The sequence below is a fragment of the Strongylocentrotus purpuratus genome, unplaced genomic scaffold (genome assembly GCF_000002235.5).
Source record: "Strongylocentrotus purpuratus isolate Spur 01 unplaced genomic scaffold, Spur_5.0 spur5_scaffold_6, whole genome shotgun sequence".
Taxonomy (NCBI): Eukaryota; Metazoa; Echinodermata; class Echinoidea; order Camarodonta; family Strongylocentrotidae; genus Strongylocentrotus; species Strongylocentrotus purpuratus.
In genome coordinates this window covers 21,862,391-22,006,569 of record NW_022145612.1, presented here as the reverse complement: position 1 = coordinate 22,006,569, position 144,179 = coordinate 21,862,391, and the positions used below count along the sequence as shown (strand labels likewise).

Here is a 144,179-nt window from a genome sequence, read left to right as displayed (position 1 = left end):
CAGAAGCTGAGTAGAGTGATCAACATATAGACCGATGAGAAGAGACCACATAAACAGACTGTCACATGAGGAAATTTAGCAGTGCCCCCACAATCTCCTTTTTAAAATCACAAAACATATTCTCATCTGATTTAAAATCCCTTTTACTGAAAGGCTAGCTCTTCTTCGGCCAAATGATGCTATTGGCCTGAATTCACAAAGGAGGTTTATTTACACAGCCCAAAATTAGCCCAAAATAAGCGTGACACAGTCAGAGGTCCAATATCAGATGCGTGCAAGGCAAGGCAAGGTACACTTAATTTGCACTAATTTTAAACCATGGGTTATGTAAATGAGGGTTTAAACCATGGGTTAAATTTAAACTTCCTTTGTGAAATCGGGCCATTATGTTTTCATTGAGCAAGAAAAGCATATTCTTTATAAAGGTATATGAGTATTACAACCTCCTGCCTCGATCCATGCTATTGAGGGATGTTATTCTAGTTCATTATTATTCATAAACCTAATGGAAAACACGACTAAAAAGGTAATGATTAGTTCCTTCTCATATTAAGCAAGCGTAGGATTCAGTTTTCAGGTTTTTCTGGGGCATTCGCTTGATTGATAATGTACGCATTTGTTATGATTTAAATCGTACATGAAAGTCAGAAAAAAATGTCTTTAGTCATAGGATGCCAGAGGTAGACTTTTTACATAAAATGTATTCAGAATTATTCACATTTTCAGTTAATTCATACTAACTCCATGTGGTTCAAGGCTTTGCACTGGAGCATAGATTTGAAATAAAACATTGTTTTTGTTATTTAAACAGATCTAATGCAGATATTGAACTCAAGAATTTTGTGAACTTAAAACATACACCTTTATACACGGGTTTGCTCAAGTTACATTGGGTTTTATTGTCATGTAATTCATGCTATTATTTGCAAGTTGTATGTAGCAGGAGATATAGGCAATGTCAAAATTACAAAATAGTCGATGTCATTGATTTTGTCCTGGAATTTGATGCTTAGCCAAAAAAATAACTGCATCATTTCTTGCAATTTACGTTTCAAGAAGTCTTATTTTGTGAAGGGTTTAGACCAATCTGTTTCAAATATTCATTTTCAATTGGAATGATGTTCTAATTTCTTTGATTAAATGGAAAGTTAAGAGCACTAAGAGCTACATTTAACTTTTAGAACCTTTGCAAATGAAATATACTCAGGAAAGGATTATCCATGGAGCTAATCCAATCACTTGATGACTTTTTGCTTGTCTCTGCCCATATATTTGAAAATGCTGTCACAACAAGAATTAATTTTGATAAAAGTATGAACTGTCCTACACTGATGGATAAGAGAGCTGTGGATATATGCCCAAACTCCTAAGTACATACTCATCTATGGGTTCTAGCGTACCACAAATAGTGAAACATATGACAAGTCTTGGAAGGTTGTTTGAAGCATTTTATCAGTTTTATTGGGTAAGAGCCTCAAGGTGAAATTAAAGAAGGGAAGGGGAAGACATGATAGACCATTTCCAAAATGTTTTCAAAATTCATAGCGTTGAGTTACTAATATTACATGCACCAGTTATGTCTTGGTGTATCTTAATACAATGCAAACTGCATATATAAGTTGTCTCTGATCGGACAATCATGTCCCACCTAACAACACATAATATTGATTTAATCATAGCAGGTAAATAAAATAATTGATTAAGAGGCACTTAACAAAGGTGTATGCTTTAAATTTGATATCACTACAAAAAAAAGCTGATTTCTTTCATGTGACATGATGTAGTAGAGATATGGTTTTGTGCTGATTCAGCATTCTGTATATATTATGTATGCTAAGTAAGGTAAGGTAGTTTATACTCGTTCAAAATGATACACTTCTATGTAATTATTATTATTGATAAATCATAGAAATATGATAGTGCTACCAGAGTGTTATTCCTATTATGTATGGGGATATGCCTTTCACAAGGAACAGATAATTGTGTTGTCTGAGTGAGTAGTAAGTACATGTCACCATGTAGTTGGAACTGACCATCACAAATGTTATAACATTCTGGTGATAGCGTTCTTTTTTGTTTTTCACAGAAAGAAAGAATTTTTTTTTAATTTGTCCAGATGTACTTGTCAGTGATTCTGACTTATATTACACTGCAGAATAAATATTTCTATGGAATGAGTATGACTGTTAAACATGTCTCCATCTATTGAATTTCTTCTTGGTCAGTCTGTGTTACCGAGAATAACAATGCATTTTCCCCTCTTTTTAGCATTGAGCATTTCTTCCTAAACTGAAGACTTTCATTTCACATTCATATCAAAGGTATCAAACAAAATCAGATAATACATTAGGAAGTCTAAACAAAGGTTCACCATTACATATTTTGTTAACTTCTAATCTCTTTCGTAGATCAGAAGTAAATAAAAAACAATTATTCTCTCAATTTGTTTTCTTTTACTTGAAATATATTCTGTTCAAAACATATCTCTATTTTGTATTCGTCCTAAAAATATTTTCCAAGAAGAAACAACATGGTATATTTAACCCTTTCTGCTGTATCAGATGGTTATAAAAATTGAAATTTTTCACGTAAATTCTTGAAGTTAAATCTTATTCAAGAATTTTTTATGACATAATATACAGTATCGTACAGTATTTAACCGAATTCTGATATCTCTCTCTCTCTCTCTCTCTCTCTCTCTCTCTCTCTCTCTCTCTCTCTCCTGTATTTACGACTGCTGTGAATCACATATTGATAACTCGACTTTTTACCACATAATATACAAATCCTAAAGAGCGCCATCTCGTGATGTCGAGTAAATAAATAGGTATGGTGCCAAATGTAGACCTTGTATTTCGTTTGAATTACGGTGATGAATAAACGATATGAATCCAGTCATGAAATAAATATTGTGAAAATTCATGTTTTTCTAAAATGGTTTTATTGCATTTCGTTTAAGCATTTCGGTCAAGAATTGGAAATTGATATTGGACCAAGAGATTGACACTGACTGCTCCACAGATCAGTAGACTTTATTCAAACCTGCATTTAAACCAGTAAGTTCAAATGTGAGACTATCTGCATTTGTATCCACTTGAAGTTGTTTTCTCATTCGGTGCCATAACACTTCCGATTATTCATTTCATCTCTTTTCTCCTCTGCTTTTTATTTACGTAATACACCATTATTGCTCAGGATTACTTACTTTTAACGTTTTGGTTTTTTTTTTTGTTTTTTTGTACTGTCGACGCTTTAGCCGAAAGTCTTGGCGATCATGTTAATCTAGCTACAAAAGAGGACTTTCCAAATTATAGTTCTTTTTTGTAACAAGATGATTGTTTTTTTTTTAAAGTTTTTTTAAAGTTTTGTTTTAAAACTTTGTCTAGAAATGTCACTATACATAATGATTTCGGGTACTTACAACAGTGGCGTAGCTACGGGCAGGCACGGATCCAGTGGGGGGCCGAGTGTGCCTGCCCCCCCCCCCCCCCCCCGCAAAAAAAAAGAGAGAGAGAAGAAAGAAAAAAAGGGAAAGGGAAAGAGGAGAGAAAGGGAAAGAAAGAAGAGGAAGAAGACAAGGAACGGGGGAAGAAGGAGATCGGGGGGGGGCCGAAAGGGCCTTGCCTCCCAGGCTGTTGCCCCCCCCCCCCAATCAAAAAAAAAAATAAGAGAGAAGGAAGGAAAGGGAAAGAAAAAAGTAAAAGAGGAGATACTGGCGTACTGATAGGGGTGGGTGGGGGGGGGGGGGACTTGGGGGAAATCAAATTCAAACGTGGTTTAATTCTAATTCCATAACGGTGGATTACGAATAATGCTGGAATGACATAATTTCCGAGATTTTTCCTCACTTTTTAGTAAATTATACTTTGTTATGTGTTTGTTGGAAAATGACAAATTCCTAAATTTACAGCCAGGCAAGAATATATGATTCTTGAGATTCCTACATGTCAGGGCCCGAGGTACGGCGTGGATCGGGAGCCTCAAACTCTCCCCCCCCCCCCACTTTTTTTGAAAAAGTATATTAAAGAGAAATTAAAAGAGAGCAAGAAAGAAAGAATAGTTAGCTGCCAGTGTAAAAAAATAATGAGGCATCAAAATATGCTCATCTGACCGTGATTAAATGCTTAAAACGCCCCTCTATCCCCTGGATTCCACTAAGGGCCCTAAGGCGGGCCCTTAGATGCTCATCTGACGATAATTTAATGCCTAAAACCCCTGATTTTTTGGGGCTCCGCCCCCTGGACCACACGCCAAAAAGTGTCCTGCCAGTGTCACAAAATAATAAGATATCCAAAAAAAAAATGCCCACCTGACCGTAATTAAACGCCTAAAACCCCTGAGCCTTCCGGGGGCTCCACCGCCTCGACCCCACCAGGGGCCCTAATGCGGGCCCCTGAATGCTTATCTGACCGTAATTTATTGCCTTAAACCCCTGAGCTTCCGGGGTCGGACAAGGTATCAAAATGTGTTTATGTGACCGCAGGCGCGTAGCCACGGGGGGGGGGGGGCGGTCCTCCCAAAATCGCCGGCCAAAAAACAAACAAAAAAACAAAGAGAGGAGAGAAAAGGAAGAGGACGTAGGAAGAAAAAGGAGCAGACAAAGAACATCTTTGAAATTCAGACAAGGAGTCGAGAATGGTACAACGCATCGTCTTCTTTCTCTAAAATGAAACGTCAAAGCTTCGCGCAAGGGGGGAGGAGTGGGGGGGGGGGGCTGAATTCAGACAAGGATTAAGAATCGAGATTTGTAATTTGTAAAGACTTCCGCGCTTCGCGCGAGAGGGGATAAACTGAATTCAGACGAGGATTATTTTCCGGAACGGTACAACGAATCGTCTTCTTTCTCTAATAATTAAATGAAAAGTCAAAGCTTCCGCGTTTCGCGGAGGAGGGAGGGGGAAACTCGCCCCTCCCTGCACCGACCCCCCCCCGCATTACGTCACTGTTGGTCACCATTACGTACCAAAATTTGGCTCGCATAATTTCAAATTTGGGCCCCCCCCCCCCTAAGAAATCCTGGATCTGCGCTTGTGTGTATGTGTTGTATTCACTCGAAAGGATCGAGTCTGATTGGTGATGGCCATGCGACATCAAAACTCAAAGCTCCATCAGGCCGTCCCCTTTTTTGGTGCCCGTCTCTGGTTGAAAGGTCTACTTTATTCAAGATTGGAGCGGGTGCGCGTGCGTGTGTGTATGTACGGTCACGTACGGCTTTCGTGCATAATATTTGCATATACGTAAAAGTGATGGTGTGTGTATGTGGGTGATGATGGGTGAGGTTAATTTTGAGTGGGTGGTGCGGACACACGGATGATCGTTTTACAAGTTACATAATCGAGCGATATCAGTTTCCATGCAGCGATGCACGCTAGCCTGACAATTCCACATCAACTCTAGATCTCTCCAGACATGTCTTCACATTTACAAAGGTAAGATCTATCTCAATATAAATACTTCTATCATGCTAATTTCAAGGCCCTCTTATTCTTAAATACAAGGCTTAATATATCAACTTGTAAGTTTATTATAAACCATATCATGTAAATTTAATAGAGATAATTGAGAACTGACAGAATACAGAATCTTTCGTACGAAATTTGCCGACTCTGGCATTTTGGTTTTTCTGACAATGGTTTAAAATATGTGATGAAAAAAATCCGTCAATAACAATTATTTATTTCTCCCAAAAAATCCAAGTAAGGTCTGTAAATACGTTTTACCTTAGCCGCCAGCCCTTCGCTTAGTTAACAATTCCTTCATTCTTAATGTTATTCAGCTTTTCATTTTTCGTATTTATTTCGCTTTCATTTCATTCATCGAAAAATAATTTTCTATAATGATTCAGTAAATTAATAATACTTCATTGAAAATGTATAGATTTTAACTGTATTTTCAACATCTTCTCTCATAGATTACATAATTTTAGGTCTGATTATTTAGTCTTTTCGCCCTTCATAGTTAATAAACCGTTGGAATACGATTTATGAACCTACGGAATTATGAACCTTCTGGAAAACTACATAATTTTAACCGTTGTCATCTATGAAGGCTATTTTTTACTAGGTAGTCAACACTTAATTTGTGTATAAAATGGCTGTGTTTGTTGTTCTCATTTTACCATTTTGTATTTGTCATGCAGGTTCTTCTCGTTGCAAATGTTTTCGTAGTACCAAATAGTTACGTCCATTCATCACCACTTTTTGATAAAAGCATCAACATATCGCGCTGTGGATGGAAAAGAAATTTACTAAAAGCACCAATATAGTTCATTGATTCAGCGAAACATCACAAGAGAAATTGAGTATCATGAAGAAATTATTCAAAAAAAGTGCGGCACGAATAATGCTTCGCCTCATCTTGCTCTCTCTGGTCATGGTAGCTAATTCATCCGAACATACAACGTCCGAAACCCCATTGATCCATCAAACTGATTCAGAGGGTCTATCTGAGACACCGCAAACTTTGGAAAGGAGTTCTATCAATATCCCCACAACGCTCCTGCCTACACCATCCGCAGTCACCACCGAAACGAATACCGAGGCTTCCTCCCAACCATCACAAACGAGTGATGTGATGCATACAAGCCCATCCAGTTCCGATGGTTCTGATCAGTTACAAACCATTCAAGAATCCGTAAGCGAGTTTACCAATGTCACTATTGTCCAACCATCGACAGAATCGGTCGCCCGGCTTGATACAACCATATGGGTGTGGCGATTCTCGTGGACATGGGTGACTATCCTTCAGTTAATCATTTCATTGATCGGTATTCTAGGAAACCTCCTGGTTGTCGTTGTAATGAGAGTTCGTAGGTCCACTACTAATTCTACAGACATTTTTGTAGGAGCTCTAGCCATTTCTGACTTGTTGACATCATTATTCAATGTTCCTATTCCAAGGGCACTCCAAGTGCCTGATAACATTTTGGGAGGGTTTTATTGCCGACTGGTAAGGACTAGTTGCCTGATATGGATCTGTGTCGTTTCTTCGAGCTATATCCTGGTAGGTGCCTCTTTTGAGCGTTTAGCAGCAGTTGTCTATCCTCTGCGCATCAAGGACATCTTCACAAACCGCAGGGTTTATATCTTTATCATAGTAGCATGGTTGTTTTCATTTGTATCATGTTCCTACTACTTACTGTCATTCGTATTTCAAGGTGATCTTTTGTCCCGAATCTATTGTCTACCAACCGATTCCGATACTTTTTTATTAAGAATAATTAATTCGTTCAATTTCGCCATACGTCTGATGGTTCCTACTGTTCTCATGATGGTTTCCCAGACAGCAATTGCCATCTTACTGCATCTACAATCTATTCGAATGCGGCAAGCCATGTCTGGCGGTTCCAAGCAGTCCTATCATATCCTGGCCAGGAATCGTGTCATTAAAATCATGTTGGTAGTGATCATCATCTATATTCTATGCTGGTCTCCAAGTCAGATCGCGTTTGTTGTCGTCTCTTTCAGAGGAACGGCTAAAGCCTATGTGAGCAGCAGCGTCCGCCAGATTCTTAACTTGATAACCTTTATTAACTCGTCCATCAATCCTTTGATCTACGCAGCTCACTATCCCAAATTTCGTTCTGCTATAAAAGAAATCTGTTTGGGTAAAACACAGAAAAACGTACCGTTGTTTGGTATGGAGACCATCCGAACCCCCAATCACGAGTTAAGCACAGATGGTCATGCCTAATTGGTTATGGGTTGAAATATATGTCTTTTGTGAAAAAGTACTAAAATTGTTCGTCTCAAAATGTAAAGGTAGTGTATCCCTTTTGCAGCCAACATCGAATTTTGTAGAACTTTGTAGGAATTATGAATATGTCACGTGTAAACGTTCGCAGTGTCGCAATGACATATTGACATTACATGATTATAAATTACATGATACATGTACTTATAAGGAAAAAGAAACGAACAAAACTGACAAAGGTGAAAACGTTTGTAATAATATTTATGTGCTACGAATCATATTGTACGAAAGTGATATTGTGAGTTTGATGATATCTTAGAGAAGGTATGCATGGGTTTTACACCGATTCTTATATTTTGTCTTTATGTTTTGATTGGTTTATCGTCGTTTCTCTATTCACGTACACAATCATTTTTAAAGGCATTTGAACCTCCATTTCAGTTTCTTTTCTGAATGAATTGAGGATGATTGGTCTATTTTCTCACTTTTTTATTTTATTTTTTAATTATCTTATTTTGATGAAATTAAGCCTATAATGGATAAATTGGTAATTTAAGAAGGGTAAGATATAACGGTTCCCGGGCTCAAGTCACACTACAAGTACTTTCTTTTTTATTCGAGCGGATGAGTGGCAATTTAAAAAATACATGTGCCAAGGATTACAAAAAATCACCAATTTGACTTACATCAGAAAATGGATGATTAATGTATGGCCTTCTTAAATTAGTTCTTAACAACAAGAATTCTCGAAACTATATGCGTTCATAAAAATAGTATCAACAAATTGTTGTTTATTTGGTCTATAAGAAGTGTATGATTGGATATGTTCTAATCTTCGCATTTGTAGATATCGTTGTTTTAAGGGAAGAATTTAAGTTAAGAAAGGGTAGCTTTCTTACAACTATTTGTGAAGCGTTATATTGTATGGGTGAATGGTAAACGCGAATATATATATTTTATATTGTACATAACTATTTAGCTTTCTTACCTAAAGATATGAGCTAATCAATATTAATTTTTTGTCGTTTATGAACCACTATTGTGATTCTAGTTAGCATTTGACATATTCTAGTTGGGGAAATGTTATTACGATTTTCCATATTCGATTTGATAACGTTTTGAGAGATTTCCATCTCAGAAGGAGATAACCTTCGATTTGACAATGAACCGGCCAGATATTTGCTAGTCTATAAGTCCGTACTTCTTATAATATGTATCGAGTTATTATGTCGTTTATTTTGTTTAGGATCTTACACTATCACGCCAAGATAATAAGCATGTTAATATATGTTCCGATATACCAGGGATTGGTGTGGAGTTGGCGTACAACTTTATAATCATTTATCTATGATACATTGGTGTCTGCGTGATTAGACTATGTACGTTCACATGGTGTGTTGGGAGTGAGCGCATCGTTGAGAACAGAGAAAGGATTACAACTTTTAACCAATAGTACCTTGACAAAGAGGAACTTGGACTTTTTAGGTTTATTTGTCTCAACTCCGTAATCTGTATAGAGCAGGTACTATAGTATTAGTAGCTGAAGCAAATATGCTTTAGCCGTCACTATTATGAGTGGGTCTTATTATGGTCCAAAAGGTCCAAAACGCTCATGTGTCTTTTCAGTATGAATTAAGTTAGAGAACAACAATTATTATTCATTTGCACGATATTATGTCCAGTTTACGAAAGCACTATATGTCTATCATTCGGTAGTCTCCAGTTGTATATTATTAGTCAGACATGTATAAATCTATTTAGTCTATTCGTATTATGTTAGTTATAGTTTCTTCGTTATAATTACTTAGTACATATTTGTTATCGTCTTGTTTACTTTATTTAGGTTTAGTCGAGTTAGATATTGGTTAGCTTCGTAATTCAGCAGTTATACGTTTCGAGTATTTGTTGTTAAGTTAATAGTTACTATACATTATCCATTATAGTGAATGATAAGTCTTTGTTTGGTTAAATATTGGAACCGAGGGACATGTTGTTGATATTTACTTTGCTATTTCATCTAATGGTTAAGTTTGGATGTAAACCTATATATTAGTAGGATAGGAACTATAGAAGTGTATTTGTGTTTTGATTATGTGAGTTTGTTTGTTGAATACGAATATTCATTTATTATTATTACTTGTTATTAAAGGCAGTCCGTGTCACAAGTTTAACCATCACACATCTCTTCTTCGCCTCCTGTTTTACAGACTCATCTCATCTCTATTTTTGGTACCCTACTCTTACAAAAGTAACGAGGGCTACAAAAATAATACAACATAACAATAGATTCACAAATGACGTCTGCTGTCTTTCGAATCCTATATACGATAACTTTTAAAAAGGCCCACGAAATTGACTTTATCTGTCTTGAAGGCTTTTGGTCCCGTTGGTTTTCGGTCTTGTGGGATGTATAGCCTTTGGCAATTCCCATTTCAGGTTGAAAACTAAACATTCTTTGCCAACCTTTTCCTCCGAGCAATACAAAGTAGTCCCGCTGAGTTTATTTTTTCTGAAATGGATCACTAGATGGAATTCTGAGGTATTTCCTTAATTAGCCAGGTAAGACAAGGTCTAGATACAATGTGTGGGGTGCGTGCGTGTGTTTGTGCGAATGTGTATGTGTGATTCACTTGTAATAGCCCTGTGTGCCTTAACACAAAGAGAGCATATTTAATGCCTAAAACCCCTGAACTCTTGGGAGCTCCGCCCTCTGGACCCCACACCAATTAGTGACCTACCAGTGTCACAAATAAGGTATCAAAATATGCTCATCTGACCGTAATAAAATGCCTAAAACCCCTAAATTTCCGGGACTCCACCCTCTCGACCCCACCAGGGGCCCTAAGGCGGGCCCCTACATGCTTGTCTGACCGTTACAATATGCCTAAAACCCCTGAGCTTCTGGGGGCTCCGCCCCCTGGACCCCACGTCAATAAGTGACCTGCCAGTGCAGGGTCAAAAAATTATGCTCATCTGACGTAATTAAATGCCTAAAGCCCTGAGCTTCCGGGTCTCTGCCCCCCGAACCCAACCAATGGCCCTATAAGGCGGGCCTCTGGATGCTCATCTGACCCTTATCTATTGCCTAACACCCCTGAGCCTCCTTGGGCTCCGCCTCCTGGAACTCACGCCAATTCGTGACCTGCCAGTGTCACAAATAAGATATAAAATATGCTCATCTGACGATAATTTAATGTATAAATACCCTGAGCTTCTGGGAGCTCCGGAACCAACACCAATTTGTGTCCTGCCAGTGTCACAAATAAGGTATAATGATATGATCATCTGACTGTAATTTATTGCCCAAAACCCCTGAGCTTCTGAGAGCTCCGCCCCCTGGACCCAACACTAATCCTGCCAGTGTCACAAATAAGGTATCAAAATCTGATCGTAATTTATTGCTCAAAACCCCTGAGCTTCCTTCCGGGGGCTCCGCCCCTGGACCACACGCCAATTCGTGACCTGCCAGTGTCACAAGTAAATATGCTTATACACTGTCGCTCATAAAGGTGGAATATTTTTTTTACCCCAATTTACTTCTCGCAGCATTGATAAATCAGGATGATTCCTGGCAATGAGATGACCGAATATATGATTTTACATTTCTTCTAGTGTATGATGTATGTGTATTGTGTGAAGTGATGACTAATAACGCTTTTTTTTGCTCGCTCGCTTCACTCGCTTGCAACATCTGGGATCAGGATAGTGTATTCTCGGGCAAGAAACCTCCACGGCCCTCACGTGAAAATGTGCCCGTACGTTTATAATGTAAGAGGGATGGAAAGCAAATCCTCTTTGATGAATTTTTGATTGCAGGGTGACGCGAAACTTTTAAACTTCTAAATGGGTGCCGTGACTGGAACACAAAAAGGGTTGAAAAACGGTGTTGTATAGAGTAGTGTGCACGTTTAGCAAATAATGTATTTTCTTGCACTTTCTGTTGTGTACATGATAAATCCCTTTTATTCTTAACAGATGCACCAACTCTCTTTTTATGAACTAGAAAATTGCTTTATGTGCAATCCAATTATAGATACATCTAAATACATGTAAATAAGCTTTACATTACGGTCTTTTCATCCATTTAAAAGAAATCTATATACATTCAACCACAGAAAGTTTATGTCTCTTACCATTTACAGAGTATACAAACTTATTCCAAGTGAACGGCTTCATTTTTTCTGTAGGACTTCATTTAAGATTATACATCAACTTTTCACAGGAGCATGGAGAAAAGTCGGTTATAAGAAGCTTAAATGGCATGAATAAGAAAATCGCTTAAAATTTATTTTGTCGAAAACTAGATTTTGTCTCTGGACTTTGATACAAATGAAAAATACAAAAGAAGTTAGGTTTTTTTCTTTCAACGAATTAAATTACAATCCTGATTACTGATTTTTTGTTGTTGAAGGAAATTATTAAAATTAAAACTCTCCAACCAATAATCGAAAAACGGCTACGTCTACCTCAATGTTCTTAACTTCTTATACATTTCTGTGGTATAACATCTTGGCCATCATCCTTAATCTGAGCATTTAAAAATTTCGATATTTATTTTGTTTGCGACTATTGGTTTCCATTTCCAATTTCAAGATTACGGTTGATAAAGAAAGTTCAAAAGGAAAAGGAAAATATTTTAAATATATAGATTGACAATAATTATCTAAGGAACTGTACACATTTTACAGAACTACAGACTTTTAACATGTCTGACATTTAAATATAGAATCATATTATTATGACCAAGAAACCCAAAAATATTATCCTTCATTTGACATGCTTAACAGTCGATACTATTTTCAAAGCGATTAATACATTTTATCAATGTACCTAAATATTCTTAGCCTAGCTTGAAATAAATTAAATTCTAATCGGCTCTAAATAATATTGTGATTGCCTTTTTGCTCGATGACAAAATCAACAGTCATAATTATATGTCCTTTCCTTTTCCTTTTCTTACCGTGTTCTATTTAATAAAAGAATCGGAGAGAAATGTGAAGCAAGAATTACGTGGAGTAGTTAGTTGTCCAGAGGTAAAATAGCAGCCGTTACAAATCGTGACAATGAAATCAACGTAAACTCGTTTGACTGAACGTGTTTCTATTGTAATGTGATCTTTTAATTTCTGGTAGAGCCCACTTGTAATCTTGTTATTTGCTCGTCACCATTAGGTTCTAAATTTGATGTCAAGAAAATATGGAAGACCCTCGCACTTGGTCGCGACAACCCATCAATTATAGCCCAACATGGTGCGCTTTGGGGAAAATACTTGTGAATTATGGGGATGAGGTTTCATGAATTCAATATTATATCAGTTGACTTCACGTCTTTCAAGACGTAGAATACGAGGAAGAGAGAGGGAGGAACAGGGAGAGGGAGAGAGGTAGTAGAAGAGAAAGTTTCTAGTATTTTCATTCTGAAGAGGAGCACTTTTAGCGTAATTAAATCGCCATTAGCCCCCTGGTACACCCCCATTTGGCGTCTAAACTTACACCGGGGAAGAAACGATCATCTTCAATTTGTGAAATGAGCGGAGAGAAGCTATTTTACAGAGACCGGTATGCGATGTCGATAATTCCTCGTCGAAAATTCGGATAAGATCTCGTCTTGTTTTGTTGTCGTTTGACTGAAGCGTTTCGGGTTCAAGCCCGTGGGACCTCGCCCGCGCGAAGCCTCCCGATTGCCTCTTGATACGACGAGTGGGGCTCATTGGATGAGCGAAGACACTGTGTCGTTACCAGGGGACACCCGGGGGCTACTGGTCCGCCGTTGAGCCGCTCTAGCGCCGAACAAAAGACGCGGCCGGGTTTCCCAGCGGCTGGCAAAATGAGCTGTGGTAATGAAGAAGGAAGCAGAGTTGCCTGACTTCAACTCTCTTCGGCGTATCAGCTCCAGCAATTTGCGGGCCAATTTGCTGCACCCACACCGGTTAGTCTCCAAAGCCATTTGGACGCAATCTTTCTTTTCTTTACTTCCCCTCTCCCTTCTCTTTTATCGTACCTCCCAATCTCTAACAACACTCGTACGCTAAATGAAATTGCCATCAACGCGATTAGAGATTGGCGAATCTTTTCATTGGTGCTTTTCTCAAATGACTGTTAGCGACACCTTCTCCCAACGCAACACAAGACATGCTTGCGGCTAAAATAATACGACATCGCATTTCACCACCGCCCATGTCCGTCAACTTGTTGGAATGTCAGACTCGAACGCTGATGAAAATGGAGATATAATTAGAAAGGAAGAAACCCTGGAAAACCCGCGTGAATTACAAACCCTGGCATGTCGTCTGCTTCCTATCACAAAACAGCGTCGACATGGAAAGATGAAAATTAGAGAAAGGGCGACATGAGAGACTTACAGACCCATCCTAAATCAACACGACCAGCTATTCTAACGCCAAAAGAGCGATATAGAAAAGACACGAGCTTGACTATGTCATGCTTGTAGTACCATATTATTTACATGGCAAGTCTTGTTGATGCAGAAAATTATCTTTGCCGCGTACAGTAAGAGGAAAGCATTTTCATCAAAACATAACGACGCCACAATAAGTTTTTTCCAAAAGCTAAAAAAGGACGAACAATATTGAAGTACTTTGATAACTGTAACTTCATACATTAATTTAACAGGAAAAGTGAAGAAAATACACATCACTTTTCCTTGGTTTTTACTTTATCAATCAGAAGAAAACAACAATTTTGGAGAACGCCAGAATGACGTTCGTCTGCACTTAAGAGTCGGGGTGTTAACAATAGTTCGATGACACATCAAAGCATCACATTGATGTTTTCTACAAAACAAGATTTTAGGGCATTTTGATAAAGCTTTGACTAAACATTTTAGGCACTTCCATGGGTGAAGGTTGGATAAAAAAAAAACAGAATAAGAAATGAAGTCACTTTCTGAAAGAACAGAAGAGAAACATCATTATGTTCATAAAGAAAGTGAGAGAGAAAGAGAGAGAGAGAGAGAGAGAGAGAGAGAGAGAGTAAGAGAAACACATACAGACAGACTGAGACGATTTAGACCAATGAAATAATCTTCTAGTAATGCAACCCTTGCAGGACTAGGTATGGTTACTATTTTTGAAAGTTGTTATTATTATTGGTCATAATTATGATAAGATCAAACTGAATGAGAAATAATTCTGAAATCAAACTTCTATTACAGCCAATGTAAAATAACAAACAATTTGAAATTGATTAGCAAAAATATGAATAAAAGAAAAAGTTGTAGCTATTTTTCTATTCGAATTCAAATTTCACTTTAGGATCTGATAAAAGCCCAACTGGATGAAATATGAAATAATTAATATCATTGTAAATAGAATAGAATCAAATCATGAATGTGATTCATGTCACATTAAGTGGCGTCATGTTTGAGATCAAGATCTAATCCATGATGACGTAGAAATATTAAAAAGATACGTAATTATCATTGTAAGTTTCATTTTGAATTTTCCAAATAAGATCATCTTTAACAGTAAGCGAAACTTTATCGAGGCTGGGAACAGAATATAAAACCAAGTGAACATTATGAAATATGTTTGGTCAATTTTGTTTAATCTTTATCTTACTTTAATATTAAAAAAAAAAATGCTTTCAGCCAAGAAGCTGTTTTCAGCAAGTTCCTACATATCTCCCATCTTCTGTAATACAAAAAGGAACAACAACAACAAGAATATTAACACACAAAACATTGACAACAGCATAATAATTATATGTACTTAAAAATGTACATATTACGAACAACGACAATTTAATATATAATGGAAGCGAGAGATAGAGAGAGCGAGAGTGAAACAGGAATACAAGGGAACAAAATGTATGGTAGACTTCATCTTGCAAAGCTAAAACCTCTTAAAATGCAGTTTAAAAACCCAGGACTGATGGCTATAGTACCGTTGTTGACAAATTTTGACAATGATTACAAAAATTAAGTATATACGATCATGTTATTAACAGAAGAGGAGAATTTGAAGATATCTTTGAAGGTTTGAAAGATTGCTGATTACGAAGAGATCATCTGGGTAACATATTCCATATTTTGGGAGAAACAGTTATGAATGCTCTGTCACCAAGAAATTTAAATCATTCAAAAATTGTCATTGATATCTAATCTCCCAGATTTTACTAGTTTCTTTGCAATATAGTTCTTATATCTATAATGGCCAATAACGACGTACTAGTTATTCATATAAGTCTATGTCTTGATTATTTTGAAGCATATGATCACCATTATGACTGTTTACTATCAAGAAGAAAGTAAAGTTCAAATCTCTATCGTTTTAAATGAATAAGATTCGCAGTAAAAACCATAGAGGATTCAATCTATTCCAGACACTCAAATTCTTTTTATGGTTCTCCCTCAAAATAATGTCATGTTTCAACCAATAATGACGTAATCGGCCAAGCTGTCATTTAATACTAATACTAATAATATTTAATTTTTAAATAGCGCTTAATACAAACGTCTCTAAGCGCTTTACAAAATATACTATTATTCTTATTTCTATATCAATATTATTATAAGACATAGCACTTTGCTATCATGCATCCTTTATTAGGATAATCACAGATCAAAATGGTACAAAATATAATCATCAAACTGTACATTAATCGACAGAGACACATGAACGAAACAGAACGTTACAAAACGAAAGTGTCATTAAAATTATATACACAAGAATAAAGTATATACAGTCATGTTTTTTTCTTCCCCCCCCCCCCTCCTCTATCTCCCTCTCTCTATAATCTCTCTCTCTTTGACTCTTCTTTTTCTTGTTTTTCTTTCTCCCCAATCCTCTCTCTCTCTCTCTTTCTCTCTCTCTCTCTCCCTTCCTCTTTCTCTTTCCCTTTCAGCTGCGGGGTCACAAAAGGTGAAAGTAACTTTCTGTATATAGGTTCAACTATCGGAGAAGTTTCAATGAACTGACAAGTGCAACAGATGTAAAGGGCTTTCGCTTCTAGGGAAAAACCATAAATTACGATCAACTTTGAATAAACAAAAGGGAATCAAACAAAGACAGGCCATATATAAAAGTGAAACTACGAAGTTTTCGTTTGACTCTAGAGGCAACATCAATGAAGTAAAGAAAAGTCCCTGGTGTCTTTTGATGACATATTCAATCATGTTTGTATACGCTTCTTAACACAGATTTGATTGTCGCCATCCGCACAATATCGCCTCAAATATCGAGCACATGTCATTTTAATCGTTCCAATCAGCTACTTTCCACATCTACATTCTTCACTCAATTGAGCAAGATAACTTCGAAATAATAACAAATGCCCTAAATGTACGTTGACCTAATTATACCGTGCACGTGCCGACTCGCTAAAAAGTAGGCCGACATCATTTTGCGATCAGTATTTATATTTCCTTCTCCTTGCATTGTTGTTGTTTTTCTCCTTCACAAACGGGCATTCATAAGAGGCCTATTTATATTAATGAAATTTCACTAAAAACTTCCTAATTCGGTCCATAGATTAGAAGAGAAACAGAAAGGAAGGGGGGAGGTACGAATAATAGTCAAAAGTCGTAAAAGCTTGATGTGTACTCGTACGGAAGGCCTTTACTTCTGATTAATACTAGATTCTATATACAACAGATATTACGTACACTTATTAAATAAAATGTCAATAAGATGAATGTAAGTTTAGTCACTGAGCAGTATCAAGGGCTATTCTTTCCTTGAATGAAAGCATTATGGTTCTATTGATTTAGAGAGAAATTCGTTGGTTTTCGCATGTTAAGGTTAGCATGACAATTCTCATCAAAAGCCTCCATGAAATATGAAGTCCACAGTCGACAGAATCTTAATTTGTGTAATGACAGGAGTAGGATGAGTTTCAATATTTTGTCAAATTGAATGGAAGAAAATAAATGTTAATTTGCATTTGAATTTGAATTTGTACCATTCCATAGTGTTCATTTTGTATCTCATTGTCACTGTCTTGTATTAATATAGACAATAATAATTATTTTTCCATATTCTGAAAATAGAAAATGAGATCAAAGTATCAACGCTTATGTAAAATGAAACAAAAACTTTTATAAACAGGAAAAAAAATCAAGTAATAAAATTGGAAAACTACTTTATGTCAGGATAACGTAATACAGTTTCACAAAAAGTGAAAATAAATAGCATGTGCTGAAAACTCAAACTACACAGAGTCGATTTCTAAAATGAATTTAACCACGTGATAACAGGAAAAGCATGTAATTTTGAACCCTTCTTTGCATTTATTTTAAGGAGATCCGTGGAAGATGAGGCGAAAAAGAACTTTAAAAAGTGTATTCATAGTTCATTGGCTTGCAGGAATAGTTTCCTCTACAGACTTGTAGCATTCCAAGAGGGCTGACAAATTGGTAGATTGTAACCTCCAGAGCTTGCGGTGAGATCATTTACAGCGGCACTCGTTTGGCATTCCCGCCAGAGCTTTGGGGGCAATACCAGTGATCGAATCGGTAGGCGCGTGGCGCCTGGTGGCATGGTCTCAGATTACCCCCACTCACATGTGCGTACACCAAATCGAATTCAAATCGACTTCCACAAAATTAATCGTTGAAAAATTGCATTTTGATTAGTTTGTCAGCTTCTTTTATCTTGGTTTTATGTTCTCACATCAACCAGTGTCTGTTGTCCATTGATCTCACAGTGTGCGCAACAACGAGAAGTGACGAGATTTTTCCTAATCATTTTGATGAAATTTGAAATGTTCGAGAGCAATTTAATTTTGGAGATGGCATGCAGACGGTTATTCTATACTGTTTGAGAATTCGATACATTTCTTCAATGGCAATTACGTGTAAGGCAATTAATAGATTCTAAAAAGATTCTAAAAACGAAAAGGGGGGAAATGGCGCATATAGTAATTGAGATTATATCGTTATTGTATTTGCTGCCTACATTTGGAATAAAAGAGGTATAGTGTTTTCAGAAATAGCTGATGACTTAGTAAAGGAGCCTGTAAGAGACAGACGGTAAATGGAGAGAGATGAGATGAAAATTAAGAGATATAAAGAGCGAAAGATAAAGAAAGAGAGAGTGAGAGAGAGAGATAGATAGAGAGAGAGAGAGAGAGAGAGAGAAAGAGAGAGAGAGAGGAGAAAGAGGAAGGAGGCGCACGTGGTGTCTAAAAGTGCTAATGAGGAAAATGGATACAACAATCATTTTTTTCATAAAGTAAAAGACAGAGAGGTGTATTATGGTGAGCAAATAAAGTTAAAAAGAGAGAAAGGGAAAAAAAGAAAGATTATAGTTAATATTAAACATACAATACAAGTTTGAAATTCCTTAAAGTTATGAAATGAAGGTTGAAAGGAACCAAATTTTAACAGTCCTGAAATTAACTTAAAAGCGGTTGAATCCGGCACGAATCTTACTACAGACTATTGGAAAATATGATTATTGGGAGTCTCGTTCAAATTGCTTTCGGTATCAGTGGGAATTTGCTTTTCTATGTCCGTTTAGTCCATGAAAAGGGAAAGCCAAAATAGTGATAATTGTGAAAATGAAATTTGAATTTTTCGAAGATTTTTTTTTCTCCTGACGGTGATTATTTTTATGGTCATCTTGAAATATTCGAATATCCAAGATGCTCATATTAAATCGAAATGTTATATGAGGAGGAATCTTTTTCCCCGAAATATCGCGTAATCATCAATATTTCTGTTAAATTGTTCCATTTGATATCATAAAACCAAATTGATGGTTTCTTAATTTATGCATAATGTATATAGAAACTCAACTTCAGAAAGCATAATATTTCCGAAAGTTGTCAAAAGCGTCAAGATCTGTTTCCACTCCCAACAGATGGCAAACAGACAGAATAACAAGTCATATGACCCCTTCTCATGCTTCTGAATTATCATATTCTTTTACTTTAGATTATTTTACCAGCCAGGATATTTTTTTACGGTCGATCAGTTTTGATTTCTCTGGATAATGGCCATGATGGGAGGACAGTGTTAAGCAGACGACCGATCGCCAGGTATCAGGCGCACGCAGTATATTGGCGGGAAAAGCGATCGGTGCTTTACCGCCATCAGCTAAACCACTCTGGCCAATATTGCGTGCCTTGTGGATGCCCGTAGAGACTTTGCTGAACAATTAAACCCGTGGCCATGAAAACATGATGATGGGGCGGTCGTTGAGATAGAGACAAGACAGGATCTATTGTGATTTGACAAATTATTCGTCCGTTGAGGATTAATTGCCCGATCTCAATTTGCAGTTTACGGAGTCAACTTGTTGTCGTCAGGAAGTACTCCTTTTGTTCCATCAAATTTGTTGATTCATCTTAACGTTCGCAATCGTGTTGTCGTTGTGTTTTTTTAATGTTAACTGAGTAGGATTTTTTCCTTTTGTTATATGAAACTTCACCCTTGTATTTCCCCACTCTCTTGTACATTTCGGTATTGACACGGGCACGAAAATCATAATTGTACCAGATAAAAGGAAGTAAGGCATGATCAGAACTATGATGGAGGAGATGAATATCTGTTATTTACAATATTATATTGTCCTTACCTGGTAGATTGTTACTTGTGACTTTATGAAATAAATAATTTATAAAAAAAAAAGAAGTATGCGGAAGATTTCGTATCTTAAATGTTATGTATATCTTAACATTAACAACATATCTCATTCAATTAAATTGAATTTTTAATTAGTAGAAATACAACTTGCTTGTCTTTATCATGAAAGTCTTCTAGTTGAGGTTATCCGATTTCTGAAGTACGGTAAGCCAAATCTTACAAACTACTTGTGATTGGTCAGTGGCAAGGAAAACGATCAACTTAAAGAAACATAAAACAATAAAGTACATGCATATCTGTGTTTTTTTTAAATGTTTAATCATCCTAACCTGCAGCACTACGACAATTTAAATGCAATATTAGTGGCTCATAATTCTGTACTCTACACATTCCAACGGCTGATATGTTGTGATAATAACAATAAACATAATAATAATGATCATAATGGTAATAACAATAATAATAATATTAATACTACCGATAAAAATAACATGAAAAATAATAAAAAATAACAATAAAAAAATAGTAATAATAATTATAATAACAGTAATAATAATTATCTTCATCATCATCATAATAATAATATTGTTCATCCGGGGAATCCTCATCAGCAACAATGCTGTTTTTCCTGAGGACCCTGCAATCATTGGCAATTTTGATTACTCCAGAAAAGTATACCCATTTACAGCTGGGTGAGGAGTGGCAAGTGTGGATGACGTGAGTGCCTGGATGGGACTCGAACCCCAACCCATGGGTTGGGAGTCAAGTGAATAAACCACCATTACCACGGCACCTCCATTTACAGCATCTACAGTTTACAGCCGAACACATAGGGAAAGCAAATTCCAAATCTTCGCATATGCTTCGAGTAAATTCATATCTTCTGATGATAAAAAAACAACTTGTAAATTCAGAATTTCGTCAATTTATGACCCTCATTTAAACTTAAATTTTCTAAACATACACGTAAAGAAGGGATTGTGAATTCTAGCACACCAAAGAGGATTTTGACAGTTATATTGGTCTTCCTTTCAGTTCTGTGAAATACATCAGTCACATACGCTTTTAATCGTTTATTTCATGGCTACTCCATCCTCTCCAAGACAAAAATGAATCATTCAGTCTTTAATGTCTGCATTTCATGTCTCAGTCAACTAAATATATCATGTTTCTTGTATAAAACCTACGTCATTTGGCTGTCAAATTATATAAGCATGTTCATTTTGCTCGAGGTCATTACACTACCTGTGTGTCCGAAATTAACCAACCAAATCTACATGTAATTGTTTTGGCTTAACAATCAAACATCCGCCGGGAGGATGGATTGGTAGAATGTGCTTAAATGACTCTTTGTAAAACTCTATTAAAAGCTTTCTTAGAATGTAAGACGAAATAAAAGGGAAAATAAAGAATAAAAAGACGGGAGGCGGTGAGAGCCCGAGTAATTCTATCAAAGCGTGTTAACACATGGTTCATGTACTGCAAAGATAGTCCTCTTTTCTATTGCCCTTTTCCTAGCCAAACAATGTTATAGTAAATGATGACTCGAGTACCGATACATTCAAAACTTTGAGATTCTTAGAGCAGAACAAACGTAATAACGAATGCTCCTGGAAACCACCTATCGATTTATTCGGTGAGCTTATAGATCCTATGATCTCTTGAAAGGTTGGATGGTAGGATTGATATTAAAGCATGCATGAACTAATCGTTGAGTATGTGTAGAAGGGGAGAATTGATTAACAATAGATGAGTGATTGACGGATGAAATACACTTGCCTTGTCCGAAGAAAAGGCCGTTTTGATGACCCAATATAACTCAGTTCGGTTGGAGCGAAGAAGAAAAATCCTCTTACGACACAATGGGGACATAAAATGTAGGTAGAAAAGAAGAGGGGTGTAATGTGGGGGTCTGGACATAGAAATACGAACAAGGAAAAATAAAGGAATCAGGAGTAAAATTGAAACGATAGGGAGATTGAGAAGAGAAAGAAAGTGAGAGTGAGATGCATGCGCTCCTTTTCATGTCGTTTACCTAGTACGACTAGTGCCCCTCCCAAATGACTGGACCCCCGCCATATGCGGCACATCATTGCAAGATTTAGTCAGGGGTATAATTGCTATCTTAGATACAAATATATATTAATGACGATGCTTCTCAATATATTCGACAATCTATACCATCTACGAGACGTATTTCTTCCACAGAAGCCTTATTAACCAAACGTTTGGACACCGGTAATGATGAGGTCGTCCTGGGATTCAATTAAACTACGCACGCGTGGTGGACCTATCGAGCCAGCGCTCCAACATCTGACATCTTCTTGATGCATCTTAAACCTTAACCCCCAAGAGCCCAAATCAAGCCATCTCGTTAACATATCCATACGACGGATAAACTCCACAATTACGATGTTTAGTCAATATTGTAATGATGATTGTTGCAGTTATTGTCATCTCACAAAGAAATCGCTACAATTAAGGAGTTATCGTGATTAGGGGTGTTTTTTTTTCTCTTCTTCACAATGTTTTAAGGAGAATATTAAGAAGATCCGGATTATAACACCGGTAATAATGATCACCCGCAGTGCTAGCAATTATTCGGGCATAGACGAAATCGTATTAAATATACTCCTTGAAGAATAACGGCATGGATGGGGGTCAATCGTGCTTTAATGTGTCTTCTTGAGGCGGATATCGCCGCTTGGAGCCATGATTTTTATAGTCTCCTATCAATTATCATAGTAACATCTGCCCACTTACTCGCCCCCTTCTCCTGTCCAACATTATTTTTATCTATGTAGTCCTTAATCAGCTCCTCTTAAAACTCTTGATTGTTATGAGTTTAAGCTTAGAAGTTGTTGAGATACAATGCGGAGATTTTCCTATTTCACATCAAATCCTATCATCTCTTTTACATACTATGCATGATAAACACAAGGGATAACCTCCAGAATATACCAACAGGTGGATATCACTTCGTACTAATGATCTCCAGTATAAATTGTCAAGTTCGTTAAGCAGTTTTAGCAACAAAGAAACAAAGACTAATGAAGAGTGAATAAGGGTGACGAGAAGATTAAGAGACTTGATCTGTGTCTACTTCAAGGCTGTACTACAAGGATAAGTATTGACACTATTAACCTGTTGTTGTCTAGATGAATGTAAATTGTATGAGTGGGTACTTTAGCAACATAAAGAAGGGAAATAATCGAGACAAAAGGTGCACAATTATTGATTTTCTAAAAGTGCACGCGTGGAGGCGGGTGCACCCCTTTTTAAGAAGTTCAAAGTTCTGAGATTACTTTCGCTAGATCGGTGTTCCACGTAATGTCGAATCGAAGTCTCTTTGTCTTCTTTTTCTCATTTTCAAAGTTTCAGATTTAAAACTTTAGTAAAACAAAAGAGTAAAGAAATAAGAATAAATATATATATTTTTTTTAATCAAAAGAAAAGAAAAAAGAAAGTTCAAAGATCAAAAATAAAAAAATAAAAATTTCTTACAGTTAATCTTCCTTCCGTATTTGCCTTCCTTAATAGTCGGGCATATTCTTACAGATCGTTTCTGTAAAGAATGAGTTGATAATATTCGATTCCATGGGTCAATCTTGGGAGGTTGTCCCCCCCCCCCACCCCCAACCCACCCCCACCCCACTCATGACCGACCCTTCCACTCAGATATTCAATGTGCATGTACGGGGTTCAGCTTTAAATAGTAAATCACTTTTTTGTGCCGTTACAAAGCCGACTCCAGTCGCCCTCATTTAAAATATTCGCGCGATGATTTCGATGTGCTACAGTCAAACATGTGGTATTGGCCACCTTTCTATGAAGACCACCTGTCTATAGTGGTCTTGCATTTTGTCTTCCTCAAGAGATGTGTGGTGTAGGACCTGTCTAGAATGGCCGCCTGTTTACAGCAGCCACCTTTTCTGTTTCTCTTAGGTGGCATTAATATAGATCGGTTTGCCAGTATTTGGATTTTTCCTTTAAAAAGTGTTACGAGTCTCGTGAATATTAATATTGAGGCACATAGGGCGGTCTGAACTTTTATGATAAAAGCCTAATATCAAATATATTAATTTCTCTCGGTTCTTTAGCTATTCAATAATGATGAAACCTTTATAGCGCACTCTAGACGAAAGTATCTGTCCATGATTTTCATTTCGTCCACCACCGTCACTCAACTAGGATGAGGCAAAGACCAGGGACAGATAAGTGGCCTTTGGTGGTGGTTATACTGAACAGCAGGGGGTGGCTAACGAGGTGTTTAACCCCACTTGCATAATTGAGCTCTTTTTGTTCCCATCTCACACCCTCCTGTATCAGACATACATCATGAGTGACATCAAGATTATGAGTTGTCATGAGAGAGAGAGAGAGAGAGAGAGAGTAACAAAAAAGTGCAGGGCAAATAAAGGATAAGAAAAGCACAAAATGAAAGCATGGATTAAAAAAGTACGTAAAAAAAGTGGGAGCTGTTTAAAACTAAGAAAAATTAAGATGATGACATAATCATAATGGGAAGAGAGGGGGAAATATGATAATGGTAGATAGATCTTTATGAGAGAGGGAATAATACAGAGAGAGAGAGAGAGAGAGAGAGAAAGAGGAATATAGAGAAACAAAAGAGAGAGATAGAGAAAGAGAAAGAGAGTGTGTGTGTGCGTGTACGTGTGCGTGTGTATATAATGTGTGTGTGCTCGCGCGTGTGTGGTATGTGGGCTTGTGTGCGGGAGAAATAGTAAGATAGGAGCCTGATGGAATAATGGAAAGAAGGAAATAAAAGCACTTTCACCATAATTGCCTTAATTTTCATCACTTTTCCTTTATCAGTTTTCTTTATTTCATATGCTGCTTTGTTATTCACTTGACATTTTCTATTTTATTTCCATTCTCTATGATAATTATGCAATTACGTTAAATGAAGCGATACATATTAATGTTACCAAAGTTACCAAACTTATTATGCAGTGTTTGGCTAAAAATTAATATTGCTAAATTCACGGCACTGCGTATGCCTAAAAAGTCCACACAAAATAATGATACGTTTCTTGCATAAGCCTAGATTTAAGAGTACAGTCTTTCTTAATCACCTGTAACTGCGGCAAAGATGTAACAATCCAATCAAGATGTCATTCGAAGTCTGTCCGTTTGTATTTTGACAATCAAATTATTGCATTTCTTCCGCCGTCCTAATCCAGTCACCTAACAACGCTTATTCTACGTTTACCTTTTTGCTTCTTTATCCAGTTTCTTTTTTTCAATTTCTTCTTTCTTCCCTTCTTTTTACAGAACAAAGTGCGATGGACGATACCCAACCGAGCGAATTGTTATCGAGAGTCTAAGCTCAACTAATGTGTGAACAGTAACGGGTTTATTAGCTCGTCTATTGATAACTAGCCGATCAAAATCGGGCTATAAGCAATATTGACAGATTGGATCTCCTACCACCCCACCAAGGCAAGCTTTTCGTTTTTTATACATCACATCGCCATTGTGTGCAAGTACTCTCAAGCCAACAGTCCCACAGGCAGTAAACTATGTCGGATTGTTCGTCTATTGTTTTCCTATGGATCATTTAATGCCGCTAAGTCGAGGTCTAACAAAAACTAATTGCTCCCTTGTTATCGCCGAATTCAACCCCTTTCCATTCACAAGGTTCTTCCACTCTAGGTGTCGGGCTCTATTCAAAGATGGCCCCTAAAAAGATTTCGAGTTCTGCCTTTCAAATGACGAGTCAAAGAAACATAATGAATAGAGTGGAGAAATGGCGCTTTTGGAGAGCATACCTTTCGGCTATCTTAAGACATACTTGAAAGAGGTCGATGTACCTTTCTATTGTAAGACATGAATGGATCTTCACATTCGGAAATTCGAGGATTCAAAATGATTTCTTTAGTTTCGTAATGAGGCTGATATTCAGGCAATCTAGCCAAGGCAAACACCTGGATAGCGGCTTATTTTGTCTCGATAGGAGATTATAAAGGAAGGGTTGGAGAATGATCAAATAAAGGTTATTTCAATTCATCTCCTTTTATTTAATTTATTTCATCAGGAAACACTTGCTTCAGTCAACTGCTGCTCAAGAGTGATTTACAAAAGATAATTTCAAAAAGAAAATGACGATGAAGACAATAAAGGAAAATACAAATTGATGGGGTGTACAGCAAAAAATAGTTATAAAAAAGAGGGTCAGGAAGAAAAATACATTTTATGAGAGAAACAAAATATCACCGAAGGGACGATGGGTTGCCTGACTCACAAAATGTAAGATTAATGAAATTATGAATTTTCAAATAATAAAAAAACGAAGTCATTCTCACACTGCTTCTTGGTCTTTTTAAATGATTGAACTTTTCTCACCTCGACAATCACCTGCTAAGAGAGAAGATCTAGTTTTATTCTACAAGCTCCTCCACCAATTTGACCTTTCATAATGCTGCCGCAACAAAAATAAACCCCATTTTAATTTACTGAATTAGCATTTATATGATCTAAAGTTGCGATAGCTCGGTGAACAGAGCAGTGGTCTTGGAAACGGAAGGTCTCGGGATAACAACAAAAAAAAAAAAAAAAAAAAAAAAAAAAGTCGGCTAACTATTATGTTAAAGAATTAATCCTTAGATCGACTATCATTATCAGGTTGTAAATTTCAGTTAAAATCACTGTTTGTCTGTGTAATTTTTTTTTAAATCAACAAACAAAAATCAATCAAGCAAAGAAGTCAATCAGACACCAAGATTTCGCTATTACCTGTATTTTAAACTATTCCCCTAAAGTCAAATTCTTCAAACAGTTGTCTTCTCTTTTAAAATTGAATGTATCTTGTAGTAATGTATATACCGCAGAGCCGGCGAATACCCGTCTTCCTTTCGTAAGCAAAAAATCAGTAAAAACAAACTGTTAAGAAGCAGAGATTGCCATTATGGCACTTTTGATTGCCTCAAATGGTAGGTAAGTGCTTAAAAACAACAGTTTTATTTTGTGGTTCCTGAAATGGTCACTGTGTTTAAAATTATATTGGACAAAAATGATGCTTATAAACTTGACTTTTGAATAGTTCTTTTGCTCTAAAACTTTGCTTAACTTTATCTATTTATAGACTGAGATTTTTTTTAAATGAATCAAGCCTTTTTGCAAAGTCTTGATGCAATTTTCAAATGATAAATTAATTACAAATAATTGGAAGGAAAATAACATTGATCATTATTGTCATGGCAGTGATTAAAAGGGAAAATGTAAAATCGAAACAAACAAAACAACAACATAAGAGAACACTGTAGAAAGAACAAGTGTAATCAAATCTATATGACCACTCAATATGTCCTTACATAAAAATGCATTTACCTTACTACCTGAAATGATTATTTTAACTATTGTTGTCTCGGAATGCCTACTGAAGAGAGTATTAAAAAAGGAGAAATATATGATAACTTTTTTTTTGTAAGCTTTTTTATAATTTGTAGAGGTATTGATATGGATAAAAGAGAATAGAGGAAATGATTAAGAGAGAAAGGGAAAGAAAATGAAAGAAATATTATTCACATCGTGATTATCACGAAAATGAGAAATACTCTGTTTAAACATGCTTCACTTTGGGTAAGAAATTTCCCCTCCAAAATCGCTTCGTATTTCAATGACAGTTTTCTTCTCAAAACAGTCAGTTAAGAGAACAATTATTAGATAAAGACTTGATTCGAATCTCCGTGTTAACTTTCTCAGGGGTATCCAGTCATGACAGAACAAATTGTCATTGTTTTATATTCCTATGTTTTATAAATCGGATCATGTCGAGTTTACATAATTATCATCTGCGACGATCTCAAACCTCATTGGTTGGAGCTGTTGGTGTATACAAGTGCTTTACGAAGTACTTTCTTGCGAGGACGCGCGCGCAGATCGAGCACCGTTCACCCCTTTCCCCCATTTCGGCGCCCCGTACGTAAATGGCGTAGAAGTAGAAGTAGAGTGACCAGTCGTCCAATCCATCCCAACATTTTCCTTCTTAGTATCCGGTACGATTACGAAGGGTACAAATTTGGAGATATAAAAGAAGGGACGCATTTCATCTCGACTCAATTTGTTGTTTGATTTCCAAAGCGATTTCAAACTCTGTGGCTTTTTCATTTGGCACTGAAGCATTTTTGAGGCAAATTTCATCTTTTTTCTTGGCACTTGCTCTGCAACTCTTCCTTCGTGCCATATAGGCTACCAGACTGCAATCGTCAGGCGGCTCGGAGCCGGCTAGTTCACTGAGAGTGTTCCCTTGAGTTACTCACTAAGTTTTATTTGGACAAGACACTTTCAACCAATTGTATATGGTAAGCTCCTATTTTTTATTTCTCTAATTTTGTGTGTTTCAAAGAATACTATTGCACATTTACATTTTTTAATAACTTGCTATCTGTAACACTTTCATTTTTTCAAGACATTTAAATGAATTTTAAGCGTCGGTTTTTTAGGAAATCGAACCCTCTAAAGAACCAATATTCTATTTGATAACTGTACTGAAAAAGGAAGATAGTTGTATGAAAATATTATGTTCATTTATAATTCTAAATTAAAAAGTAGTTATACAAGCATAACTTCATTTTCAAATGAACTCTAAAATGTTTTATATGAACGGAAGGTAGCTTTAGTAGTAAGGTACAGACAACTGTCACATTATTGTAGAAAAATAAATATTTTAAAATGGAAAATACCTCGACAGTCGACACACCAATAGCCTATAATTTTATATTTAAATTCCAAGATGCTTGCTAACAAGATGGAAAAAAGTAAATATATCTTACTTGATTGCAAAATAATGATTATGTAAAAAGAAAATAATATCTTTATCCATCGACATGACGAACACAGATTACCTAAATTTGAAACTGGGGACCATTCATAAAGTAAACATAAACTTTTGTAAATACTATGGGATTATCGAAAATAATGTTAGATACAATTTTTCTTTGTTGAACATTGTTTATTGTTTGTAAATGATTTATCAATCATAAAGTAAATTCTAAGAATTCAATACCACTTTCAACTTTTTTTTTGCTGAAACAATAATTTATTTACAATATCTTCAATGCTTATTTCATAATATTTTATAACACACAAAAGCGTGAAAAGATACAAGATTCTTTTTTTTCTGCATCAGTGTATTCAATTATTCATTCTCTTTTAAAACCCGAAATGAAATAATTTCACGATTCAAAGGTTTACATCATAACACAATCATATAAAATATTTTAAGAATCACGCTATGAGCCACTATTTTGTTATCAAGGGTACAGTATTTTAGTTATGTCATTTGCAAATTTATCAGGCCTATAGTCTTAGCGTGAGAAAACAAAATTGATAAATTTTTAATTCCGACCTGACAATCTATCTTGAGACAATATCCATTTACCACCAAAGTTTTTTTTGAAGTAGATTCTTTAAAAAATCAATCGCAGATAAATAAATGAGATGTCATTTATTTTGTACCTGTTATTTTTGTACACAACCACCATGTCTACGTTTATTCTAATCGCATGCCAATCAAGATTTACCTGCCAAACCTTCAGGAAAGTAGAAGCACTTGAGATTCTAATTTATCCTAACAGACGTATATTCAATACCACAAATTGCCGGAAATCCTTCATTCTTTCTCTTGTATTTGTCCACGTTCTTGTCATAAAAGGAAGACACTGTCGTACAAAGAAAGTTACAAGTGATTTTAGTCAGTGTTATCCCGCTATGCTATTGTCCTGGGCAGACTATACCACCACTCTATCCCGCAGCTCTCCAACCCCTTAATTCACTCTCTCTTTTGCGTTGAACTTGCTCCGCAGGGCACTGGATGAATGACAGGGAGCGGATACCTCACCGCAGTCAACACTCAGCGGCAGAGCTCAAGCGGAGGTTGCTCTTAGAGGCGGTTACAGTAACAAACAAATTTTCCTTCCGGCTCGTTCGGCTTGCTCCACCCCGCTCATTGCCGGACCTCACAACCTGCTCGATCGCTCGACGTCTTTATCTTCATCAGAAGGGTGCGTGGCGGACAGGGAAAGTTTATGCTGCCGTTTTGACCGATTCAAAGAGTCACCATACATGCACGAGGTAGAGTTGGATTTGGACATTAATTTGTACTATCATAAAACAGAATAGAAAAACACACTTCTTCGCATAGGTTTTTTTAATCAGAGCGTTGGAAAGTTTTTATTTTTACCTCTATCTTGGCGTTTATGAAAACGGAACATTTTGCTTCTAATAATTCTGGACACTCCTTTGGATTTGAGCGCAATTTATATTGAAACATAAGCTTTAGTACATGAAAGAAGCATTCTTAATTTCAAAATGGCTGACTCGGTTACGAGAAAGAGTCACACGGTTAAGCGTGAATCACCAAAACTCACATTTTCAATTGATAGCATCTTAGGAATCAAGAAGATGAAGAAATCTAAACTTGAGCCATCGGTGAACGAAGATGCATTCCATAAACTGAAGGGTATTTCACAACGTAGTCATATCCACACACCACTACATCATCAGTCCAAAGTGAGATCTGAGAGGGTATTTGCATCTCAGAGCGAGGAACTGCTCCAACCTGGACCTCAACCATCCTTCATTCCTGGGGCAGCTTCCAACTTCTACGGCCTCCATGCTGAGTACTACGCTCTCGAGTCGCTACATAGGGTGGTGTATGCAAAAGACCCTACTTATGGCTTGGGCAGAAATTTCTGTCCAAGCTGGCCAAGTTTCTTTCCATTTCGTAGCAACCAGTTTTCATCGGATGGCAACGAGTTGGACTTCATGAAAGCTTTGTGTAGACCCAACAAGAAAGTTCCGGAGAGAAGAAATTGGCCTAGAGATATGGACAAATCTAGAGCAATATCGACGTCATTTTCTTCTCCCTCAACAATATCTCCGTCATCGTCTACCTCTTCGTCTTCAACATCCCCACCATATCATCCTCTTACATCTGACTTTTGGTCTCAGCATTTGAAATTAAAAGCTTCAAAGTCATCCTTAATGTCAGATCTAGTTGTCCCATCAGCTTTCAAATCCACCCAACGCGTCGACGAACTTAACGCTAGATTTAGCCCCATCAGCACCGCCCCGGTGAGGGAAAATGGGAATGCAAGCCGACAAAATGTTAACAAAAGCGCATCCCTCGATAATCCATCGATGCATCGACAAGCTAGGTCTGACAAGTCGACGACGCTGTCGACGAGGGAATCCAACACCGCTACGCATATTGCACGTCGACAAGATGGCAATAAACCAAAGACCTTTGTTTGTTCTGAGTGTGGAAAGATCTTTAATGCACATTACAACCTTACCCGGCACATGCCTGTCCATACGGGTGCTCGTCCTTTCGTTTGTAAGGTCTGTGGAAAGGGGTTCCGCCAGGCCAGTACACTGTGCCGACATAAGATCATCCATACCAACGAAAAACCCCACCGTTGTCATGAATGCGGCAAGGCATTTAACCGTAGCTCAACCCTCAACACACACATGAGGATCCACGCCGACTTTAAGCCATTCATATGCGAGTTCTGCGGCAAGGGGTTCCATCAGAAAGGCAATTACAAGAACCACCGTCTTACCCACAGCTCTGAAAAGGCATTCAAGTGCCACATCTGCCACAAGGCTTTCCACCAGGTCTACAACCTGACTTTCCACATGCACACCCATCGGGAACAGAAGCCTTTCACCTGCGGCATTTGCGGCAAAGGTTTCTGCAGGAACTTTGATCTAAAGAAACACACACGGAAGTTGCACGACAAGACGTCGGATAATGGGAGAAAAGGTCACGCAAAGGCTTTGAAGAGGGCAGGTACGGTTCCACTTGTTCCTTCTCAGTTCTAAAAGATAATGTCAATTTTTCTATGTAAAATGTGTATCAAGTTACCGAGTAATTTTATGTTCGTGCGTTTCGTATGTAGCCTATGTAATACGGTGAATATATATATTTTTTTGCCATTTTCACATGATCATTAGCGGATAAGTGAATAATGTTCTGTTAATATGCAATATTCATTTGCTACCTACAGCATCAAAACATATACGATTTTAGAAGAAAGAAAGAAGGAAACAAAATTGGTATTTTTTTTTTAAATAGAAAAGATGAAGTCTTATAAGACAATAAATTGACAATCCTCGTTTTGTATCATAACATAATTCTTTTTACAGGAGCTTCTCATAAATACTTAAATTAAAAAACTTAAACTTATAAATAAGTGAGAAGTTTACTATTTCCCACGACGTCTCGTGTTCCCTTTAGGTTACATTTTATTGGCAAATGTGATACTGAACAATGGTTTAGAATAAAGAGTGATAATTAAGAATACAATTGTCGTAGAATACACAATGTGCATGAGCATTTTTGTTTACACTTTTACTTATAAATTCAAACACTTTATAATTTTAACTTAATATTATCCTGTATTTCTTTCCTCCATCCCGTCTTTTAGTATACTACTATGAGACACACATGTCTATAAAGATCGGTTTAGTTAAGAAGATTGCAATTGCTGTTATGTCCACCAATTGAATGTGTTTCAATTTCCTAATTTCTTGAAATATATTGTGAATATAAGTGTTAAGGAAATCAGTTTTAATATACATGGCTATACTGCAAATATCTCATTTTTAAAATGCATTTTGCATTTCATATTGAAAACAACAAATTATTATGTAAGAAGCAAATTCTTTCCATGCTTTGTTGATTCCACCAATTATATTTGATTGTTTCACCATTTGATTCTTATAGAAACGAAAATGTTAATGAACCACTTTAATTGATATTGTCTTGATACTTTTAAACGTACTGTAGAACTATTTCCTAAGCATTCCAATGTATTTAATCCCAAAAGAACGCCGATGTTTTCCATGTACAAAAGCGATTCGATTGTGTAATGGCGTGTCTGGTGTTGGCATAGTTCTAAAGGCAATCTGAAAAATTGGAAACTTAATCTAAACGTTCACACCAGTATATGAGTTTATGTCGTTTTTGTATAGAAAACTTTCAGAGGTGCGTGTGGACCTTTAAAACAGAAACATAAACAATTAATAAACATACTACAGTGGATTATTAATTAAATGTGTAATAGTACTTTTGAATAATTATATTATTGATCTACTCTATTGGTCCATGTTTATTTAAAGAAAAAAACGTCGCAAGAAAAGTCAGATTTAAGTCAATTATTATCATCAATGACTGACAATTAATTTTTTTTTATATAATTGCCTATGTTGAAAATATAACATTCATGTGTTCTGCAGTTGCAGAAAACAACACATTTTATTCGAATTTCTGTTCATTACAAATGGGTTCAAGCGCAGGAGCACAATCTACAGTATTGTAGCATATTTAAATTTTACTGGAACAAAATTGATATAGTTGTATTCAATTTAAAAAAGAGTTTCATAACATTGATGATAACGAATTTTGATGACTGATTTGTAATGAACATTATACTCAAGAAAAAGTCCCTTACGAAATTATTGTGTATTTAGTTTTTCCCCCCATCTTTAACATAAAATGTATGCCCTAAACATTTTGCATTCCTTTTTTTTGTATTCCTCTTCCTGCTATTTAAAAAGAAAAAAAAGAAGAAAAACTGTGGATAAACAAACCCTAAGCTCTGTAAAAAGAAAGTGAAAACACTTATGTGCAATATAATAGTAAAGAGGTTATAATATGTCGTGTTGCGAATTTCCTTTAAAAATCTTTGAAGCCTGTTAGCTGTGATATTAGCGATCATTCAAGTTAAGTGTACTTGGTACATCCCTTGGGGGCGTGGAAGGCTACAAGGTACTTCTCCTCATATCCAAAAGATCATCCATCAACAAAGTACACGGTGGTAATAGGGCGCCCTGGTAACCTACCACCTTAACACCACAGCGGCGCCACCCGAGCCTAGCCGAGCAGCAAATCGCTCTCTAGTGCTATTGATTTCCCGTCATACGAGAAAACAAAAAACCTACATTTTAGTTCATCATCCCACATTAGGCCTGATGAGCTTGTTTTCAAGTGGCTCTACAAATTGCTTAATCGCACTTCACTTTTCCTCGCAAACAAATAAATGATCATATAGCAGGCGGGAAATCATTTTCTTTTAGCGTTCTCTCCTTGTCTCCCCACAGGCGTTGAGTGATCGTGGGTTGTATTGACAAATTGAGTTACAAAAGCGAATGCACTTTTTAATGCATCGAGTTCTTTGCCATTGTACTGGCATCAGAATAAATGTTTAAGCATGTTCCTATTATGTTTGTACATATCTGACGTTACTGGTTGCATTATATCGATCAAAGTTTCATAGTTTGTGTATTAATGTGGTTGATCTCAATTGCCATCATAGCTAGCACAATCATAATCATATTTATTTGGAAGTGTATATAATTCTGTATATAAATGTATCAACAATCACTGTTAAACAAATACTTTACATGTCTAATAATAGTTAACTATTGCAATCTGCATATCTTTATTAAATAAAGTATGACAATAATTGTATGAAAAATATATCTTGACCACGCTTTGCATTCTTACTAATTCCATATAATAATATTATTTACTTTGGAACAATAGGGAAACAGTACGATTATTACTTTGAGTGATTTTTTAAGGGGTTGTAATAATTATGAACGCACTAAACATGAAAGAAAATTACATAACATAGGTCTTTGCTGTTTAACAGCTATATCATTTATAAAAGGAAAATCAAATTTATTAAGAGAGTGGAGAGAGCCTAAAAAGGCTGGAAAACGGTTTGGGTGTGGGTGAGTGTGTGTGTGTGTGTGCGTGCGTGTGAAAGAGATAAAATAATGGATAGTGATGAGGAAAGACCGACCGAGGGGTAGAGAGAGGGGGGCAGTGAGGGAGAGAGAGAGAAGAGAGAGAGAGAGAGAGAGAGAGAGAGAGAGAAAGAGAAATAAGAAAGAAATAGAGATACAGGGAGGGTGAAAGTGAACAAGGTATTTTGTTCTAACCGACACACCCAAACAAGTTCGGGCATAATGTTCTTTCTTCTCCAACTGCCCTTCTTTTCACGCTTAAACTACCTTGAAGATTTCACTTTACTCTATCTATCTCTCATATCCCCTTCCTCTTGCTCCCTCTCTCTCTCCCTCTCTTTCTTACACACACACAAACACACACTCTCTCTCTCTCATTCTCTCTCTCTCCTTCTCTCTCTCTCTCTCTCTCTCTATCCCTCTCTCTCTTTCTCTTTCCCACCTCCATCCAACTTTTCACTAGCTATCTCTCATATCCCCTTCCTCTTGCTCCCTCTCTCTCTCCCTCTCTTCCTTACACAAACACACACACAAACACACACACAAACACACACTCTCTCTCTTTCATTCTCTCTCTCTCATTCTCTCTCTCTCCCCCTCTCTCTCTCTCTCTCTCTCTCTTTACCACCTCCATCCACTCTCTCCCGTACACTTTCTATCTTCTTCGTCACTCTTCCTATGGACATCATCTTCTTCAAACAATACGACTGGCCGATTTTTCTTTTCTTTTTCAAGGACACTCAATTTCTATTGTTCAATAGAAATAAATGCAAAAACGGCAACGCTAACTCCCAGAAGTGGAAAGAGAAGATGGCTGTTAGCTCACAAGGATCTAGATGGGAACAAATCCCACTTCAGAAATAGTTATTCTAAAGAGGGATTGCCAGTCTTAAAACACTCAATAATTTCAGAAGGACTGCATGGGATCGTATAGACACGCCATTTTTTTTGCTAAACAATTATGGAAAAGGGGAAGTCATCGGCGCTGAACGAACTCCAACTCCTCGCATTTCATTTTCACCTTTTAAAAATTCGATTCGATTTGCTTTCATTTACAAGTTTTAATAATGATAATGCTACCATAGTGCTTTAATAGCGCTTTATTTCTTCCGCGGCTTCTCTATGCGTTTAGGGAGAAGGATATAAAAGGGAGATATAGGTGCTGTAAATGCCCGACTATAACTCTATCAAAATGCTGCATAAACGAGTATGCTTTAAGGAAAGTTTCGATTTTATAACTTGTCGATGCATCCTTCATAAGAAATGGGATAGTGTTCCAGAGAGCAGGGGCAGCATAAGTAAATATACGCTCCCCATAGATCAAAAATACTATATTGACGAAATCTCTATTTATTTGATCATTTATTAAAAACAACGGTATGCATTCTAGAAACTTTATAATTGGTAAGAATTAATAAATCTTTTTTAAAGAAAAAGTTACTACAAAATAAGAAATATTTATTTCAAAAATGTACGCCGGCGAACCTTTGGGTATAACACACTTGAGGGTAAGGCCAGTATACTATGAACGGAATCTGTTATAAAACTTCAAAAGTTACTAAAATTATACTATTTTTTGCAAAAGTATGCAGTGTTTTTGACAGAAACTCACAACTTGAAATGATATAAAAGGTATTAATAAACAGTGTTATGGTTCATCAAAATTACAGAACTGTGATGAATGAACGGGTGTCAGTTCACCTTTTAATATGACATTATTTTATTTAGTTGAAAAACTACGCCAATTTCCACGTCACCTTTTAACGTCCTTTTGCCAAATTGAAAAGGAAAACAATGTATAAAAAGATAATGAAATCCCCGTTTAACACTCTATAATTACTCTTTTTTTCTTGGAAACCTTCCAGTATTGTCACGACTAACATTCTAAATAAATGTATGCTTTATTCAATCAAAATTGAAAGGAATAATTCACCAAGCCCATTTTTTTGCTATCACAATCAACTGATAACTATATTTTTGTTGTAAACGAAAACCTCTCTATAGTTTATCCGAAACTACAAAATTCTGAATAAGAAATGAATCATCGAGTCTTTCATTATATTCCTTCTATTTTTCGGAATTTTAATGTTGACAATTATACCTATAGTGGACTGTCTGCTGATGAGAATAGACTCGAGATTCAAAGTGCGAGTAGAATACTCAGGAGGGCGAGGACGATCCCAGGTGTACCGATGAGGCGGTGTGCAGCAGAGTCGTCAGTCGTCATCTTAGCATCAGTTGGTTCAACGGGTCCGGACGGGAGCCACTGGGAGAAGTTTAGCCAGACATCCTTGTCTTGTGAAGACTCGATCAACTATTGGCGGGAAAATGGTCGATGAAAAGATTCAACGTTCAATTGAATACCATCATTATTATCGTGAATGTGTTCCTATAAAAGAAAACGACTTCTATACTGTCTTAAAACTTGCTACCAACGAATCATACATGTATAACAAAGAGTTACCGGATTAAAAAAAAGCTACACTGAAATTAATCAATAAAAATAATATATATAAAATAAATAAAAATCAGACTGTCAGTAGAAAAAGATAGCTTCAGAAAGTATACATGCAAAACAAAAACAAAATACTCGGTGAAGAATTCACATTCTTACATTACAAACGAAGTCAGCATTTGAAAAAGGGGGAGATTCTTGGGTTTCAAGGGGAGGGGGCACGGACCGGTGGACATAAATCCGCCAGTGACATTCCGATCTTTAATGAAGTTTAAACCTAGATTCTGTAAAGATATTGAGGGGATCCCGTATTGAAGACGTGGTTCGTGATTCGTACCTTTTGCTTTCTGTATCCATTATGAGGAATACTGAAGGAGTATCCCTGTGGACACACATCACCTGTTGTCGAGTACGGCCCCGCTTCATCACTCACTGTCCAGACTTCATGATCATTGTCGTGTTGACACGCGTAATAATGGTTCTCGGAGCAGTCCGAAGATACATACCAACGGTGGTCGGTACCTCTGTCGGGTTAGAATAAAGTCATATTGAGGCATGGTATATCTGATAAGGTAGAAGCCTCAAATTAAATATTGATAATGAATAAAATCGGGCAAATCGAACTGTTTGAATCACCAGCATATACAAAATATTCATCAGCCCTCCCCTCATCATTATTATCGTCATCATCGGTAAAGTCATTATTACCATCACAACCATCATCCTCGTTAGCACCGTCATCATCACCATCGTTACCATCATCACCACCAGGCATCAATTCATTATTCCTAACATTGTCATTATCGTCATCATCATCACCACCACCACAACCACCGTCATCACCACCACCACCATCACCATCCTCATCATTATCATCATGATCATCATTATCATCATCATCATCATCATCACCACCACCGCCATCATCATCACCACCATCATCCTCATCATCATCATCATCATTATTACCACCACCAATATCATTGTAACCATTCGAATATTCATCTTTCACAGTCTTATCTTTTTTCGTTTTATAAAAGCTTCACCCATTGATGAGGTATAGCACTGATGATGCCTTTTTTTTTTTATCCCGTTACCTCAAATAATGTTAAAACATGGCAACTACATAAGACATTTAATGTGGCAATAGGCCTGTAGAATGGTATTACTACGTTTTTTTTCTTGTTTTTTTCTTCTTCGACCAAATATTCCTATTATTCTTTTCTCTTTAAAGGTGATGGCTTACTTGAGCATGACACACGAGTCATAAGAGAGTTCTCCACTGGGTTGACCCTCAGCCCATGTCCAGACACCGGTCTTGATCAGGTCTGGATTGATCATGTCCAGAGTAGGGTACTGGATACGACATTTCACATACTCGGTCAAATCTTTGATAGATCCTACAGTTTCCTCGCCACTGTAATATCTGCGATTTCAGGTAGATAGAAAGATACATACATTAGATAGATTGATGGATAGCTAGATAATAAAGATAGATTGTAGATAGATAGGGTTAGATATAGATAGAAAGATAGATAGATAGATAGATAGATAGATAGATAGATGATATATAGATATGGTTAGAAAGATAGATGGATGGAAAGATATAATGATAAATAGATAGGGTTAGTTAGTTAGATAGTTAGATATTATATAGATTTATGATAGATTGATAGATATATGATAGATAAATAATGTTAGATAGGTAGGTAGATAGATAGATAGATAGATGGTAGATAGATAGATAGATAGATAGATAAATAGATAGATAGGTAGGCTTTAATGTGGTCTAAAATGTTTCGAGATGCCACCTGTAAGTAATTAAGACACAATGGATGTACACATAACACATAGGAAATTACAATTGAATGTTCATTTTCCCCCTTTTCCTTCGATCATTGTCACAACTTCTAACAATTTGATCTTCCACGAAGAACCGTCATGTCATAAATGCTGAGGCGCTAAATGGCGCTTTTGGGCATGCACATAGATATTTCTATTGACATTTTCTCTGTAATTCTGAGCTTAAGTAAGGTATCAATGGGTAGTCTTTCACTAAGACTCGCTGTAAGCAGAACATGGATAACCTACCCCTTCTCGTTGAGTGGAAAGTTCAAACTGTCACTGTAAACACGTACGATATTGGTATCGTTCCGACCACTGCAGTCAGGGTATGGCGTAAACTGAATCGAGAGTTAAAAGAAAGAAACTTTTAAAAGCATGATTGGTAGTGAGTGAGAGAGAGAGAGAGATTTTTTTTTGGGGGGGGGGTTGGGTGGGGGTGGAGAAGATCCCGTCGAAATTACAGAAAGGCATATGCAGAGTAAATTATCAATGTACATTTAAATCAACACATAATATCAAAAGGGTGATCTGTAGACAATGATAATATTGACATTATGATTATGTAAATGAATATACTTACATCATCTTAAATGCAAAGGGACGAGATTAAGTCGATATCAAATATTCAGTACATTCTTTACACTAACAGCTGAACTTATACATCATCATCCATTACCACTATCTTGTATCTCTCCTATTGAGTTATTGATTGCAATAAAACTGATGAAAGAAAGAGGACCGATCGAGCTTACCAGGTTCGTTCTTAGATCAGCATCAAAGTAGAGTGGATGAATGTAGACGTCACCATGGGTAAAGAACCCGTATGTACCACCTGCTGCAATAAGGACATGCTTACCATCCTGTTGATTCACATTAAGAAAATACGACAGAAACCTTTTTACAATGCATTCAAATATTAAAAATGATTTAATATATAACTGCAAGAAGTTTATGTCACTGTAATCATGATAGGAGTGTAAAGGTGAGTATAAGGGGACACATGATTTGAAGTCATATCCGAGGGACCATTAGAGAACGAAGGTGTTGCAGAAAAAACGTCTTGTGTTTATTTCGAAACCGAGATTTTCTACGAAACAAATAGCATGAAAGGAAGGAGATGCACGGGAAGAGAGATCAAAGTAGTTGAGGGGAGGGGATGGGGGACGGAGGAAACGATGAAGGATAGAGAGAAATGAAAAAAGAGGGAACGGGAAGGTGAGCGAGATAAAGATAGACAAAGACATAGACAAGGTATAGAGGACAAGAAAGAGAGAGACAGAGGAGGAGAGGGAGGGAGAGAGAGAAAGAGGGGGAGGGAGGGAGAGAGAGAGAGGGGAGAGGGGGAGGGAGAGAGAGAGAGAGGGTGAGGGAGGGAGAGAGAGAGTGGAGAGGGAGAGAGAGAGTGGAGAGGGGGGAGGAGAGAGAGAGAGGGGAGAGGGAGGGAGGGAGAGAGAGAGAGAGAGAGAGAGAGGGGGGGGGGGGGGGTAGGGGGAAAGAGATGGGGGTGATGACAGCCCCAAGGGGCCAGCCAGATGTGTACCCATATACGCCCATGGATGCATCATACCTCTCGCATCTTCCTTATAGTTGGCCACGAACCACCATAGGTATCCCTTAGGTCTGATGGTGTAAGTACCCGTGTACCGAAAGCATCCCGAATCATGGCATTCACTTCATCATCATGGCCTTGGTCTTCCTTCTCCTGTGAAGGATTATAACAAAACAAATCGAATATTAAAACAAAAAACATCAACAACAACTACTGAAATCGGTAAGAAATGTGAATTCATAAGACGCTTTAACGATGGTTTCCCCATCTCCCTTCAATACCCCTTTTTCGAAAAGCGCGCTTTTGCGACGTTGCATTCAATGCATTTGATTAATTCACCATTAACAATAATATTCAAAACATACATAGTTATTCCATCAGCCTATATCTTAAGGCCCGGTCTCACCGCCAGAACTTTGCTGGAGCGTTCCTTGAACGGTAGGGAGAGGGGGCCGAATTTCGACAACGCTCGTCACCGCGCACAAAATGGGAAACAAATCGAAAACACGGGCGTTGCCTTAGCGGTGCACCGCTGAAGCCGGGGTTGCTTTAGCGTTGGTTTAACGGTAGCGAGCGGTAGCGAGCGTTGGATCCGCTCCGACACCTCCATACCAACGCCAAACCAAAGTTCATCACCGCAATGGATCGCTGCTTCAACGCCCGACCCCGTTCCAGCAATCCCGTGTCCGCTCGTAAAACGCTTACAACCGCTCCACCAAAGTTTGTGCAACGTTTAATCACCGCCCGGGCAAAGCTGGCGAAGCAGCGGTGGTCCAGCGTTCAAGATTTCTGCGTTGGCCTAGCGGACCAAAGCGTCCACGAACTTGCGTCTAGCGGTGCCAAACTTTGACTGGGCGTTGTTGGAGCGGTGGTGAACTTTGCCGGAGCGGAAAATTGCCCGCTCCTCACCGCTCGCAATATTTGTGCAGCTCAAAACTTTCGGAGCGGTAGGAGGGACCATCAGCGGTGGCCGAGGGTATACGGTGTTGCCTTAACGGGGGCCAACTTCTGTTAAACGGTGGTGAACGGTTACGAGCGGTGATGAATTTTTTTCACCGCTCCAGCCTCCAGGAACGCTCCAGCAAAGTTCTGGCGGTGAGACCGGGCCTTAATATCAAGGTCTTGCCGAGGATCTTTGATTTTGACATACAGGGGGCGCCCCTCAAATCTCATACGTGCATGCTATGGCCGTTGTCCAAACTTTTTTTTTTTTTAATTTTAGGGGTTTGGGGCACAATAATGATGAGACCTATTCCGAATTGAGGGTCGCGAAACTATTGTGTCCCTCCTGTTTTATGTTCATGTATCTTTCGAGAATATTCGTAAATGTGTTATCATGGAATTCAAGAAAGATTTAATTTAGGTTCTGGTTATGATACCAAATATGATGATAAAGACGTGGAAATTACAACATCGAAACATTAATTTTACTCACGTTAAAGTAGAGTCGAATGATTTCATCTTGGTTCTCAGGTTGATCCAACCAATCTCCAATATCACCGAGGAGATCAGCAAATAACATGTGATCAGCTTCACATACACCAAGGTACTCATGGGTACCCAGGTGGCACACTCGCATCTGAGGAAATATGGGGGGGGGGATTAAAAAACAATGATGACAACTAAAATGTTTCTAAACTTTTGGAATGGGTTAGCTTTCTTAGCCTTTATAAGCTTCCTGCATTATCCACCTATCTTGTTAGGCACAAAGTAAAAAAGACGAGATTTGACATATTTCATAGTTTTCGAAAAATAAATATTGATTAAGTTCTGAAGTATAATTTTATTTCACAGTCACTCAATATTATTCTAAGGCAGGAAAATACCTCTATGTTATTAATAAACCAACGTAGTTTCATAAAGTTTTAACGAAACTTTAATAAGTGACCAGAATTATAGCAATAACAGCTTTATAATAAAGCAACAAATTTACCACGTTTACAGCACTCAAAGTGACATTCTTCGTTGATTGCGTTCATTGTTCTCATTTAATATTTGAAGCATAAAAACACGGCAGATGCATCATATGAAAACCTTACACTAAATTCCAAGACCATAATTATCAGAACCGTTAAGTAAAATATAAAAAGGAGGAATATCCTGAACTAATTGTTATAAATTAAACAGAAAGTATGTGTAAAGTCAATCTCGTTGATGAATGAAATACAAATAAATAAAATATTCCAGTCTATAGTAATAAAATCGCGAATATGAAAAAATAAGGTATTTACCGCGCCGTAGCAGTACCAGTTATCAATCTCGATGCCTCTCATACCGAGATTGAGTTGGTCAACGATCGTGAATTCATGGTTTGCAATCGATGTGCAGTTCTCGGGGTAAGGTGGCGGCCACACACATGTATCATTGGCTGACGGAGAGCGAGAGAAAAATAATTATTCAAAATAAAATCAGTGAGTTATTTTTCTATCATGAGATGTAACCATTGTAACGGTCATCTTGTCTTTTTAAAACGAATATTTGTATATTTACATGAACAATATTAGACGTGGTGCCTTTTGAACAAATTGCTGGTATTTCAAGCGGCGCTGTTGAATACAATTGGAGAAAAAATATCTTTAAAATGAGTCACTCATTAAATTTTCATTATATAAAGTGAGACTGGTCATCATCTGATTCGAGTTTTTAAAGGAGGTGATATTTTATCTTCGTTATTCATTTTAATGATAAATTGAAAAACTCATTTCATTTAGAAATAAACACTTTCCGCCCATTTTGGCACAGGGATTATCTTTCAGGTTTATCTCTATAATAATGTAACCAATAAAAGAAAATTCTGATACTGGGTTCTGATTTTTAACTTTGATTTCAGCAAAGTAGAGGAACAGTCTTTACGATGTTTAGCCCATACCGAACATAATACAATATGGGAAATGAAGAAAAAAAAAGGAGATTCCATAACACTTACCTCCATATCTCAATCCATAAGCTCTTGCCTGGAAACTATTGTGAGACTATAATGGAATAATTTATTATTAAAAATAATTTGTTAGTATCATCAATATTATCTACTTAGACTATCTGTATATTATATGAATTGTAAAAGAATTTGAATTAAGATATAAATTCCATCAGGTATAATCAATGTGAAGCATTTGACTTTTCGTTTCTATAGAATTAAGTTAAAGAGATTATACCATATGCATGTAGATATACTTTTATTTATCAGCGCTATAGCGAAGATAATGAGAATACAGTTATATTTTCTTTCAGCAATCTAAATCAACATGTTATATATTATCGTCAGTTGGCAACGTACTTAGGAATATATTAAAAGCATGCATTATTTGCTAAACAAACATAATTGTACAGTACAAATATAATATTGATCAAATTCGTATTTCTGAAGTAGAATCTGACGCCAGTCTGAGCAAATATGCTGAAAACAGTCCGTTAATGAAAGGAGTTAAGTTAAGAATAAAAAAATAAAACTCACATCCAACATGATGAACTGATCAAAGGTGAAGTCGATCTGATAAGATAAAATAAGATAAAAGAAAAGTAGAGGATGGGACATTCTTTGAGTATATATGAAGCACTTACAGCTTGCCAAGAAAGAACAGAAAAGAAAAGGAAAAAAATCACAGCAAGTGAACACAAAGTGCATTTATTTCAATTCAATTGTTCAATTTTTGGTTTAATTATTGTTTTATTCTTCAATAAAATTATTGTGACAGGCAGTTTTGTATACTGGTTTACGAAATACAAACAAACTGCCATGAGGAAAGGGTAATAAACGAATAAAATGAATACATACATACATACTGATATTTATAAAGCGCTTTTACATAAACATACTCAAAGGGCTTTACATTAGTAAATACAACAGAATAATTATTTTGCTCTCCAAGTGCATACACTGTAAATTTGGTTTTATCATAATAATGATGTTGATCCTTTACCTGCAATTCTCGTTGTGTCTTTAAAGCATATTGCATCCATGGGTCAACCGGAACCGTTTCCTGTTCACAGTGACCCCAGTCAGTACACTGTCAAAAATAAAGAAAAACACAAATATTTAAATTTAACACGAACTTCACCGTGATATTGAACGATTTTTATAGCACAGGAACAAAACTATCATTATCATAACATGAGCTATTAATAACAATCAACCTTCATGATGCTAATTTGAAGGCGATGGGGAAGAAAAAGATATTTCATAAAATTAGAAATGGGGAAACTCAAATATCTATGAGTGACAGGTCATTTAAATTACCGCATTTACCATTACATCTATATTGCCCAGACCCTTCAGAATTTTACATTATACATTTACACTGCTTTACTAATTGATCTTGTATACGTGCATACTGGTCACTGCCACATACGTACCTGCTCACACCCAGCTTCGACACTAAGTTGGGAGGTGCATCCTGAATCATCGGTGTTTCCAGGAACAACCTGGGATGAAAAGAGCAATGATTTTGTTCCACCAGTTTATAAGATCTTACATTTTAAAAATTACCCAGTACAATATTTTCAAACACGCTTTGCAGACACCTTCCCTATTTCTAAAAATGCATAGGTTATCTATGAATACAAATAGCAAATAAATAAAAATGAAAAAAAAAAAAACACTATAAGTATTACCACCACCATCACCACCACCACCACCATCACTACTACTACTTATACTACTACTATTCTACTACTACTACTACTAATACTACTACTACTACTACTACTACTACTACTACTACTACTAATATACTACTACTACTGTTTCTACTACTACTATTGCTTCTACTTCTACTACTACAACTAGTACTATACTTCTACTTCTACTACTACTACTACTACTACTACTACTACTACTACTACTACTAATACAAGCTACACATTTTTATAGCGCACATATCCATCCCATGCAGGGGGACGTTCAAGGCGCCTTCAAAATACTAGTATTATACTATTACCCTGGCCCGATTGCCCTAAGGATAATCCTCAGGATCAGTGTTTTCAACGGTAGATATTATGGTTTGATTGGAATGAATAAACTCAATCAATGACCTTACCGACAGATATAAGACCAGGAAGACGAAGGCTCTTGAGGTTGACATCCTCGGATTTACCTCCTCTGTCTCGGTATGATGATGATGATTATATAAGATATTTAAAAGTTCTTCTTTCAAGCTACTGGATGAGAACTCCAAGAAACAGTACTAAATATGGCTGTCAATGTTAGAGATCAATCCAAAGTTCACAAACTATCTAAGTGTGTATCTTCTTTCTTATGTTTACCAAGTGACCAGACTGCATAGTCTGTTCAAAGGGGTGTATCTTTTTTTCCCCTCGATTACAAGAGCTGGTCGGGGTAGTTATGTTTGTTAGAATTTCAACAGGGATAAGATGATCACTGGACCAGTGGTTAATATTAGTTAATACAGATACATGTATCTCCTGAAGGATATTCTTTCAATTTCCATCAGTTGTTAGTTATCAAAAAGGGAGAATATTGTAGATTTATGTACCAAAAGAATGTGGAAATAGTTTAGTGGGAAAATTTGTATGATCCAGTTATGTAAAAGATAAAAAAAAAAAAAAAAAAAACATGTTGCTGAGATACAGCCCCCCATTTAAAGAAATCAGGTTTATTACTATCTGTGATTATGTTGATACATGATAACGCTGTTGACAAGGTGCGAGGTTTGCGAGCATGTTACCTAATAACCCATATAAATCGAGCGTTCTTCAGCGAGTTTTGAAGATAAGAAAAAAATAATACAATTTGTTAAAAAGGTGCATCGTGATATTTCTTTTTAGGCATATGTGTTTCTTCGTTTTCTTCGGTCATCTCTCTGCCAGAGTTTGATATGATTTTCAATCAGTATATTCATAATCCTCGGAGGGGTGCTGCAGCCCCCCCCCCCCCCCACACGACCACCTCCTAAGAGAGAGAGATAGAGAGAGAGAGAGAGAGAGAGAGAGAGAGAGAGAGAGAGGGGGGGGAGGGAGAGAGAGGGAGGGGGAGGGGGAGGGAGAGACACAGAGAGAGACAGAGAGAGAGAGAGAGAGAGGGGAGGGAGAGAGAGAGAGAGAGAGAGAGAGAGAGAGAGAGACAGAGACAGAGACAGAGAGAGGGGGAAAGAGACAGAGAGAGAGAGAGAGAGAGAGAGAGAAAGAAAAGGGGTGGGGAGGAAGATTGGTGCTGACAGTAATCGTCTGACGTTATCCAACTAGAAGGGGGCGCTCTTCTGACATGAGTGCCTGAGCCATCAATAGAGTTTGGCCAACCCGGTTGGAATACTACTTTTATTTGTTGGGTAAGCACAAAACAACTGGATTTACGCCATTTCGAGTCCAACTGAAACCAAGCTGGTCAAACTCTGTCTATAGATGGCTCTGATGAGTACAGATCTAGAATCATCTTTACTCACTCTACGGCAAAAGCATGGGTAGAAGCAAAATATCAAAGTACATGTATATGATTCGGCCTCGTGGAAAGTTTGAGTAAAATCACACCGATTAAACAAGTTTGTGAATTTCGAAACTTGAAGTAACTAATATATGAATAACCTCTCATTATATTCGGAATTCAGTTATATTTATGTTGTGTTATATGGATAATCATTTTAAATAAAATTGGTCAAAATCGTTTTTAAAATTAAATTTGATCACGGTATGGACAGTTTCATGGGAGGAACTGTAAAAATGTGCTACTCATAATTATGATGAATTGTCTATTCCATAATTTTCAGAAGTTTCTTGTTTGTTTGTCCGTTTGTCCATTCATGAAAATCATCTTAAGCTTTCAATAACAATACAGACAAATCTGCTTCCACACTGGCCAATGTTATGATAGTTAAATTCCACTAACAGCCATTGTTGTAGTCCATGCGTTCTGATACTTTCCATGAAAGATACTAGGAGTAATGCGAGTTTACCATGGTATGTTTGGTATTGTAGAAGCCAAACTGGCTTATTCTAACTTGACCAATTTGGTAAATTAAACAAAACATGGCAGAAGAGGTGCCCATGCATCCATTCATTCATTCACTCATCCATCTAACCATCCACTCACCCATCAATCTATACATCCATCAATCCGTCCAACGATCCATCCATTCGTCTAACCATCCATCGATCCATCCATCCACCCTTTCATGTATCCATCCAACCGTCTATTTATCCATCTATTCATCCATCGATCCTCCCATTCATCTATACATCCATCTATTCATCTATCCATCCATCCATCCATCCATCCATCCATCCATCCACTCATACAGCTATCCATCTAACCATCTATCCATCCATCCATCCACTCATTCATCTATCCATCCAACCATCTATCCATCCATCCATCCATCCATCCACTCATTCATCTATCCATCCAACCATCTATCCATCCATCCATCCACTCATTTATCTATCCATCCAACCATCTATCCATCCAACCATCCATCCATCCATCCATCCATCCATCCATCCATCCATCCATCCATCCATCCATCCATCCACTCATTCATTTATCCATCCAACCATCTATCCATCTATCCATCCATCCATCCACTCATTCAGCTATCCATCCAACCATCTATCCATCAATCCATCCACTCATTCAGCTATCCATACAACCATATATCCATCCATCCATCTACTCATTCATCTATCCATCCAACCATCTATTCATCCATCCATCAATCCATCCACTCATTCAGCTATCCATCCAACCATATATCCATCCATCCACTCATTCATCTATCCATCCAACCATCTATCCATTCAGCAATCCACCCATTCATCTATCCATCCAACCATCTATCTATCCATCCATCCACCCCCCCCCCCATCCATCCATCTATTCTTCCAACCATCCATCTATCCAACCATCAATACATCCATCTATCCATCCATCCTTCCAACACCCATCCATCCATCCAACCATCCATCCATTCAACCATCCATCCATCCAAACATATATCATTCAACCATCCATCCATCCATCTATCCATTCAACCATCCATCCATCCAACCATCTATCCATTCAACCATCCATCCATCCAACCATCTATCCATTCAACCTTCCATCTATCCAACCATCTATCCATTCAACCATCCATCCATCCAACCATCTATCCATCCATCCATCCATCCATCCATCCATTCATCTATGCATCTATCCATTCAGCAATCCACCCATTCATCTTTCCATCCAACCATCTATCTATCCATCCATCCACCCCCCATCCATCCATCTATCCTTCCAACCATCCATCTATTCAACCATCAATCCATCCATCTATCCATCCACCCTTCCAACACCCATCCATCTATCCAACCATCCATCCATCCAACCATCTATCCATTCAACCATCCATCCAACCATCTATCCATTCAACCATCCATCCATCCAACCATCTATCCATTCAACCATCCATCCATCCAACCATCTATCCATTCAACCATTCATCCATCCAACCATCTATCCATTCAACCATCCATCCATCCAACCATCCATTCATTCAACCATCCATCCATCCAACCATCTATCCATTCAACCATCCATCCATCCAACCATCCATTCATTCAACCATCCATCCATCCATTCAGCAATCCACCCATTGATCCATCTATCTATCCATCCATTCCTTTATTTGTGTATTATTTCACTCATTATTCTGAGATTGATCTATTTCCCAAAGTCACTCATAAGCCACATTAAATCAACTCCCCGTATTACAAATACCCAACAGATAAAACCGAAGCATACTTGTGTATTTTTCACTATTACATAATTTTATTTAATCCAGATTTATACATCCTCCCTGTGTATACAAAGCAAGTAAGCAAAAGGTTGACTTTCATATCGTCAGAGGCAATGGGTCAGGACAGCTTGGGGTCGATGATGATGGTCATTGGAAACATTCTTCCAATAATTATTTTAATAAATTGATTCAAAACTGGTCTCTTAGTAACACAGGGCAGCTTTGAGTAACATTTGCATACAAACCTCTACATCTCGACATAAGGTCAAAAAATCAGATATACCTTTATTGAATAGTAGTAAACTTTGCATCTATTTTGTATCGAAATATACTCATTCTTCAGGATCCCCCCTTGAAAAAACAGAAAAATTAAATTTAAATAGCTTAAACGTATCTCTACACGAGGCAATTTGAATTAGTTTGTGCAAAGCACAGGGAAAGTACAAACATAGAAATTACAATTAAATCTTCATTTGATGTTAAGTATACAATATAGCACATTATCTGTACAACAGCATAGTATAGATTAATTTCTACAAATTAGTACATCCTAGAGCCCTTAAAACCATAGAATTACTAGACATACTTGGTATGTTTGTTGGCTAAATATATCACGCTAACCATACTACTGGAAAAGTTTGGGTTTCTTTTTATAATAATAGATACACAAGAGCCCTCAGTCCTCTCGTTTTGTTACCGTTGTATGACATACGTCTAACCTTTCCTGAAATGGTTTCCATAAGACTGATTATTCTTAGGTATTAAAGCCATGGCATACTAAATGTATGTATGTTTTTAATGGACAATCCTTATAACAGTTTATAGCTTTTTGTCTTTTGGTATAATTTGAAAGTGAGTATAATCTTCTCTTTCAACATTGAAGTGGAATGTTAATTTATCAAACTCTTTTGCTCATAAATAACATTATCTCACATACTCTCTGCATAATAATGACAAGAAATTACAAAATCAAAGAACAGAGATAGATTCATTAAATCTTTCAAAGGTATAAGTGAATATTTTATGACATCCTAACTCTTCTAAAAGATCAGTTGAAGTGTTCTTTGTTTCTGCGGGTTAAACACATATTGCACCACTCTTCAGTCAGAAGGTACCCAATTCTGATTAGCAAGTACCAAGTTAGATACATGACTATGATTCCATGTCAAAATAAAATGAAAAAAATAAAAGGGAGACAAAAAAAAGAAGCTCATCTACTGACATTAAAGTTATAAGAAGTGTACTGAGCATATATACGGTGCATTCAATCTTGATTCATATATACCTATCTTCACTTGCCCATTGTGGCAACACTCTGTTCTTTACGATCTCTGATTTCAATCTTTTATTTTCTTTCTTAAAATCAATTTTATTTACATTCAGACAGCTTTGTCTTATTTTGTCAACAGATACCTGCATGTATCTCCATGGGAAATACAGCCAGTTTTATTGGCTAATGTCTTGAACCCGACTCTGTAAATGCTAGAGAACTGTGCTAGGAAGAAAAAAAAATCCACAACATAAATCATCTGACCATTTCTTCTTCTCCCGAACAATATGTGAGGAAAATAACAAAGAACAGAAAACACTTATAATATTCCTTCAAATAATTTTAAAATACTAGACCTCTGTTGATAGTTTTAGGTTGAATAAACTTCACGGTAGAGAGTTAAGGCAATACTTGAGTTATACAATAAGTTCTTTGTCTCAGTAGGTTAACATTGGGTAACATTTCTGCAAACTTTCGATCTTCAAATTGTATCACAGAAATGAAATTTGAAAGCCACCAGCATGGTTCAAAATTGACTCCTTGGAACGGGAAAGCATACTGTACTTTGATAAGGATTACCACCCCACCTAATATGCGGAATAATTTGATACAGTAAATCCTAACATACTGTCTGACAGGCCCACAAAAGGTAAGATCATATATATCAATACATGTATTTATTATTTGCCTCACATACATATTAAGTATATTTTATTGTTATTCATTCATTAATTTACATCACAATCGATTGCATAAATCTGTATATGTCTTCCATTCATTTTCCTTCCAAAAAACTGCTGGCAGGGTGATTTGGGTAGACTAAAGGAGGCAGAAAGGGAGTGATGATTATCTATACTCTAATATACAGTTTTATCTCCTTCCAAGGAATGACATGTTTCTCTCCTCACCAATGACATATTATGCACCATCATGGTGCAGACAGAGAATAGAGAAAGAGAGGAAATTAAAATCTGGCAAAATTCCTTTACAAATGTACTTACATGTACTTGATATAAATGTTTATTCTTTTTTTTGCAGTCATCCACTTTAACACATTATCAATTCATGTACATAATGTTATGAGTGCTTTGTACAACCTATCAGCAATATTAATTACAATATCACAACACAATCCTCATAATAATATAATTTGCCTATTTTTTTCTTCTTTTTTTTCTTCTTTTTTTGCTGTTTCATAACAATTTTTCCCCTCATTCGTTAAATTCCCAATGAATGAGGATTTCTCTCCAAAAAACATTTTATACGAGTATACATTTATTCTACAAGATAACATGTAATCATACAAAAGGACACATTAAATGGGGTAAAATAAACAAAACATTTTACATGCCTAAGTAAAAATGCATGTTAATGTTTCCCCAGCTGTAAATATGCTTCCCAACACACACATACATACTGACAACACAAATATCAATTCTAGATAAAGATTGAATTCTAGATGTAAATTCATGGATGCAAGTAAATCACGCCTATTTTCAAATAATCATTCAAAAGTAATTCTTTAATCTTCATTTCATGCTCCTTTAAACAGTTTATTTGTAACGTTCACCAGGATTATAAACAAAAATCACCATAAGGCAAAAATAAAGTAACTATAAGCAGAAAGCCAGGCTGACCCCTAAAAGGCTATTTACCCTATCCTTTGGAAAGAGATCATGGAAAGTAATGAAAAAAGGTGATATTGATAAGTAGATGATGATATAAAGGAAATGGGAGAGTAAACATGAGATATTGAAAAGATATAATTCAGGCCTGGCACATCAGGGTGATTAAATGGGAAGCTATTTACAGCTGGGACAAATCTCCATGAAATGCCTTATATTCTCCAAATTTAAATATCAAACATTTCACCACAAAAAAAAAAAACTCAAAACAGAGTGAGAAAAAAAAACAGAATAAAAAATAAATAGAAAAAAATTTACCAGGAATAAGGGAAAAAAAAGAAATAAAGATAAAATAAGGGTGAAAAAAAATCATATGATGTACACAGTCCTCAGCACGCGCAGCCTTCTGTCTTGCCCTTGTTGTCGTTATCGAGTTTGATCTGGCTGGGGAAATCTTGGTACGTTGAGTCGTCGGGTTCTTGTGCAAGGGCATTCTTGGCTATTGTTTGGAAGGCCTGCTCCACGTTGATGCTCTCCTTTGCACTCGTCTCAAAGTAAGGGATGGAGTTTTTACTGTCACACCAGCTTTGGGATCTCTTTGCAGAAACCTGATGATGATAAGAACAGTGTGAAGACAGTGCTCGATAATGATCGTTGGAATTAATATGGCTCACAGGTATGGATAAGGAAAGGGCATCTGTCGTGCGACACATGCTTCAGATAGCTCTGCAGTGAATTCCCTATATCAAATAAAGTCTTAACTTCAATCTGGAACAATCTACACCTAAAATAACCAATCTTTAACTGTAACTTAAGGCCCCACTTCACTACTTACAGCTACTTGCGCCCTCTATATAGCAAACAATGCCTAAATGGTGCCTGTTGGTCCCCCATGATCCTCATTTTCTTATGTTAATTGAGCGCTGATTTGATGAGATAACTACCTGTCAGTGACCTTGCAGGGAGGTCTAATCCCCCCTGGCCAAACTAGTGCAGACGGGCTTTAAAGTTACATAAAAACAACTACAATTTTCTCAAATAACTCATACTGGAAGAACATGGCTCCTGGGGGTTGACAGTAAATCAAAACATATGTCCACTTTTCAATTGTTTAAATATAAATCTTAAAGACAGATTACTGAAAGGAAGCATTCTATTCTAAGATTTGCACAAGTATTAAAACGAAAGGATGAGTACATGTAGATACGGTACTGTACAGTACATCTCAATGACACAGGAGTGTTAGTTACTGGAAAACTACAGGAAAAGTTCAATTTTAAAGATGCACATCTGTAAAAGTATAAAGCTCAATAAAGGCTCATTCACGTTTGATGTAGTAAACCGCAACATTGCTTTTCAATTTTTTTTCATAATGACATCATATGCTTTACATTTTTTGGTACCTTTTTTGTACATGTGTGTACAATTTTGTACCTTTTAGCGAATCATTGGTATGCATTGGACCTTTTTTGCATGTAGCTATTATGTTCATCCCCACTTGCCATTCATTCATATATAAAAAAAGGGGGAAAAAAAAGATGTTCCAGTAAACTGCTGCAGTTTCTTCTTTAATCAAGTGTGCAGGAACCGTACAAGCACTTTCTTTAATTTTGTCCATAGGTTTGAATGTTACAATACAATGACCCCATATACTCACAATTCTGTTATCCAAGTCGACCTTGTTGCCTAGTACGACAAAGGGGAAGTGCTCGGGGTCTCGTGGGCTGGCCTGGATCAGGAACTCATCTCGCCAGCTGTCCAGGGATTTGAAAGAATTGGGTGACGTGACGTCAAAGACCAGTACGCAGCAGTCTGCCCCCCTGTAGAAGGCCACGCCCAAGCTCTGAAACCTCTCTTGACCAGCAGTATCCCATATCTGGATTGGAACAGGGGTGGCAACGTAAAAAAAAAAACAAGAAGTGTAAACATAGAGATGTACGGTATGCTTGCACTAGAAATCTGCTTATTTATACCAAGAATGCATTTGTAAATCCATCTTCACTCCCAATAATATAAATGGTAACCACCCCCCCCCCCCCCCCAAATTGACAACACTGAAAAAGTTGTATACTAGTATGTGAAGTAAATTCATGGCATTCAAACTTGTATAAAAAATGAAATGTAATTTGTAATGTAATCACCTGCACGAAATTGCTCACTTGTAATTTTTAATCATCATATATGTAATATTAATAACCACAATAACAATAATACATTTTTTTTAAAAAGACTGCGTAGATTGTTAACAAATTACACTGAAATGACCAATTTAAAGGTACCACCAGACTTTTCAACTAATTGTATTTTTGATTTTATATTGTTAAACTTCTACTGTATTCTTTGGACATACCTGCATTGTGACAAATCTGTCATCAACCATGACTTCTTTTGTGAGGAAATCTGCGCCAATGGTTGCTTTGTACTGATTGCTGAACTTCTTGTTGACATACTGGTTCATCAGTGAAGTCTTGCCAACACTGGAAAGTTACAAAATAAAATTTCATGAATTTACATACATGTGTTACTGTATCAACATTGATATGTCTTTGCTAAATAATAAATATAAAAATTATGCAATGAACCTGTAGCCATATAGATAAAAAGAAAAAAACTATTACTCTGATACGTTTCAACTTAATTTTAGTTGATTAAATTAGAATTTTTAGAATTTTATTGACTCTTTGATCCCCTCTCGGGGTATGAGAGTACAAACAAACATAAAAGTATAAATAGCAATGCATGACTTATGAATACAATTCTTATACATTATACATAGATAATGACATTAAGATACAAACGATAACAGGTATATAGTGTATGAAAGTACAAACATGAACAATGAACTACCGTAGTAAACACAAAGTATATATACAGTGTACATGAACAATGTAAATAGTGACAATAATAAAATGTATAAGTATAATGCAGTCTATTTACAAGCTAAATAGTAAACAAAGTAGGCTGTTTCACTATCCTACCGCTACGAGTACGTGTAGGTTCAGCTCTAATTGTACTTCCTGAAATGCTTGAACTATCTTCTTTCTCTGTTTTTTGATAAAATTTCAACATAATAAGGCGACAAATCTTGATAAATTCTTCAACTGAGAAGGGCTTTTAATATAAAAAAAAAGTTCTGGCTAAAAGCTCTTTTAGATTTACTGTAATCAAAAAGTTACATTTTCTTGCGCAAGTTTTATGCATATTTTGCTACTGTTTTTTTTATCAGACTTCTTTGCCAAAAGTTTTGCAGAGATCTTTTAGCTTTTTAGCGTTAATTTAAGAGCTAATTGCTCATCATTCCTGTGTATGGTTTTTCATGGAGTGATGTAGATTTCAGATCAATCTATTTCTTGTTGATCGTTCAGAATTAAATCTCCCCTCTATCAGAGGCCACAACTGGAATCTTGATTCTCAATAGACAGTGGGAGACCTTTAATTTAAAACTGAAATACCTGAATATACATGTTTGCAATTTTCCATCTATTGTACATGTACATGTACATACAGGTACATTTTCAACTAATAAAATGCCATCGTCTTTCTTCAGAAAAACTTGAATACATTGAGAATTTGTACTCACCCACTGTCACCAAGGATGATAACCTTGAGAAGGACCTTCTTTCTTGAAGTCATGTTGTGTCTTGTGTTGTACTAGAGTTGTAAAATCTAGAAGGGAAGGTTATAATTTACAAACAAAAGAAAAGAAGAAAATAAGTTCCTTTCACTTATGGATGTACATGTACTTAGAAGTTGCATCCTAAACTGGTAACTAAAAAAAAAAAAAAAAATATTTATCAAGCAAAAAGCCAAATTTAATCAAGAAATTGAACGAAACCAAATCTATGATAAGCTACTTCACAGTTTCCTCACACATATCACACCAAAGTCAGTTCAATGACACATGAGGTCATGTGTGCCATGGTGTGAGGACATTTACTTTATTTTCAAGCAATAGAGTACCAAAGTGTGACATCATACTAGCCAAGTTGTCAAGACTGCTGGTTCCAAACAGTTCTGTGCTAAAGAATGGCCTTAGTGATCACACCAGCCCTTCTCCAGCCTGTTGCTTGAATGATTTTGCAGTGAACCTCATGTACAGGCTCTGTTGTTTGGAACCAGTAACCTGGACGACGAGCAAATATGACTTTAGCACTTCGGTACTCTATACTGTAGCAAAAACATACTCAGACAATTTTTTAACTGTCGCTGACTCATGCAAAACAACAAAGAAAAAAATCCACATAATTTCTAGAAACAAAGTTAGAATTTCAAGTACCGGCATGTAAAATAAACATCTGCCTCTTTTTGATAAATATACATATAAATGAAATATAATTTCTTTAACCAAACAAGAACGATAAGTATATTTCTGATTATCACAATGGATTTCATCACACTATGATCCCAGTCGCAGAGTGTTATTCTGAAACACATATACACAATCTACTTTGACCTTCTCTCAGGAAATCATGCATTCCATGGTGACTGCGTCCATTTCATTTCCTCCATACACACATTAAAGATAAACTTGAGTTCTGGTAATGCGATTGCATTGTAAAGGAAAAGGTGTGGAATGGATCAGAAAAGTTGATCATATAGCATGTAAGTAATGGTGTGTAATGCAAGGTTCTGGAGTCATCAAAATCATCATAAATTTGGCAGAGTCTTGGTAAAGTAACAATCACTTAATACACAGAAAGATGTATATGAGACAACACACATGGTGTCAGGGCTAGTACTACCCTGATTTCCTTATCTTTCTATGCTCATTACTCAGCCAGTATACATTTTCTTCCAAAATTGTTTGGCACATGACATTTATTTGTAATCTTGAACATTCAGTGTAAGTTTCGTTAGATTCTGTGAGAATTAATTTTCTTTTTTAACCAGAACTCAAGTTTATCTTTAAGATTAGGATCAACACACCTTATTATGTACTACCGGTAGTTATGTTGAACCTTGCCTGAGAAACCTACATACTTTCATGTATAAATCTCGGTCATGGGTTATTTGTGTTTATTCTTTATTTTAATGTTGAATGCAGGCCTCTCGCCAAGAAATTAAAAAGGCGTGGCGAAATTTAATTTTTTAATTTTTTATCCCTGTATTTTATTCCGGGTCATTGTCATATTTACCCTTGCACTAAATAATCTAAATTATCAATGTTATAGTAGTCTATGTTGGAATTTGTGAAATTTGTTATCCAATGTTACAAAGAAAACAAAATGAGAATGATTCTAGTTGTTTGGATTTTTATCGGGCTAGACCAAGTCATGTTTTTAAAGCTGTAATTATTTTCCCTTATATTACAAAACAATATTAAATTTTCTTATTTTCACAAAAATTGCAGTACTAAAAATTTCTGCAAGTCTTTTACTTTATATTCAAGTAAAATAAATTCTCTGTCTCAAAATGACATTCATACACCTGTCGACCCCGAGACGCCAGAGCAATTAATACAAAATCTTAAGAGCTGTCAACGTGTTTGTACGTCCGCGTCATCAACGTGGCCAGTTTATATTTGTAATTTGCTGGAAATTGTTCTTTAAGAATGAGAATTAACGAGTTTGAGTAGGATTTCACTATACAGTGTAGCATACTTACATGTAAGTTAAAAATGATTGTTGAATATCTGAAAGAGATACTCTTTGGTTAAACCAGTTATAATAAGGGGCCAGTTTTTGCACAGAAATAACAAACAAATAAGGAATTATAGTGATTACCATGCCTGGTGATTACCATAATCATCATCAATATCATCATCATACTGGCACATATTATAATTTGACACTTTTAAATGGGCAACAGCCTACATGTACATGAATAACTGGTTGATAGAAATCTTCTTTCTCATCCACTACTCGAGCTTTTCCCTGCAAATATATCTTTCGCACAATGAAAGTTTCAAGTTGAGGTCACAGACTAGGCCGCTGCGCTAAGCTACATGTACATGCACACAATACCATACCTGCCAACCCTTACGAATAATTCAGAATATTCTGTTTTTCTGGATTTCTAGGACATGAAAATCAGATTTTTCTATGTACGCGAGGGCGTTGGTTGAATGTTTCTTACCACAAGGATGAAAGGATAAATAATATGCATCTAGGTAATATTAACATTTAATAGCGGTAACGTTGTGCCTGTATTGCAGATGTGTTCCTCCAAAAGGCATGTTGTGCATGAACAGCAGTCAGTTCTTTTCTTCTTTTTTTAATTTCAAATTATTTCCTCTTGTCCTATGAATAATTTTTCTGCATGTTTTCCCTCATTTTCTTTATAAAAACTGATTAATGTATTTGAGAAAAGAAACTTTCATGATTTTGGACCATTTGTGTAATTTTCAAGAGTCTGGCAGTAGGTTATACAGTGACTCTTTTATAAATTGTTAATACATGTAGCACAGTGTTGAGACTTGAGAAGGTTAGATAGTAAAGTGCTGTGCTGTAATTTTACGTCAGTGAGTTGACCTCATTTTATAATATATACTAAAATGGACTTTGCACACAAAGCATCAAACATGGTACATGTATTGCTCTAAAGAAAACAAAAGAGAAAAGAACAAAAACTGTTTGTTTACTTTAGGTCATTTGCATTGCGCAGCAATTTGTGAGTCACATTTTTTTCCTGATTTCACAGCAAATGTAAATGAACAAACTTGACAAGTATGTTGGAGCTTTGACATGATTGACAAGATCTATAAATTTAAAAAACAAACACCTACAGTATGTGTTATTGTAGATCTAATACAGGACATGTATGATCAGGTTTCTGACATGCTATCATTATAGTGGTACGAGTCAGTATGTACATGTAGGTACATGTAGGGCAATTCCACGGTAACGGAAGGACACTCAGACAAGATTTTTGAACTTCAGGTTCATACTAAAAGAACTGTTTTATTAGTATAAGATGTGAAACAGTACAGATATAATACCTATATAAGTGCCTTTAATTCTCCCCCAAAAAATTGTCATTATAGTTAAGTAGTTTAAGAATGTGCATATTAATTATCTCGGTAACGGAAGGACATAAAAATGGACATGGTTTTTCCAGTTAATTAGTGTTTATCCAAACTTTGTGAAGTTGATGAAGCTTTCCACTTGACTGAAACACATTTTGTTCCCCATAGTTTAATACATACTAATAAAACATTTCTTTTAGTATGAACCTGAAGTTCAAAAATCTTGTCTGAGTGTCCTTCCGTTACCGTGGAATTGCCCTGTACATAATGTACATTCTCTATGAAGTGAGATCTACTACTGCGCCCAGTCAAAAATGATGCCATAGAGCAATTTTACAAACCATAAAAGAAGCAATTTTCGAAATTCAAGTTTGATTGTAATCCATTAACAGGTTCTTAGAATATTGTGATTACAACCTATTTTTCATATATATTGCTCTGCAAGATAAATACATGTCCTGAGTTTGATAGTAATCCATCTTTAGGTTCTAATAATAATGCATTCACAAGCTATTTAAAGGCATGTACATGTACATAATGAGCCCCCTGACCTTTCACCTCATGACCCTAAAATCTAATCAGTTCATTGGCGCTGCAAGATACATATACATGTCTTAAGTTTGATGGTAGTCAATATTTTGGTTTTAATGATAATGTGATTACAAGCTCTTTTTGCATAATGAGCCCCACAACTTTCGACCTTTCGATCTCAAGACCTTAAAATCTAATCAGTTCATTGGCTCTGCAAGATACATCCATGTCTCAAGTTTGATGGTAATCTGTCCATCAGTTCTAATGATAGTGTGATCATGAGCTGTTTTTGCATACATAATGAGCCCTGTGACCTGTGAACTTGTGATCCAAAAATAAAATCAGTTCATTGGCTCTGCAAGATACATACATGACCTAAGTTTGGCTGGAATCCATCAATCAGTTCTTGAGATAAAGCGATCATGAGAAAGAGACGGACGGACTGACAACCCGAAAACATAATTGCCTCCAGCAAATTTGTAGCGGAGGTATAAAAAGAGGCTCTCCTGCATTTTTGAAAATGCCTGATGGTAGTACAGAAACACCACAAACAAGACATTTTATACCATTGCCTCAATAAAGTCAGAGGCCCCCCCCCCCCCCCCACTCCTCCCCCTGTTATTGTAAATACAAATTACAAAACGAAACGTCTAATTAAAAAAGCAGAGGTCAAAGTATGTTTTTGGTGGATGACTTGCTTTTTCTCTTCTGGCAAGAGTTTACTCCTCAGTTTCGTTTTGTTATTCCCATGATATCCTGGCTTTGTATGTACATGTACAGTAGATAGTAAACTTATGTCATCATCTTCCTTGATGTTTTCACTTTGATTGCCTCAAATGTGTTGACAACATTTGCATAGAAATTCTGCTTTTGCCATCTTTCCCCAAGGCCCCTACCAGATTGGATCATTGGATGCATATGATCTGCATTGTGAGTGAGTAAATGTCTGCCAGTTTGTTTCTGCTTAGGATGGTTTGTCAAGCTTTGAGTGAGGTCTTGTGTGATAGAATATACCAAAAAGTCCAGTACTTGAAGTATTCATGGGGTAGATCGAGCATCTATACCATCTGGAGTTGCTTTTCTGGGTCCAACGGAACACTTAGACATACATAAAAGAATCCAGTGTTCATAGTTTTTGGATGACGACATATCTGTTTTTAATAGAAGCTGAATAGTAGCTGCGGACAAACCCAAGTATAGTGGTAGACATCCCTGGGTCTGGTTAGTGACAGCTGTTTCATACATGCACAATACTCTAACGATACAGCAGACCTTCTACACTGCAGTCCTGTGCTTTGAAAGTGGTCCCCTAGTGTACCGGTATGCTTTAGCTCCAGTGAGTGCATAAAATGTTTTCAGCCCTTTTCAGATCATGTCCTCTGTTGAGTTTTCTTTAAGTCAGACTTTGGTATGCTAAAGGTTATGGTGAATAGAGAAAGTGTGCACTATATCATCTCCGGTTGAATGCTAGATACCACCTTTACCTTCCTATGAATTAACGATGAAGCATTTTTAATGCTTCTTCATCTGCAATGCTTTTGCTTAGGTGCCAAATGTATATTTTTCCAGGAGATGAGCTAGAAAGAACCACAATGTCTGCTACACATGACATGCAGCATACCAGACTACCCAGCAAGCAAGGTGCATCCTACAGTAGTTTCTTATTATGAAGGAGTCAATAATCATCGATAACAATGGGGGAAAGCTCCAAGATACCTAACATTTTGGGACACAGGGAAGGGTTCACCGTCTTTATCATCGTACAGGACCTGGCTAGATAGACTTTTGTAAAGTGAGTTGATCATGTTGAGTTGTAGAGGCCTAGAGGGTGTATGTTTACAGCTTCCAGTTTTTGGAAGAGGCCACACTTTACCCAAAGCCTTCTCCACAGCAAGACAGGTAACATTAAGCAGGTTACCGGTACTTATTCCGTGTTAGCTTCAAGACAGCAGGAAGTGTTTGTTTCAAAAGAATATAAGAATTCATATAATTGAGGTACCTTCAATCTTCATGAGTGAATTTAAATTTGTAAGTAAGATAGTGCTAGGAGTTAAGGATAAAAGCCTGGACCGAACCCGACCAGGATACTTTCCCATACTCAGAACTAGACTGGAACCTGAAAAAAAGGGGAATATATGATAAGTTTTGACCTACATGAGTTTGAGTTTATTAAACAACGATATCTTCATAAACGCGGACAAATTGCGTCCTATTTCCAATCCCCGCGTTGGCGTCTTGGCGATGCAAAAACCAGATTCCATGATGATGCTCCATGAAGAATTTTTCACTTATGCAGCACAGAGACTTTCATGTTATGAACGATAAATTTGGAAGACGGTTAACTCGTAAAACTAAAAGTAGACGTAGAATTTCGCATTGCCAGCGTGGTGGTAACCCTACACTCGAAAGGCAAGAGACATCCACGAAAATGCGGCCAATCCCTATTTATAAGAACGTGATATGTCTGCGTTTACGAAGAAATTCTCGTTCATGCAGACCATCCTTATTTTCGGACCAGCGCCCCTACTGCACACTCACCGTCACACAGAAAAATGACGGATCTGCAAATTTTTCTTGAGATGGCCGGTGTTCAACTGTAATCCTGTATTCAATCACAATTTAGTAGAAATTGTATCAGTAACAGGTCGACCTATGGAGTATGGCCTAATCCGGCTATATCTCTGCACACATTGCCATAATATTCACTCACGATCACGGAAACCCACTGGCCACTGCACTCCCGGCCCGGTTGCATTTTCACGTCACATTCACATGCATTTCCACTGCACTGCACTGTTTCTCTGGCGCTGCCCTGCATTGCAGCGCAGTTGCACTATTCAGCAAAATACAATAGATAAATCTGAACCTCACTTTTGCGAGTAAATTAAAATGTCATGAATAATAATGGTCTTTAATTATCACATTAAAAGTATTTCATATTTACCTAAATTACTGTAAAATCAGTCTACAAGTGTTGGTGGCGCTTTGTCGCAATGCTATTCGCAGTTTTTGGTCGGAATATCTGTGACGACTTTCTCACAGTTGTATCAATATGTCCGCGAATGGAGGTCATAAGATCTGTGACGTCATGGGTATAGTGGGCTGCTCCGCCAGATCGATAGTCTTTACACAGGATCTAAAACAGCATAATCATTAAACCTCCTAATAAATATATCATTTTGTGAAAAATTATCAAAAATTTGAATGGATAATATCTCAATCTTATTTTTTCTTAAACAATAACGTCAATTATTTTCTTATCATGGTGATAAAATAGATATATATCAGTACGTATTTTTAGCAAAAGCCTGCTAGTAAGACTATTAAAAAGTTCGTGGGACTTGAGTTTTTGGCAAAGTTTTGAGTCAAAATCATGCCTTTGGAGAAAGGGCAATGGGTTTTTCCTTGTAAACCTGGCGTAATCTGGAAAATTGCATCTCAAGCAACAATATGTACAACATATCTACTATCAAAATTTTGGCTTTGTGAGTTGATCTGTAACCCAAAATATAATTTTAAGTTATTGTAGTCCAGAGCTACAGTCCCATATATTCAGATATTTGTGCACTGATATCTGCTAGTATTTGTTTTTTGAATTGCACGTGTGATGTGGGTGGCTTTCGCAAAAGGAAAGCGAGTAGACCCTATGGACATTTATTGGGTGGTGGGGTGGTGTATGTTGTGTACAATCCTGCAATGCGTGCTGTAATGTCTAATCGTAAATGGTATTCGGGGGGGGGGGGGGGCAAGGGGGAGGAATGGAGGATTGTTACAAGGGCAGGCCAAGGAAGGCTGGCCAGTGCCAGCCATCGTCCCTTTTCAGTGGGGGGTTCAAGACTGGTCAACGTAATATTTAAGGGAACAAAGCGACCATAAAAAGCAACTAAATAGTAATATTCGAATTAATATACCCAGCCAGCATTATTGTTGACAGGTTTTATATCCTGACAGTTGATTTAAATATTTGATTAGAAGAAGTTTATGAACAATAATTTTATATTTCATGAAATCTTCTACGACTTTTGTTGGATATATATAAAGAGCAAATAGTTATGACGGTAAGTGCTATTTAATGCATAAGTTTTGTTATCTTAAGGCAAAGGGGAAGACTATGTATGTAAGTGTCTGGAAACCAACTCCCCATGATACTAAATGGAGGAAGATCACACTGTATTGTACTAGATCTAATGCACTCTTACAAATGCCATTTATTTATTTCTGTGAGGGAGACGGGCAGGAGTGCAGCGGCCAAGCAAGAAAATGTCCATGCTCTGTAGCATGTTATGTTCAGATATATACAAATCTTCGGAACTATGAACATTATGAATTATGAACCTTTAGAATGTATGTACCATTCTATTATTTCATCTTGTAGTTAAGGCCATGTAAAAAAATTAACATGTTTAGCGTCCCCGCCCGCTTCCTTTTTGGAGGCTGCCTCCTATTTTTAAATTTTTGTTTTGTTTTGAAATTTAATTACTTTTGTTTTTTTTTTAAAGAAAAAAACATGAAAAACCCTGCTAGATGGATCTATTTCTGATTTTAAAAAAAAAAAAAAAATGTTGGCGGCCATCTTGAAAAAAAGCCGGACTGTGAGGGAAAATGTACCGAGCGCCATCTTGAGCGGCCATTTTGAAAGAAAAAAAAAAGGGCCTCCTTCCTATTTTTCGAAAAACAGGATGCTAAACATGTTTTTTTTTTTTATTTGGCCTAACCAGTTAAGTAGCTGTGATCAAAACATATAAAATGTTTCTACTTACGTTTGTATTTTGTCCCTTTCCTTGATTTAGGTTGGGTTAATCAAGTCCAGCTTCATCACAAGGAAATTCTCCAAGAGCAAGTCGAGCAATTGCATTTGAAGAAGCGGCCTTTAATTACTGTATCAAACCATACTTCATCTGCGGATGATGGCGTTCTTTGTGGTAAGATTTTTTAGTTTAAAATTAAGTCTATATAATGGGGTGACTAAAGTTAGTGGAGATTTTTGAAAATACTGGTATTAGGGAATGTGATATTCGAATAATTCAATAAATAATAACTCATATTCTATACATATCAATTTATTTTAATTATTATCAAATGGATGGCAAAGTTTTTTACTACAAATTGATGCAACTATGCCAAATATGAAGTATTGGATAGGCTATGATATTATTTGGTAAATAATTTTAATGATCAATGGTTGCATAGCTGATTGTTAGTAGAAAGGCATTGTAATTTTGAAAAACAGGAAACTGACTAAGTGAATGACATATCCTACTGTGACAAAGTTCAAAGTAAAAATATTTGGTATCTTTGGAAAGAAAAGTAAGGATGGATTGATAAATATGACACATGGTGAAAATACTTTGCCAGAGAGAAATGTTGAAACAGTTTGATAGATGCTGAAATAAAGCATTATTTTCCAAAATCCAAATAAGAGATTCCATTCATTAAAAGAATAGAAACTATAATTTCAAATGACATATGTGTATTTTGATTGTTATCTTTCAAACAGGTCTCCTCAAGTTTAAAACTTTTTGCAGCTTGAAAAGGACAAGATGGTAAACTGGATAAGTTATAGAAGTATATAAATAACATACTACATTTATGTGTGAATCAAAGAAACCATTTAAAACTTGGTGAATGATAAAGAGTAGAATGTTTTTTATGCATTTGGAATTTTACTAAACCTTTCAGATAACAAGATGCAAATCTTGTAGGCAGGAAGATATTAAGTAAAAGAATAACAAACACAAAGAAAATCTTTAAATGTGAAATCTGTTTGCTTGAAAATTATGCATGTTTTTCTACATATAGATTATAGTCTGTTGAACTGTGTGTATAGGAGAGGACTTTAAAAACACTAGGTAATACTTTAATAATGATAATTTAGCAATATGTCTGCACTTTTAAGACTCTGTGCAAAATGTGATGTTCTATTTTCCATTAGTACATGTATCTATCTCGATTCCTAATGTCCTTACCGATATTTCTTTTGTTTTTATTTCGAAGGACCCCTGGGGCAAGTGAAGTGGCCTTTGTTGCAAAAAGATACAACTATTACTTCTCATTAGGCCGAGTTGTTCCAGTCTTAAGAGGTAATATGGACAGAAAGAAAAAGAAACATAGTTTTGGTATAATTAACTCTGAGTGACATACATGTACATGATTTGTAGTTGTAATAGATTTTACACAGCATGGATGAGTATTTCAATTTTTATTGTTATAACTGTACAAGGTAATTGAATACACCTTCTACATGTATAAAATGAAAATATAAAACAAGACCAAGGTGGAAATATAGGCATTTATTAATAGTAATAATAATAATAATCTTTTATAGTCCACTCCAAATTTTATTAAACCGAAATGAAAATTCTTTTAATAGTCACCTTATGCAAATAAAAGATTTCTAGTTTTAAATAGTTTAAAAGATTAATGTTTCTTTTTGTTGGGTATTGGACTTCTTTAATTAAAAAAGCATAGAGTTCAGCTGCTTTCTTTTCCATTTTTTGATCAATATTTTCTTCAAATCTGTCAGGTTTTTTTCCCCTCCGCACATGGTTCTTTGAATTTTTAAAGAAATTGAAAAGGACAAATTATAAGTTTGATAATCTGTATTTATTTCAATGATTTCCTGACATAACTTATTTTCTCTCTCTATACCAGGTGATGGTGTGTATCAACGAGGTATGGACTTCTGTTTAGATAAACTAAACCACTGTGGATGGACTAATATATATCCAGAAGGTAAAAATATGGTTTTATTTGAATCCACTGTGGGAAGGAATCAGACAGAAAACTCAGGCATTCTTGTTTATGATAGTTGGCCTCTGCATTTATCTTGATTAGTTTTACTTACCTCCATACTTTCAAGCTTTCAATTATGCATTTTTATTTGTGTGTATTTAAGTTGTCACTCTTTATGTAAATCAATTATATTATTGTTATTTGAATGTTTTATATTTTATTTATCAATAAATCAATTAAAATCATATTGTGAAGGTGCTGTATAAGCTGTATAGTTATGAAAAAGTGTGTGATGAAATGATGATTTTAAAGCAAATTAGTTTCAAAGGTTGGCTTTTTGCATTGCTTTTGGTTCCAAGTGTACTGACTGCATAACAAGTGAAATAGTTTAAGTGAGCAAAGGCTTAGAGAATGGATGAAATGCACATTCTTAACAAAATAACCTGATAGGGACAAATCAATAAGGACAAATCCCTTTGCCGTGTCATTAATTCAAACGTTTTGACAAAATAAATTTATTTTATGGTTGGAACTGAAGAAATGATAGTAGGCTTCATGTAATTAATGACAATAAGGAATGAATTACTGTCATGTGTTCACACCTATATGTATATTTCACTGGCTCTGAGAAAATATTCAACTTTTCATGCTGACTCATGACATATTCTCAGTGATTGCAACATATGCCCTTGTATCGCACCCTATGAAATTTATTGTTGAAAAGATGCACTATACAATATTATACTCTAGTCTATGCAGCCAGGATGACTCAGGGATTCGCAAGCCCTCAAAATTAATCTCAATATTTATTTGTAGAAGTAAGATGAGTTTATGAAAGTACAGTGTGTATGTGCAAGATTTAAGATCAAAAGACTCTTTTGTTTTCTCTCTATGAGTGAAAATTGAAGCTCTCGTTTGCACATGACAAATGGGAGTGAATAAAACAGTGCCAGTTGCATTATTCAAATTTGAAAAGAAAATTTACTGTAAATTTGCTGATATAGTATAATAGTGTTTTGCCACCATATTTCTAAAAAAAAAATTCAATTATGAATTTTTAAAATATTTTGGCCCTATTCAAGTTTTGAGATTGTCATGGTGCAATTCCTGCAACACCCTTTAAGACCTAGTTCAAAAACTTATTTTACAATTACTTTCCTACAGCTATTTCAAGTACTCTACTAAATCTAGCTTTCAATGAGCTTCTTTTGTGCATACAAACTCTTTGAAATCTAATTCACAATGTTACCACATTTGTAATGAGCTTTGTACTTTGCCCCTTATCAGGAGTAAAGTTTTTACTTTCACTTTCATTACAAGACTGTTTAGTGTTCTAGAGATTTTAAGACATTTTTCAAAATCTGCTTTTAATTTTTTAGGCGGTGTAAACATGAACGGCGAATTTATCAGATTTAAATGGGGTAAGTAAGAAACTGTACATATTTAACTTCAAAGCAGATATGTGTAATATCATTCTCATTATGTTAAGGGCAGATTGAGCTTCTAAGATAGATTAGATAGGAGAAATATAGAATCAAGAATAAATACTAGCAGCAGCTCTTAATGAGTGTATGATCAAATAACCTTTTTTTTCTCTCATGACATTGTGCTTGTGCCAAGTTCTTCTTTTTTTTTTTTACCATAAACCACATTTTCCATAAAGATTAAAGATAGACTGTGATTAAGATTCATCCTAAAAACTGATTGGAAAAATTAGATCAATTGTGTCCATTGTTTGATTGACAAAAAAAGTAAGGCGGTCATCAAATGGCTATATATATATATCTTAAACATCTGTCTGAAATAGTTTTTTTAAATTTTTTTTTTTATCAAGCATTTGAAAACAATTGTCATAAATTGTAATTTAGCTCAGGCTATAAATGTATATGTAGTGCTTGGGTTTTAGTAACATGACTTATATCTTATCTAACTTACAATACAAAACTTCCAGTTTGCCTTAAAAAAATCAATATCAGAAAATACAAAAATAACAAAATATAATAAAATGCTATTAGCATTTTATTATATTTTGTTCATTAAATGAATTTTAGATTTCAGGCAGCAAGATAAAATATATATCATGATGTTGCTAGCTCATCCTGCCTCCACTTATTTGTTCAATATTCTACAAATATTTTTTTTCCAACTGCTTCTCTATTGTTGAAATTGCAAAAGCTAAAAATTATCTATGTTTACACTTTAGGGGAGTGTTCCACAAAGATCCTAAGTTGAACTTATCTCTAAGTTGGACTGAACATTTATGGAAAGCTGTGGCATGTATGAAAATATTTTGTAAAGGTTATTTTAAAAGGTATAAAATGTTGATTCAAATCATTAATATTTTCTATTATAAAGGAGATTTCATGTTCTTGATGTGGAATTCATAATAGGTCTAAAATTCTTGAATTTTCGCTTCTGAATATATTTTATTTTAAGGCTACAAATGGCTCTCCATAATGTATAATTCTATCGTAGAGTTAAGTTTGACTTAGGATCTTTGTGAAACACCCCCCAGGGGTGGTATCTAGGCTCAAATTTTGTGTAATCACTGTGACTTTTCTTCTGTCTCTACCCCTATCTTTCATCAGGTGTTGGTCGTTTGATCAGTGAATGCACAATGGTACCCTTGGTCGTGCCTGTATGGCATATAGGAATGGATGATATCCTACCAAATTACCCTCCTTACATTCCACGTACCAACAAGAAAGTGACGGTCATCGTCGGTCAACCAATGGACCTCAAAGAATCTGTGGAAAAGATGAAGGCAGAACTATTGTCCCCTGTAAGTACTTAGAGGCTAATCATATCTTGCATAGTTCCTGATATCCTTGCGGTTGAGATACTTTAATAGGCAATAGGCATAACACTGAACTGCCAACAGTGCCAATGTGTGGTTTTGTTTTGGAAATTGGGTAGCTACATATTTTATGAAGTAAAAATTAAAGGGGAGAGGTGAGAGTAAATATTCAACCTCACTTTGTGAAGGTAAATGGTAGGTATTCATATAATGTATATCCACAAATACTGTTTGCTAAAATGTTAGTGTACATGTAGGTTGCTGTTCCAGCTATTTGTCACATAACTAATATCCTGAAAGATCTGTCCAGTGCGAATAACAGCTTTATATTTCTATCCACTTCTTTTCCTTTTCTTTTTTGTAACAGTTGGAGATGAGAAAGAAGATAACAGATGCAATTCAAGAAGAGATGATACTTCTAAAAGCCAAAGCAGAAGCCTTACATGCCCTTCATGTACAGCAGAGGTAACACTAGAATCACATCACTCTTGGAGGGTATAATCTAGACTATGGATCATCTTGATGACACTATCTTGTGATATTCAATAATGCATTTCTCAATTGATCTTTGAAGCCTTTGCTCACACCAAGGGAGGGAAACCGCTCTAAAAATTATGCTGCATTTAAAATATATTTTATTGTGTACATAAATTGCAAGTGGGATGAGAAGCTAGCTGTGCGTAAGAGGCCTTTTAATCATTTTTACTTATCTCCCTCCCAGTTATGAAATGCAGAAATATGAAGCACTCTTCCCTTATATTTCATTTAATTTTGCCCTATTACCATTTTCGTGAATAAGGCTGTAGTGTTAAAGGCATCGTTTAACAATGTTAAATCTAAGATGCATGACCCTTCTTGTTATCAGTGTCTGTGATATGGTGTAATATTGAAGCTCTACAAAAAATTGCACTTCAAAATGATCGTGAAGCAAATTGTTCGTGTTTTTCAAGAGAAAATCTTTCCATCCATATGTAATTTGTTCTAATTATGAGATGTTGGTGAATTTTCTTTGTGTAGCTCCTTTAAAGAAAATTGAATTTTTTAGAGACGGACGTTTTAATAAGTGGTATATAGTTCTATATGAATGTATTTCAAAATTCAAAATAAATTTGTTTGAAAGACTAGGAGGGATAATACCTTTATGAAATAAAAACACAAATATACGGTAACAATATTATAGTCATTCAATACAAATACATTATGACACTGGCAAATCAGGTTTCAGCCAAAACAGGAAGGAGTCAGGAAATGATTGAGCCAGTAGTATTGGAATCTGATCTTTTTTTTTTACTCCTGGTTTCATTTTCCTCCAAATATAGAATGTGATTTAATAGTACAAAAACTTTATTTTGAAATGTTATACTCCACATGCAAGCTCTACTTTAATTGAAATTACTGGTCATCTTATGTTTCCTAATAAGGGCGAAGTTCCATTTTATGGTGCTATGGATATGAAAGAGAATATTCTATTTTTATTAAGAACTACATTCTGTTGAAAATAATTGCATATATCTATATACTAGTTTTCTTTATAGATACAACTGTTCTCAGGGAGCTATTTTCTGAGGGAATGAATGTGTATATTGATAAATTCTCATGCACTTTAGCTTCGATTGGTTGCTATAGATAAACAAAACATTGTTTTATAGCTTAAAGAGAAGGTTGAGTTCTGGGAAGAGGTGAAAAATAATTTGTGAGCGTTATCATTTTATTATGCAAGTGTGGAAGAAGACCAGATAAAAATGTTCCCCGAAAAGCATGGCTCTCCAAATGCCTTAATATTCCAAATATGACATGTAACATCATAACAATCGGGAAAGATTTTTTATGCCACATGTTTGTGTAGTCCCATATACATCTTTCTGTGTACAGTGCTTGTAACTTTACCAAGACTGGGCCAAATATCTTATCATTTTGATGATTCCAGAACCTTGTAGTACACATCAATACTTATATGCTAGATGATCAACCTTTTCTGAACGATTCCACAACATTTCTTTCACAATGCAATCGCATGACTAGAACTCAACTTTATCTTTAAAGATATTGATTATGAGTTATTTTCTAGATGGCTCTTCTTTGAGTGTGATAATATTATTTTTGTACTTTAAAAAAAAAAGCCTTTTCGTGCTGTAGCATATAAAAGAACAATGTATTTATTAAAACCCCCTTTGTTGGGTAAAGTCTTTCAAACTTATTTCTCTGTAGGATGTTTGCTTGAGACGTTGTATCTAATTTGACAGCCTTAGTTTCCTATGAGTAACGGTAAGTACCAAAATTATGAGATATTTAATGTGGCCTTGCTCATTGTTTGAGTAAAGACACTTTTTTTCACAAATGAAACTTTAGAAGGCTTTATAGAAAATGTAACAATACAAAGTAGATTCAGCCAGGTGGTATGAATTATCGTTCACCCATATTTGCTAATCACTCTAATTGGAGAAAAAAAAGTATGTCACTGTTTAAGAACAACCTTGTGGTAGTGTATTATCTAAATTGTAAAAAAACTGATCATTTATATTGTGACTGACCAACTCTTGACTTGGATTCTGATGAAACTTTGTCCTTCCTCATATTGGTATTACAATAACCTTACAAGTGCATTATTCAAATCAAAGGAATCATGTATTGCAATATTTATTCAGTTATCATTAAAGTTTTTAATTTTCGTGCAAGATATTTTGATGTAAACATTACTAGGATTTTGTTTTACATTATACGATCTTCAGATGCCAAACTTTACTCTTTATGTTTTTGTGTGCCATGTATTTGTACATCTTCCATTATGATTTTAAACTTTTTTCTTTGTCTAAGTTCATCTCCCTCACTCCTGTAGTCTGTAAATAGTTTAGAGTAATTTTGAATGGACCTTGATTTATGTTGATTATCTAATTTGCCAAACTGAAGTCAAGAAAAATTGAATGAGAGCTCCACACTTTGCCAAAATTCAATTTTCTGTATTTCCAGTTAAGATAAGCCTAATATGATTGCAAATCAGGAAGAAGTTGTTTTGAATACATATTTTTGCTAAATCTTTTGCTATCAAATTGAGTTTAAATGATGTGTGCTAATATGAAAGTATAATAACTTGATCTTTTATTTATAAGGTATGATAGTTTCAATTTTTATTTAGCAAAGTATCAAAATAAGTCACAGTCTTCCTTGTTTATGATCATGTATTTTGTGGAATTTTATTCTTGGAATGTTTTCTAATGTATTTTATTGTAACACTCGGTTAATTGAAGTTGAATATGTAATAAATTTTACAACAATTAATCATTGGAAAGTAAACGTTTCACTGCTGTATCCTTTTAGCAAAACATTGTCAATAAATTCCAATGAGATATTGATTGCAGCACATCATATTCATTTTTTATTGAGTAAATCATATAATTAGAAGTGATAGTATACAAGGCTTTCTCCGGGAATAGTAATCAAATGAAGCTTAAAATATCAAACCTTATTTATTGACAATACTGATGATGGTTTTAATATTTTATTTTTTACCATCGTTGTAACACTTTTGTGTAAACTTGAGTTCTGGTAATGAAATATTGTTTCTTTGGAATATTTTTTACTTACATGACTAGAATATTCTACCGCTTAAGGTAATACAGGAGAGAGAGAGAGAGAGAGAGAGAGAGAGAGAGTAATAATGCAGTGAGTGGAGATATATGTGTATTTTAATGTGATATATATGAAAAGATGAAGTTTTAAGGATTTGATCAAGTTTTTTTAACCACTGAATGTACATCTACAATTATATGTTGGGCTGCATATGGAATACTGGATTGTAAACTGTCTCCTTTAGCCCCCCAAAAAACTATGTTGTGATCATGAACACTGATTGCAGTTGACCCCCCCAAAAAAAAAAAAAAAATAAATAAAATAAAAGAAGAAGAAAAAATAGAAATCAAACGTGGTTTATTTTCTAATTCGATGCCAGTGATTTACAAATTTTGCTGAAATTACATGATTTTCCATTCCCCCTCATATTTGCCAAATTATGCTAGAGGCGGAACACCCTGTGTGGGGGATGGGGGGGGGGGGGGGCACTGTGCCCCTCAATTTTTCAGGTACCCCTCAAAAGCCCCCTTTTGCATAGAACAAGTGTCCCTTTTCTTTTCTAATAACTGTCCTCATCCTCTCTTGGTGAGTACGTCTTTTCAGGTGCGAGAAATTCCCTTTTTAGCTCTGATATTTTTGTCCTTTTTTTACTTTGACTCGTGCCTTTTCCATTTTAATAAGTGTACTTTTTCCTTCGTAATAAGAACCCCCTTCTCTGTCTCTTAAATGCCACTTTTCACCTCTGATAAGGGCCCCTTTTATTTTGACGCGTGCCCCTTTTCCTTTAAATAAGAACCATATTTCCTTCGGATAAGTGCCCCATTTCCTTTTTTATATGAGCCTCTACCCCTTTTCAAAATGCCCCTATCAAAATCTGATCTGTGCCTTTTTCATCTCTGTTGAGTGTCCTTCTTCAGGTGCAAGAAGTGCAATTTTCACCTCTGATAATTGCCATATTTACTTTGACACGAGCACCTTTCCTTTTCTAATAATTTTCCTTTTTGCCTTTTGATAAGTGCCTACTTTTCCTTTCTCTATAACATGCACCCCTAATTCAAGGCGACTTAGATCCCCTTCTTCTTTAATTTTCCCTAGAGCTCAGTCGCTACGCTCGCTCGCATTTATAGATGTTATAATTATGTTACTTATAAAAGAACTTTTCAGTCTTTTTTCATTAGATTGGGCTTAATACTCGTCAGTGTTTGTTTTTTGTCTTCTTTTTTAAGATGTAATTTTTCGCACTGGGAACTCACAAATCTTTAAATTTTTGCTCGCTCGCTTTGGTCGCTCGAAAGTGATATACAGACCATCACACCCAACTGCAAAATATGTTGCTTAATTAACCAGTATATCGTACTACGTTAAGAAAGAACAAAACATTGATGTGATCCCTGGTAGTGTAATCACAATCGTGACGATGTAGGGGTATATACCAATGTCTACAAATTGTTTTTTGTTTTTATTTGATGTTTCCCTATGTAGGCGCCCTTTTTTGATGACCCCCCCCCCCCCCCCCCCCCCCATTTTGGAAGATGCTCCGCCGCCCATGACTTATGCTACTTCGTGGTGATGCGGATTTTGCTCTAATCCCCCAACAGTTTTTGCTCATGAAGTCATCGTTGGCATGTGATGTCATATTCAAAAGAGCCTGGTTATGCGGAGAATTTTCATATTTAATGCCGTTCCTCGGCTCTTCAACAATTCCGCCGCCAAAAATTTGGCACCATTTTAGGCAACATGCGCTGTACGAAGATAGTGTATACTGCTTACAATACGTTGTATTAATAGGGCAACTCTTAAAATTTATATGGGTGTAATTTTGTTGTACATGTAGTAGTGGCATTCAGTTTATTTCGGTTTTATGTGGTATGTACGTATCCACATTACTTTGGACATTTATATCCATATGTTTGCAATTCAAATTACATTATGATGAGCCTACCGGGTCCTGTCCCTTAAACTGGATAGGTGAGCCAGCTAGGTGTTTATTTTTTTATTTTTCTAAATATTTTTTTTAAACATCTTTTTAATTGTATGTAACTATATAGGTTAGGGCTTAGTGTAGTTTATTTTGGTTGGCAGATGGTAGCATGTTAATGGTTAGCCTACCGGGAACTGCTCCTTAATCTGCTGGTGAACCACACACCTAGTCAGATGCTCTTTTTGTATTTAATGTATGTGGGTTAGGGTTTAGTACAGCTAATTCCTGCATGTGAATGATGATGCTTCCTGCCCCTGCCCTTTAAACTGTAGGTGAACGGCATACCCATGCACATGCTCTTTTTAATGAATGTAATTAGGTTTATGGTTTAGTGTAGTCAATTCCTGGATGCGAGATGGTGACTTGTGAATTATGAGCCTACCGGGCCGCGTCATTTTTTCTGCGGCACAGATTGTGGCTTTTAAAAAAAAAGAGGTCTTGATTTAACCCTAACCCTAACCCTAACCCTAAACTTTCCCATAGGCTCAACACGCACCTAACCCCAATCTGTGCCGCCAAAAAAATAACGCTACCGGGCCCTGCCACTTTAACTGTAGGCGAACGGCACACCCAGGCACGTGCCCTTGTTTAATGAATGTAATTACGTTAGGGCTTAGTTTAGTCAATTCCTGGCTGCGAGATGGTAACCTAAGGGGGAAGAAAGCGCGACAGAAGAAAAATGGGGGAACAAGAGGGGAAAAGGGTCAACTTAGAGAAGAAGAATGTAAAGGGAGGGAAAGAGAGAGAGAGAGAGAGAGAGAGAGAGAGAGATATGGAAAAAAATCTAAATAGTAACGGGTCATTAACGCAACCTATGCCTATAAAATGCGTGGGTAAATGTATAAATCAGTAACGGATCATGGGGGCGAATGAAGGACTGACTGAATGAATTTCAAGGAGAATTATTACAATTCATATCTCTCGTTACGGCCATCTTGAAGGTTTAAAATTGTTAAAAACTCAAGAGCGCACGGGGGCTCCGCCCCTGGAACCAGTCAGGGCGTCTGTCCATGCGGGCCCCTTGACCCCATCCGGAAGAACTCTCGACTATTACATTAGAGGCAGAATGTAAAGTTGTAGTGATTTACATGTACATGTATTAAATCAGGGTGTCGATGTAATGAGAATACATAAGATAGAATAATGATTGTTTTAACTTAAAACATGTTTAACTAATGAATGATAAACTTTTGATTAATTGCAGTTTAAACACTCTTTCGGAAATGCATCATAACGAATTATTTTTCATGAAGTTACACTCTCAGATTCGGACTGGTCACTCCATTGCTCACTATTTTGATACATTAAACGATAAATGCCTTTCATCATTGATTTCCTTTATTGTTCACACAAAACAATACACATGAGTCCATGGATCAAACCAGATATCCTTGAAATGATTCGCAATCCAGCACCTCGATCCATCGATCAGTAAAATATTTCTCACAGTATACAACCATGTATTATGTCGCGTTTGTTTAAGGTCTCGCTCTATTTAACGCATTTGAAAGAAAAGTACTTAGAATTATGCTTATGACTAAAGGTCGTTTGTTTATTCAACCTCATCTGTACCAAGAGGAATTCAATCTACGAACTTTATAAACCTGTTGAAATTCAAATGCTCTTTTATCTCACGAATACTGTTTGAGTACTTAATTTGTGCAAAAAATTCACTAGAATGCCATCAATTTGTTGTGACAGCACTCACGTTTATAAAACTTACCGTTGTTTATTCTGCGGTTGTGTTTTAGACCTTTTAATGACAATTTTAGTCAATTGTGATTAGCATTACAATGGAGGAAATTCAAAAGCGACATAATTCTTTATTGTCAGCAGATGGATTTAATCGAGATAGGCCAGCAGGTTAGGGGTTCCGTTAGGGTTGGCAATCTTGCCAAAGGTTGCAGAACTGACAATCTTCTCATAGACCTGTTGAGCTGAGTAACCCTGGCCTAGCAGTACGGCTGCAATGCCTATTGGTGGAACAAAGTAATGAAATAAAGAGTTATACGCATTCTACAATTATATCGGTTCTAAAAAATAATGATATAGGCCCTAGTCTTGTTTTACTTGGCCCTGCAATATCTATGTCGAGAGGGAAAGATGTGGGTAAAACACCTTGTTCAGTGATAAACATGACTGTGAGCATGGAACAAGTACCTCTCATGTTGTATGAGAGTGAAAATTCTTCACCAATATACCACAGTGCACTCATATGGTGATATGATTATTCATTTCCAGCAAAGGAAATTACTGTTGGTTCATAAAGCAACAGGCCAAGAAGTTCAAGGAATTATGATGAACAAAACCCAAGAATGAAGTCGTGCTTTCGTTTGTTTGCAGTTCCTCATAAGAAGGAACTTGATACTGCTGATCTTAAGTTGACAACAATATACAAAGGCTTATTTTACTAGGAAATCTAATGGCTCACCGGCAACATGGGGGCATGCCATGCTCGTCCCACTGTAGGTTTTGGTTCCATCGTTCGAGTCGTGGGCCAGGCTGGTGATGCTGGAGCCTGGGGCGAAGAGTTGGACGCATCTTCCATAACAGGAGAAGGAGGAACGACTATCTTGACTGTCTGAGGAACCAACGGTAATCACCTGGTAAGAGGAGAAGAAGAAGAATAGGATGAAACAGGTGAGAACTGTTACAAGCATAAATCATTCAGTTGTAGGAGCATAACAGGAGAAAGAGAGATTTGGAATTTGTAAATATTGTAAATATTTATTAGATTGTAGTTTTGTATAATGTGTAAATGAACATGTATTGAACAGGTATTGAACAGTTAGATTTTAAACATGGTTACAGGCAACTGATCTATTCTATACTCTGACATTCACTGAAGGAAATAGAAGGGGGAAAATATTTTGGAAGGATCTTTCAATCCTAAAGTCCCCGGATAGAATCAAGGACACTCACACCCTAAATAATCATCACACGAGAAAGATTAAAACAAAAGTTTTAGAACTGTAACTATCAAACAATATGAAAACTGGTAAACATGTTTTAGGATCCTTTAGCTTGAGGTCCATTACTCCGGCTGATTAGATTGAAGTAGGAGTTCCTTGGTATAACCTGAGTCTGGATTATTCTTGATAAAAAAAATCTTGATCGGCAACTTACATCAGGGCTTCCAGCTGGGGATGAGAAACAGGCATCGTCATTACTATTTCCAGCGGCAGCCACCAGGACCACGCCCATTTCCTTGGCCCTCTCCGCAGCACGCATCTCAGTTGGTGAGTAGAACCCTCCATAGGACATTGACGCTACTGCTGGCCTCTTTCCCTCTACAGCTACCCAATCCAATGCTTGTCGTATTAAGCAAGAAAAGAGAGAACAGTGGTAATTCATGTGAACTTACATCTGGATTACCAGCGGGGGGGGGGGGGGGGGGGTCGGATACAGGCATTTGCATTGCTGTCCCGGTTGAAGTCACGATCGAGGACCACACCCATTTCCTTTGCCCTTTTTGTCGCCCGCATCTCACTTGGCGAATAGAACCTTCTGTACGACATTGATGCCACGGTTGGTCTTTTGCCTTCAACTGCCAGCCATTCCATTGCTCAATGCGAGAAATATTGGTCATATTTCAAATCGAGGGCCTATAACATCAACTTTTAAAGTGAACTATCCGCATTGTGATTAATTTTTGATTGGTGATGCGTTGAGAAGGAAATTAAGTAGAAATTCATTAACCATGCATTTTTAGTATTTAGTGTCATTGTACATCACGCATTAGCTTTTTCCTAGTTAATGTCAAAGGACATTATGTTCATACAACAAAGGCATGGGACTGTTCATAATTAAGTGCACTAAATTGTTCTTTTCAACATCTCAGGTCTGCATGCATACATCAAGTATAATACCTGCAACTGATGAGCTGACGGCTCCAGAACCACTGCAACTCAGGATTCTGATACCATAAAGGTTGGCTTCACGTGCGATACCATAGGTGTTGCTACCCACCGTACCTGCACAGTGGGTTCCATGTCCGTTACAGTCGATAGCCTGTCGTGCAATATATAGGAAGACCATTTAACCAACATTTTACCCATTCATCATGTCACCATTAACTTCACTCAACTTTATCAAACTCAATTCACCAAACTTACAAAATGTCAGACTGACCCTAAAAACGACTTCAAACCGACCATTTGAGGTATGATCATTTTTTTTTTCGTTCGGTCTGTTGTCGGTTTTGTTGTACACGCTTTAAAACATCCTCCGATTTTTTTTTGTTTTGACAACTTCATTATTTTTCTTACGAAAAAAATGGGTGAAGGTCTATTCAATCGGATGCCACTAAAAATAAAGTATTGACAATATTTTACGCTTGAGTGAGAATTATTGGCTAATTTCGAAAAAAAACTCGCGAAAATTAGTTTGCGCTAAAATGTTTCAGCCTTGGATTGGATCAAAGTAGAAATCAGGCAGTTATGCCATATGTTCTGTTAAATATAAATAATTTATTTGAGCAATCATTTGATCTCTAACCCTATACCTAGCTGTACTCAGCCAAATTGGCGTATCCAGTGATTGATAAAGGAGAGGGTCGTCATCCTCTCAAAAGGAGGATACAGTTAATATATCTGGGCAGCCCCTTTCTTGTATACCCCATAGTAAATTTCTCTGAGTTTTTCCTGGCCCTTCAAGAAGCAAGGGTCACCGAATGCTGGATACGCCACTTCCCCCATCCCCATCCCCACCAACACCTCCATTGCAGGTGGTGTGTTTCCAGAACGCATCATCTGCATTTTACGAATTATGAGTCGAAGAATGCCAAGAACTTTTAAACTTTTTTTTTAAATGAATATGTTTAGGTTTTGAAAATAGGCTTACTCCATTGTCTGGCTCAACGAAGTCCATGACGGGCATTCCCCGACCTCCGAAGTCCTCATGGTCTGGGTTGATACCGGTATCGATGATGTACACATTGACATCCTTTCCATAGCCTAATGATGAATAATAATTATACAGAAAGAAAAGATATTTCTGACAAACGCAGTCCTCCACATTCTCACTGAATCAATGTGGAAGCATAGTGACGCAGTTCCTTATCAGTAATGTATAAAGGGCGTTGACATAACATTGACAGGATGGTGCATGGGACTGCATAATATTCCGAGGAAAAATGTGCTAATAGAAGAAAAAAAACACTATGGCGCCCCCCCCCCCCAAAAAAAAAAAAAAATAATAATAATAATAATAATAAATAAATTTAAAAAAAAATAATAATAATAATAATAATGATAATAATTTAAAAAAAAAAAATAATAATAATAATAATAATAATAAATAAAATTCAAAAAAATAAAATAAATAAATAATAAATAAAGACAAATGGAGAAAAGGCATACATTATCCTCTACAATAGTTTTCGGACAAACTCATGAGAAGGAGGTTTGGTATGAACATAAAGAAACGTCCTATCTTTCTGGAGAAGAGAGGAAGAGGTGTAGTAATTCGACTGCTGTTAAACCTGTCCGAAATATCCAGTGGCGTAGACAGGTTCGTACACCTGGGGGGGATGACTCAGGGGCGGATCTAGCTTTTTGCTAAGGGGGGGGGGTTGACCAAAATAATGACGATGCGGAGCATCGTCCACGAGCCGCGAAGCGGCGAGCCGATTTTTTTGGGGGTGTTTATTATTTTGAACCCCGTAAGTGATGTTTTCCTGGCATCTATTAACACAATGGAGACCATAAAAAGCAGTGCATGATAACGTCTTTTTAAATCAAGTAACAGTTAAATACACAGTTATATCTAGAGTTATCATGTGTTTGGTTAAGTTACCAGATGAGTTGAATATCTTCTCACAATATTTGCACTTGAAAGGGTTTCTATCCAGCGTGCGTTCTTTTTTCTTTCTTTTTTTCTTTTTTTTTCCTGTTTTTGTTTTGTTTGTTTTTTGGGCCGCCCAAGGGGGGGGGGGGTTTAAACCCCCTAAACCCCCTAACTCCCCCCCCCCCCCTCCGTAGATCCGTGCCTGTTTAATCTTGTGGTTATCTTCTGGTTTCCAAACCACAAGATAACCACAAAATACTTGTAAGATTTTCTTTTTTTTACCGTCTGAATTGGCTTTCACCGTGTGAATGCGGCTAATAACAATAAACACAATTACAATAATGATGAGGATTATTATTATCATCATCATAATGATTATTATTATTAATATTATTATCATCATTATGACTTATTAAGTAAGCAAATATCATTCCCCAAAACCTGGGGGGGATGATTGTACATGCCATCCCCCCCACCTTGTGAGGTGGGGGGGATGCATCCCCCTCATCCCCCCCGTTGTCTACGCCCCTGGAAATATCAACATTCAGTAGGTCGTATCTATTTCCTGAGATTTATTCACATTTTGAGCACAAGAAACCTACCCACGGCAGATGACTAGGACAACCATTCGGCATAGTTAATTTGTTTAATTTTAAAGTAGGATAGAAGAACTGATGATACACGAGTACTTCTCCTTATCATTATTTCACATCTCACTGACCTACTACTAGTATGGGTTCTTTGAACAGCAGTTTGGGTAAAATATTAACTTACTATTAATAGTCATGTCATCATTAAGTGGCAAGTCTCTTTGGTCGATTCTATCAACTCCCCATGATCCAGCTACCGCATTGGCTCGAATTATTTTATCCTGTTCAATGTAGTCAACCCCAGGTAGGGCCATCAACTAAAAAGAGATTCAGGAAGAATAACAACATAATATTAGTTTTTGGTATAAATCAATGAGGACGACATATCAGTTATTGGTAATCAATGACGTGTCAACTATGTGTCTACAGCGACATTATTTTACCGCGTTTCTTATCATTGCTCTGACAAGTTTACCAGCGGAATCAAAATATGTACATATAGTTAGAAACAATGATAAAACACACACACACACACACGCGCGCATACATTAAGCACTATACGTATACGAACGAAAATCAATGTTGCACTGAAATATTAAATTCTTAATTCTATTTAATGAAGGAAAATGGTCGATAATACAGTGCATATAGGGAAAGAGAAAGACAGAGACAAAGACACAAAATGAAAGCGGGAAGGGAAATGAAACACACGCAAAAATTGATAGAATGGTTAAGAATGGGTAAATGAGAGAGAAAGGATGAAATTAATGTGAAGCAGACAAAACAATGATACACCAATTTTCATTCACCAGTTGCAAGGCGCGGCTCCTATCCGTAACCTTGGTAACGAACCCAGTGAGAAGATTCTGGTAGCGTAGCTTGATGGATGCCAGGATGCTTTCGGAGTGGGTGTCAGCTAGAAACTTGTGAATAACTGGTTCAAGTTCGATTCCATCCTGAGCAAGGGATTTAATAAAGAACATTTTAAATTATCAAAGGATTCTTATCGTGACATTTCATACTTCAAATGTTTCAGTTAAAGTTATTTAATTATTAGATACATGCCACGTGAAAGGCCATATAGTTTTGTCCAAAACTTATCATGTAAGGAGAATACTGCTGTACTGTTCATATTCGGTGATCGAGGTCTGCAGACCCTTTCCCAAAAAAGCTGAATATGAAAGAAAATTTGGTCCTAATTTTGCAGCCATTTTAATGATATTTCTAATAAGGGGAAATTTAAAGAGCAATCGTTTTAAGGGGATTTTCTTCTATGGTATTCTTCAAACCAAAAGATGAAATAAAGAGCTCAAGACAGAAAAAAGGAGTGTTTTTTCCTGTATAAAACCTGCTGTACAGCAGAGCACCAGAGAGAGGGAGAGAGATTCTTCAAAAACTATCATATACAAATGAGAAAACTTACAAATTATGTTCCATCATCTCTGGAACCCTACTTTTTCTTAAATTACAAGCCCCGATATTCAAACGACTGTTAAGGATTCGTTTTCATGATTGTTGAAGGATTACACCAAATGGCAATTATATTCACTAACAATATTAAGATCTTTCAAAGCAATTAACCTACGATAGGCCTTTGATACACCGCCCTCTTTTATTTAATTATTGGTCAATTTGTTTGGTGTGTAATAAGTTAATCGTATATACAAAAGCTATGTGATAGATTTTTTTGTCTAAAGCAAGCTATATTAGGGAAATGGGCAATTGTGAATGCAATTAGCAAAGAACCTATATAGTTTTATGTTTATACAAAAGTAGGGTCCAAACAGGTCGAAAATAAGATAACCCATTATATTTATTCAAATAATGGCTAATAGTGATTACTTTGTTTTGTTAACGACTTTATTTGTCTAAAGGAGATAACAGTCCCTCGACATCACCAGTAGGGAATTGAAATGTAGCCATTACATATTTCGCACCAATTTGTAATTAAACCAATTAGATACACGTCTCCCGCAAGTTAAGTGACAGAGGGACGAGGAAAGATCACGCAATTGAACATGATTAAATTTGATTACCATATGAAGTTTCAAAAGTTCTTTGAATTTGACTTTTGTTCATTGTACAGCAAGTACCTACTCAGGGTGTAGCTACAAATTCACCATCAAATCGATTTCAAAGGATTTATCAAATAAGTTTAAGAATAAGAAAATCAAAATAGGCCTGTATGAGGTCTAAAAAGAAAATTACTTTGAGCCAACTCTTTAAATTTCTTGCACCAGAGTTATCTAACATCCATTTATCTAGGTGATCGTCAGTGAGATCGCACTTTCACTATCGATGATTTGACTTTTGTCTTTGAATTTGACTTTTGTTCATTGTACAGCAAGTACCTACTCAGGGTGTAGCTACAAAATCACCATCAAATCAATTTCAAAGAATTTATAAAATAGGTTTAAGAATAGAGAAATGAAATAGGCATGTATGAAGTCTAAAAAGAAAATTACTTTGAGCCAACTCTTTCAATTTCTTGCACCAGAGTTATCTAACATCCATTTATCTAGGTGATCGTCAGTGAGATCGCACTTTCACTATCGATGAGACATGTATTTTTATATCCAAGAAGGTTTAACTGTTACCACTTTTACAAAGACTTTTCCTTTTACTGACAGCTATTTTACTCATCCTGTAAGATATGATATAATTACTATACATCAAATATGATTTTTTTTTTTTGTTAAAGCCTAAGATAATGAACCCAAAATAATGCATTCTCACCTTTAAGACAACGATGAACTGATCATCGATGGCGTCTACATCAGCTTTGTAGAAGTGTGTTGCCATGGTAACCCCCGTGGTTACGAGGAAGAAAAGTAGGATGACGAACCTCATGGTGACTTAAAATGCGGTATGGTAACTCAACAATATACCTGCAAGGGAAAGAGAATTGGTCTGAAATCACACCCGAGAATGAAGAGTGGCATGAGAATAAAATTATGATCTAATGTTTAATCTAATCTGTTTAATGGTTGTATATAGACATACTATTGTTATACTCAGTATCGGAGATACACTTGGTATGAAAATAGTGATCATTCTCAGATGCAGAATTTTGTAACGTATTCGTTTAATGAACTTGTTGGCACAGAGAGATAACTTTCCTCACGTTAACTAGCAACGCGAAAAACAACTCAATGTATATCCTTGTATTTGGGAATAATGGTTACAAGTGTGAATCAGCGCACTATGGCGGATAGTGTGAGTTTTAAATAATTGTTTCAATCCTTTTTCTTTTCTTCAACAAGATGAATGATTTTTGTTGAATTTCGAAAAGAAAAAGAACAAAATTAAACTGCGACAGCTTACCTTACTCTATGTCCTCGACGTATGACTGTCTGAGATAAAATAGCATATATTACAGAAAGGATTGTACATAACCGTGAAGATATTTCATTACATATCGAGATACGGAGTACTTAATAAATCTTATCTTGATTACAACGTTTACAATCTAAAGGTTAATTACACACAGTGAGGAACAAGAGTTTATCTAAGGATTACATCGGTTTAAAAGTGTCAGGTGGTTTGTAATACAGGGTACAAACCAGTCAATTAAAAAGAATGCATCAAGGCACCACAGACGGCTCTTCCAACTAGTTAATAATGATTCGACAATGGGGTCATCTACGGTGAGGAGAGTCAAGAGCCATTGATTAGGAGAGTTCGGCTATTAAACCCGGTTCGAGTTGCGCACAACATCGAGAATACCGCTATGTCGGGCAAGCACATTTAACAAGAGAATACATGCCATGTTGTGACGAACTGAAACCAAGGTTGCGAAACTCATGTATAGATGGCTCCGATGAGGATCAGGATGGTAGCACTTCATCTCCCGTGCATTGTCTGTTGCATGTTAGATTTGGTTAAATCATCAAAATAAGAGGAACATGACTGTTGCTGATGATGAAAAGAAATAAATGATAAAGAATTTAATAAAATTTTGAAAGATGTGATCAGATTAATGATTACTGCGTAACAATATCGATATCGACTATGATCTAATGCTAATTGAGCTCTCGATCATGTTTGCTTGTACAGTGGCCAGTGCAAAATTGAAAAAATTCAGGGTATTTAAAAATATAATTACACAAAAATCAAAAAGAAAAGATAATCAATTTGGGATTCTCTCGAAAATGACCTTAGACTCTCGACCAGACCCACTTCTAACTAGTTGCAATATCAAACAAAGCAGCCAGGATTTGCATCAACATAGAGGGCCGAGCATCCTACCATAAATAAAGTAAACTGAAGCAATAAAACTTGCATTGCGTGTGAGGCAAGCGGGTACATTGTTCTGTGATTTGAATGTACCAATATTTCTTTTGTGGTTACGCAAATTCTCCAACATTATTTCATATTTCCTCACTCTTGGTTTGAAACTCATTTACTATGTAACAATTATCTACAACTGTATTATCATGAGCGAAACTCTTCTTTTCTTTAACTCTACATGACCCACGAACACAAAACGGCCGTTTCCCAGTAATTCACGCCCCTTTAGAATGTACAATTGAGTATAGGCACCTGGGTAAAAAAAAGACCGAGAAATAAATATGTACCTTTTAGAAATCATAGAAATGTATAGTTTTTGTAAGCAAAGGCTAGACAATGCTAAAGGGATTCTCCTCTAAACGAGGTGTGATCAAAGAGATGATGACAATGTCGTATATGGAGCAAACATTACTGAGGAATTAAACCCTGGTTTGAGCAGCAGATCGTGTTCAGACAGTGAAAAACAGTTAATAGGGACTTTTAGATTCTGCACGACGAGAACGTGGACTGCCCTTTAAAGGCAATGTGACGTCCTTGTAAGGCACTGGCAGTGACGTCACATTGCCTTAAAAGGGCAGTCCGCGTTCTCGTCGTGCAGAATCTAAAAGTCCCTACTGTCTCTTCTCTTTACACGCCATTTTCGTTCAATATACTTTATGTCTGCAGAGAGACACAAATAATTGTTAACAACTATACTTTACAAAAATGACAAAAGAATCTTGTTTTTTGGTTGAGCAGTGAAGGATATCTTTTGTGTGATTCGAGCTTGTTGACTACATGTATTATGATATTGTTGCCCTTGGCAAACTGTAAGTGGAATATACATCTCGAATAGGTAATTTGGAGGGGAGGCATGACCTATAGGCTACATCGGCAATGAGAGGTAAGGGCAGCTTCCTGCATATACCAGCATGCAGGAGAATAACGAAAATTAACGAATTCCGCATGAGATGGTGTAAACAATGAAATAAGACCAATATCATATCTGAAAATCATTTAATAATCTTTGTATGATATGGGACTGGCTGTAAATGTTTGAATTATATCTTTCGATGGGCCGTCCAAAAACGTTAGCAACGTCGACAGTACTGCAAGATAATGGACGCATAGGCACACGGGACCAAATTTGTCAGGAGGCTGGTGTGTCATGCCCAATTATCGTAAATTATTATGAGTGTGCAAAACTTTTAAAATTTTATTTATTACCTTTATTTTGTCATCAAAATATATACAACATAAACATTTCATAATAGACCATCTTACTGCCTTAACATTTATGTTGGCATTTACTGTTGACCTAGTTCAACTGAGATTCTGAAGATTTCTAATGAAAAGAAATGCTCCTGGCCCGTGAAGAGTCCTTTGTGCTTAAATTGACAATGCATCTAGGGATTCAAAAAGTCATGGATGGCTGGTTGGAAAAAACAGTTTGCAATGAAATAATACTTGGAAACGCGCAGGTAACTATTTTTTATATTGTTTAATTTTGCTGTATCATGGGCTTGTAGTTAGACTTTACAAATTCTTTGTCGGGAGTTTTTGTTGTTGCTGGGTGGTGTTTAGACGGCAAGTCATAATTTAATTCGACCATCAATGTAATCATTCTGTTTAATGGAAATTCGTCTGCTGATCATATACCTCATATAAATTATGTATCCAGCGACGATATTCGGATGTCAATATAGGAATAATGACACTTTAAGAAATTTTGAACCAAAGAGGAACTTCTAGTTTTCATGACATCTTTCACTTTAGGAAACCATATTATTCGGGTAAAAATAGCATCAATAACCACGCACTTTTGATTATTTATTTCGTGCCAATTTGAATATTATGAACATTATGTGATCGTATATTTAAAAAAAAAGTATGCATCTCATATCCGAGAGTAAGTCAAAACGTATTGATCATGAGAATGTAAACTATTACGAATAATAATACAAATAATCAATGTTTAATGTACAGTATTATCAAGATCTTGTTCGTAACGGAACCAATTGGTCAGATGTTCATAACATTTTCATATATTTTGAAAATTGAAGTGGATCGCGGATGGAAGTTATATAAAACATAGCATGCCATGCTAAATGTTTGTTGTTCTTATGTTTGATCTGGAACGGGTTATCATTCGCTCAGCTAAACACATTATGTCCCCTCAAACTTTCCTGTAGCTTTAGTGAGCTAGATTTCAATAGCATATCGAGTATGAAAAGAGAGCAGTTGGGAACAATAAACCGAGTACCAGGGATCTTGTTGACTCGAGGGAAAAACAAGTGCAGAGGTGGGTGTGTCCAGCTGCTGTATCATTACCATCGTATTCATATATCATATTCTAACTGCACATTTTGATGAACTAGTGTTATCCCCCAAAAGTAGATTTCTCAAGGCAAGCTAAAGATTTTCTGTTGGGAGTTAGGCCCGTGATATAAAATAACCATGTCGAGCAAAGATGTTGAGCTGAGTAGTGTTTCTGATGTCAGAGCTATCATTCACGAGGAGCCGAAGAAAAATGAATCGCAGTCGTCGTCGTCGTCATTACTCATCGTTGTTCTCGTCATCGGGCTGATCATCGGGATCGTCGCTCTCGTCATCGCCGCAGTGAGCCTTGGGCGGAGTGGTGGTGGTGGTGATGGTAGTTCGGAGTCGCCGAATATCATCATTAATCAGGATGCAACCGCTGAACAACAAGGTAAGCCTGAAGTTTACTATATATTCTCATTTACATCTCCATGCCTAACTATGATTTTTTCTTCTTATCCACTATCGAGGTATGTATTAGCAATTACATATACGCCCTATACATACAAATTTTTTTTAAATCAAATTTTTACATCAACCATTGATAGAATTTTTTGAATTTCACCTTCTGTTCCAAATTTATAGTTACTTACACTTTACAAATAGGATTTCACCATAAACTTAAAATCAAACCATAAAGGCTTTGAGTTGTATTTGTTTACCTTTGAATGTACATTTTATATAATTTCGATAGACTGTATATTGTGCTATGTTGAAAATAAGATTGAACATATCCTGTTATCCCTAATTGTACACATTTTGAACTGAAAAAATAAATTTCCAACTGAAGGAGTCTGGTAATTAATGACAAAACATTAGACCAAAATGATATAGCTGACGGTTCTTCAGAATTCACTATTGCATTCAATATTGATATTTTGTTTGTAGTTATAGAAGAGTTATATCATCTCCTGTTTTAAGTGTAATTAAATCATCTTCCTTTCGTTTGCATTCAATTGTATTTTTTCTAGATCTCATCTTATTCAAAAAGTAAACAGGAAAGGATTGCATATTTCACATCAAATAATAACTGAGAGGAATATATTGAGTTGTTTAGAACACACGGTTCCTTCCATTTACCGTCTCTAATCACATTTTCTACTCTCACTACACCAGTCTGATTCCAATTGTTGAATATCAGCATATGAGTATCACATTTTGTATTACTATTGTTACATAGAATTTGATTTTCAATATTATTTACTTCAAATAAACCAACATACCTTATCATCTACCAAATGCATAGAAAGTCAAGATAGACACTAGGTTACTTTTTTTAACAAAGATGATCCATATCTTTCAAAGAAGTATTATATTAAAAACATAAAGGGATCTCTCCATCTTTAGAGAGATAATATCTAAAAAGAACTTTCCAACTACGTTCACTTTCTTCTGGTAACCTATTTATCCACGATATCTTAAGCGACCGAACCTTTGATTCTAAATGTACCATGCCTAGACCACCTTTTGGGGGTCTTTTTACACACACAATGACAGCATAGAACTATGGAAAAAATAGTGGTTATGTTTGTTCCATCTACTTGATGTACTCACTTGAATATTGTGTACATAGGTGCGCCTTGTGTGTGTTGTGTGTGTGCGTGTGTTTGCGCTCTTATGTGCGTTTGCAGGTTGTGATACCATATTTTCAACCAAAAAGAAGAAAAAAAAAAACTTAGGAGACAACACCCCCATCGCCCAGTAAAAATCGATTGAATTCATATCTTTCTTTTCATCGTGGTTACCTGCATGACTATACGCGGTTTCTTTTTTTGTAGAGGGTTATCCATGCGAATACACTACAATGGTTGTTTACAGACATTTTTTTGAGCTGAAAATCATATTTTAGCACAGACATGAATATAATACGTGTATGTAGGCTACTTTCTGGGGATTACTACATTGCCATACAATGCATAGACTCGAAAGACATTGAAAATAATAGAAGGTGAGGACGAGGAAGAGGGGGAGAAAAGAGGAGAGGAGAATAAATATATAGAAAAATGTGAATGAGGCGACAGCGAGCGTAATTCTTTGCATAATGTGCTGGCTCCGATTATTTAGCCCATACAAACCTCTTATTTAAAAAAAAAAACATTGACAATATTTTGATATTAACCTGCTTCCTGATCTATTAATCTCTTTTCTTACCTTACTCGGAATTCATCAAAGTTTCATTTGATAAATCCTATATTATTTATCCTGCATAAATCAATAAGAAGTCATGGTCCAGATTAATATGGAATCACTCCGAGAGTCAATACAATCAAGTAAAGCACATTTTATTTAAATTTAGTACGAAGAAAGCATTTATGTCAGAGTACATTGTTGATCTTTTCCCAGTGCTGAATGAAGTCTTAATGAAATTTTCTGTGTCAGACATATTAACATCAACATATTTTCATTTTCTTCATCATTATTATCATTAACATCATCATCTTCATCATCATCATCATCACCATCACCATTTTTTTTTTTTAAATCAACCACCCCTTCCCCACCACAGGCTATCACGTTATCAAACAAGCGCTTGTATGGTAGCCCTTCTTCTGCAGATTTCTTAATGAATATATTATTCTTGTTAGTGTGTTATCAGTTGCATTTTGTTTTAATGTCAAACTTTCTATTATTATTTTATTGTGTACACTTTCAACAAATGTGTTATATTTTGTATAATTATGTTGTATCACGGAAATGTTATATGATTTGTATGTTGCAGGAAAAAAAATCAATTCAATAACATCGAGAATGCGAAATATGAATGTGACGACAGGAAAAGATGACTGTATAAAAACATAATTATAACCTTTCACAACACTTCTTTATATTTAAAGATTCTTCCGCGTCTATTTCTGGAGGGGACATCTGGACTTTCGCCATCGGGCATGACGGGACTAACATTGAATACATGTACGTATTGAGCTGACAGATAGTTGGGGGCAGATTGTAAAGAAATGCATAAGGGGTGTTTCACAAAGATCCGAAGTTGAACTTATCTCTAAGTTGGACTTAACAGTTATGGAAAGCCGTTAGCATCTTTCAAAATATTTAAAAAAAGTTACTTTAAAAGGCTTAAAATGTTGATTCAAATCATTCATATTTTCCTTTATTAAGGAGATTTCATGTCCTTGATTTGCAATTTATGAAAAATCTAAAATACTTGAATTTTTGCTTTTGAATATATTTAATTTCAAGACTACAAATGGCTCTCCATAATTTTTTAGTCCAACTTAGTTCGACTTAGGATCTTTGTGAAACACCCCCCTGGTCATGCAATATATGAGTCTAAATGAGCTAAATAGGGTAATCATATTACTTTAAAATGAATGAACAATGGTGTGTTTAGTCCGGGAAGGAGGGGGTGTTCATTATTATTTTGTTGTTAAGATCAATATCATTATCATTACTATTTTAATTATTATTATTATCGTAATTGTTATTATTAGTTATTGTTATTATCACTGTCATCATTATCATCATTTCTAATATAAATAATATGCACAAAATCACTGATCACAATTGCGAAGACGCCCTAAAAATGGTGAATATATTTACCCTTCGTTGAATGATAATTTTCCAATAGAAAAGTTCGGATAATACTTTAAATTTATGATTATATGTTATGGAAATATTAAGTTTCGTTATTATATATATTATGTAAAAAAAACATTTTGACATGAAGAAATTATTGTTTGTTTATGTTGTATTATACCTTACATTTATATGTTCTTTGTTATTCAGTTATATTTTATATGGAAAAAATGCAGAAATCAAAAATCAAAAAATCAATGATAATTTTACCGCAATTTATATTTTTAAATGTTGTATTTTATTTTAATCTATCTACAGCGATGATACTACTGGAACTCTTCGTGGCTTTCATGTGGATATCGTAGATGCTGGTAAATAATTGTTTACTATTTCTGTTGTCACTCTAATCAAAACTTTCATTGATATGTAATTACACATAATATATACAGTTACTGTAAAATATAATGGAATATGCAGAATGTGACCATAACTTTCACATGATCATAAATTTATTACTTCATCAAACTGTTACCAATAAAAGATATATAAAGCTATGGTGACAAAGGTTCGTACGAACGATTATTTCGTACGAATCTCCCTGTTTTTTCATTGTCTTCCCGAATTTCCATTGTATGAAAATCGTTCGTACCGCGTTCGTAGCAGTTCGTAATGGCATTTGTGACCGAGGCTTTAGAGGAACTTAATACTTTAACCCAATCCAATAAAGAAGACAAGACAAATGTTAATAATATTCAAATATATATCTTCTATATCTCCTCTCTTGAAAGACTGCACTTCATAGGTTTGTTAGAGTTAATGTAATATTTCCTCATGCGAGCTATTCTATTCAAGTTAAGCCTCGGTCACAAATGCCATTACGAACTGCTACGAACGCCGTGCGAACGATTTTCAGACAATGGAAATTCGGGAAGACAATGGAAAAACAGGGAGATTCGTATGAAATTATCGTTCGTGCGAACCTTCGTGACCGTAGCATTAATGAACGACAAAACTATTTACATAACATTCGAATGATCTGTAATATCTAAGATTAGTGATTTTAAAAAAATAAGCCAGTAAAAACGGGTAGAACTTAAATGCTTATTACGATGAAAATATTTATTGATTATACACATCGAAGTACTATATTTGGCAGGGGTTTGTTTATAGTTTGATATCCCTTGGAGTGACAAGAAAAGAAGATACCAAAATGGAAGGATGATCGGAGGTGGGAATTAGGCTAAGCATGGAACAAAAGTCAAGAACGATTGAGTTATGAATGTTATTCATTGTTCCCACATTATTTATTGAAATGCCTTGGCATTGTTTCTCCCCGCAGTCTGCGCTCAAGCGAATAAGGACTGCCGACTAGTGTGGGATGTGTACGAGAATTGCTGGGACTCAGAGGCTGGGCAACGTTCCCGTGGGGGCTTTGGACTCATGGCGCGGTGGTATGATGCCTGCACCGGTAAGATGGGCTTGCAATCAGTTTTTTACTTTTCCTTTCAAATTCTGTGTTTTAAAAAAAGAAACATTAAATTGTGCCGAATAAATTGACTAGGCTAAAAATAAATCATGGCCTTTTTTAGAGAGAGGGAGAGAGAGAGAGAGAGAGGGGGGGGGGGGGGGGATTCAGTCAGCACACTTGGCTTGATAGTGATCATAATAACTATTGATTACTATTTAACTAATGCATGTCAACAACATCAATTTAAAAAGAAAAAAATTACACCTTAATTTGTATCAGTTAGTACAAAAATGATTTTGTTCAGTTATTTATGATTTACAGTGTTAACAATTATTCCGTATTTTTCACTTCCTAGAGATGATGTTCTGAGTGTACAATTAATTTTGTGCTTTTATTCAGTAATGTGAAACGCAAAAATCATATTCAAACTTTTGTATTAAAATGATATTCATACTTGTTCATTATGTGCATGAAAGTAAATTAAAATCAATCAAGGCGGTCAAAATAAATTTTCTACCTTCTGAACACCCTCTTTTTACAATTTCCATATCTCTCATCAGGATGGTTCAATACCTACGAGCGGGCCCTAACAGTGCAGTTCTCAGACGAATTCCGCCTTGGTCTCAGTGGGACCTTTTACGTCAGACCTGGAAATCCAGACAGCTTCGATCCGACCAATATCCGATCTGATCAGAAGATCGGTTTCGGGAGCGGATGGGCTTCAGACGAGTACTGCTTGGCTCGGAACACCGACACGATACAGGTATAAAATATATAAAATGGATGAATGAAGCGAGACTAGCTCTAGACTAGAGAGAGTTAGAGAACGAGAGGGAGAGGGGGAGAGGGGAAGAGCAAAAAAAAAAGGATTGAGGGAGGAGGAGATAGAGAGGATGAGAGAGTGAGAGAGAAGGTGAAGAGAGAGTGAGTGAGAAGGTGAAGGGAGATATTATATTATTTTTTTTTTAGAGAGAGAGAGAGAGAGAGGGAGGGGGAGGCGTTCGGGGGATAAACGTGGGGGAGAGATAAGGATGGCGGGAGGGAGAGACAGAGAAGGAGAGGGAGGGGGAGAGAGACAGGGAGGGTGAAAGAAAGGAGGAGAAGGTGAAGGGAGAGAGAGAGAGAGAGAGATAGAGAAAGAGAGACAAAAGAAAGAAAGAAAGCGGGAAAAGTCATACAAAGATACAACATTTATAATTAGCTTTTCACAATGATCTCCCGCGGAAATCATAGTTCTAGGAGGTATACCGGAGGTTGTAATAAACTTTAATGGTCAATTCACAATGATTACGTCTGAAAATAAATACCCGGGTCTATACCATAATGTACTCTTGTCTTCTTCCAGATGAATAGTAGTGCTACTTCAAAAGCTATTAGAAGAAGAAAATTGCCGGATGAAGATTCAAAGATCTTCGTAGTGCTAAGATTTACTAATTTATTCTTGATCAATCGATGTAGATGTATACTTGTTTATATTTTTAAAATTATTTCCAGGGTGTTCCACTTGCGACGTCTCAATTGATGCATTATGCTACCAGTGGAGCACTTAAATCTGCAATCCTTGATGGCGACGTAAGTATGCATTCCCTCTTCAGATCAGTTTGAGAATGATAATTATAACATGTATACCACTCATTAGAGTACGTTATACTTATCACCATCGTGATCATATTGTTTCCAACTCTGAATACTGAATAGAGCCAGTATATAGCCACCCCAAATAACTACACTATCATATTGAATGTATGTCAACGAATAAGCAAAAACACATACCTACAGTTATCGAAATACTAAGCAGTATGACGATGAAATTTATTGTAGAAATGATTTTACAGTATTACTTAGACACAAACATGAGTTATATGCGATTATCGATCACCCAATACGATTTACTAAAAAGCATGCCCTTAAACCAAAAATAACTCCGAAACTTTCCTGTTTCCTGTACCAGAGATTTTAGAGGCAGGTAACGCTTCAGTAATTATTATACGAGATCTTTTATTCTATTTGCTTGTCAGAAATGTTTTAGAACAGTGTCCCCTAACAAAGATACTGGCGCCAACTATAGCCACCCGATCCCGTGTATAATATCCAATAGGTGTTACTGTAATGAATTATTATGATGACATTAATAATAATATTGGTTGCTACAATATCATCAAAGTATCTCCCACTCAAAATGTATTTCTCATAACGTCAGTTTCATCATAAAAATGCGGTTTTGTGTTGTTTGGCTTGTAATTTTGATCAAAGGTAATATATAGCAATAACCTGGCCTGGTACGTCAGTTTTACGATGAACAATTATTACTTCCTATTTCTTCTAAAGGTGGCAGCAGGTTTTTCCAACACCAACTTGTATGCAGGTGATAACACAGTGGAAACGGTGGGGCAAATTATCACCAACTGCGTCAAGGGAGGAGGTTCCATGATGTCTCGAATGGATAGCTCCGTTAACGTCTGGTGGAATAAGGCCTTTGCCGCCATCAAAGACACTGATGTCTATACACAAATCTGTGACCGAGCTGCTACAAACCACGGTAATAATAATGATAATAGCCTAACAGTCCACTCCAAATTTTATTAAACCGAAACGGAAATTCTTTTTGCCCAATTGATCGTGAGCCCGGCAGCCACTGAGCAGCGCCAGATCGACGTTGCTCTATCCCTTATTGTTGAATGCCAAACAAGGTAGCAACGACTCCCATCTTTTAACGTCTTTTGGTATGACGCGGCCGGGGTTCGAACCCACGACCTCCCGGTTGTGAGGCGGACGCTCTACTGACTGAGCCGGTGGGCTAACGATGGGGTCTAAGCTCAGTGTAATATGTAAACAGTCACATCAATGAGACCGACAGTATATAGGCCAATCAAGAACTAAAAAAAAAAATAGGGTCCAGGGGGGTGTTTCACAAAGATTCTAAGTTCAACTTATCTCTAAGTTGGACTTAAAAATTATGGAAAGCCGTTAGCATCTTTGAAAATATTTTGTAAAAGTTATTTTGAAAGGCATAAAAATGTAGATTCAAATCATTCATATTTTCTATCATCAAGGAAATTTCATGTTCTTGATGTGGAATTTATAAAAAAAAAATCAAAAATTCTTGAATTTCTGCTTTTGAATATATTTCATTTTAAGGCTCCAATGGCTGTCCATAATTTTTAAGTCCAACTTAGTCTTAAGTTCTACTTAGGATCTTTGTGAAACACCCCCTTGGTTTTACATTACACATTATAGAGGAGGTGGGGGGGGGGGGGGGGGGTCGTGAATGACTTATCACGTTTTGGGGGAAGAGGTTAATAAGTCTTTTAAAGCCCATCTGCCCTAGTTTGGCCAGGAGGGATTAGACCTCCATGCAAGGTCACTGACAAGTGGTTATCTCATCAAATCAGCTCTGTTTGCTATAAAGAGGGCGCACGTAGCTATAAGTAGTGCAGTCAGGGGCTTTATAAGAGCACCACTATATTTTGTGAGATTTTATTAATGATAATGATATTATTTTAAGAGAGTTTTCTATAATGCCTAACAAAAAAAGATGTTGTATTGCCCTTTCCGACCGACCCAAAAATCTTGAAATCTACGGTCGGCTTTCTAATTTTTTTTTTTTTTTACCGTTTTTAGAAAGAAATGTATTACAGGAAAATCGACCACTTTGGAGCCAGTATATGGAGTCGGCTTGACGTTTGACTGAGATAATAAGCCAGAAGGGCGTTAACCGTTGTTTTAAAATATATGAGTTATAACGCCCTTTTGGTTCCAAACATAATAGATGAACCAATGAGTACTCGGCGAAACACTTCTTTATTTCGGATTCGTGCATTGTTGTCGTTTTTGTTATTGATGTTATGATGCACGTAAGTTTCTCATAATGATGACTGGTATTAGATCATCTAACACCCATTTAAAGCAAAGATTTTTCCCTATGATATTTCAAATACGAAGGGAATAGATTTAATGCATGGCATTTCAGACCTTGATATACCGTAACATCTTTCCTCATTAAGTAAACCCCTCTTCAAACATTACTTACCACTTGGTTACGATAATGACATTATCTTCTTTTTATTGGCTAATGGAGAAAACGAAACTTGTTTATTTGCTCATTAATGTTATCTTTTTTACAGGACACATGCCTGGAGCGACAGGAGATCTGCTTTGCTTGAACTAAAAGAGAAGAAGCATGGAGTGCATCACAAAGACACAACTCTGTTGAAACTTCAGGTTAACTACTATCTTTAGAGGAAGATTTTTTTTTATATTTTTAAATCTATAAATAGTATAGCAATGTCATTTCATAGTATATGGTTATCGGGTATCGACGCAATGTACATATTTAGGAGCATTTGAAAATTCTATCATAATTATCATCATATTATGTTTGGGGTGAAATTGATTATGAGCAGAAATAAAGCATTGTCATTCGTTATCCTGTCCAAACTCTATGCAGAATGTTAGGCTAAATGCTGCCCTCAACTATATTTTGTTTAATGCTTGAGCATGAAGATAAAAAAATAACTGAAAAGAAGAAATACATTTGGTTTAAAACAAACATTTTTTTAATGAGTAAATATTATTTTTATTACCATTGCTTAAATAGTCAAAGATGAATGTTTGTTGATTAGATTAGATTCATATACATGCGATATTATATAGCCTAAATATACGAACACACTTCACACAAAAAAAATGATAATTTGTTTTTTCTGATCTAATCAATTTTCTTATATAATTTTGGTGGTTTGGAATACATTATTAAAAAATAGTTAATTATTAATTTGTTAATAGTTAATTTGATTTGTTCGTTTCTTAATCATTGTTTTGTATTTGCTGATTGTTTCAGAGGTCATACCAACAATACGTTTTAAAACTTCGTCCTAAGATAGACATGTAGGCATAGTTTCTCCTATTATAATCATTCACAATTTTTGATCAAATGGTTAATTATTTACTCAGAAATACCGTTGCAGAATTAATAAATATAACTTTTTAATATCAACTGCTTTCAGAGCCATGCTTATTCCTGCGGTTTCCGATAGAGGTCATATTTTCCAAATAACCATTTTACCGGAAGTCTGGTTTTAATTTCAAACATGCACTTCATCACCATCATCATCATCATCTATACGGGAGTATAGGATATCCTGTAGGTCTCCCGGTCAGATCACTTGGTATATTAGTAAAGGTCTATAAATCAGTGCATGCGTGGATGTCAGACTATGCTATAACAAGGTGTTTGTCTGACCCAAAAGAATCCAAGCTGTGTTTAAATGAATTGATGCTCCATGGTAGCAGTTACTAGAGACAGTGAGACACTATAAACTGTTCCAAGACTCACATGACCCGTTTGCTAATTTTTTTTTTTACTCCTGACATTCAATCGACAGCGAGTAGTGAATAATTTCAATGAATGGCCTCTTGTTATCTGATACTGTGATTTCACACAAAAAACATTCTGGATTGAGTCTATCTATACCATGAAATATTTTGGTTCACAATACTTCTTTGATTTCTCAAAGTATAAAGTAGATGAAATTTCATTCTAATAAAGAGTATGCATGTCAAGAAAAACAGCAATCGAAATAAATAAAAAATGTATAATCATGAATAAAATGATTGTTTGCAAACCACAATGGTAAGGCCTTTCATGAAATCAACTTAGTTGCAATTTTGTATACTGTATCCTATTTTACTGACTTAAGAAATAATGTCTAGATTATAGTGCATTCGTATTGTTTGCACTTCTCAAAAGATGGTAAACAATGCTATTAAAATTACCTTTATAAGGTTGATATTTTCGGAATTCTTTGTGATCACAGATTTTATATTCGTCAATGATATCATAAGAAATAAATGGGTAGAAAGGAGGGAAGAAAAAGAGATGTTGGGGAAGGAGAGATAGAAAGAGAGAAGGTGAGAGAGTGGAGAGAGAGTGGAGAGAGAGAGAGAGAGAGAGAGTGAGAGAGAGAGAGAGAAGGGGGAGATAGAGAGAGAGAGAGAGAGAGAGAGAGAGAGAGAGAGAGAGAGAGAGAGAGAGAGAGTGAGAGAGAGAGAGAGAGAGAGGAGAGAGTGAGAGAGAGAAGGGGGAGATAGAGAGAGAGAGAGAGAGAGAGAGAGAGAGAGAAAGAGAGAGAGGGGGGGGGGGGGGGGCAGGGGGAGGGGTATGAAAACTATGAATGAGTGGCAGGATTCTTTTAGAATATCAGACATGATTATGGACGTCTACCTGAAAGGTTAAGGTGCGTCACTCCTATTTCACATTAACAACAGGAAACTTTTTTCAAAATATTTGAGAATTAAAAGTTTTATCAATGTATCAGACCTATACGCCTTCATGTACTTCATGTAATAGTATACATTGTATTATACCATTTTTTACACAAGTGCGCCAGGAGTGTCAATTTTGACAGACATGGCGCATTATAAATGTTCACTATTATTATTTTTGTGATTCCAACTTTTATGACTAATGGTCAACAAAATATGCGCTAAATGGGGGCTCGAAACGAGGCTGGGGCCGGTCGGGTCTGGTGTCCACCCCCACTGGCCTAGGGGAACCCCCTTCTCTCTATATCTCTCTATCTCCCCCTTCTCTCTCCCCCCCTCTCTCTCTCTCTCTCACTTTCTCTCTCCCTATGCCAGTAAGTAAACCCCTCGAGGGGGAAGGAGAGGCCGCTCCGTCATGAAATTAAAGCCCCTCCCCCTTCTCCCTCCTCGGTAGGCCTATCCGTCCCTTTTGTTGTGAACATATTAAAATGATCTGGTGTATGATCCTGTTCCAAGCCCAGGTAACTTTCTTATCTGTCCGACACACATGCGCTTTACTTTAATCTGCCTTTACGGGAGAACTGAACCACCACCCCCCCCCCCCTAAAAAAAAAAAAAAAAAAAAAAAAATGAGGGCTTTTTTTGTGCGGACTGTACCATTGTACTTTAGGATGAGTCGGCATTTTTTTCCTTTTCATTAGTAAACAATAGGCGTTTGGGAAATGCACGGCCTGCAAGAAATATTGCCAAAAAAAAGAAAAGAAAAGAAATTAAATCGCATACACAAAAAACAATAAACAAAACAAAAGTGGTTTTGGGGTATTAGAGGCTTTTGCAAGGATTTCAGGGCAGGTATTGCGGCAGGTATTACGTCACTGAACCCGATAAGGTTGTTGTACGCCACTTGAATTGTGAAGCGATCGTCGAATTTCTGCAAACTTGAGCTCGGTTGGTGAGTATTGATTCCTACATTCCTATGAATAATCGGTGAAAATGATATTGTGATTTGAGGTAACAGATCAAAGGGGGAATGGGAATGGTAAATTAATCTTGAATTAATTAGCCCTTGAGTTGAGTAGGGGTCTATCTAGACGGAGTTCAATTCCACCACCTCCTCCCACCGCGCCAGGACAGCTCTCGCCGGTCGGGCGGGCGGGCGGGCGAGGGCTCCTAGCATCCTCCATAGACAAAGCAGGGTCCAGCGCGGGGGTGCAGATGCTGATCACCTAGGGGTTTGTTAGCCTCTTATTTGAGAAGGGTCGGCTCCTCTGTTTTAGAGACAAAAGCCGACCATAATTAAGGTACCTATAGGGTCTGCTCTGCAAATTTTGGACTAATATTAAAATACCTTTTTAGATCTAGATCTAGACTCTAGACCTAGATCTACTTAGTTTCAGCGGATCCATATCCAGACTATTCTTGAAATTTTTGAAGTAGACTTATTTTATAGTATCGATTGTAATGGTAATTTATTACTTGGGGGGGGGGGGGGCTGGTTTCTGAACTTTACTTGTACCAAAATAATTTGTTTAGCATCTAGCCCATTTTACCAATCAATATTTTCTCTTCTGTAGATAGATCTATGTAAATATCATTCTGTGAAATGTATTGCTGTTGGTAAATAACAAATCAAATCAAATATTAAATTAATGTGTAGAGATATGAGTGTGAGGTATTGTGAATGGATATTTGAAAGCGTGTTCACTCGTGACACAACATAACTCTTATTTTTATTTTAGCTACGAGGAAACAAGGTTGCACTGACAATAAAATACATGAAAGAAAGTATTCCCTTTTCATTATGTTTATTGGGTACTGATGAGGCTGGCCGTACACTTGCAAAGTGTAGCCAAGCACAAGCCGAAGAATCGGAATGAAAATGCATAAATGGTAAATGTGAATATTGCACGGAGATTACATAATGATCAATGATGATAATGAACATGAATAAATGCGATGTACATAATGAACGTGAATAAATGCGATGTACATAAATAGAGCTTACGACATCAGTAGAAATGAAGTCGAAAGTCCAATGAAGATGAAGAGAGTTGAGAACGAAGGAAGGGGCTCGCGCGATGATATGTGCGGAGGCTTGAAGGCGGAGATGCAGCTTCGTATTCGTGGCTGAAAAGCGGTGAAGGATCTCGACGCTGACGCTCGTGATGAAGATAGTGAAGAAGCTCTCAGGCGATCGAGAAGAGAAGAGAAGAAAGTGGCGCTCGACGATGAAACAGTGAGTCGTTGATGTCGGAGGCCAAGGTGGAAAATGCAGACATCAAAGCCGGCATTGGTGCTGAGCAGTGAGTCGCTCGATTGATGCGCCAAACTTTGATGGTGAATGTTTAGATGAGCTGCGGTAAGTCGAGCTCATGTGGGTGAAAGGCTACCGGTGAAGAAACTGGCAGCTCCCAGCGGATAACCAAGCACCATATATGTCGGATCTTGATTTTAACTGTTCCACTGGGAAACTGCCAGCCCGTTGAAGACGGCAGAGAAAGTTGACGTGCCATGCAAGAGGTGATAGGCACGGTAGAATAATAAGCCTGGAGAGAAAATCATGGAGCGTGTGACTCTACTGAAGATGGATGCAGGAGTGAAGAAAAACCTCGTGGCGTTGAAAATACGCGGGGTGAACAGTGCGGAACCACGATGCGCGATTGGAAAGAAATACACACGTGGCCCGAATAAATGCATATAAATAAGTACCGTGATGGAAAAATACTGGAGACATGAATGTACGGTAAAAGTAGGGCGAATGTAAGAGCCGCTACAAATGCATACAATCAGCATCATGCATAAATAAGGAGGAATTCTCTCATTTTCATTTTTATATTCTTAAAAACCATGCTTTGGTGAAATGTTGTTGATTGACTATAATTTACTTTAGTTCTCTTTCTCTTCTCCACAGATGCCCACCTTTTCAGGGCAATCATGGGGTCAGATAGCTGGGAGTGGTTCTGTGGGGTAAACAGTTCCGACCTCCACTTCTTTGATGGTTTTGCTTGGAACAAGGACCACATCTCAAACAACACATGCTTCACCGATGCCCTGGATGCAGCCCCACATGCTGTCTTTCTCGTCCTCTTCAGCTTCTTGCTCCTTGTTATGGGATGCTGCGCAGGGTACAGGACTGTCAACACCAAGTACCTCCTTCGCTACAAAGGCCACGCCTATAAATGGATGCTCCTTGGTGTTCTCTTCCTTGTACATTTAACATCCATCACCGAAGGCATTTTAACAGATGAGAACTATATGAACCAATTTCACCCCACACAGCCGCATTTCTACCTGCCATCTATTGCGGCACTTGTGACGTCGTTCCTGTCCCTGGTATTCTACCATCACATGGAGGTGTGGCAATGTGCCAGTATGTCCCTAATGTTGGTTCTCTACTGGACCCTGGCTATCGTCGGTGAGGTGGCTGTCCTGCTAAACCTGATCAGTTTAGGCCAAACAGGTTATGACTGCATGAGATTCGATCTGACCATCTGCACGCTTGCACTCTATGGCCTCATTCTTTTGCTCGAACTCAACATTATCAGAATCAATGTAAATATTAAACATTCATGAACTTATTTTGAAATATTGCACTTGTGAATTTTTGATATTTTTACACAATTATATGTTTCATATACTAAGCACATCTTCTCAAGTGGGGAGGCAAATTTACCAGTTTTGACCTCCCCAATTTTATAGATTTATTCATTTAGTGTGATCGGCAAGGACTGAACCCGTATCATGACACATGGTGGCTGAAAAAATTTGACTAGTCTGTGCTAAATCGTAATGTTCATAAGCCAAACGCTTTTAAGTTTTTGTTATAACTTCTCGTACTGACTGTCAGTACCATTTGGGGGGGGGGGGGTGGAGGGATCCTCTTTGTTTGCCTTAATTCTGTACAGTAATCCTTTTATTCTATTTATCCATATATTTCCTTTCCTGTTCTTTTCTTTTTCATTCTTTCTCATAATGCTTGGGGAATAATAATTGTAGTGCCCTCAGGAAGAACAGTATTAAATGCTGATGAGGTTTCACTGGGTAAACTAGATGCAATTGTTGAAGTTGATAAGACTATTTGAAGTTTGAAGTTTTATTTATTCCACATTTTCCATCGAAAAACAGTTGATATTCTTTTTTAATTTTTTTTTATACAGGCATATATTATTATAAGAGTAGATTTCACTCAAGAAATAAATAAATATAAAAAATCAAAGATTTCAAATCTGATATAATGTACGGAAAATAAGTACGAAATTTCAAAATATGTAGATATAACGGGCAAGGTAGAACAATGTAAAATTATTATTATCATCATTCCTTCAACACCAACCTTCTCTCCCGACACTCACTACATGTATATCTCTCTGCCTATCTAGGTTTTTGGATGCTGTCAGAATGGACTGAGTAAATCATTGCCCCGGGACCTGAGAGGAGCAGACATGAATTACCTTGACCAACATGTGAACCTTCTCTCACAGGTAACTTTAATACACTTCTTTGGTGTCATGGCTCGTTCACATGGTGCAGGAAACTAGATGTTTTCTCATCATCATCATCATCATCATCATCATCATCATCATCATCATCTATACAGGATAAATCAGTGCATGTGTAGATGTCAGACTATGCTATTACGTTCCAGACTGGATGACCCGTTTGCTTAAAAAGTTACTCCTGACATTCAATGGACAGCGAGTAGTGAATAACTTCAATGAATGGCCTCTTGTTCTCTGATACTGCGATTTCACAAAAAAGCATTATGGATCGAGTCTATCTATACCATAAAATATCTTGAAAACTTGGATCATGTCCCCTCTTTTTCCTTTTTAACACGCAAATTGAACGGCAAAATGGGAATGAAACAAAGAAGCTGCGCACAACAAAGATCCTCTTGACTCCCTACGCCTTCTCACTATGTCATAAGATACATGATGGTTGAGTATGTAACTCTTCTATCGTAAAACAGAAACAACCCTGGTGAACTTTGTCATAATGTGAACGGACCTTGAAATATTCAGTTTTAAAGTCACAATCATCCTACAAAGCTTTTTTAAAACCTTAGAAAAGATACACAGTATCTTTAGATAGAGGCTTGGGATAACAGTGATAGATTACTATCTTGATAGATTTGTAAGATTGAGAAAAAAAGACTAGTAGATACATGTAGCTATTTTTAAAGAAAGTACATAATATTCTGGATTTATATACATCATGTAGCACTATTAGTGGTTTACAGATATTCATGTACATTCATCTGAAGGACTTCAGAATGGATATGAAACTTTGAATAAGAAACATCTTGGATATTCTGATTTTATACAAATAATGCTTTGTTGTTGGTAAATAAAGTAGTATTTAAAGTAATTTGTGAATATTTTGGCAGTTAACATACTTGGTAAATATAGTAGTATTTTAAAATAATTTGTGAATATTTTGGCAAGTAACATACTTGTGGTTGAAGTGGCTGTAATGCATCTGAATGATCAGTGCTTTATCTATAAGCAAATACAAATATTATAATAATTATTATATACCTCATTTTAAGATTCTTTACTAATCCTGTCTTCTGATTGGTTGAAAATGCAGTCATGTTCTTAACCATGCCCGCTAATTGAAATTCATAGTCATTTTTCCCGGCTCTACCGGATATCCATTTTTCATAGCACTTTTTCCATGGCTGTGAAACGTGACGTCATTTTGCTGCGATCCCCATTTTGGTTTACGTGTTACCGTATAAGTTTCTTTTGTGCGATGACCGATGCGCAATACCGTTAACGGTGTTTGAGTGCAATTCGATTTTGGTCGCTGCATTCAGGCGACGAATCTACCAATCCACGCAGCGCAGACGACCGATCGCCATTTTGGCTTGTTGGATTTCATACTGTACACAAGTTATTGTTGGTGTTAATATTCATGACTTCAAAGAGATGGAAACCTAAATGGGTGAGTCAACATTTTCCTTTTTTTCGGTATATAAAATATATATTGACTGCTTTTAATATTCGAGGCATAGTGGTTTCTATAGGGTCTCGGGAAACTCACAACCTGCTATGACCCCGCGGCGCAAGCGCCTTGGGGTCATAGCAGGTTGTGAGTTTCCCTTGACCCTATAGAAACCACTATGCCTCTCAAAGCAGTCAATATATCCTTATTATAAGTAGTATTAGTAGTAATAGTAATGGTAGAATCGTTGCTATTATCATTATGATCATCATTATCATTATCATTATTATTGTTTTGACAGGTGACATACTGGTGGTTGAACTGGCTTTTGCAATTGGGTTACAAGCGTCCGCTGGAAATGTCTGATCTTGGTGCCCTACCTCTCATCCATGAATCTAACTTCAACCATAACAGATTCAGAGACGTCTTTGAAAAAGAAAAGGTAAGTTTTAGTTTTGAGATATGAGAGACTTTACATTGATTTGCAACATGTACACTGATTACTTGTCAGTCTCCTATGATGGCGTCCTTTTAAATATTTTTTATCAGGAAAGTGTGATTTCACTGATCTGTTTGGGATGTAACATGTATTATAATGGAAATACCCATTTATTTCATTTTTTTTTTAAAAATCAGAAAACAAACAGAAAACAAATTGTTCAAATATAATCATCCTTTTTTCACCATTTGCTTTTTTGCTAGATTATCAACTTACTGTTGATTTTGAGGTAGCAGGTTACATATTCTGAAATCATCATAATTTAATTTCATTCGATTCATGGATGAAAGAAATGGAGATTTTCATATCTGTATATAGTTGTGCATCTTGTTTTTGGATTTCTTTTGGAAATCATGTGATAACTTGTGTAAGGAAAAATAAACAGTGCCGTATTTAAAGACAACCAGGTTTTTTTGCTTTCCCTGAGTCAATCAGAAGCAGTAAAATATTGCTTCTAACGAATGACTTGCATCGGACTTTGGATATTGGACTTTGTATTTATCCAACAGACCACTGATGGTAGTAATGTACATTGATGGTCTTTATGAAAGGGTTCTTAAATTACTTGATGAGAAAGCTGTTTACACAATTTTCTAATTTGTCAAGCAGACAATACATAATGCTAGGGGGTGAGTTTTCCTCTTCAAATCAGCAACTTGTATATCTTTTGATTTGATTTTGATTTGATTTCTGCATTTTTTCCAAATATAATAACAAAATAACAAAGAACATGTAAACCTAAGGTATAATACAAAATATACAAACAATGAAAACTTCATGTCAAAATGTTATATATATATTTTTTTTTTACACATGTACATATATAATAAAGAAACTAAATATTTCTATAACATATTATTATAAATTTAAAGTATTATCCTAACTAACAGTTATATGCAAAATATCATTTAGACCTTTCTGAAATAGAGATGAATGCTGATGCATGTAGACTAATTTCTAAATGGCAGTATAATTTGGTCTTATGTTATGTTGAAATGTCAACTGTCCTATCATAAATCTAAAGATGAATGGCCTAAGATCCAGAATTTTAAATTTATTTTCAGTGATTAAAGTTCTGCATGAAATGAATGCAGGAAAACCTCTGTAACATTCTATGCAAGAAAGTCTGGGACATATTCAACACAGCCTAAATTACTGAATATATTTTGTTTGTAATAAGTATGAGTAATATATTGTAGAGTTCTCATTGTGCAATATGATTTTTTATGACATGAACAAGAAATGAAGGTAGTGAGTTGTGAAACTAAACTGGAGCCCCAAAGTACAGTATGCATACTGTAGCTAGCATGCTTTGTTTGCATAATACGTGTATATTTGCAATGTTATATAATGCATTGTATAGTGTATTTCCTTCAAAGTGTACACTCTAACCCATATTGCAAAAAAGTAATCATATTCACAAACAAAATTTGCATGTAGGAGTGCCAACTGTTTGTGCACAATCATGCTTCCTATTTCAGATTACCACAGACTCTGTTGATTGTACTTTCGTGCCCCCTTTAAAGGAATTTAGTAGTGGCTCCCACTGTATAAATCTCCTGGCATGTTTTTAATAATAATGCATGCCATGTGTATGTCCATTTACATGTACATATAGCGCAGGTACTACACAATTATACCCTGCTGCAGTTAATACAAAGAACTTTATTACTTAAGTTGTATCTGAGCTGCCACAATGCGCTAAAGCGATCAAGGATCAGGGTATCCATGTACTTCTGGGTGGAGAGTGGCACATGTAGATTAATGTCTTGCCAGAGGAGTGTAGTGTCCTGGCGGGGCTTGAACTACAAATCATGTGATCCGCGTACAGTCTGATGATATACATCCACTAGGCCACAACACCTCTATGAAATATGTTTTTGTGAATTATGTGAAAACGTGAATTCAAAGTATATTATTAGAATTGATGAATTGATGAAGATTTTATTTTATATAGTTAATCATTATATTTGTGGATTTCAGACTAGCCCTTTATACTATACTGACATGGCACATGTAGCATAGTAGTGCTACCTTGTTTGGCGTTCAACAATAAGGGATAGAGCAACGTCGATCTGGTGCTGCTCAGTGGCTGCCGGGCTCATGATCAATTGGGCAAAAAGAAAGAATTTCCATTTTCGGTTTAACTTGATAAAATTTGGAGTGGACTCCAAAAGATTATTATTATTATTATATATGAATTCTTCTGCCCGAGCCTGAACACCACGATTGCATTCACCTTTTACTGAGTATTGGCAATATTCAGAATGCAAGTTGCCTATTTTATTTGTTGCTATGTGTACAAGCCTCCAGCAAGCTATGGGGTCATCGTTACGAACCAATAAAATTGTTGAACTGGTGTACTGCAGTCATGTGATCTAACAAAGGTTACCACATGTGGGAGGTAACGTGAATAATTATATTTACATAGTCATGGAAGCCTTGAAATACACAGAAGAAAAAGGGAATCTATTGAGAGATAACAAATAGTTACTTAGCTTTGTACTGGACCTTCCGATGTGGTTTATAAGTAAACTTTGGGTACAATGAGTGATTTCAAGTTGGGTGTTTAAGGCTGGTGTTAGTGTTTAATAAACACCAACCCAAGCCTAAACACCGAAATGGAAATCAGCTGGTGTTAAGGCTTTGACCTCTGAAAATCGTCAACTTCCGGTAGCTAGTGTTATCGATTTTGCAAAATTGTCGTCTGCTGAACCGACCTTTGTGGCTGGTGTTAATAATTTACGTACAAATGTCCTATTCACTAACACTAGCCCGTAGGGATTAAGCAAATGTTGATTTCCAGTTCGGTGTTAGTGTTGTACTGCACAACAGTCAACGCACGAACGACGCCAATTTATTGTCTGAGGATCAAATAAAAACATGTGAAACAGGTAATTCATTTATTCTTTTGTGTAAAATGAGCTATTTTATAAGACCAGAGAAATAGGAATATATTTATCCTGTACTTTTCATGATATATTAGTTTTGATGTACTATTTTTAAATCATCGTCGTGAAATCAAGTAGACCTCTATGTGGTGATGTCACAGCTGGTGTTAAGCTATCGATTTTGATATCGGTATCGGGCTCTTAATTTCATCAGCAAATTTTTCGCTCCATTTAAGAGCTCTTGACTGCTCTTAACACTAACACTAACACCCAACTTGAAATCACTCAATGTGTACATGTGCAGTTATCTGTATATTTCACATGTACTGTTTTACTTGGACAAATAAAACTCCATGATTCATGTAGTTTATGATGTTTTAAAATTCATCTCAAATTTGTTATGCTCAAGCCAGATAATAATCATAATCATTTCCTGATAATTTTTTTCTTTTCTTTTTTTCTATACAAGATAGAAAAAGAGCTGTAAAAACGTACGATTTCAATTTTAAAACCTTACTTCTCAATTTTTACCTTTTATTTTCAAAAGTGAGATACTTTACACATCATATTTAAAAAAAAACATAAGATTCTGACAGGGTGCAATGTGTTTCAGTAACGTATTAAAGTCATCCACAGGTACACGTACAATGTATGGCACTTTAAGTACAGTTCTAGATTCCATTCCATGGGAATGTAGGTACAACCATGTACATGTAGGCTCTGTACATGTGAATAATGTCATATTTAAGGGGTATTTTATCCCTAGATGGTCTAGATCTAAACCAAAGGAAATAAATATGGAACTTCATACACAAAAACTGTATTTTCCTGACTTCTGAACTGTTATAAAACTCATGCAAGCTCATTCACTGTGATGAGTATACATGTACAGTACATACATGTAGCATTATGTAATCACTGAGTTTCTTGTAAATGGATATGCTGAGTCACAAGATAAAAACGTAAACAGATGTTTACTTTACAAGTTCTAAAGATGGTTGTTCATGTATTCATCTACATTTCAAGGCATTTTCTTGCAGTAATCAGAACTCATTGAAAATCTTAATGCTGGTCATGCGGGTTAATCATTATTTATTTTTTAAACATATTTTGACTTTGAGGAACAATTTATGGTATAACCAGATTTTAAAATTGTCATTGTATAATACAATGTATCATAAATAATTTTTCATCATTTTTCATAATTAAAGTTCATACCAAGTTTGACTGATTGCCATGTGACATGAATTCAGCGGCAACAACGTTTCCAAATAACACCTGACTTTTGAAAATTGATCACACACTGAAAGACCTGCTTTGATAATGTCTGCTGTTTCAGCATGCCTTGTCTGTATACATATAGGGGGTTGGGAAATCACAAATATTACCTTGAAACTTGAAAGTGCATGACTGTGCATTTAAATGAACAATGCTTTGGATGTTCATATATTTGCACGGATTGCATCATTGCATTTGTCAATTCAAGCACAAAGGCTTCTAAAGACATTAGGTATTTGCAGAGTTCTCTGGTCGACTTATTTCACAGCACAAAAATGCCTCGGGATATAACCAAAACAAACATTTTATTTCGCACTTAACCTGTGTACAAAGACTGCTCAAAGGAGGCACAAAATGTTTAACATACAAGTACATGCTGGTGGTCTTTCTTTAAATGTTCCTTCAGTACATGTTTCAGTGAGAAACACTATTTTTAGAGAAATTAAAAATATATGGCCTTCTCTGAAACACATTTGTCAGTATGAAAAGAGTTTGTGTCTTTTTTGAACACCAGAGGTAGAGGTGTAGAGGTGCCATGGTCTATTGTATGCATGACCATGTGCATGTACATGAACGGACTGTGGTTGCGGTTCAAGTCCCAGTAGGGACACTACATGTAACGTCCTATGGCAAGACATTACTGTACATTGTCACATTTCTTAAAAGGATCCGGTAACTTTGTCTCAGATTCTGAAACAAAATTCTGGATTTAGCTCATGCTGCAATGATAATTATAAACCTTGAGGTCAGTCAGGAACGAGGAACTTCTTGATCATTTGGAAGCGCAATTTTTTTAGGGCTTCAATATTACACCATATCACACACACTGATAACACATAGGGCCATGCATCTTAGATTTAACATTGTTAAACGATGCCTTTAAGTTATTACCCAGGACTCCAGGAGCTAGAGAATGGGTATCTGCAAGGAATGCAAAAAGCCCATGTGACTGCCATTGCCCTTGCCCCTGCTATACATACATGTATATGTACCTGCTAATGGTGCAAAATGAATACTCCCTGACAAATGTAGATGGTGCACACAGGTGCGGACTTTACCAGGGTATCAATGATAGTAACTATTGTAAAGCCCATAGAAATATTCATCTAATGTGCTATAAAATGTAAAAATATTATTACTTTATCGTTTTTTTTCTTTATCAGGAAGAGAAGACGAAGGTAGGGAAGAAACCCAGCATGTGGAAGGTCTATCTCAAGGTGTATGGCAGGAGGAACTTCTGGGCAGCTCTCTTGAAGCTGATCGGTGACTGCATGGGATATATCGGCCCTCTTGCTGTAGGGGGTATTACCCTATATGTCCAGAATATCAAGTTGGATATTCCTAAGGTAAGAGAAAAAAAATGGTCCTGACAGATTAATCCATTGGCTACCGGAACGGGGAATGAGAACATTCAGTAGTTAATGGGTGAATAGAAAACATCCACTGTAAAACCAAACCCACTCGTATGTATGAAACGGTCACAAATCACACAAAAGTGACTCAGATACTCGGCAGTGTCGTGCCATGGATTAATCCAGTCACAACTGAAACAACATCAATTTTTATGCCTCCGCATGTTTTCAGGTTGTCCGTACGTCCGTTCACACGTACTGTTCTCGTGATCGCGTTATCTCAAGAACGGATTGACGGATTACCATCAAACTTAAGACACGAATGGATCTTGCTGAGCCCAATGAACTGAGTAGATTATGGGGTCAAAGGTCATGTGGCTCATTATGTATGCAATAAAAGATTGTGATCGCAATATCATTAGAAATGATAGACGGATTATCATCAAACTCAAGAAATGTATGTATCTTGCAGAGCCAAATGAACTGATTTGATTTTGGGGTAATGAGATCAAAGATCATATACATGTATATGAAAAAGAAATTGTAATCACAATATTTTCAGAACCTGTCAGAACAATCAAAAATTGCTCTATGGCGGAGGCATCATATTCTACTGTGTGCAGTAGAAGACCCATCTAGTTTGCAATTTGCGAATGTGCCATTTAATTTCAATTACAATGTATTTTGCTGCTCTTAACCCAAGTGAATAAATGGGTCCATGGTGGGATGTTAGCATGTACTGTATGGAGGCTAACTGGATTGCTCCACCAAGTGTTCACTCAAAGTGTGGAACTTGAAGTGAAACCAAAAACTGAGATAGTTTATTTCAAAAAATTTTGACCAGCTACTTACAACTGGAAAGGTGATATGCAAAGATTTTTTTTTTTAAATAATTTGTGTGGGATATGTTGCAATTCAGTAGATAATATGCATATAAACTTTGTCAAAAAGTGTGGATACTGGTATATGAGGTCTAGTTCACTCAACATTTTCAAAAGTTGGATAGTTTTCAAAACTTGTGAAAAGATAACGTCAGTGAATATGTCTCCAAATTGTGTGTATCAAATGATCATCTTACTTATATGGTTGATTCCTCTAGGAGACTGGCTTTGTCACGTTCACCGACTTCTTTGCGAATGGTTTTGTGCTGGTGGGAGTGATGTTTTTTGCAGCGACTATTAAGTTCTTAGCCCTTCAAACCCATTACCATTGGGTCATCTTGGAAAGTATGCATATTAGGACTGCTATTCAGGTGAGCCAATTCATTCACAGGCTTCCTTCTTAATTCTCCTTCTCCTTCACTCTCTTCTCCTGCCCCTCCTGTTTTCCATACCTCTTCTTTGCTTTTTTATCCTCTCCTCTTCCTCTTCTCTCTCCCCTTCCTTTCTCCTTATCCTCTCCTTTTTCCACATTCTCTCCTTTTTCTCCTTCTTCATCTCCTGCCCCTCCTTTTTTCCATTCCTCTTCTTTGCTTTTTTATCCTGTCCTCTTCCTCCTTCCTCTTCTCTCTCCCCCTCCTCTTATTTATCCTATTCCTCTCCTTTTTTTCCCCATTCTCTCCCTTTTTTCCTTCTTCATCTTCTCTTTCTCATTCTCTCCTCCTTTTTTCCTTCCTATTTTCTGTTTCTCCTTCTTTTTCTTTGTCTCCTTCTTTTTATTCTTCTTCCAATTACTATCAGGATTTCCATTATTTCTGATATTTCCCTTTGTTATTATTGAATGTGGTTCTATTATCAAACACCTGGGCCAGGAGGAAAAAAAAATTTACAGTATGGAAGAAGAAGGACCCTTTTTATTTGTCACCGTGTCTTTATGTACTGATCATTTAGAATATGATACTAAAGATCGGTTGATGAATGAGTTTATTCCCCTCTCATCTTTTTGATACAGACCATGGTGTACGAGAAGTCACTCCGTCTATCTACCTATGCCACTACTGGTGGAATGATGACGATGGGGCAGATTACCAACCACATGTCGACGGACGCCATGTCACTTCTCTTCTGCTTTCAAATGATGCACTACTGCTGGTCCATTCCACTTCAGGTATAAATGCACATTTCATTCATTGAGATCAACACTTTTATTAGCACATGCAAGATCAACTTATTAACTTATTTTAAACCAGATAAGACAACTTCTTTAACCGGTGTTGTGTGAGTATTGTATAAATAGTTGATGTGATCTTTAGTTGAGGCCTTCAGGACATGTAAGAGACAAAGATCTAAGTTGTAGGAAGATAGATGTTAGACTCTGTGGCATACAGATGTGTGTTTAAAGGCATCGTTTAACAATGTTAAATCTGAGATGCATGGCCCTATGTGTTATCAGTGTTTGTATATGGTGTAATATTGAAGCCCAAAAACCTTTAAATGATCATGAAGTGCCTCAATAAAGTTAAAATCTTTGAGTGACCGGTTTTACAAAGACTGTAGTGTTATAAAAACTGTTAGGAAAACGGTTTTTGAAATTTCGATTTCCAATCTTAAATATCTTGATAATCAGACAGGCGATCGGCTTGTAAAAGTCATGAGGTTCCTGACTGACCTAGAGCTTGATAATTATCATTGCAGTACGAGATTTTGTTTCAGAATCTGAGATCTTTAAATCTGTTTAAAGCCTCAGACCAAGGTACATGAGGAAGAAATTATTGTTGATAAATTAATTGGACCTGTGTGGCATCGATCTTGTTTTAACAAATTCAGCCAACAACTTATAAAACAACTACTAAAATGTATTTCTACAGCAATGTAGGTTTGAGGATGAAGAAATGTATAACATGTACACCCATTACACACATCACCTCCATTCAGCCTCAGGGCGCTCTGTTCTTCATTGCTTACTCTATTAAGTCTGTAAAGTGCTTAAACTCTCAACACATAGTTTATAGAATTAATCTTATTACTGTCTAGCTGTTTGAAATAATTAGGATATTCACCATGGGTATCAAACCACAGTTCTTGCCGTAATGCGTAGAAAGATACATAGATTATCATACACTAATAATGTTCCTCTTTGACAGATCACTGTGACATTAGTGTTGCTGTATCAGCAGCTTGGATTGGCTGCGTTGCTTGGCTCAGCAATCTTTGTATTCCTGCTACCGTTCCAGGCGAAGATTGCTAGTCTGATGTCTAGACTACAGAAGACAACCCTAGTAAGTCTATTAAACCAGCTATAATGACTCTAAGCAGATTCAATACAGTGGATTCACAATCCACAGCACCATCTAGCAACATCAGTGTTTAATACTCAATTTAACATGATTTATCACGTGAAAAGGTCTAACAAAAATGTTAGCTGTGGCATTGTTATATACCCTAGGAGATGAGGGGATTTAACCTTAATTTTTTGTGGGAAAGGAATGAATAGCTTATCCGGGGTAACAATTTGCGCCAATTTCAAATATATGTTATCAACTTTATTCACAACCTTTTTTGGTCATTCCGAACACTTTTTTGCCCAAAATGGCAATTTTCGTATTAATTTCTGTCCAAATTCAGGCCTAAGTTTCTTTCAGTTCCAGTTGATGGGTAGGTTTTGACTTCGAAATTCAATACAAAATGGAGCGCTGATATCAGAACAATCACGACTTTACAGAGTTCAGACCATTTCGATTGGAGGCTAGCGATTTGCTTCCCTGCACTGGTTGAAATATACCGACCTGCAAGCTGAAAAGTTGCCTGTCACAGCTTGCCGGTGGGGGCGCTGTTAATTGTCAATCCACCCTATTCTGGAATATCATGGTGTGCTAGGCAGAAGGGCACCGATGGGTGCTGGTTACATCTTGGCACTTCTTTGACTGCATCTACCTGATACATTTCTCTGTGGGTGTGTATCATCTATACAGCAAGATATACAATGTACCAAGGTCAAAATTTCCAGACAAGGACTGTCAAGGGTAGCATTTCTTTTTTTAACACATCTCCTCAGAACTATTCTGATACACGTCTGAAGCTGTCCAACGAGATGCTGCAGGGTATTAAAATCTTAAAGCTGTATGGCTGGGAGGAACTCTACTGTAGTGCCATCAAGATGGTGTGAATGAATAAATTGCTGCATAGCAGTCTTTCTGTCCCATTCCTTATACAGTTGTTCTCTGTTAAATACACATATTTCTACTTCCATCAAACGTTTTTTTTTAAACGCATCTCCTCAGGACTATTCTGATACACGTCTGAAGCTGTCCAACGAGATGCTGCAGGGTATTAAACTCTTAAAGCTGTATGGCTGGGAGGAACTCTACTGTAGTGCCATCAAGATGGTGTGAATTAATAAATTGCTGCATAGCAGTCTGTCTGTCCCATTCCTTATACAGTTGTTCTCTGTTAAATACACATATTTCAACTTCCATCTAACATTTTTTTCTTTAAACACATCTCCTCAGGACTATTCTGATACACGTCTGAAGCTGTCCAACGAGATGCTGCAGGGTATTAAATTCTTAAAGCTGTATGGCTGGGAGGAACTCTACTGTAGTGCCATCAAGATGGTGTGAATGAATAAATTGCTGCATAGCAGTCTTTCTGTCCCATTCCTTATACAGTTGTTCTCTGTTAAATACACATATTTCTACTTCCATCAAACGTTTTTTTTTAAACGCATCTCCTCAGGACTATTCTGATACACGTCTGAAGCTGTCCAACGAGATGCTGCAGGGTATTAAACTCTTAAAGCTGTATGGCTGGGAGGAACTCTACTGTAGTGCCATCAAGATGGTGTGAATTAATAAATTGCTGCATAGCAGTCTTTCTGTCCCATTCCTTATACAGTTGTTCTCTGTTAAATACACATATTTCTACTTCCATCTAACATTTTTTTCTTTAAACACATCTCCTCAGGACTATTCTGATACACGTCTGAAGCTGTCCAACGAGATGCTGCAGGGTATTAAACTCTTGAAGTTGTATGGCTGGGAGGAGCTCTACTGTAGTGCCATCGAGGCAGTGAGGACCAATGAACTCTGGGCCATGTTTAAGATCAATGGCAATATTGTCGCCACAAGTGAGACTTCTTGCTCTTTATGATATCTTAATACCCTGTTTAAAATTTTTTTTTGAAATGATGATTCTTCCAAAATGAACAATACGCCTTTTTCATGCCCATGAATATAATTGTTTTGATCAAGTTAAATATATTCACAGAAGGCAAGCAAAATTATGTATAATATAACCACATAGAATGCAATAGAATGTGCAAAGTTTTATATTTAATAGTTCTTTGATTCTCGGGATATTCATATAAATGAGTCATTTCAAGCACCTATTCATTTGGAATGATTTCCCATGTGACGGCTGTTTATTACTATAGATTTCCAGATTTCATGCATGGCCTTGGAAATGGAAATAGAAATACTGCCCCTAGGTTCTGTCATTGATGTAAACAAAATTATTTTGAAATATGCATTTTATCTCTGTATTATTCCCCATTCAGTCTTTATCACATCTACTGGACCCATCCTTGTTACCCTTGTGGTGAGTAGCATGCCAGGCTTTTCTTGTTCTCATACTATTTTTACCAAGTTCATGGTTTTTTATTTATATATAGGCATAATGTGTATAATGAGTCTTGGCAGACTTGATAAATAGAATAAACTGAAAGGCACATTTCCCCTGATTACGATATACAAATATACACTGCCTTGAGAGGTTCTGGTTAAAACTATGCGCAAGAGGTGACTCCAATAGTACTATTTGCTGAGAGGCGCAGCCCCGAAGCAAATGGTACTTTTGGAGTCACCGAGGCCCATAGTTTAACCAGTACCTCGAATAGAAGGCATGGTATTTGTTTTATATCCTGCATCAAAAAATTATTTTAAAAAAAAACAAACAAAACAAAACATTTTTGGAAAAAAAAATTTAGAACAAAAAAAATGTCAATTTTTATCTAAAAAGATTTAAAATATTTTGTTTTCATTAAATTAAGATTTGAAAAAAAAAAATTGATTCAATTAAAAAAAAAAAAAAATCACATTTTTTTTCAACTCCCAAATAGTAAACCAAAATAGTACTCTCATATAGTACTTTCTAAAAATAGGTCAAATATGTTTGGTCATGTGACGAGCTCTCAACCAATCAAAAGCCAACAAATTTTTGATGCAGAATATAATAGGACCTATATCTAGGACATATGTCTATCTATAGGGCCTATGTCTCATGTAAGGCTTTTGTTACTTCTTGTGAATCAACATTTTATGAAATAGTAATCTACAAATGGAGGGAATTAAAATATTCAGGGTTACTGCATTTTCATAATTTCATGAATGCCCAAGTCTAGACATAGTACAGAAATTGATGTTGTTGACTCAGAGAGCTCAAGTTAATAATCACCATCACGTTAAAAGCATGATTGTTATGGCAGCTAGACTTCAACTATTGACTTTTGTTGTAAGGAAGACTAGTTTTAAAAATGAGAATGGACATCATTTTAGTTTTGATATGAGGTAATGAGTCAGTGTTTTAGTGCTTATAAATGTCAATGAAACCATAGCATGATTTGTGAAAACGCAATCTGAAAATTCTCCTTGCAGTCGTTTGGAACCTACACTCTCTTCACCGGAAAACCACTCCTTCCTGACGTGGCCTTTGCCTCTCTCTCTTTCTTCAACCAACTGACCATACCACTGTTCTTGTTGCCCATGACCCTGGCCGTCATGGTCAATGCGGTGGTCAGTTCCAACCGTCTACTCAACTTCTTCCTGGCGCCCGAGGTGGAGACCGCTGGCACTACTGATTCGCTGAGGGAGGAGGATACCACCGATGGGGGTGAAGAGAACGGCCAGGTAATCTTTTTTTTTTCAGTGACTCTGTAGATTCATGTAAAACCAGGAAATGTTATGTGCATGAAATGTTTGCTAATTTCGTGAGTGGTTCAGATTTGTGGAATTTTAACCACGATTGAGACCATATTTAAAAAAATTGTGATTTATGAAAGTTTCTTGCTGTGCAACTTGAAGTCCTTTACAATTTAAGAAAGGTTTATGTTGCGAAGTTTGTGGTTTTTTAGTACAAGGCAACAACAAGTTGTATACAACTGAATCTCTAATATGCCTCCCCCTGTATGTATGCTCCTGTAACCTTTAGCATCTGACCTCACGAACCTCTCTTTTCATGCTCGTACATGCTTGAGCCCAGGTTGGTTGCTCTGGTTGAATTTTCTTTAAGTTATAACAGTAAAAATATATATATATATATATTTTGTGGAAATCTTAACACTTTTATGTCCCTGTGATCTTTCACCTTTGCCTTTTACTATACACCCAAACTCTAATGAGTTCATCCTTCCTTGGTCATACATACTTCATCCAAGTTTTGTTTGAATTGCTGAAATGCTTTTCATGTTAGAGTGGTAGTGTGATATTTTCTTGCCTTCTTTTCATAGTGTAACACGCAGAAACTGGTAGAAAAGACTCATCACACCATTCTTTGTGTTGCGGTTCGTTTTATTTCAGGTGCAAGATAAAAGCCTGAACAAATAAACAAAGTTAAAACAATTAAATAGAAATGAGGACATGTTTGAAAAACACACATAATAGCGATAAACATAATATTCGTTAATGACTCCAAGATACGAATTCCAACAATATGACGTCAAGCCGACTCATGATAATAAATGATAAACATGTTGTTTATATTCCATTCATTAAAACTTAATCAATATTGCATGAAAATAACAAGTATCTAATCACAAATAAAGTTCTTCCATCGCAATGGATAACTCTCCCAACAAATAAATGAATACAACCATCAAGTGAACTTTGTCAAAAAATCAAACTTAATTCCCAATTAAAACTACATTGAATTAGTGGTTTATACATTGAATATGATAACCCACTCACCCTGGCAATCTGGCCTAGAGGACTGTTTCCTCTCATTGTACCCGCTTCTTACATCTTGATTGTCAATACCTAAAGGAATAATAATTAATACAAATCATCGTGAATTATACTCTACAACAGAAAACTGAAGAAGATTCAGACTATATCCGAAACCTGTTAACTCTTAAAACATTACTTTTGATTACAACGGTCTTGCAAAATACGATTATCCAGAGTTAATCTCAACAACACATTATATATAAACTAAAACTCCTAAAGATTTCAAGTAATATAACAGATTACATAGTAATATTCAAATCATCTCAAATTACTATTACCAAATCTTAATCTAGTGCTAACTCACTAACAAAATCAACCTCCTGATGATTAAACAGATATATGCCCCACCTTACAGAATGCCTATTAATTCAGCACAAACTATATCGTTCAGAACGATACCAAGTCCAATGTTATTAACTAACATCAGAATACATCTACAAAAATACTAATTATCTCAATAATTATCCAACTTAACAAAAAAATAATCTTCTTACCTAATGTACAGTAACACCAAAAGCTTGCAGAGTCGACCTCCCTGCCTGCCCCATGGATGGGGGTGCAGTACAGAAGTGAATCTGACAAATATACCTCTGCCTTCTTTTATAACAGTAACATTCCCCCAGTGATCTAGCTACCACAAGTAACCTGTTCTGGGAAAGGGTCTTGTTATTGGGAGGGAGACAGGAAGTCTTTTGTTTTGGGGGTTCTTATCTGATGTTTACAATTCGGGGTTTGTTTGGCTATAAAGTTATTACAAGTGTTCTGGAAGGGGGGGGGGTCGAGTTACTAACATTTGACCAAGTGACCGTACATCCTAAACTCTCTCATAGCTGTGGAATGTCATGTTTTGGCCAAATTCATAGCTTCTACTCAGAATATGTGTGAGTCATACTTCTTTGAAGTACAAAGTTTGTAAACATATACACTTCTTAGTTTCTTGTTCTTCGCTTCCTGAGGAGATATTGATTAGAAATAGATAGATATTTTTCACTATAAAACAGTTCAATTCTGACCTGTTACAATAGGTTCCTGCTATCGGTTTCCGTCAGCCTTCTACCAGCGAGAAAGCATCGCTGTTGCAGAATGAGGATACCTCTCACAAATATGGATATGGCTCGGTGGATCGCCTGTCGAGGTCAGAGGCTTCACCCAGTCCAATCCCTGATGACATAGCTGTCAAGGTGAGAGGGAACTTATAGAGTGTGCACAAATAATTTGTTGTCAAGGAGTTGTAGATAAAGTCACTTCCACTTCCAACCAGTTGTATTCCAGTCTTGTCAAAGCTTGGTCTTCATGCAGTTATGAACAATTTAGTTCATTTATTGCAATCCAGTTCATTTATTGAAATACAGAAGAAAGTTGAGGTGCTCCAAAATACATTCCTGCAATAGTTTCTCCAGGCTTTATTTTAATCAAAGACACAGGATTATGTTTAGCGGTGCAGTCAAGTTTTGTCCTTGTTCAATTGGTTGTCTTGATGTTTGAGTAATTGAAACATATACCGGTAGTGATAAAAACCTATCGGCTATGTTTAAATTAAAATTACACTTGCCGCCATTTTTAAGATTTCCCTCTATTGTACAGCTTAAGCAACAAGAAAATATGAAATTACACATACATATTATGTACATGCAGACTAATTTATCTGCTTGTTATAGTAATTATGCCAATTATGAGGATAACTGGATTTTGTTTGTTGTATTGACAGCTTGTGAATGCCAGTTTTACATGGGATGCAGACAGTAACCTTCCTATCATATCCAGAGCTAATGTGGAGATTCCAAGAGGTGAGTGTTTCTTCTTCAAGATAATCTGCCTTCTTCAATACTGAAGATTCTTGCAGATGCCGTATACTCAACCTGGTTGGGGTATGCAGGTGGATCATTACACCGGGGTTTCCCCCTACTCTTATATGAATAGTGCAATGGGTTCTTAACATGCAAAGGTGGTGACTCTCCTGTACACGGGGCCTCCATTTAATGTCCTATCCGAGGGACAGAGTGTTTTATACTTGACGTAACCTGCATCTATGAACAAGGGAAGGGGCACGTTAACACACAACGCAGGCTTCAGTCGTCTGCCTGGGTGGGAGTCGAACCCGGGATCTTTGGTTCGACAGGCAGACGCTTTACCGACTGAGCCAACTCGCCTCCTTGGAGTTTGTTTAGTATCAACAGGGCTTTATTTGTGTTGAAGTATATCAATTAACGCCCTCCTGGCTCCAAGCAGATGAATGGTTCATTGCAGCAAATAACATTCTAGCCATACAAAAAATATACAGATTAATATGGTTCAGCTCCTTAGAGTAATGAAAGACATAGCTACATGTAGCATATTGTTTGACTTTATGAGTTTGAAATTCCATCGGTTAAGTGAATTTATGAACGTAGTCAACACGTTTGTTTGAGTAGGCTTTTTATAATCATTCATTTTTGGGAAACTGTGGTATACAGCACTGGTTTCTTTTGTTGAACCATATCTCTATTGCCCAGGTATAGAAAAGAGAAAATTTTACAGTTGCTGGAACATAGGAGAAAATTCACTTTGTCATAAATATCTTAAAGCAAGGTCTATTTCCTTTTTTTTTTTCCCTGAAAAAAATAGATAGATGTAGTGCCGGAAAACATTTATCAATGCAGTTATACTGCAAATTTTCAAAGCTAAAATGATGTAATAAATGATATAAAATATTGCGTCCCCCAACTCGTTTTTTGTTACAGATGTTATTGAATAAATTGGGCAGATATTGTATAAGAAGGCCTCTGTTTTACTTTAGTTGATGCTGGCACATTTGAATATTGTGCTTTGTGTGTATTATTATGCACTTTATGTGTTCTGATATGTTTTTTTTTCTTCAGGTAAACTAACAATGATAGTTGGCCAGGTAGGAAGTGGAAAGTCATCGATTATCTCAGCTATTCTTGGAGAGATGACTACGATGAGTGGAAGTGTTTTGTTCAACAGGTTTGTTATTTTATCCAATCTACTTGTACAGATGTTACTACTACCATTTTGGGGGAGATAACAACACTGCTTTTGATATCACTTCTGGTTCATAATAAACATTTCAGTTTCTTTATGTGCTGTACAAACGAAACCAGAGACATGATACATATTACATAGTACTAAATGTAAAATTATTCAAATTAAGGGTACAATTTAAGATACTATCACATTACATAAAGGAAAAGTTTTTAAAAGATTAAAATATTAAACCGATATGATACTGATATGATCATAACTAAGTGAGGCTGAAAAGGTGGTTTTTAAGTAGAGATTAAAAAAGTAGAAAATTAAGTATTTGGTTTTACATTTGCATGGGAGGGGAAAAGCAAACTTAGTTACTTTAACTCTAGTCTCTCCACCCAGTATAACAAATTGGGATGTACAGAAAGACCATTACACAGAGGTATCTCCCCACACTTTTACTAATAAAGTGCAGTGGATTCTTGATTTACAAAGGACGTGACTAGTCCAAACGGAGCCTCCATTTTACATCCTGTCTGAGGGATGAAATGTTTCCGCTGTAACCTAGCCTGCGTCTATGAACAGGGGAGACGCACGTTAATCCACAATAAAGGCTTTAGTCATCCGCCTTGGTTAGATTTGAACCCATGGTCTTTGGCTCAACAGGCAGATCTATGCTTTACCAGCTGAACCAACTTTACTCCTCGATGATCTATGAATGTGAATATCTTTTTTACTCCAATTCCTCCATATTTTTAATAGCAAGAGTAGCATTGCATATGCTGCCCAGAAAGCCTGGCTGCTCAATGCATCCCTCAAGGACAACATCATCTTCAACAATGAGCTTGACCAGAGACGATACCGCAAGGTGCTCCGGTCCTGCGCCCTGGAGCCAGACATTGAGATCCTTCCTGGAGGGGATCAGACAGAGATCGGTGAGAAGGGCATCAACCTCAGCGGAGGTCAGAAGCAGAGGGTTAGCGTCGGAAGGGCAATGTACTCCAACAGGGATATTATCATCCTGGTAAGAAAGGGGGCACAGAACCCCCCCCCCCTACCCCCTCTGTCATCCCTTTAAGAAATACATTAAGGGCGTTTAAGACCTTTTATTGATTAAAGCTAAAGACCAGTTATGGTCATGCGATTGCATTGTGAAAGAAACATTGTGAAATCAATCAGAAAAGGTTGATCATCTAGCAAGGTTCTGGAATCATCAAAATGATAAGAAATTTGGCCAAGTCTTCATAAAGTTAGAATCACTGTACACAGAAAGATGTATATGGGACTACACATGCGACTCTCATGTATTAAAGCTTTCTTACCAAGGACGGTTCTTGTCAACCTAGGGATATATCTTTGAATATTATAGTCAAATTTAAACCAAGATTCTTTTTAATTTATTCTCTTTCATTTGGTTATCATGATGAATATCCAGCAAGAGTCCTGGGCCCGTATTCAATTCAATACTTAAGTACAAAATTTAAGCTTTTTACTTAGTATTTGGCTTACATAAAATACTTAGCCAATTTTGGTATTCAATTCACACTTTTGTGTAAGTATTTTACTTTCAATCTAAGCCAACTGCATACCAGACTTAAGCCAATTATTTGGTGGCCGTGATTGGCAGGCATATGGTTTTCTTACGCAGTATTGTATCCCGCGCACAATTATATCAGCGCGCATTTATTGCAATGCATCAATTGCGCATTACTTTTGATTGACCGTGTGACGTCACAATGCTTATCAGTAAGTATTTTACTTAAATTTTGTCTTACGTAAGTATAAGTCTAAAATGCGATTTGAATACGAGATAAGTCAATTACTTAACTTAGTCATTTACTTAGTAAATTTCTTACTTATGCTAAGTATTGAATTGAATACCGGCCCTGGGCCCCGTCTTATAAAGAGTTGATATTAATTGCAACTTATTTGTGATTGATATCAATCACAACTATGTACATAAGAGATAGGGGACTGCAAACTTGTGTGATTAATCGTAGGACTTGCGATTGATCCAGATCAATCGCAACTCTTTATAGGACGGGGCCCAGGTATTAGGTATGGTCCTGTTTAAACTATTCAAGATCTAGCATTGCATGAATCGGTCTATATTGACAATATGAATATGAATAAATGATAGAAGAAGCTCCTCTAATGACATCTAGATAAACAATTGTATATAGTAAATACATGTATATATAAGTAATTGGGTATCATTATTTACAAGAGTCATTAGCTTATATCAACAAATACTTGAAAATGTACTCTCCTTAGAGCTGTTGTTGGTGAAGCTGATTTGAGTTTTGGGCTCAGGCTCCTCTATAGAACTGTCACAGGTAAAGCACTCTGTTGTGTTCTATCTTTATTAAACCCAGGACGACCCACTGTCTGCCCTGGATGTTCATGTTGGAAAGACACTGTTTGAAGAAGGAATCATGAAGCTGTTGATTAAGAACAACCAGACTGTTATCCTGGTAACCCATCAGTTACAGTACCTCTCGGAGGCTGATAAGGTAGACCGATCAAGTTATCTCATGGTTTCTATTCATATCATTGATATGACATAAAAATATGCGGCGATGTTTATCGTATCTCTTAATTTTGTATAGATTCTATGTTATGATTTTAAGAGAATACAGAATTGGCTGCTTGAGATTATTGTTTATCATGATTTCTATTAATCCTTTTACTAACAAGATATTCCATATGCTGATAGTATGACCAATAATACAAGGTCTAACCATCTTGAGATGACCACTTCTGTCTCATGATTTCAATGCTGCCATGAAACATGAAATCTGTCATTTCTTTAATACAACTATTGTGAAATTGTGAAGAATTGTCCAACTTATGTGATTATGCCGATTCGGGAGGAGCTTTCTAGTGCCAAACTCTTTCTTTCACACTGAGCAGACAAAGAGCCCTCTTGTTAATAATGATTTCACTCCCAATATTGGGTTCCATCATAACAGATCCTAGTGATGCAGGATGGTCGCATTAAGCACCAGGGTACTATGGATGAGATAGCCGAAGCCGATCCTACGCTCTACAGCAGCTGGACAGAGGCCGTCAACGAGGTCTCGGAGGCAGAGGTGGACCCGTCCGGCAATGAATCGGAATCAGAGACAGAGCGCATCAAGCTCAAGAGACAGATCTCCAGGCAGAAGACCGTAGAGGAAGAGGAAAAGAAGAAAGCCGGTGAGTCATTTCTACCTATTGATATTTTAGAACAACTTGTAGAAACTTTTTCAAGACTACACCAACAGTCCTTTTCAGGACTACTCACCCTCAGAAAGATTACCGAGAGTCCTTTTCAGGACTCCTCAATCCTCCCACTCTCTCACATGGTGCACCCGCAAGCCTACTGTATAACTTGTAGGTTAGGTCAAGTGCTGTATAAACCAATATTTGTTTGCACAGATATTTTCGAGGTTGATAGGGATGCAGAAAGTCTCATGATTCTTTTGTTTTCAAGATTTATTAAACAGTTACTTTACATGTTGGTACACGCATCGCCATCCAATTTTCACACCCTGTAAAATTTGCGAAGATAACAGCTTGTCAAGGATTTGGAATTCACAGGATCAAAATGAGCTATAGCATCTATCCTAATATCAAAGGCCTTCATAAACATTGTGCTATTAATTTACATGATGTATCTTCATTTTAAAAACACATTTAACTTTTTTTAATGTACACAAGTACATTGCTATTGTCTAAATTCTGACCCGTTTTCTTTTCTTTTTAATCCTGAAGTAACATGTTGTGGGACTGATGTTTGAGATGGATGATTTAAAAAGAACAGTAATTGGTACCCCTTTGAGGTTCTTGTGAACACTATTTTTACTTGCAAAAATAAATGTTGTAATGTAGATGAATAGGGCAGGAAAATAAAACTCACAGGGGGCCTGAAGGGATTAAAGAAAGACTGATATGGTTCATTCAATATTCTAACCAAAATTGTCGTCCTTCATTCTTCCTTCGTTTTCTATCTAAACCTTGCAAACAGTGGACAATATAAGTAAGTATGCTGTCGTTGTGATTGCATCGTGATCTGAATGGAGTACTTCAAGCCTGTGGTGTTAAATGATTGTAATCCTTTGTCATCCCCCAAGTTGCTTGCTTTATAATATATTAAATGGGGGTATTTGTGAACTGCATGCCTTTTTCTAGTTATCTTCTAATTAGGAGTTGCCTTTGGTGTCTGTTGTCTACAGCTAATACAGGAGAAGTGGGTATGCGCAGGCAAGCATGAAAGCACAGTATGATTCATTTTATACTGTGCAAAAAAAATTGAGTTATGTTGCATGCCCGTGCATATACAACATTTGATTGAGTGTCACGTGATAGCTTATCAGCCTGTAGTATACTCTCCAACAAATACCCTGTTTTCTATAAATGTACACTGCCCATTCATTAAACATTAGGCTACACCAGTATGCTATGCTGATAGAGATTAAAGACCAGGGGAGTGTTTCACAAAGACTATAAAGATCGACTTAAGTTGCCAATGTTTGCTCTCACCCTTTACTGGCATTGGTCTATCAAGGGACGTACAAATCATGGTCACAAATCTACAGAAAAAAATATTCTCTAAAGATCATAATGGTGAGAGCAAACAGTGGCATGAACGGCCTGCCATAGTTAAGTCAACTTAAAGTCGATCTTAGTCTTTGTGAAACACTCCCCTGTTTTAAGATAACACTCCTATGTGAATTCTGCTCAATAATGATAGAGTCAGTCTTGAAAGTGGAAGATGCAAGATATTAAAGTCTCCTTTGTAAATTCTAGTCAATATTGAAGATCTATCTGTATCCATTTCATCATCCTTGAACTTGTAGGTAGTGAAGAGGGTAAGCTGATCGAGAAGGAAGAGATGGAGAGAGGCTCTGTGTCCTACAGGGTCTACATGTACTACCTCAGAGCCATCACCTTCCCCGTCGCCTTCATAGTCACATTCTTTATCTTGAGTCAGTCGGGCATCCGAATCGGAACCAACTTCTGGCTCTCCAATTGGTCCAACGCCAATGCCAACTTGGCACCAAATGTGAGTATGGTAGCATAGAAATACAAGATCACCACTAATCACATTGAACAGGATAACTTGGCCTCTCTTCGTAGAGGATAGAAGATGGCTCAAGTTTTGTTTAACCTGTAGAGGACTGACTGAGCACACTCATTTTCAGGTTCCATTAATCAGAAATGCATGTGGAAGGTAAATATAACCTATATCAAAAGGTTTGACATTCATGCCCAGTGCATTTAAAGATTTTTATTTTCTCAACCACTAAGGGTTACTCATCAATGCATTGCCAATATTCAAACATGTACATTCAAACCTGCCTTAGTAACCACCTGTCTATAACGTAACCACTGTAACCCTCATGTCTCTCCTCTTGATGTAACTGATTGGGATGTGCAGGTGGACCAATACCCCAGGGTATCCCCCAACACTAGGTGGTGACTCTCCTCTACACAGGACCTCTATTTAACGTCCTATCCTAGGGACTGTTCCTGTATTAACCCTTGGGGAATATAGGAATTCAGTAGTTAATGGCTTCACTTTGCTCTCTTCTCAATCCAGGCTACCGGTGATGAGGATATTACATACTGGATAGGTGGTTATGCAGGGCTCTCCTTTGGGACCATAGCTGCTCAGCTGATAGCCTCTGCTCTCCTGGTGTTCTCATCCCTCATAGCTGCTAGGAGTCTACATCTGGCTATGCTACACACCATCATTAGGGTACCCATGAGGTAAGGGATGACTTAAAGGGATCCGGTAACTTTGTCTCAGATCCTGAAACAAAATTCTGGATTTAGCTCATGCTGCAATGATAATTATAAACCTTTAGGTCAGTCAGGAACTTTTACAAGTCGATTGCCTGTCTTATTATTAAGATATTTATGATTGGAAATCGAAACCAAATTTTGCGTTTGCCAAACGGTTTTCATAACACTACAGTCTATTGGGGAAAAGAGTATGACTATGGTAAACCGGTCGCTCAAAGATTTTTTTGGAGGCACTTTTGAAGCACAATTTTGAAGCACAATTTTTTAGGGCTTCAATATTACACCATGTCATAGACACTGATAACACGTAATGCCATGCATCTCAGATTTAACATTGTTAAACAATCCCTTTAATTAGCTTTCGTGATGGTGAGGACTGATGTCGGGATAATAATATGCATGCCTTCCCTGTTGATAGGGTTTAAACTTAAACCATAATTATGATTGTTTTTTTTTTTTTTGTTGCTTAATGCATGTCCTAAAGTGAAAGTTCTTTATAAGATTGCTGAAATAGCATCTTTGTTCCACACAGCAATATCAATGCTAAAATGCATCTTTAGCTATAATCTAGAATACAATTACCAGGCTTCCAGACTTACAGACAAGTAATTTCCTCTGCTGAATGCATTATGCTTTAATTATTGTGAATTACTGTACTTGTCCTTATTTAAGAAATTGGAAGAAGTATGTAAATCTAGTCTTGTGATCATGTGATATGATTATGCGATGACCAGACATTTGCTCCAGGCTTTATTTCGTCAAAGATAAAGATACAGGGTTAGTGTGCCAATTAAAGTTTTTTAAACCTAGGTTTAGGGTTAGGCTTGGGGTTAGGGTTAAGTGTGGTGTTTGCTCCATGGTTGAAGTTCAAAATTAATTTAGTGTAAGATATTTATCGTGAGGAATTGTTGCTGGAGCATGAGTTGTTAGGATAGGGGTTAGGGTTAGCGATAAAGTGCCAAGTACAAGTATGATATTTCCAATGATCTCTTTACAGATTCTTTGACACCACACCAATCGGACGTATCATCAACCGCTTCTCCAATGATACTCAGATCGTTGACATGGTGCGTAACGACTACATTAAACCTGTTTACAAAGGATGCTTATAATAATAATAAAAATAATATGTTAAACTCCACTCCAAATGTTTATTAAGTTGAACCGAAAATGGAAATTCTTTGTGCCCAATTGATCGTGAGCCCGGCAGCCACTGTGCATCGCCAGATCGACGTTGCTCTATTTCTTATTGTTGAACGCCAAACAAGGTAGCAGCAACTCCCATCTTTTAACGTCTTTTGGTATGATGCGGCCGGGGTTTGAACTCACGGCCTCCTGGTTGTGAGGCGGACGCTCTACCGACTGAGCCAACACTTCGGTTAGAGACTTCTTAATAACAAGTCATACTCGCATAGCAGCTAATACTATGTTTATAAGTGCTTTAACATGTGACATGTATGTGTGATTTACTGTTACTGTTTTTATTCAAAGAATCTTTCATTTTCGCTTGGGAAATAATCTGGTCATTTTTCACAAAATCTTATTAAAAAAAGAAAGAAATAAGGAACTAATGGATTTGTGAAATTAAATCAATAAAGCACAAATTGGCAACTCTGTGGTGTATCTTGTGAGGTCCTCTCCCATTTACTCTGTAATTAAACCAACAAAAAATTGTCTTTTCTCTAAAAAAGAATATTTTATCATACATACTCAAAGATGAAATCACAGCATATATATTTTTGCACAACACATGTGTGAATTATAATCATTTGTCAGCAAATAAGAAAATTGCAATATATTAAATTTTCTGTACATAGCGAATGGAAGAGGACCTCGCAAGATGTGTCACAGCTTTGCCAATTTGCGTTTGATTGAATACAACTTCAAACATGCATAACTTTCTTATTTTTATGCCTCCGTTACGAAGTAGCCGGAGGCATTATGTTTTCGGGTTGTCCGTCCGTCCGTCCGTCTGTACGTACGAACGTACGTCCCGTTCTCGTGATCGCGTTATCTGAAGAACCGATTGATGGATTCCTGCCAAACTTTGGTCATGTATGTATCTTGCAGAGTCAAAGAACTGATTAGATTTTGGGGTCATGAGGTTAAAGGTCAAAGGTCACAGGGCTCATTATGTATGCAAAAACAGCTCGTGATCGCGTTATCTCAAGAACCGAGTGATGGATTGCTGTCAAACTTAGGTCATGTATGTTACTTGCAGAACCGATGAAGTGATTAGATTTTGGGGTCACGAGGTCAAAGGTCAAAGGCCACAGCGCACATTATGTATGCAAAAACAGCTCGTGATTGCGTTATCTCAAGAACCGATTGATCGATTGCTGCTAAACTTAGGTCATGTATGTTACTTGCAGAGCAGATGTACTGATTAGATTTTGGGGTCACGAGGTCAAAGGTAAAAGGCCACAACGCACATTATGTATGCAAAAACAGCTCGTGATCGTGTTCTTAAGAACCGATTGATGGATTCCTGCCAAAATTAGGTCATGTATGTTACTTGCAGAGCCAATAAACTGAGTAGATTCTTGGTTCATAAGGTCATGGGCTCATTATGTATGCAGAAATAGCTTGTGAACACATTCTCATTAGAACTGACAGATGGATTACTATTTAACTCAGGACATCTTGCAGAACCAATGAACTGAGTAGATTTTAGGGTCATGAGGTCAAAGATCAAAGGGTCATATATGTATATGAGAAATTGCTTGTAATCACGATATTATGAGAACCTGTTAATGGATTACAATTGAACTTGAATTCGAAAAATGTGTTCTGTTTTGGTTTGTAAAATTGCTCTATGACGGAGGCATCATTTTCGACTGCGTGCAGTCAAATTCCATCTAGTTTATAGGATGTTGCTCAAACTTTCACTGCTCTGTTTTTCCTGTTATTAAATATCAGGGTGAACTTCCCCTTTAACATTCCAGATGGCAGATATCATTATCAAACTAAATGTATTTGATTGCATTATTATACTTACAGAAACTGATCAACACTTTGAACGGCCTGCTCGGTAGTATGATGAACTGCTTGTCAGCCATCGTAGTCAATGCTATAGTGACACCAATCTTCTTAGCAGTGGTATTTCCCGTCGCCGTAGCGTACTACTTTCTTCAAAGGTTCTTCATCACCACTTCTAGGTAAGAAACACCTACTCGTCCTTTCGGTCAAGTCACCTTTATTTAAAATCTATGCATGAAACCTGAAATGATAATGTCTACTGCATTTCTTCAAAAGATTTTTATGGACAATATACAATTTTGGGTAAATTTTAAGCCGTTTTATCAAGTGCCAAGGATCTGCATTATATTACATGGTTAAATCTGTCATTTTGACCCTTGCATTTTAATACCAAGAATGCCTTGATATTCAGCACTTGACTCTTCAGGGAACAATGTTTTCCAAAGACATTACTGAATCAGCATGGCCTCCTTGAATGGGCATAAACTAATTATGATTCTCCTTTACTTTGACATTCTTGATACCAATTATGATTTATAGAAAATGAACTTGTACATGTATGAAAAGATGTGGTTCCATGTTACAGCAAGAAATACCCAGTTCTATGGGGAAATAGCAATTTTGCATTTAATTTTGCATTTATGAGACAGAAAATGGATTCATTCTGCATATGTGTAATGTATTGCATCTTACATCAAATGTAATACAATAAAGTCACCAAAAGATGGCACTGTACTAACGGTATATACAAAATTTATAGAAATGAAGAAATATCATTATCGCTATATAACTATATACTTTTTATAACAGGGAACTTCAACGTCTGGACAGTGTATCAAAATCACCAGTGTTTGCCTATTTCTCTGAGACACTTGGTGGACTAGCGACCATCAGAGCATACAAGTAAGTCAATTCAATTTTCTTTAAGATCTTCTGCATGTTTCAAGAACATAATGTAATAATTCAATTTTTAAATGCATATATATGTATGATATAATGGGATAGCATGATGAAAACATACCTGATGAAACTGAACCCTGGTGAGAATAAATGCTTCCATTTTACCTTATACAGTTCGCAGAAGACGTTCTATCGCACAATAATGGAGCGCATAAACGTCAACAACACAGCTTATCTGTACCTACAGACTTCCAACAGATGGTTAGCAGCAAGGCTGGTAAGAACTTTAAAATAATTTCTCTGTTAAAATTAAGCTTATAAAGAGGGTGTTGGGAAGAACTATGTTCAATAAATTGCACACAACTTGCTCAAGATAGCATGTTAATTTCTAGTTTTTTGCATGCATGTCTGTTAACAAAGTTCTTCAAATCCTGCTATAGTATAGCCAGTTGAGCGATTGAAATTTGCTCTTTGATCTTTTTTTCTTCATAAAGGTCTCTTTTACAGCATCAACATTTATGATACATCAATTGACCACAGTACAATTTTAATACTGAGGGAGGTATACCCTGTTTAGATAAAACAAATAAAAATGAATAAAAGATAGAAAAAAAATCAGTCACTTTTTAAAGAATATCAATATGATTTCAAGATGAATATTAATGATGAATCTGCGAATTTGGTGCCCTGGCAGGACTTCATCGGTGCTCTTGTGGTTCTGCTAGCAGGATTAACAACAACCATCAGCGCAGTGAAGGGAAGTGTTGCTGCCAGTGAGGTCGGCTTGGCCATCAGTTATGCACTTCAGGTACGTAGAAGCAAACTATCTGTGTCATAAAGTGTCACAACGAATGAATAATGAGATGTTGCATGTAGGACAGTTATTTGTAATTGCTGACTTTGTACTTTATTTTTGTGAGAATGGATGATAACAAATATGATTTCATGCAATTCAGTAATTCTATTGATAAACAGTGAATACATGTGATAAAAGTGTCATACTTTAAATCTTAGTTGATTGATAGATAGCTTGATTGATTGATTAATTGATGATTGATTGATTTACTAACACTGATAAATTGTAGGCCCCTGTCATATTCACAAGAATATGTAATACGGACATGCCAAACAGTATTGAAATTAAAAGATATGGTTAAAATGAAATATAAAATAGTAGCTGGTAAGTGGAACTAGAATATATATATGTTTGTAGCACCTATGCTATTGTGATAATGGTAATCATTGAGTTATATATCAACTAAAAACAACATATTTGCCTTGTAATAACTGATCGATAGTCAGAAGAAAGGAAAGAGACTTTAACAAAAAATATTAGTAATGTAATGGTGTTTGTGTACTAAATTATAAACTTTTCTATGTGATCCTCTCCTTGAATACCAAAGGTGTCTGGATATTTTAAACTTCTCTATGTTATTCTTCTCCTTGGATACCAAAGGTGTCTGGGTATCTAAACTGGGTGGTACGTAGTGCAGCAGATACGGAGATGCAGATGAATGCTGTAGAACGTGTCAAGTACTACAGCTCTCTCAAAAGGGAACAATATGAGGGTATGTTAACACCCCTCAATCCTTCTCTGTTTTTGTAACCCTCTAACTTGTACAGTATGACCGGCTGTCTCTCTGTATGCTTCTCAAAAGCCATGCTCTCTATCACTTATTTTTTCTCCAGTCATTGTCTTTATTGATATATTTGTCATTGTGTAATCTTGTCCTCTCTCTTTTACTTTTTATCTGCCCCTGTGCCTGTCTATCTATTGGAGGTACTCAGGAATGATGCTGATGTAAAATGCAGTTTCAATTCATTCAGGAACATAATTTAGTGGGTTTTTTTTTTCTTTTTTTTTTTGGGGGGGGGGGTGGCAAGGGATGGGGCTCATGTAAAATGAATGAATCAGGAATACTTCAAGAAGACTTTAGCATAGAAAACAAAAAATAATGTACGTATTTCATTTAATTTGACTAGATTGTTTATTTTTTTAAATCATGTTTAGTGAATAATGTTAAAGGGAGACAGGAAGGCATTAATCAAGGTACATGTACATGTATGAGCAGTAGATTTTCGGGAAAGAATGTGGGTTCAATCAAGATTATAATATACAAGAACAATTTTACAATGAATGTAAACCCGGTATGGGGAATTTGTAAGCCCTCAAAAAAATTATTTTAAAATTTAATCTGTAGTAGCAAGATAGGTTTATGAAAGTATGCTCAAAATTTCAGATCAAAAGACGCTGTGGTTTTCTCTCTATGAGTGAAAAATTGAAGCCCTCATTTTGTACGCAAAAAATGGGTGAATAAAACACTGCCAGTTGCAAAATTGAAATTCGAAAAGAAAACTGACTGCAATTTTGCTAATAATGAATATTTTGCTACCATACTTTTGGAAAATTTTCAATCATAAATGTCACAACATTTTGGCCCTTTTTTTTACAAGTTTTGAAATTGTCACCATGCAAATTCCTGCTACGCCCATTAAGAGGAATTAAAAGAGAAATTCAATTCCAAATGAAACCATTTTGCTGTTTAATGTTTGGTTCCATCTTAAAATTCCTTGAACCATTCACTTTTCAGCCAGAATAAGAAATATATGCACATTATTTATTCACACTCCTAGGTTTGGAGCCACCCCTGAATTGGCCCCAGAGAGGTCAGATCTCAATCGACAATGTGAGTGTGAGATACGCAGCAGATCTAGACCCAGTCTTACAGGAGGTCTCGGTCAACGTCAGGGCCGGAGAAAAGGTAAGTTCATGTTTAGAGAATTAATACCGTGGTATCAAATTTTGAAATGATGATGGGAAATATGCGTTCAAAGTTTAAATGATGTTAAAAATTAATTGCAATTTACAATCAACCGATTTATAAGAGGATTCTTAAAGAAAAGCTGTCATCGCCAAATAGTTATTATGATACAAGACAAGTGTTAGGAGAGGCATGAGACCTACTTGGATTTTTGTTTTAAGATGGATTAAAAAAAAGTATAATATATTTGTAAAAAGTACATCAACAGATAAAACAAAGTCAGCAAAATTCCTAACAAATGTATCTTTTTACTAAATACAAGAATCTAGAAAGTTTGAATATTTTTTGTTTTTATTGTTCTGAATTATATCTTTATACTTTATAGGGGATTGAATTATATTTTGTTTGTATTTGTATGATGCGTGGAGTAATTATGTCATGTTCTTGCCCTTTCAGGTTGGCATATGTGGTCGTACTGGAAGTGGGAAATCATCTCTCACTCTGGCTCTCTTCAGGATCATTGATATCTTTAGAGGTACGGACACCTCCCGCTTTTCCTTTTATGTACAATTCAGGAAGTATGAACATACAGACTAGCTTCTATGGTTATTTATGCAGAAACTCTGAAAGCATCTGTGTGTAATGACGTGTTTAGGTATGATGCAGGTACACGCAGTAACTTACTATGTAGAGGCCTATTTATATATAATTTTAGAGACCTTTAATTGACACCCATGTGATCACAGTACGTTATTCTATTAATATTTGAGTACTACATTGCATTTGCCTTGTGGAACTTGACAGGAAAATAATAAAAGGTTGGTTGTCACTTAAAAGTGTCGTGGTCGAGTGGTTTAAGCACTTGTCTTGCAATTTAAAGGTCTTGGTTCAATCCTCGATACCGCACTATAAATGTCCTTTGGCAAGGCATTAATCTTCAATTGCCACACTCGAACTAGGTGAGGTAAATGAGTACCTGGCAGGAATTGATTCCTTGAAATGCTAGAGTGATGTAATGGCAGCTAGGCTAAAGCTGGGGTAATAATTAATGCGCCTCGGAATAGAATTTCTAGATAGACGGTGCTATAGAAATGCCTATAATTATTAATTATTATCATTACTTATTCCATTTTGTTTTTTCAGGTGCTTTACCACGTACAACTGATGTGTAGTACTGCATGTTTATAAACTAAGCACTAAATCTGGTTTATGTTTGTTCTTTACAGGTCGTATTTTGATTGATGGGATAGATATCGCCCCCATTCCTTTTGGATTACTGCATGTTTTAATATGAACTAAGCACTGAATCTGGTTTATTTTTGTTCGTTACAGGTCGTATTTTGATTGATGGGATAGACATCGCCACCATTCCTTTGACCACCCTTCGTCAGAGGCTTGCTATTATCCCACAGGACCCAGTACTCTTCACAGGAACCATTCGGTAAGTCACAACTTTTCATAGACTCTTGCAATTCACATTTTTTTTGTAAACATCTGAATATTTTAATTTGCTACTAGAATTTATGAAAACTCAAATGCAAAGCAGAACTTTTTGCTTATAAAATTTTAAAAAATGAATGGAAGTATTATGTTCTACATGTTATGCTTTTTAAAAATTTATTTGTGTCTCTATAGTGCATGACATTATGGTATACTTACATCGATCCACGTCAACATGTTTTGGATATGAAAGTATGGGTTTCCTTTTCAAAGATATGATTATTTTTGCATGACCATTCCAAGATAGACAATCAGCTTTGATTTAAATCATACAGCAAACTTTAATACAGCTAAGAAAATGTGAACTGTTTATGAATTCATAAATGTTCTTGTGAAACAGAGTCAAGTGTTACGTGGGCAAAAACCATATAAGGAAGAAGTTTTCTTCTCGTCCCGTCTTTAATACAAATACTGATGCTGGAATTGTCTGTCAAATTTCTATCTATGACAGACGTAACTTGGATCCGGAGGAGAAGCGTACAGATCAGGAGCTGTGGGAGGCTCTGGAGATCGCTCAGCTCAAAGATGTCGTCGGAAACCTGGAGCAAGGCCTTGGTAAGAAGATAATCATTGATTCAAAATGTACACCAGGATCCTGTTTCATAAAACTTGATATCAATAACAAGTTACAAACTACTGTTATAAGCTATTGAAATCAAGGCATCTGATTGGCTGAGAGCAAATTTGTAATAAAATTTTTGCATTTGTTATAGATATAAAGTTTTATGAAACGGGCCGCAGTTTCTTAGAATTACAGAGCATAATATGTTAGGAGGTCCTGCCAAATGCTGTTAGGTTGTACTGAACAAAAAAATGAATCGCTTTCAAGTACAGATCAGACATAGTTGTTTCATGGATACCCTTTGGCTTCTATGGAATTTTGCAATTGAGAAATATGTATGTAGTATCCTGCTCGATTTACAGACACTTGCATATTGACATCTAAGAGTCGCAACATCGTCATATTCCATGGAAGATATAAACTTGATATATGTTTCCATGGTTACCTTTGATATACAGAATCCAAGGTGACAGAAGGAGGAGAGAACTACAGCGTCGGTCAGCGTCAGCTGTTCTGTCTTGCCCGAGCTTTCTTGCGTAATTCTCAGGTCCTGATCATGGATGAGGCTACAGCATCCATTGATATGCAGACGGTGAGTGACACGATGCCATCTGGCATTTCTGGATTCATTCTTTTTTTTTATAAACTGATTCATGTGATGTCATGGTGGAAGTAGCTTGAACATCATTACTCTATCAAGCATACAAATTCACCCCCCCCCCTTTTTTTTTTCTTTTAAAGCTCTTTCACATATGCTATGGTAATTTGTAGAGTGAATAATAAAATGAATGGCAAGTTGGGATAACAAAAAGTAGCTGTGTGCAACAATGTTCTTTCACATACTGCTTAAAAGTATGGTTTAGAAAAAAAAAAGCCCATGCAGAAGGGCCGCGGTTTACTGTGGCATAAGTAAACAGTCCTTTGAATTTCCCCTAATGATAATGAAAGATAGCTATAACAAGTCATTAATTGAGTAAAGGTATAACTTAATCCTTAATTCTTTTCAGTGTACCCAAGTACCGGTATTAGATTATGCCATGAGTTGTCTTGTTATGTTTTGATTATGCCAAAATGCCTCTAGAATGAGCATCTTATGTCCAGTTTTGAATGTTAGCCATTGTTATCAATAGATGCTTACAAACATAGCGAAATTGATTTACATAATTTCATTTCATATTGTTTTCTTCTTCAATTTTTCCAGGATCAAATCTTACAGGAAGTTGTGGCGTCAGCTTTTGCAGACAAGACTGTGCTGACTATTGCAGTAAGTCCAATTTATTTAGCTTTGGATGGATTCCCCATTTGCTCATAATTTCTAATTGATTACAATATTTTGTGATCAAGATTAAATATCTTTGAATATTTAAAGTCCCATTGGGCTGCATTACTTCTAGCTACTTGCACCCTCTATATATCGCAAACAATGCCTAACCGGATCGGTGACCATTGGTCCCCCATGTTCCCATTTTTCTTATGTTAATTGAGAGCTGATTTGATGAGATAACCACCTGTCAGTGACCATGCAGGGAGGTCTGACCAAACTAGTGCAGATAAGCTTTATAAAAAAAGAAGAAGAAAAAAGAAGAAAAAAAGCAATATGTCTACATTATACAGTGTTTATTTATATGTTTTCAATGTGACATGAGTTTTGGTGATAAGTGACGAAATCAAATCAGAGCAAATCTATAATCTCCTTTCTAGCTGTACAATTGTCTCATAAGATATATTTGTTCCGTATTGACTGAAAATTGTATATTGACTCAAATATTAGAGTGCTAAAACTCTTATCTAGGTTGTTTACACTAAACATCCTACGACACGTATTCTCCCATGAAGTGCTTCTTGCAAGAGACCCAATAATAAAACCCAAAATTGAATGGAATGTCCTTTCAATCATCTACGACTGGGAGTTATCAAATGTTTGATATATGTGTTAAATTAAAAACTAATTAAAGTCTAAAGGGGAAAAGGAATCTTTTAACATTACACATGAAAGTCCATTTTGCAAGAATTTTGGCTGCTGCATTGATTGTGGTTCATGTACTTCTGTGAAAGAAAAGGCATGATTTAATCCTAACTGATATTAAACTCATGGAATGATTCTTGATTAATCTTAATCTATTCTTTTGTTTCCTCCAGCATCGGATCGCTACCATCTTGAGCTCGGACTCCATCTTGGTGCTCTCAGATGGCAAGGTCATCGAGTACGATTCTCCTGATAATCTCCTAGCCCGTGAAGACAGTGTCTTTGCTTCCCTTGTCAAAGGAAGTCAATAATGATCCACCATCTTGAAATCGGACTCCATCTTGGTACTCCCAGAGCTCAAGATCATCGACTACGATTCTTCTCATAATTTCTTGGTCAAGGGTAGTCGGTGATTTGCTTGATCCTGGTCAAATTAGTGTCTTTATTGTTGAACTGCCATCATTTGTAATTAGATCAAAAATGTCATTCACAAGCAGAAAAGAAAACACATGGAGTGTGCATGTTCATGCATTCATGTCAACAGCACACATATTACATCTACTTATATACACTTTTGTTCCATGTCATGAAGTTAAAGTGTCACATTCTCTATTTGTATTCATTAACACACAGCCAGTATACTTAAATATTATTACACCGGTCATCATTCATGCACAATGTGCACCCTCTCCATTCCCTTGGGAGTATTCCTACTATATTGTCACTCTGAGGGCATCATGGCAATTACTAACATAAAGGCTTCACTCCTGGGTATGGAGTCGCAAATATAGATTAATACCTTGACGAAGGATATTAGTGCCATGTCTTCGATCTAACCTATGACCTTTGCATTTCAACACCTACGACACCTCTCCTCTTAAATGAGTCACAGTCTACAAATAATATTTATTTAATTTAATAAATATATATGTATATGTTCATCAGCTATGACAATCATGTAATAGTTTTCAGTGTGTTGTGCACTGATACAATTTGTTTAGACTACCGGTTTTGAGATAAATATCTAATTTGGGTCTTTTATTAAAATATTAGGTTTTAATGGATTGTGTGTAGTAATCTTATATGCACTACTTCTGAAATTCATTATTCATTTTTGTACTTTTTAGCAATCTTGATCCATATTTTATAATTGTATGTGATTTTTATATATTTGATATTTTAGTATATTGACCTTGCAACTTTCAGTGAATATTCTTAATTTCCTAATAAAGGTCACAAACTGTATTTTTGCATACAAATTGAGACATGCATATAATTTGCTGTGTGATAGGTACTCAGTGTGATTTAGTTTTATATATATATATATATATATATATATATATCTATACAAACTCCTGTTTTTTTATACTAACAAATAAAATTTTTATTTTTATTTTGTATTTCTTTGAGAAAAAAAAAGATTTGATGCACCAGTATTCAACTATTTTTAAAGCAAGAAGAATACATTTCTAGAACTAATAATAACATCTCGTCATGATAATCTTTAATAGAAACGTGAACATACAATCATATTTCACATTTTATTACAAAATTTCAAATGAATTTACTAAGTATAATAGGTAGATAAGCAATCTATAATTCTGGGTATATGATTTTGTAGTTATTTTGTGTAATATGTGTATAGCACATGTCATGTAATATATGCTTTATCAACATTTCCCCCCAAGGTTGAATAAATGATTTGTTTGTCACAAGGAGCTACAGATATAGAGGCATTGAGGAATGTCCATTGTGAACTACATGCATTGCTGTACATGAACATGGTATTTGTACGGTTGAGATGCTGCAGAAAACGACATCACAACTTTATTGTGATAAATATACAACATTTATGTAGGATATTCTGATTTTGTTTACTGCCACACGTACAATGTATGTACAGGTGTACTCGGTCATTTTGAACTCATTCATGCTAATTTGAGTATTGTACAATTTATTGTATAAGTCCTTATTTTCGCGTTAAGATATTTTCTCTGATCAAGGGTTCAAGGACGAATTTGTGAGTTGTTATTCGTGTAAACCCACAACCACTACCAATTATTTACTTTTCAATAATGATCAATCTATTTCCATTGATCATGAACTTGTATCACAATCATCATGATGAAAGAACTGTATTGGGGAGAAGTAGATGAAAATAATCTATTGAAGTTTCCCATTACAATCAGTGTGGTCTCAAAATAAGCTGCATGACCCGATGACGGCTCGTGCTATAGTGCACAACATGTGATAGGGCTTACTGTAGTGATTAAGGCATGCAACATTACTTGCTGGAAATATTTTTGTGTGTTGCTAAATCAATGAGTGAATTGCACGAAAAGAATACCCACCAGGTTAAGATAACTGTAATGGAATAGAATAGATTTAAAGGATATTTTTTGATGTGGATAATTTCTTTCTTCTGCTTTTGATTAATAACTATTATGCTTGCATAAGATACAAGTGTGTAGATTTAAGTGACCTTTGATCTCATCGGTTTGCACTTAATATCATTTAACCCTTGGAAAATGTCTTTAGATTACAACTCTAGTAAATTGTTTTATAGTATACTTTTTGTTTGAGATATACAACTTTTTTTGTTGTAATTTGAGATCTATTTTCAGAAATTGTATGTATAAAATTTGGTATAGAGAATTGTATTGATTTTGTTTAGTCTGATTAATAAATATTGATAAGAATTAACAATTGTGTTGTAATGTGTCGTGATATAATAGACTTGATTGTTTTGTAGTACGTTACTTATGCCAGAAATGAGATTTTAACAGAATGGTCAGGCAAGTCACTGATGGTTTGCTTGATTTCCAGCCTTTTTGTACCCCAACCAGCTCCTTTTTATTCCCCATGTTTGTACAAATTCACTTAAGCAATACTGGTAGTCCATTGTCAGCTGCTAGGTCAGGAAAGCTGATTTGCTTCTTACTCAACTATCCACTCATTTGGGCAGAAATCAAGCATGTTTTTTCATTAAACTCTTCTCTGGCATACATCATTCATTTTTTTTATATAAAATAATTACGTTTATTACCCTCATAACTCACTCAAGGTTGCAATCTGTGCGAGGAAATGAACTTTTGGTAGCATCATTTTCCATTGTTTTAATTCAATCATGCCTAATTTATGAATAACAAGTCATGCATCAATTGAAAGAAGAAAAATAATAGATTTCCGTCATGTAATCCGTTTTCGTTCAAAATTGTAAATCCCATCGAGACGAATACCGTAGTGGATACATGCTCGTGAAAAGTATGTACCCGGTAATCATTATTCATGTGTGCACAGGTGTATTCTCAGGGGGGCAAACCAAAGATTAAAACATCTCAAACATGCACTTGAGACTTGTAGGGGTGCCCATTAGAAAATCAGTAATCAATCGTTATGAAATACAATCAGCACAGACAACATACAGAAATGCCATTGATTTGATGCAAGTTATGTTTAAAAATCTTTTTTTTTTTAATAGACATTTAAATATACATGCACGTCATTGTAATGTGCACAAATGTACATCTCTGCCACTCACATTTCTCCACCAACATTCGTGTATTCAGGGCTGGACACACTGGATTAATAAAATCTGCATTTGATGTGTGGTGTTGTCTTCACGAATACAATCAGGGTGAGCCCAATTTTAAAAGACACCTCATACCAAGTGGTGAGAAGGTAGCTTAAAAAGCTCCTGTACGAGGGGTCAGTGACACAAAGACGCAACTCCATTTTGGCCATTTTGAGAAAAAGTGGTTTATGTGTCACTGAGCACTTGGGCCTTAAGTCTATGTTTCATTAGCCATTGACTTCAATGGCGTGTTCGGTGGAAAGCCCACATTTTTCTGAACATTTTGATATCAAATACTCATTTTGGCAAAATATGGAGTTATGTCTTTGTGTCACTGAACCCTCAAGTAGAGTCAAGAATGCCCATAAGAGATCCCATTAAAGGAGAAAATTTAAATATCACTGTGAGAATTTGATTTGACTAGCTATAGCCCACCTATAGAGAGCTCTTTTAAACAAAGAAGTACTCTTCACAGTTTAAAGTTTACACTGACTCATACACAACACATCCAGTGTTTTCAGCCCTTATTACTTTATATACTGTCAAATTATGTCAAACTCTTACAATTTTAGGTGCCCTGGCTACCCCAAATGAAAAGACACCCACAGTGTCAGGCCACAGGATATCTTCATTAACTTGATGTAGCGATATATAAAACAGTAATGGATTATATCATAAATAGGTTCTTTATACCAAGGCGAGTTCAAAGTACCTTTACTGATACTCGTACTTCTCACAGTGTTGTAGTCAGAGCGAGAGAATGAATCATGAGAACTTGACAAGGCTTCTCCCGGCTCTTAGCTATATGTAGGGGTGGGTGACAAAGACTTGGGTAACAAAAGCCGTTGCTGTAATTCCTACAAATCAGTTGATGAACAAGTCATATGTCTACAGACTGAAGGTTGGACTTCAGAACATATAACAACCTCTCTTTCTTTTTAACCTATACCATCAGTATTATCAACCATAGACCGGTCATACCCCGTACATCAAGGTGGAGAATAAGCTTGTTATTGAACTTACACAATCACATTTCCTCAATTGGTAGTAAGCTTTCACATCAATAAAGGTCATCATGAATACACAGGTCATTACACTTATGCATTACTTCTATTAATATCCTATATATCATATTCTCTAAACCATGATTTATGGCCATTAGAATGTGTATTTGAGGGTTCAGAGAGCACATGTAATATATTCTTATTTTGAAATAAACTATGAAACTACTTTACAAGAGAGTAAATGTGACATTGGACTGAAGTTACGATCCCTTTCTATACTCATTTTCAAGGGACTACCATAGGTCAAATCTATGAGGTCATAGTTTAAGCAGTAAAAATGTTACACTTAACGTCTCAATCTGCTTTTCCTTCGTTTCATTTAAATTACATGTGTGTACACATGCGTTTGATCATGGGATTCTTACGAACAAAGTACTTATGATAAAGGACCCCACACAGACAGGCCATCACAACCTTGAATGCACAAAGAACTTTGCAGATTAATTACTGCAGAGAACTCAAACAATAATCATAATACTAATAATAATATTCACATTTGTATAGCTCTTTGATACTACTACGTTTCTTATTATTATTACCCCGGTCATCGATAATCATGATAGTGCACACTTTCTGCTCCCTGGGGAGTATTCTAGCCAGGCACTATTTTACCAGCGCACACGTGCCAATCCAACCACATTAACATTTGCATCCTACCGGGCACCCAATTAATACCGCGGTGGAGGGTGGCAAATGTAGATTAATGTCTTGCAGCGAAGCGACTCCAACCGCAAACCATACGATCCCTGGTCCAGTGACATATCCACTCGACCAAGACACCTCTACTATTGCATGTAATTTTTCTCATGTGACTCTAGTGATGGAGCAAATGTAAAATTCATTGATTGGTATTTGGATGGAAACTTAAAAGATTTAATTAGCAATATTAATGTGTATTCAGGTGTCTATTTCAGTTTTATGAATAGGAACACCCGAAGACTGCTATACAAATGACATTAAAGTGCTCTGTTTCATCCGAACCCC

General features: G+C 36.3%; 10 protein-coding genes and 1 long non-coding RNA gene across 14 annotated transcripts in view; 6 read left to right on the top strand and 5 right to left on the bottom strand.

The window, feature by feature from the left end:
• The window catches only part of LOC590942 (26S proteasome non-ATPase regulatory subunit 6), a 7,331-nt gene extending 6,980 nt beyond the window's left edge, over positions 1-351 (top strand). Inside the window, exon 8 of the mRNA XM_030971994.1 lies at positions 1-351. This exon is cut by the window's left edge and continues 39 nt beyond it. Coding sequence (XP_030827854.1) covers positions 1-30 — 30 coding nt within the window. The 3' untranslated portion in view covers positions 31-351.
• Positions 352-5,085: 4,734 nt separating this feature from the next.
• Positions 5,086-7,909, top strand: LOC115919134 (galanin receptor type 2-like). The gene is made up of 2 exons (XM_030971993.1): positions 5,086-5,429; positions 6,140-7,909. Exon 2 carries the CDS (start codon positions 6,307-6,309, stop codon positions 7,690-7,692), a length of 1,386 nt encoding a protein of 461 aa, XP_030827853.1. The 5' UTR covers positions 5,086-5,429; positions 6,140-6,306; the 3' UTR covers positions 7,693-7,909.
• A 20,309-nt stretch (positions 7,910-28,218) lies between these two features.
• LOC100889201 (fez family zinc finger protein 2) lies at positions 28,219-33,839 on the top strand. The gene is made up of 2 exons (XM_003727234.3): positions 28,219-28,562; positions 30,066-33,839. The coding sequence occupies exon 2, from the start codon at positions 30,571-30,573 to the stop codon at positions 32,083-32,085; it is 1,515 nt and encodes a 504-aa protein (XP_003727282.1). The 5' UTR covers positions 28,219-28,562; positions 30,066-30,570; the 3' UTR covers positions 32,086-33,839.
• Positions 33,840-36,361: 2,522 nt separating this feature from the next.
• Positions 36,362-46,063, bottom strand: LOC591701. The gene is made up of 13 exons (XM_030973470.1): positions 45,902-46,063; positions 45,219-45,287; positions 44,786-44,872; positions 44,320-44,355; positions 43,792-43,837; positions 43,097-43,233; positions 42,301-42,444; positions 40,884-41,018; positions 40,069-40,176; positions 39,563-39,654; positions 38,718-38,897; positions 37,809-37,995; positions 36,362-37,330 (listed from the first exon to the last, which is right to left on the bottom strand). The coding sequence occupies exons 1-13, from the start codon at positions 45,944-45,946 to the stop codon at positions 37,157-37,159; spliced, it is 1,440 nt and encodes a 479-aa protein (XP_030829330.1). The 5' UTR covers positions 45,947-46,063; the 3' UTR covers positions 36,362-37,156.
• A 6,733-nt stretch (positions 46,064-52,796) lies between these two features.
• Positions 52,797-63,044, bottom strand: rab7 (rab7 GTPase homolog SUrab7). The gene is given in 5 exon segments (NM_001123511.1): positions 52,797-53,097; positions 54,147-54,365; positions 54,840-54,966; positions 56,070-56,155; positions 62,929-63,044. Coding segments are annotated over 4 exon segments (618 nt in total). The 5' UTR covers positions 56,123-56,155; positions 62,929-63,044; the 3' UTR covers positions 52,797-52,878.
• Positions 63,045-63,294: 250 nt separating this feature from the next.
• Positions 63,295-70,410, top strand: LOC591740 (tafazzin). Its single transcript, XM_791292.5, has 8 exons — positions 63,295-63,469; positions 64,775-64,906; positions 65,482-65,527; positions 65,979-66,064; positions 66,636-66,716; positions 68,096-68,137; positions 69,305-69,498; positions 69,881-70,410. The coding sequence occupies exons 1-8, from the start codon at positions 63,358-63,360 to the stop codon at positions 69,980-69,982; spliced, it is 795 nt and encodes a 264-aa protein (XP_796385.3). The 5' UTR covers positions 63,295-63,357; the 3' UTR covers positions 69,983-70,410.
• Positions 70,411-76,377: 5,967 nt separating this feature from the next.
• LOC591764 (alkaline serine exoprotease A) lies at positions 76,378-84,322 on the bottom strand. The gene is made up of 8 exons (XM_030973619.1): positions 84,175-84,322; positions 82,248-82,394; positions 81,623-81,755; positions 79,904-80,016; positions 78,931-79,072; positions 78,188-78,372; positions 77,493-77,664; positions 76,378-77,034 (listed from the first exon to the last, which is right to left on the bottom strand). The coding sequence occupies exons 1-8, from the start codon at positions 84,286-84,288 to the stop codon at positions 76,904-76,906; spliced, it is 1,137 nt and encodes a 378-aa protein (XP_030829479.1). The 5' UTR covers positions 84,289-84,322; the 3' UTR covers positions 76,378-76,903.
• Positions 84,323-87,811: 3,489 nt separating this feature from the next.
• LOC100889388 lies at positions 87,812-97,797 on the top strand. The gene is made up of 8 exons (XM_030973052.1): positions 87,812-88,417; positions 90,861-90,936; positions 91,876-91,928; positions 92,897-93,025; positions 93,586-93,788; positions 94,520-94,597; positions 95,354-95,564; positions 97,150-97,797. The coding sequence occupies exons 1-8, from the start codon at positions 88,165-88,167 to the stop codon at positions 97,191-97,193; spliced, it is 1,047 nt and encodes a 348-aa protein (XP_030828912.1). The 5' UTR covers positions 87,812-88,164; the 3' UTR covers positions 97,194-97,797.
• A 2,218-nt stretch (positions 97,798-100,015) lies between these two features.
• On the top strand, positions 100,016-141,260 carry LOC577854 (ATP-binding cassette sub-family C member 9). 3 transcript variants are annotated; one of them, XM_030972692.1, is made up of 33 exons: positions 100,018-100,241; positions 102,201-102,841; positions 103,669-103,770; positions 105,537-105,677; positions 111,067-111,249; positions 112,355-112,507; positions 113,146-113,301; positions 114,278-114,412; positions 116,097-116,259; positions 116,689-116,729; positions 117,785-118,036; positions 120,157-120,312; positions 120,840-120,918; positions 121,990-122,095; positions 122,861-123,122; positions 124,474-124,611; positions 125,071-125,296; positions 126,108-126,119; positions 126,940-127,145; positions 127,683-127,852; positions 128,886-128,955; positions 130,889-131,046; positions 131,678-131,770; positions 131,942-132,044; positions 132,462-132,575; positions 133,224-133,335; positions 134,402-134,529; positions 134,986-135,064; positions 135,862-135,970; positions 136,481-136,584; positions 137,050-137,183; positions 137,793-137,855; positions 138,731-141,260. In XM_030972692.1, exons 2-33 carry the CDS (start codon positions 102,224-102,226, stop codon positions 138,866-138,868), a joined length of 4,704 nt encoding a protein of 1,567 aa, XP_030828552.1. In that variant the 5' UTR covers positions 100,018-100,241; positions 102,201-102,223; the 3' UTR covers positions 138,869-141,260. The 3 variants fall into 3 exon arrangements, with proteins under 3 accessions (XP_030828555.1, XP_030828552.1, XP_030828553.1); XM_030972693.1 differs by lacking the exon at positions 126,108-126,119; XM_030972695.1 differs by lacking the exons at positions 135,862-135,970; positions 136,481-136,584; positions 137,050-137,183; positions 137,793-137,855; positions 138,731-141,260 and adding an exon at positions 135,756-135,853 and having other exon boundaries at positions 100,016-100,241.
• Positions 118,679-119,868, bottom strand: LOC115919289. Its single transcript, XR_004061783.1, has 2 exons — positions 119,626-119,868; positions 118,679-119,161 (listed from the first exon to the last, which is right to left on the bottom strand). It is a non-coding gene; the product is annotated as an uncharacterized LOC115919289 (long non-coding RNA).
• Positions 141,261-143,344: 2,084 nt separating the features above from the next.
• The window catches only part of LOC577928 (mitochondrial import inner membrane translocase subunit Tim17-B), a 6,491-nt gene continuing 5,656 nt past the window's right edge, over positions 143,345-144,179 (bottom strand). For both annotated transcript variants that reach the window (XM_778127.5, XM_030972691.1), the window contains exon 7: positions 143,345-144,179. This exon is cut by the window's right edge and continues 1,040 nt beyond it. The gene's annotated coding sequence lies outside the window, so the exon portion shown is untranslated.

Excerpts from the sequence above, each read along its gene's own strand:
- LOC115919134 (XM_030971993.1), top strand. The coding sequence starts at position 6,307 with ATGAAGAAATTATTCAAAAAAAGTGCGGCACGAATAATGCTTCGCCTC.
- LOC100889201 (XM_003727234.3), top strand. The coding sequence starts at position 30,571 with ATGGCTGACTCGGTTACGAGAAAGAGTCACACGGTTAAGCGTGAATCA.
- LOC591701 (XM_030973470.1), bottom strand. The coding sequence starts at position 45,946 with ATGTCAACCTCAAGAGCCTTCGTCTTCCTGGTCTTATATCTGTCG. Across the intron at positions 44,356-44,785 it reads AGACACAACGAGAATTGCAG|ATCGACTTCACCTTTGATCA; the intron begins GTAAAGGATCAA and ends TTATCTTATCAG. Across the intron at positions 43,234-43,791 it reads TTATGGATTGAGATATGGAG|CCAATGATACATGTGTGTGG; the intron begins GTAAGTGTTATG and ends GCTCTCCGTCAG.
- LOC591740 (XM_791292.5), top strand. The coding sequence starts at position 63,358 with ATGCCTTTGGAGAAAGGGCAATGGGTTTTTCCTTGTAAACCTGGCGTA. Across the intron at positions 63,470-64,774 it reads ACTATCAAAATTTTGGCTTT|GTTGGGTTAATCAAGTCCAG; the intron begins GTGAGTTGATCT and ends TCCTTGATTTAG. Across the intron at positions 68,138-69,304 it reads ATTTATCAGATTTAAATGGG|GTGTTGGTCGTTTGATCAGT; the intron begins GTAAGTAAGAAA and ends ATCTTTCATCAG.
- LOC591764 (XM_030973619.1), bottom strand. The coding sequence starts at position 84,288 with ATGAGGTTCGTCATCCTACTTTTCTTCCTCGTAACCACGGGGGTTACC. Across the intron at positions 81,756-82,247 it reads GGAGCCGCGCCTTGCAACTG|TTGATGGCCCTACCTGGGGT; the intron begins GTGAATGAAAAT and ends ATCTCTTTTTAG. Across the intron at positions 80,017-81,622 it reads TGATGACATGACTATTAATA|GCTATGGAAAGGATGTCAAT; the intron begins GTAAGTTAATAT and ends ATTCATCATTAG.
- LOC100889388 (XM_030973052.1), top strand. The coding sequence starts at position 88,165 with ATGTCGAGCAAAGATGTTGAGCTGAGTAGTGTTTCTGATGTCAGAGCT. Across the intron at positions 90,937-91,875 it reads GGGACTAACATTGAATACAT|CGATGATACTACTGGAACTC; the intron begins GTACGTATTGAG and ends ATCTATCTACAG. Across the intron at positions 94,598-95,353 it reads CTGCAATCCTTGATGGCGAC|GTGGCAGCAGGTTTTTCCAA; the intron begins GTAAGTATGCAT and ends TTTCTTCTAAAG.
- LOC577854 (XM_030972692.1), top strand. The coding sequence starts at position 102,224 with ATGGGGTCAGATAGCTGGGAGTGGTTCTGTGGGGTAAACAGTTCCGAC. Across the intron at positions 112,508-113,145 it reads ATATTAGGACTGCTATTCAG|ACCATGGTGTACGAGAAGTC; the intron begins GTGAGCCAATTC and ends TTTTTGATACAG. Across the intron at positions 127,146-127,682 it reads ATGCCAACTTGGCACCAAAT|GCTACCGGTGATGAGGATAT; the intron begins GTGAGTATGGTA and ends TTCTCAATCCAG.